Source organism: Danio aesculapii, chromosome 5 (assembly GCF_903798145.1).
Source record: "Danio aesculapii chromosome 5, fDanAes4.1, whole genome shotgun sequence".
Lineage (NCBI taxonomy): Eukaryota > Metazoa > Chordata > Actinopteri > Cypriniformes > Danionidae > Danio > Danio aesculapii.
In genome coordinates this window covers 23,801,997-23,946,175 of record NC_079439.1, presented here as the reverse complement: position 1 = coordinate 23,946,175, position 144,179 = coordinate 23,801,997, and the positions used below count along the sequence as shown (strand labels likewise).

At 35.6% G+C, this 144,179-nt stretch overlaps 6 protein-coding genes across 7 annotated transcripts in view; 3 read left to right on the top strand and 3 right to left on the bottom strand.

Moving 5' to 3' along the window:
* Nucleotides 1-16,823, bottom strand: part of npas2 (neuronal PAS domain protein 2) — a 117,504-nt gene extending 100,681 nt beyond the window's left edge. The window contains exon 1 of the mRNA XM_056457636.1: nt 16,661-16,823. The gene's annotated coding sequence lies outside the window, so the exon portion shown is untranslated. The remainder of the gene's footprint in view (nt 1-16,660) is intronic.
* Nucleotides 16,824-39,160: 22,337 nt separating this feature from the next.
* On the bottom strand, nt 39,161-46,617 carry vma21 (vacuolar ATPase assembly factor VMA21). The gene is made up of 3 exons (XM_056457635.1): nt 46,455-46,617; nt 46,111-46,220; nt 39,161-39,934 (listed from the first exon to the last, which is right to left on the bottom strand). Exons 1-3 carry the CDS (start codon nt 46,514-46,516, stop codon nt 39,792-39,794), a joined length of 315 nt encoding a protein of 104 aa, XP_056313610.1. The 5' UTR covers nt 46,517-46,617; the 3' UTR covers nt 39,161-39,791.
* Nucleotides 46,618-57,731: 11,114 nt separating this feature from the next.
* mtnr1c (melatonin receptor 1C) lies at nt 57,732-94,571 on the bottom strand. The gene is made up of 2 exons (XM_056456881.1): nt 93,831-94,571; nt 57,732-58,701 (listed from the first exon to the last, which is right to left on the bottom strand). The coding sequence occupies exons 1-2, from the start codon at nt 94,024-94,026 to the stop codon at nt 57,812-57,814; spliced, it is 1,086 nt and encodes a 361-aa protein (XP_056312856.1). The 5' UTR covers nt 94,027-94,571; the 3' UTR covers nt 57,732-57,811.
* A 10,589-nt stretch (nt 94,572-105,160) lies between these two features.
* zgc:113208 (uncharacterized protein LOC550591 homolog) lies at nt 105,161-120,878 on the top strand. The gene is made up of 6 exons (XM_056457634.1): nt 105,161-105,460; nt 110,610-110,792; nt 110,895-110,993; nt 113,562-113,632; nt 114,252-114,382; nt 120,130-120,878. The coding sequence occupies exons 1-6, from the start codon at nt 105,322-105,324 to the stop codon at nt 120,362-120,364; spliced, it is 858 nt and encodes a 285-aa protein (XP_056313609.1). The 5' UTR covers nt 105,161-105,321; the 3' UTR covers nt 120,365-120,878.
* Nucleotides 120,879-125,820: 4,942 nt separating this feature from the next.
* On the top strand, nt 125,821-133,756 carry nono (non-POU domain containing, octamer-binding). Of its 2 annotated transcripts, none has more exons than XM_056457633.1 (9): nt 125,821-125,971; nt 126,058-126,251; nt 128,071-128,372; nt 128,455-128,550; nt 129,665-129,861; nt 130,614-130,801; nt 132,012-132,042; nt 133,022-133,101; nt 133,189-133,756. In XM_056457633.1, the coding sequence occupies exons 1-9, from the start codon at nt 125,824-125,826 to the stop codon at nt 133,276-133,278; spliced, it is 1,326 nt and encodes a 441-aa protein (XP_056313608.1). In that variant the 5' UTR covers nt 125,821-125,823; the 3' UTR covers nt 133,279-133,756. The 2 variants fall into 2 exon arrangements, with proteins under 2 accessions (XP_056313608.1, XP_056313607.1); XM_056457632.1 differs by having other exon boundaries at nt 133,186-133,756.
* A 3,499-nt stretch (nt 133,757-137,255) lies between these two features.
* On the top strand, nt 137,256-142,926 carry casp22 (caspase 22, apoptosis-related cysteine peptidase). Its single transcript, XM_056457631.1, has 7 exons — nt 137,256-137,383; nt 137,924-138,259; nt 141,112-141,128; nt 141,228-141,333; nt 141,522-142,011; nt 142,103-142,256; nt 142,462-142,926. The coding sequence occupies exons 1-7, from the start codon at nt 137,377-137,379 to the stop codon at nt 142,480-142,482; spliced, it is 1,131 nt and encodes a 376-aa protein (XP_056313606.1). The 5' UTR covers nt 137,256-137,376; the 3' UTR covers nt 142,483-142,926.
* Nucleotides 142,927-144,179: the final 1,253 nt, after the last annotated feature.

The window sequence follows — 144,179 nt, the reverse complement described above, 5'->3', positions numbered from 1 at the left end:
AAAACTCAATAAGTTGAGGTAACTCAAACCATTTGAAGAAACAGATTGCAACAAACCATTTAAGTTCAAAGACTAATCCTAATGAGTTCTGTAAACTTAATCCATTTGAGTAAATGAAGCAATTTAAGCAAAGTAAGACCCAATAAATGAAGAGAACTCATACCAACTGAGTACTGTAAAACCCAATAAGTTAAGGCAACTCAAACCGTTTGAGGAAACCGATTGCTACAAACCATTTGAGTTCAAAAACTAATCTATACGAGTACTGTGAACTTACTCCATTTAAGTTGAAGTAATGAAGTATTTAATTAACTCATTACCTTCAACACTGAGTTCAAAACTCTTTTCAAATAAGTAGAATTAGAGGCCGATAATCACATTTCATGACTCGATCTGTACTCGCCAATCTGCCCGATCTCATGAACCGATCACAAATGTGTGTTTACGAGTTTACATGCAGAGAACACATAAGAACTTCAATCATTTTACATATCAGAACTAAATATTCTGTGTTTTCAACTGTCCTGCAAGTTCGTTAAATCCTGACTGGAAATATTAGGGAAATAAAATAAACTTTAAAAATCATTTTTAACTTATATTATTTAATAACATAACTTATTGTAATACAAGTATTGTAATAAGCAGTAGTTTGTGGACCTATTTCTTCTTAGTAAAGAAGTAATGGTTTATAGGTGTGCATTTTTAAACTTTTTATGCGCTCCAAACTTCATTGAGACATGTGGATTCTTCTTCCATGATTTACAAGGTTTCCAAATTGCTTTATTAGTGATTTATCTCACCAATTTTTTTTATCCGTTTTATTTTGTTCTGTAAAGCTGTTTCTGACCAGTACATGTCCACACTAAATGATTATAAGTGACATGTTTAAGAAATGATATGCAACATCTTTAATTTATTCTCTGAGATAAGGCAAGATCTCCACTTAAGTTTCACACTTGGACTGAAAATGTGCTTTATGCATTATAAAGCTTTAAGCATCAGAATCGTTACTCTTTATCAGCCGATCACCATGACAAGGAATCGGTATCGGCTGCAAAAATCCTGATCGAAGCATCCCTAACAGGAATATAAGCATCTTGGCACAAACTTTGATACCACATTAAAGTTCCAGCAGAACTCAGAAGCAGTTACTAAGAAAGTGCATCAGAGAATGTTTGTTCTTAGGAAACTGAACTCAATCTGTGTGGAAAAAAAATATACTGAGAACTTTTATACTACCTATTGAGAGTATATTAAGCTTTTCCTTTCTGTGCTGGTTCTCCTCACTTTCCGTTAGAGATAAAAAATTGCCTTCAAAACTTAGTCAAGACTTGCTCCAAGATTATTGGTTTGCCTCTGTGGAGTCCAGCAGAGTTCCATGAACAGCAAATGATAAGGCAAACTCAAAGTGTGATAGGAAAAGAATCCCATCCTCTGAAGCCTTTTTGTTCTGTTGCCCTCTAGAAGAAGGTTAGGAAGCAATAAATGCACATTTGTTCCTGAGGCAATAAGGCTTTACAACTTTAAGTTTTAGCAAATTTTTAATTTTTAATATTTAGGTCCCTTCCTATGTTTTTTTAGTACTGAAGTAATAAAGTTATAGTAATGAAGTTTAGCAATGAAGTTATTATGAAGCATGCTGGATCGTGTTTTTTAATATTGTTTGTAAGTGATTTGTCTCTTTATGTGTTTGTTGTATCATGATGCTACTGCCCTAATTTAATTGCCCCTGGTGGGATTAATAAAGTTGTTAAACTAAGCTAAACTAAATGTCATGTTGTAATTCCAATGCTGACACTAATAAAAATTAAATACAATTTAGTAGCTCTACACTCAAAAAATACTTTGCTTCTTGTTCAAACTACTTATTAAACATGAGTTGTAACAACACAATTATTAAGTTTGTTTGGGACAACTTAATTGTTTTAGGTTCAATCCAGTTAAATTGGTTAAAAAATGATTAAGTGAATTTAATTGTTTTGTTTTGGAGAAAACATGTAGGAATTCAGTGGAACCCAGCATTTTTGACAGTGTACATATTAAACAAACAGCCATGGGTTTTCCACAATGCCAACTAAATGTGACTTAACATTGTCAACAAGCATAACCAACACTAAGTGAGTAATGCGGAATATGAACGTGGCTGATGGTGATAAAAGTGACCTAATCCCAAATCCGTGACACATCCTGCTCTCTGCCGGCGCTTTGATATGATCACTGCAAATAACAAATGTGGGTCAAGCACACAAGCATGCTGAAGCTAATGAGGCACAGCGGAGATATTCTGAGCCATGCCTCAAAGCAGAGCACTTTATCAATGAGCTTTCTTCTCTTCAGAGAATTCATTATCATGACTGGAGGTGGGTGTGTGAATCAGCCTTTTCAAAGTCAATTCTGCGCTAGCTTTTAACCTTCATGTCTCGCTTATTACGCCAATAAAGAAAGACAATCATCTCCAAGTATAGCAGTGGCTTAGTTAAAAACAGTTTTGGACTAAATGTTCATTTCAATTAGGGCTGCACCATACTGGGAAAATATGTGATATAGCTGTTGAGTATTGCGACAGCGATATTTTTTGCGTTATAAAATTTCCCTAGAAAAAAGCTATTTTGATTAGCTTTTTAAAAAAGTATATTTATGTAATGATCATTCATTCGTTTATTCATTCATTTATTATCCTTCGGCTTAGTCCCTGGTTTATCAGGGGTTGCCACAACAACTCTAGCATATGTTTTATGCAGCGGATGCCCTTCCAGCCACAACCAAGTAGTGGGAAATATTTATTGCTCATATTAATATGAACAGGTAATAATGTATATTTTGCTTGTCTAATAAACTTTATTGATCTAATAAAAACTGTCATGACACTGTGAATGTATAAAAACCTTCTGACTCCTATTGGCTGTTGTCTTTTTCTTCTCATCTCAACTCCTGTTTATTAGTGGGTTTTTAGCTTTGACCAAGAGTTAAAAAACATGCAAAAACAAAAAGGAATTTATTGCGCTACTATGGAATATGAATACTGCATATAATATTATATATATATATTTAAATTTGATATGTCGAACAGCCCTAATTTCAATTTTAAAAGATCAGGATTAGTAAAACCAAAAGGTATAGTTCATTCACATAAAGAACATTTGTTAACATCCACATAATGAACATTTGTTAATTTACTCAAAAAATAGGTGATTTTTTTTTTTTGCTGAAAAGAACTAATGTGAAACTGAAATTGCGATTCATAAGATGCAAGTCAAAGAGTAATGAAAAAGTCAAAAATATATATACAGGCAACACAAGATTAATACCTATAAAACCCAAAAAGTTAAGGTGACTCATTTGAAATGAAAATAAATTTTGGGCACAGTAAAACCCAATAAATGAAGAGAACTCAAACCAGCTGAGTACTGTAAAACCCAATAAGTTAAGGCAACTCAAACCGTTTGAGGAAACCGATTGCTACAAACCATTTGAGTTCAAAAACTAATCTATATGAGTACTGTGAACTTACTCCATTTAAGTTGAAGTAATGAAGTATTTAATTAACTCATTACACTGTAAAACCCAACAGTCAACTTTATCAAATGAAATGAGTGTGGTTAACTCAAAATTGACTGAAAGTTAATTCTACTCATTTGAAAAGAGTTTTGAACTCAGTCTTGAAGGTAATTATTTAAATACTTCATTACTTCAACTTAAATGGAGTAAGTTCACAGTACTCATATAGATTAGTTTTTGAACTCAAATGGTTTGTAGCAATCGGTTTCCTCAAACGGTTTGAGTTGCCTTAACTTATTGGGTTTTACAGTACTCAGTTGGTTTGAGTTCTCTTCATTGATTGGCTTTTACTGTGCTCAAATTGCTTCGTTTACTCAAGTGGATTAAGTTTACAGAACTCATTAGGATTAGTATTTCAACTTAAATGTTTGTTGCAATCAGTTTCCTCAAATGGTTTGAGTTACCTTAACTTTTGGGGTTTTACAGTGTACCTTCAAGACTAAGTTCAAAACTCTTTTCAAATGAGTAGAATTAACTTTCAGTAAATTTTGAGTTAACTACACTCATTTCATTTGATAAAGTTGACTGTTGGGTTTTACAGCGTATGGCCCCTGACAAAAAAAAAAACACAGGTTTTATAAAAGCAAAAAGTCAGTCTGAGCATGAAACTGAACATTATTTAAAAGGGTTTGATCACCCAAAAATGATTAATTACTCATCCTCATGTCTCAAACCACTGAGACCTTTGTTCATCTTCAAAACATTTAGATAATATCTGAGAGCTCTCTCAACCTCCATAGACAGCAATGGTCCAGAGACATTCAAAGTCCAGAAAAGGAACCAAAACCAATGTCAAAATATTTCATGTGACTTCAGTGAACAGACCAGATATGTGCACCAAAAAAACTTGTAAAAACAATTTTGTTCACCTTTGTCTTCTCTTCCGTGTCAGGTCAAGGTGCAGGTTTACTACGTGTAGAGTGACATTTGTCATTAGATTCAGCAGCACAACCAAAAGTGTTTTATTGCCTGTAATATATAAATCACCCTAATCTGATGTGAAAGACATTGGTGAACAAAGCTTTTTTTACTTTTTTTTTTAAATGTTGTGTCACACAAAAATGTTCAGAGCTTCATATGATTACAGTTGAACCACTGAAGTCACATGGAAAATTTTGACAATATTTTTGGTACCTTTACTGAACATCTCAGGACTCTTACCGCATATGGAGGATGAGCGATCTCTCAGATTTAATCTGAATTATAATCAATTGTGTTATAATGATGAACGAAGGTCTCAGAGGATTGGAATGACATGAGGGTGACCAATTAATAACAGAATTTTCATTTTTGGGTACACTAACATTTAAACATTATTACCTTAAAGTCACAGTGTCAGCAAACAGTCCCAAGCACATTCATAACATTCGCTCTTCCAGAGTTTATCACATCACTACACCTCAAACTAAATTGCACAACTCAGGTGTTTACTGTGTTTCAATGTAAACAAGTAATTTTGTCAATCTACAAATCCTCTGAAGATGCAACATATAGGGACTCTGTGAATCAGAGCAATTTAAGGCTGCTTTGCTCTGTGATTAAAAATAAAGAGAGTGCCACAGGCTTAAACCACTGTAGATTTAAATTATAAAATTTTTTTTAATCAACCTCACGATCAGTCTTTGCATCATTTAACTGGTAAATAAGCTAGTTGACAGAAGCTGCTTGTCAAACTACAAGCAATCCCTGAAGCATCAGAAACAAATTGGACAACCGCGTTTATGCGTATCTGACATCATATAAAAGATTAGATTAGCTTTAGACATTTACAGCTAAACTAATAATATAGGTCAGTTACAGATGCCAGCATGCATACTCATATAGTTTTCAGTCATAAATAAAACTAATAAAGATTTAATCATTTTTTATACACTACTATCATAAATTAATGATATTACATCAAAAACTTTAGTATTATTATTCTGTATCATTTTATGAAATATTTATTTTATTTATACACCTTTATTCATCACAGGAATTGAGTGTTCATATGTTAAATGTCAATTGTTAATTGAAATTCTATGACTGCTATTGTTTAATGTTATATTAAGTCGGTTGTATTAAGTCAGTTGTTCTTCTGTCAATTGTATTTAGTCAGTAGTATTACTGTCAGTTGTATTAAGCCAGTTGTATTACTGACAGTTATATGAAATCAGTTGTATTAAGTCAGTAATATTACTGTCAGTTTTTTTATGAAGTCAGTTGCATTACTGTTAGTTGTTCAAGATTGGAATGTTCTACAACATTTAAAAAGAAAAGAAAAAAAAGGTATCTTCTTGCTAAAATACCACTCTATTGCTATCAAGTCTGCATTTACCTCAGGGGTGCCTATATAGAAACTCTACAAGCTTGCGGGCATCTCAAATAATCAAGAATGCAACAAAAAAATGAAATGGGAGTTAAAGTAACTCAGTTTTTTAATGATTTTAAAATGACTTGATGATTAAGTTATATTAAATGTCCACAAACAAACTGCACATTTGGCACAGGCAAATGTAATATTTAAGAAATAAACCATTTCCTTTTAATTTAACACACCTAACGCTTCAACCTATGAAAACAAATTAAGACAAACAGATATACATTTTTAACTTGTCATTTTATATGTTTGTTTACACTGTATTTTTAAAATCAAGTCCAGATAATTACAGGGAACGCCAATTTTGAACATTATTTCACCCACACACTTAAAACACTTTTTTTGTAATCTGATTTGATGCAGACACCAAAAATGTTGTCTAATCTTTGACACCTCTATAGGGATGCAGAATTTTTTTGTTATTCGTGACCTGGGGTCTGTTCTTCATACCTCACTTAAATGATCTAAGATAATTTGTCAGATCCTGGATCTTTTAATCTTGATAAGTGATCTCTTGCTAATTTGGTTCTTCAGACAAGTTCAAATCAGATTAAAATGTATGGATGAACTGATCTGAGATCACTGCATGTGTTGCAAAGGGCAGATCTATTGATCATCGAAATCATGATCAGCAGTGCAACGATTGGCTGATGGCACAACATCATAATGACATTAATATTCAATTATTCATGCGAGCAATTATACAAAATTAGTAGTAAATGGTTTGTTAAATATGATACGCAATGACTTTACACATTTGTTGTGGGTTGCAGGCTTTACACTTTCACGTGTCAAGAGTATTTAGCAATTTATTTAGTTTTACTTTTGTAAAAGTAAAGATTTTAAAGAGTGGATTTTCTTTATTATAGAAAGTAATACACTTTCTATACTATTCAACTAATCAATGGCTGTTTAAATTCATCTTGCATCAAAAGCATTTTGACATTGGTAAAGGTGTCTGCAACTTTTGCAAAACATCAAATCCCTAGCATAGTAGCTATAATGCATAAATTATTATTCCTTTCCTTTAAAGAAACAATACAAAAAACAAAACAAAAAATTAATAAATAAATAAATTAATTAATATATATAATAATAATAATAATAATAATAATAAAAAATTAATAATAATAATAATAAATATATTATAAAAATTGTGCATGCCTATTATCATACACAAATTGTACTAAAGCTGGATCGGTACCTTAAAATAGTACGTGTTTGTATCTAAAAAGTCCATAAATGTTCTCTTTGAACCCCTTTGTACTTTTATTTCATTGAACGAGTGTATATTGCAAACATTTTATTTATATTTTTTAAAACTTGCCATGACAAAAACTCGGATGAGTTTTGAAGAATGAAACAATTCTGGATCGTGTCAAATTGTCAATAACCAAATTCAGCTAATTGAGTAATCCATGTACGAAGAATGAAAAAAAAAAGAAAAAACTAAAACAAAGAAAAACAAATAAAAAAATCTGATACCTGAAGATAACAAGCATCACACATATATTTACAGGTTTATGTGAAAAATGTTGAGATTTGTTTGACAAGTTAATATGAGAACAGACAGATAATGACTAAAAAAAAACTGCTTTGTTTTCCACTGTATATGTGGATTTTGTAATAAATATTGCCGCTTAATGGAACATTTGCATTTTAGGAAGTACATTTCTATCTCAATTTCTTTAAGTTCTTTCAGCCTCTTGACAAAGGTTATCTTAGACTAATAGGGATGAGCGAGCAGGAGAATGTAAATGAGAGCGAGATCAAAGCAAGAGAGGAAATGTAAGTGATGCCTCAAAGTGTGTCTAATTGAAGCATGAATGGAGGAATTGACTGGCTTGACTCTAATTGATTAAAGTCAAAGGAAGGACAGAGCACTAAAGAAACGAAGAAGAGAAAAGAATTGACAAGGAAAAAGCACATGACACACTTCTTTGAATTAAAGGGAGAAGGAATATTTCACCAAAAAAAAAAAAACACAATAAAACAAATGAAAGAGGCAGATAAAAGAAGAGCCCAGTGTGTAATTGTGTTGTGGTCACATTTACGTCACACTTTAGAAAGAAGCTTTCAGAAGACTGTAGTAAAATCTTTCAAATGAAAAAAAAAAACCTTTCCCCAACAGAACAGTACTGCCCTCAAACTATGTTTCACAACTTAACATAGAAATCATTCACGCTGCATTTTATCTGCCAAACTAACACAAACACCTGAGTGACCTCAGGGCAAAGAGAACAAAATTGGATGAGCAACTGTTACTATACTATACTATACATCTATAAACACTAATATATAGGGCAAAAACAACATTGAAGAAAGTGGTTTTATTTATCACCAACAACCTGACAAGCTGTGAACTTGTGAACTGTGATCAAACGCTTTCACTGCACAACGTAGTCATCATGACAAAGTAACTTTTACAATCTGTTTACAGTGCAGAGTTTTATAGGTTTACAGTGTAACTATAATGACCTGTCATTTAAAAACAAGCGGAAAGTTCATTACAGCTGCCACTAGAGGGCCAATTGAGATCATGTCCACTTAATAAGCGTCCAGTCATGCATTTTATGAACAGAAATCTGACACCATTAAACAAAAACAAATCCATTCCTATGGAAAAAAAAAAAATCTAAGAATTCTGGATGAACTGGGGTTTAGATTAAAAAAATTTATATTGGTTTATTTATTGGTTTTTATAAAGGTCTGAAGTTGTATTTGTTCCAAATTTTATTTTTATTTTTATTTATATATATATATATATATATATATATATATATATATATATATATATATATATATATATATATATATATATATATATATATATATATATAGGCAATATAAAAATATTGTAGTTTATTGGCTTTAAAAAAAAAACAATTTATCTGAATAACAAATGTTTCCAGTTTTTTTTTTTTTTAATTGTTACTGAAAATTTGAAGGAATTTTACCAAAACTGGACAATATATTTGCTAAAACTTACAAATTTTCTGTTAAAGTATTATGTTGCATAAACAAAAAAAATAAATAAACAAGTCCAAAAACAACAACAACAGATGTTTTGTTATTTTACATTTACAAAAAAAACCCGATAAACTGATTTAAAACAACTTGCGTAACATTTAAAATTAACTTAGTTTAATAAGTTAACATATGTTGTCAGGACTAATTAATCATATTTTTTTACAGTGTACAGGACCCTTACTCTTTATGATTTATGGTTGTAACCAATAAAATCAATTAATTGCAAATACTTTTATAAAAATATTTGCATTTCTTACATATATTTAAATAACATTTTATGCACATAAATGCAGATGTATCTCCATCTAACGTTTAATAATTTTAATTGCTTCCTTTTTTCCCACTTATATACAGTGCTCAGCATATATGAGTACACCCCTCACAAATCTATCTTTTAAATTCATATGTTTAATAGGAAGCTATACAATATTATATTTCTACATGTATATTAGATTAGTCAGTACTGAAGCCAAATCTAAAGCTTATCTAACAAATTAACTTATGATAACAGTCCAAAAACTAGTACAGCCAAATATATATGTTAAAGAGAAACATTAAATATAAATTTTAAAAAGAGGAAAAATCAAGAGAAGCAAAAAAAAAGGAAAATTTTTGTTGAAATTTTGTAACTTGTCAATTTTTCCGCAATATTTTGCTTGAATTTAATTGCATCATCTTTAAATTTCTAAATAATTGGTGACTAAAATTGTATCCGTTTTAAATTGTATATCTGTTTAATAAATCTGTTTTTCTTAAATGCACCAAAATACATTGCCTGTATTCACTGAGAAATTGATAAAAATATTGGGGTGTACTCAATTATGCTGAGCACTGTAAATGTCCTTTTGTTCTTTTTTTGATATATATACATATGTATGTACACTGAACTCCTTAAAAACCACACTTGGCGAATAAAGCTCATTCTGATTGCGATTAAACTAAACTTTAAAATATTAAAATTATATTTTAGCTGATTTTAGCTTTAGTTAATTGTAAAAACCCTTGTGTTAAGTCTTTTCTTTGATCATGTGTTATACAAGCCAGAGGCTAAACTTCTCTCTGCATTTAAACAGGTGCTCTTCTCCATCTTTACTTCTCTCTCTCTGTCTCTCTTTGCTGAATCTTTAATTTTCAGTGTTTTTCAGCTTCATGCTCTGTTCTTGTGGCTCGGTGGCTGTAGATCTGACACAGGATTTGAACATTCAGAACTGCTCTGAGAGCTCTTAAAGGGCCAGCGCTTCTCTAAACGCTGTCAGGCGCAGCAACAGCTCAATGCCATTTCTGCCTGCCGAGTCACATTGATATGCTTGCCTGCTTGCAAGGGCGAAGCTTGCAGGCCGTGTCCCAGTAACCCAGTTTTCCCAGTGTGAAAGCTCTGTAACAGCCCAGCAGTGGCCACTGTGTCATCTGTTACCTAACACTGTTACCGGAGGGGGTGTACCTGTCATATGCCCTCTCCACCCCAAGTTTCCGCTGAGGCTTTTTTCTCTTTTTTTTCTGAGTCACTCTATTTGGTTTTCTACTAATAAGTACCTTTATTCAGAAACACTTAACATTTAGATCAGAACAGGGCACATCCATCTGCCCACACAGTACATTGGATATAAAAGCCTGAAGACAGAATATGAATGAACCATTTTCATTAAGCACAAAAACAGGAATAAAGCAAGCTACATAACACTGAAGACTTCTGGTTTACACCTGGACTATTCTGATGAGGTAAGGATTTCTGGACATCAAGAAGAGCCAATCAACAGCTTGGAAAGTACTAGTCTCATAATCACACATTTCAAGTGTTCACACTTAGATATTGCTTGATACTAATAGCAGGTTCGGCATGTTGTCCTGGGAGAGAACCCCAAGCTCAGAGATAATTGAAGCTGGGGCTCTTCCCTGGTCATTTAGCAAGTAAAGGGTTCCAAGATCAGGTAGTTTTTGACAGCACCTCCTGATAACGGAGGAAATAGGGAGATGGGGTGGATAGGGGGATTCTTCAAAAGCAAAATAAGCGAAGTAAGGTCAAATGGGTTATTTATTGTAGGTTTGGATTAATCTGATTGGTTTATTAACGATTGCAGATGAGAGACCAACAGCAATAAATCGTATCACATGCTCCTCTCAATATTAGTTTATAAAACTACACTTAGACTGATGGTTATAGGATTCGACTGCTTTTCAGCTTCATTGGCTAATGACAGCACAAGAGCCACCCCTGACTGACATCTAAAACAAACCCATTCCAGTTTGTTTGGTCAGTGTCATTTTTAGGGGTGTAAATATGTTAATTTGATGTCCCTATAACAGAGCGGCATGGGATATATTTTTTTGGCATCAACAGAAGATGTGTGGTTTATGCCTCAGACATAGGCCTGTCACATTAATCATTATATCATCTTATCGGGCAATACTTGAACATGACCTCCATAATTTTTGGTGCAGCAATAAATATTTACAAATTTACAAATATTGTTAAAGCCATTTTACAATTACATTTAGTGCATATATTATAGTAATAGTGTATATATACACACACATCAACCTTTTTAACATACCTTTAACATACTCATACCTTTTTAACATCAAATTATAGAATCTAAATTACCTTAATAATAGAAAGACTTTGTAATTCCTTTTCATAACACTTATACGATGTTTAGTGATTAAGACATCAAGTGATGAAGTGTTTCAGGTGTAGTTTTGTCCCATTCTTCCTGCAAACAAGTCTTGACCTCCTAGGGCTTGAGTGTCCACATATGTGGACAGCACATTTTTAGCTCTTAAGTGGCTATTTAAAATACTTTGAATGTTTTATATTTTGTTACAGACATACAGTGCCATCCTGCAACTGTTTTGCAGCATATGAAATGTCCCAAATGGGAAAAAAAATAGTTTTTACTCTTTGATAGTCAAAGCAAGTTAAAAAAAAAATTTAATGTTAAATATGCATTAAAAATTCAGAAAAAGGTGTTTTGTGTAAATTCGAACCACGAGTCCACAGATATGGGGATAATTTTTCTCTAAAAGTACATCGTATCAAAAGATGATACTTAGGTTTTTATTCTAATTAGGTTCTAATAAGCAAAGAAAAATAAAAAATGCATGTAAAAAACACCTTGGGACTTAAGAGGTTATGATGGGTAACAGTAGAGTCTTTGTTGACGCAATTTGAGCTTTAACATTCACCACACATTCTCTATTGGAAACAGGTCGGGCCAGTCAAGTACCTGTATTTGTACCAAATCATAATTCCAATCACCTGTTGACATCACCGGTTTCAAAAAGCACATTCTTATTTAGCCAATTTACCTGATTACTATCCCTAAATTGCTCTAAATTACTTTAATAATGGAAAGTCTTTGTCCCTTGAAACTGTTTATGGCTATATACATTACTATGCTGTATTATTATAATTATTTAATCAGTGGCATGAAAGGATCTCAATAATATTGCTTATCACAGCAATTTCTGTGACAATATATAGCACAACAAAAAATCTTTACTGGTCTACTCAGACATTCAACCAGCATTCCATAGTAGTGACATTCAAGGCAAAGTCTAGTCATTCAGACTAGTCACTAGTCGACATTCAAGGGACAGTGCTAACAATCAGAATTTTTGTAAAAGAGAAGAAACACACAGAGGCTGTCTCCAAGATTTTCCTCATTTACTCCAACCTACATCACTAATTTAGGCCATGTTCCATTCTGAAGGGCTCATCCCTATGCCTTAATCCCTCCTTGGGAACGAGAGCTTCAAAGGGATGAATCAGTAGGGGACCAAAAAAAAGCACTTTTGTCTCATCAGCCTTACTATTTAAACACTCCCAAAGAATCATATGCAAGTCCATTACTTGTCTTATTGTAGTATATAGAATGAGTCAATGAAAACAATGAACATATATGGTGTGCCAAAAAGAGTGCAATTCAACTAATGCACACAAGGAATGGATGATACACTAATTATTGAGCTGAATTATGGGACTGAATGAGTGCACTCAATATAACCTTAGCATCTTAAATCCTCAAAAGTTTGATAAAAAAAATGTATGTACATTTATAAAACTATAACTTATATCAGTGTTTCTCAACCACGTTCCTGGAGGCCCACCAACAATGCATGTCTTGGATGTCTCCTTTGTCTGTCACACCCATTACAGGTCTTTCAGTCTCTGCTAATGAGCTGATGATCTGAATCAGGTGTGTTTGGTTAAGGAGACAGGGAAAATGTGCAGGGCTGGTGGTCCGCCAGGAACATGGTTGAGAAACACTGTCTTTTATGGCCTTTGCATCAAATTTTAAAAACAAATGTTTGACAATGGAGTCAACTCCACTGTCATGGAGTTGCTTTTTTGCTATTTGAGCAAATGGGAATAGAAAAAAAATGTATTTTTAGTACTCTCCCAATCACAGCACTATAAGTTTACTCAACTATGACACTAAAAAGCACACAACGCTTCATCTGTAATGCTTCCAAGTGCCGTTCGAATATAATTTTTTTAAATATCAGGTATTAAAAATTAAAATAAAGCTATGCAAACTCTTCTATTTATCACTCCAAGTGTGTCCTTTTGAGTAATCAAACGTTCAATATACACACGTGCAGTTATCATGTCAACTTGGGCCAAATACAGGACTTATATCATATACTGTAAGACAAGTAGGAAATTGTCAAGGCCACAAGTGTAGGTTTTTGGACAGGTCCTGTATGTTTTTGGACCCCATTAAAAATGGATAGTGCCTTAAAAGGAAGTTTTTTTCGAGGGGGGGGGGGGGTGATTTTGGACATAGACAGGCTTTGTTAAAAGTACATTTGCATGGTCTGGGCAGCATGTGACTATCTGACTGCAAACAAATAACTATTGTTTTCCTGAACAATAAATTCAGTAGACCTCTAAAACATGGATGTCATTCCATATGCATCAAAGTAAAGTTACAAATTGATGCTAAATTTGTATAACCTTTTCGTTAAGTCAGATCGGTGCACTGCTAATATGGCTAGTGAACTGCTTAGCTAATTAGCCATGACACAGGCAGATTCACAGTCTTTCCCAACCTACCACAACTGCTTAGTCACGACATTAATCATACAAGTAAGTAATGTGTATTTATACAGCGCAATTATTGTGTATGGTCATACACCCAAAGAGCTTCACAATCATGGGGAGGGGGGTCTCTCCACACCACAATGTGGTCTTCCATCCAGGTACTGACCAGGCTCAGCACTGCTTAGCTTTAGTGAGTAACCGGTCTTAGGCTGCAGGGTGATATGGCTGTGGCTGTGATATGGCAGGTGCACTGTATAAGTCATATGATCAATATGTAACAACACAGCATACATTTTTGTTGCTTTACCTTATTAAAATAGCTTGTAAACCTGATTTGATTCAACTTAAAAAAAAAATCAAAACAGCCAACTTGTGTTTACAATGTTCTAGTTCTCATTAAACACAAGTTGTTTGCTGTGAATTGCTCCTGTTGAAAGAGGCGATATAAAAAACAAAAAGCTGTTAAAAGTCAAACAATCCACTTACATGGCAAGACACTCTGAAAATCTCACACTCTTTGTAGGTTTGACGATTGGTAAACAGATTGAAGAAAGACCAGTTAGGACCATGATTTAGATTTCCCTTTCAAAAGGGAAAGAGTAGCATGTATGTGTTCAGAGATTTGGAACAAGCTGCACAGGATTTAATCTAACCGGATATCTGATAGATCTGACACTCTTGTTCAAGATGGGATGGTTATTATAGCTGTTGCCTAAGTATATAGACAACATGATGGTTTCATCCTGTCACCTCCTTCCAAAAAACCAAAGAGCTGGATCATAAGCCTGTGTTCAAAGGACCACAGGTCTGAATTTTACCCATGATGATCATATTTGTAAAAATTAAAAATGTTCTGTTCAGATCTGCTCATTTTTACTTTCGAAGCACTGTGCAACCACCAACAAGGTGCAATAACACCCATAGAAAGAATATAGGGATGTTAAACAGCCAATGCACAACTCTGAGGGTCACACACCATGTATTTTTCAAGAAACTCACAGGGATTTCTAGGACCACTGACAACCAGAACTTCAATTTAACATCTCATGTGAAGAATGGTGCCACCATAAATCTTAAGGGCAATTATAATTTACATAGAGTGCAGGGTGAGCACCATCTGCTGGCCTCATCAATGCCAGCAGCCCATGAAATAGCTGTCCCATTAACCTCTCTCATCCAGGTACTCACCGGACTCTTTTAACTTCAATAGAAATCTAGATGAGAGGTAAGTGTAAAAACCATCTAGCTATCACAAAAGAGGACGGATACATGGATTCATGTTTTAAACAGCTTAGGAAAACACAATTAAGTTCAACTGATTAAACAAATTGGAGAATTTTCATAAGTAAGCACATTGCCCTACTTAATACATAAAGTGAATCAAAATAAATGAGTTTGTCTATAGACTTCCCACTTGTGTTTCATTCAGGCAACCACAGAACAAAAATGTCAAACAATATAGTCACGTATAGACTTTTGTGGCTTGATGTATACAGTATTTGAAATGTTTAACGTATCAAATACAACGAAAGCCTCCATGGTAGCCTTCAATCTCAGTAATGAAAATTACAAATAATTCACAACTTGCTTCCGTTTGTTAACTTTCTAGAATATTACAACACTTGAAGAGACTGAAAATGCTACACCTGAACTTGAATGCAAAACAAAACCATTGAGGTAAAGTTGGTTTTAAATTCGCAAATTCAGACTTTCTTCTTGATAATATAATTACAGTATTCTTTAATACTTAAAATACTTAAAGTTACAGTAAAGTAGCCGATGACTATCAAAGTACATCATTGTTCACAGTCAAATAAATAGTGTTAATGTTGTTTTGAAGTCATACTTGCATGCGATTTCAGACTGAATATTCAAACTAGCGTGGTAAACAAAATAGTAACTCTACTGAAACAAGTTGAAAAATGAATGAATGTGCGAATATAAAACCAACTTTACACTAATAACAAAACTGAAGGGGCGACTGCGCACAACAAAGCGTCAGCACTGAACTTTTTATTCCTCTCAACGAAATCCAGGGCATGACGTCACGCCACCGGCTCATGATTCTCAAGTCATGTGTTACATAACTTGCAATCTTTTCATAAGTGCTTTTATTCCGTTTAAACTTTCAATTGTCATATTGGCAACGTTTCACCAAAGCACTCTGTATAACTGAAACTCATAGGAAGCTGTACAAACAGACTAGACATGACTTTGTTACCCTGCTGCTCCTCTTGACCTCGATTAAAAACACACAGAGAGACGTCAACTCGGCCAGTCAATGAATATGTATATGCAGAGCCGCGCACAGCATAATCTGCCATTCCATCTGACACAGATATCACAGTAGTAACTTCTTCATCTTCATTCTTGGAATAGCTATATGTCATTTAAAAAGTACAGAAACTGCCTGCTTAATTAAGAAACTAATCCATCACATCACTGAGAGAATAATAAAGGAATTTAACACAAGATAAAACTAATTTACATACAGTTCTCGCTACTGAAAAGCGATATAAACACCGCAACTTTAACTGTATGCTCGAAATGACCACAGCAGCATGTCAACCCGTTATGGGTGCTTGCACCGGGCGCCTTTAACACAATGACACACTTCTCGCGTGCTCTAATTTCACAAACTAAACCAAGCAACAACCGGCTGAACTCACCTAATCAGAGGCAGCGATGAGAAGCCGACTTCATCAGGAAAGTTGCTAGGAACCTCCAGCGACGAGAAGCACGGAGAGCGCTTATTTGCCTTCCTTGCCTTACACATGAAATAGAGTTACATAACCGGCACCGTTTCTGTGGGCAATGAGTGACTTCCAGAGCGCTTTTTTCATTCACTGATGTTCATTTTCCAACGCACACACCTCACACTTTACGTCATCAGCCGTCGTCACACCTTAAAAGGAGCGAAGGGGCGTGACCGGACCGGATTCGCCAGAGTCAGTGGAGGGGTGAGCGCGCGCCCTTCGCAGCGCGTGCTCGTCAAAGCGCCCTCCCGCCGCCCGGTCTCTTCGTTTCTCCGTTCTCCGACTGCTTGAACGGCGGCCAGAGAATGTCATCGGCGGAGAATTAAGGGGGCCGTGTCTCAGTGAGGCAAGCTCTTCGTGCGGAAACAGAGGGGGTTACATTTGGAGGGGATGCCAGATTTAGCTGAACGTTACAAATAGCTTACCACACATTAAAAACAATAATAATCAAGTTGCGTTCGAGATACCAAAATGACGTGGGAGTTCTGTAGGCAGTTATGTTATGTAAGGACTATGGTTTCATAAGGTGAATTTTGCCAGCTTATTAGTTTGTGGCTGTGAAATGCTTGAGCGGAATGACTTGAATGTTGCGTCACTCGTAACCCCCAACTGGACCAACGAGTTTATGCGCGGATTTACATGAGTGCGAATTGTGTGTTTGGGGTTGCATGTTTTGTACGTGTTATATAGGCCAATAGAATTTTGGGTTCCCTGCCATAGCCGCCTTTCTTGCTGTCTTGAGGTTTGAACATCTCCTAACTTTCAGAGACTGTGCTGACTGAAACTTTCAGAAGAGAACAGAACTTGAACTGAGTAATGCTGAGCGATCATTTTCTGTAGTTTACAGTTGAATTGCAACAATGTCTTACAACATGACTCTAGTAAAATGAAGTCACAGCCCAGTTTTACATTTGTGTCTATGGCACTTCAAACAATACATAGGTACAGTGGCCGAGAGAGCTTAAAGCGCTACAATTTAAGAAAGCAGATGCATTTACAAAAAACACCAGCAAATAAAGAAACGATCTTGATCAGTTTGACAGCACACGTGTTGCAAATTGGTCACAACACAAATAACAGATGAAACGCGCTGCAAATCAATAATATCCAGCTGCAGGCCCGCAGAACCACACACGTTTCAGGCACACACACGATCTATAGGCAATGGTTACAACGGATGTTAATGTTATTAACATCTTCTCGGACATCGTCATCAATACAATTTTACATATTGTTGATAAATATTGTACACAATAAACAATAGTGTTTACTTTATTTCACAGATATTGCGATCGAGACGGGCGAATGGGGAGCGTTGTTTCCGATCGTCATTCAATATAATAGACTGAACAGTTTTCTATCAGTCATCATAGATTATCAATCATAATTTATCTGACAGAGTCAATATAGCAGATACTCGTTTGATAGCCATGCAGACCGATCTAAATTGGACAGGTTTAATTTGGACAGGTTTAATTTACGACGGGGTTTGAGTCCGGTGAAGAATGGTTCCAGAAAACGGGTAAGACAAAAACAGAATCCAAAAAATTTAAATAAACAAGTTAACAGGGTGAGAATGTGGTAAAATCTGAAAACATGGTGAAAATCAGACAAGGGCTTTTCTTTTTACTGATTGCTTTTTAAAACTGTCAACACTATTGGTTGGGTTTAGGGATGGAGGAGGGTGGGTCAGTCAATCGGTTAGTCATTCAGTCAGTCAGTCGACAGCGGCCTCTGGTGGCTTTACATGCGAACAGCAGGTGCGAATGTCACTGGCGAGAGAAATTTGAGATCTCAAAAAGCATACACAGCAGCCTCTGGTGGAATTGTGAAAAAAAAACTGCAAAAAAAACATACCTCCTGGGACGTATTTGGCGCTCTCCAGAAATGTATATAGACGTATGTTTTCAGAATAAGCCTGGGTTGGTATTTGTCTAAGTAATTTCAGTACCTTTGTGAAATTAGCACTTCTTGTGTGTATTGCCTCTTCATGATGAGTCACTTAATCCCTTCCTCATTCGAAAGCCACTTATTTGGACAATAGCATCTGCTAAATGACTAAATGTAAATGTACCGCTGTGAAGTGCAGTTCTAGAACAGGCAGCAAGGTTGCAGTTTAACTCAAGTCAGTTCAATGTTGATTGAGTTCAGTTCAATACAAGTGTCATTGTTGCAAGATATGATTCTGCTGCGAAACAGTTTTGCAGAATACAATGCCGTCATCCTCCACTTTGAAGGGATAGATCGGCCAAAAGTGAAAATTCTGCCATCATTTACTCATCCTCTAATGGTTCCAAACCTGTTTGAGTTTTTTTTTTCTGAAGAACTTAAAGGAAGATAAACTGGATAATGCTGGAAAAACACCCATTGAAATCTATATGGATGTTAATGGCTGCTTATTTCCAGCTTTCTCCAGAATATCTTGTTTTGTGTTGAAGAGAAAGAAAGAAATTCATAACAGTTTAGAACCACATGAGTGTGAATAAATGGTGAGGAATTTTTTATGTTTAGATGCACTATCCTTTTAATTCAGTTGATATTAATCTCTTATGATACAGCAACTATTCAGCGTTCAACAACAGCTGTTAAAGCATCATGGAAAAACACACGATATAGAACCTTAAATCTCCTGCACATGCTAAAATCAATTTTTTGAGCGTAATTTATTCATTCATTTTTCTTCGGCTTAGTCCCTTTATTCATCAGGGGGTCACCACAGCTGAATGAACCGCCAACTTATCCAGCATATTTTTACACAGCAGTTGCCCTTCCAGCTGCAACCCAGTACTGGAAAACACCCATACACACTGATTCTCTCTCTCTCACACACACACACATACACTATGACTAATTTAGTTTATTTAATTCATCTATAGCGAATGTCTTAGGACTGTGGAGAAACCGAACCACCCGGAGGAAACCCCTGCAAACACGGGGAGAACCTGCAAACTCCAAACAGAAATGCCAATTGACCCAGCCGGGACTTGAACCAGCGACCTTCTTGCTGTGAGGCGACAGTGCTAGCCACCGTGTCGCCCTTTTTGAGTATAAATCAACTAGAAAATAATAAAGTGGCATCAAAATGTAACTTGTAACTGCATTGACTGTTACAAATGCTATGGGCTAAACAGTACATATTAGACAATTTAGTCAAGTAGAGAGTAAAAGTTGCTGATTTGCAACTGACTTTGATAGTACAAATACTTAAGCAGAGTAACTAATTACATTTACTACAGTACTTTACACATTTTTGTAGCTCAGCAATAAAACAAACAAGAAAGGTTATGTCAAATAAGAAATGAATGACGATCTCTGTGTTAAAAATCTACTTTTCAAGCTGTTTGGACAGACATATGTGTAGGTATAGTGTGTTTACCGTCATATTGGGGTGATATAAACACATCCAGTCCTTTTTTTTTAATTTAACAACATAAAAACAGTGAACCAATTGGAGTGGTTTTGAGACAGACCGCAACTGGAAGTAGGAGTCCAAATTGATTGACAGCTCCAATGACACATAGGAGTAGTGGGGATGTGTAGGTGCCATGCAGAGACAAGTGGCATGCTGGAAATTATAAAAAATGGTCCATGCACCCGGTTACAGGCAGCCGGGTTTATTTTGTACATTAACATAGCAAATATCCATACAGCAGTGAAGATTAACGTGTATCCTATCACATTTGATGTGTAAAAACAGTGCAAAGCTAAACGCGCAGGCTGTCTGTGTGTGTGTGTGTGTGTGTGTGTGTATGCGTGAACTTTGTAACGACATTGTGTGTGATTCATCATTGCAACTCCACAACAAATGCATCAAATACTGATTGGGAACGTTCTTACTATAGTATTTCTCACAAACATTACGTGAGGTCTGTTTTCCCTCATGTCTGTCTGTTGTCTGAGGCAGCTGAGACTGAGGCATGCTGACAGGCACGTGGGAACGGTGGACGGGGAGGACCAGCCTTAAAGGCCCAGTACACAAAAACAGCAACAAGCTGTTTAGAGCTGTAAAATACAAACTAGTGAAAGCTATAATAAATAATCTGTTGGGTGTTTTGAGCTGAAACTTTACAGACACATTCTGGGGACACAAAAGACTTATATTAAATCTGGAAAATGGGGTAACCTAGGTGTCCTTTAAAGGCATTCGTCCCAACCCTCTCCAACATTCTCACTCTCCTCTCAGATGGGATCAACCCAGGCTCATTCTGATTACTGAATCCTAGATACTGGATACTGCTATATACATTTCTGAAGAGCGCCAAATATGTCTCAGGAGGTTTTTATTTTGCAGTTTTTGTTTTCGCGAATCTGCCAGAGATCCGCTGTGTATGCTTTTTGAGATCTCAGATTTCATTCGCGAGTGCCATTCGTGCCTGCTGTTCGCACGTAAATCCACCAGAGGCCACTGTCGACTAACTGACTGACTGACTGACTGACTGACTGACTGACTGACCAACCGACTGATCCTCTTACCCACTTCTCTAAACCCAACCGCAGTGTTTTGAAGAGATATCAAGAAAAAAAAAGGCCTCGCCTGATTTTTACCATGTTTTCCAATTTTACCACATTCTCACCATGTTATTTACTTGTTTATTTTATTTTTTGGCTTCTGTTTTTGTCTTACCCCCTTTCTGGAATCGGTCTTCACCAGACTCAATCCCCGTCATCGATGTCAATTCTGCTCTGCCTCTCAAGTCCGCTGACGTACATGGTGAGCTACTGGACAAACTAACAGCAGAAAAGTCGTTCACATGGAGGTAAGCTGTTAGAGAGAAAAAGGAACGGCCTCATACCACCCCATATCGTTTGTTTTAAAGATGAAATGCAGCCATACATAGCTCTGGCTACATAATTCGCGATCTCCAGAAACAAATATAGGGCTAAGTTTTCAGAATTAGTCTATGTTGGATGGGATGGTGGGCCAAATCAAAGATTGTGAAGGGCCAACTTTGGGCATCTCTGCTTTATGTACTTTCATTTCTCGTAACTTTTTATGGATGAATTGTAGCACTAATAAAGTCTTGTGTACATATGTCGTCATGCATGAAGACAAAGTGAAGATCATAGATACTAAACCCCACTGTATAAAGCTTGGATGTGTGTCAGCAAATTTCGTCTTTTGTGGGCCAAAAAAAAAGAAAAAGAATGTGGGGCATATGGTATAAGAACACCAGAGTGAGTAAATGATGACTCAATTTTATTTTCAGGTAAACTATCTCTTTAAACACTAGTAACACAGCTTATTTCAACTCTTCAAACAGATTCCATCAAATACCAGTTGAATTTATCTAAGGAGAAACTGAGAAAACGATAGCCTACTTACTGCATTTCTAAACTATCTACATCGACAACATGTAAAAAATACTGACAACTTTACACTTCACATATCACAAAACATGCAGTGATCCCAACTTTTTTTAAAGAATCTAAAAAAAACATCACACCAAAAGAACATTCATTAACTGACTCTCATTTATTTTATAGAATCTTCTTATTTTCTTTACCCAAATAGCTAAAATTCGCAATTGTTTGCATTCATATAGACAAAAGAAGCTCAATTCTTCGAAGTGGAAAGATTTTGTACACACATCAGCAGGCAGGCGGGTGCTTAATTGGATCGTGCTGCTGTGGTCTGTAAGTAGGTCATGTCAGACAGTGATTGCCATCTGCTGACGGTTCGCTCAGCAGTGCTTGGTCAATGAAACGCGCACCGGCAGAGCACGGTCAGCTGTAGACCAGAGCCTCGGCCATACTGAGTCACTGTTGCACAGCCTGTCTCATTTATCTAGACACACAAACAGTCAATTAAAATACACTACATTTGAGAAAAAACAATTACATTAAACAAAAGTAAGAAATTACATGCATAGTGTGATCAAAAAGAAATATAAATATGTAGTAAATGTTAAAACCTAATTGGGATTTTAAAGTTATTAGAAAATATTAATGAACATGGGGAAAATGTAACTAAATATCTTAAAGGGATAGCTCACCAATTAGTTCACGAATTTTAATTAACTCATGGTTTAGTCTCTCTAGTTTCTTACCTTTATGAGTTTCTTTATTCTGTTGAACACAGAAGATATTTTTAAGAAAGCTGAAAATCCAAACTATTGACTTCCATAGTCATTGATCAAATATCTGCTTGTGTTCAACAGAAAAAAAAGAAACTCAATAAGGTTTTGGACAAGTAAAGGGTGAGTAAATAATGACAATTTTTAATTTTGCAAACTATCCCTTTAAAATCACTATCAACCTTTTTTAGGAGTTCTATAAGACACTAACAATGCCTTGGCACCAAAGCTGAATGTAATTATTGAACAATATGCAGTTATTGATTTAAACTGAAATAACATTGGTTAACTGAAGAATAATGGCACTATTATCTTGTTACTGCAGAATTAGATTTTTTTTTTAACTTTGCATCATTGATTCTTTTCTTTTTTTGTTTAATACTAAAGCGGCTTTTTGAAGTAATCAATATTGTATAAACTGCCATAAAAATGCACAGTGATGTGAATTTACAGAGAATGAAGGACAGCACATAATACCACTGGAAAATAATCAGAACATTTAAAGAATGAGTACATATTAACCCTTGTATGTCAATTAAAAAATTACACATATAGGTTTATAAAAAGATCTGTCAAAATCATAACAAAGGATTCTATTTAAATATTTGATAAATACTTTTTATTATTTTTAGTACACTTTTACTGATATTATTTGTTACTATCACCAGTCCTGATGATAACCACTCAAAATTCTGTTTTTTTAATAATTAAAAAATGTAAGTTGGTGCAGCATGGTGGCTCAGTGGTTTGCACTGTCACCTCACAACAAGAAGGTAGCTGGTTCAAGTCCCTGCTGGGCCAGTTGGCATTTCTGTGTGGAGTTTGCATGTTCTCCCTGTGTTTGTGTGGGTTTCCTCTGGGTACTCTGGTTTCTCCCAAAGTCCAAAGACATGCGGTATAGATGAATTGAATCAACAAAATTGGCCCTAGTGTATGTGTGTGAATGACTGTGTATGGGTGTTTTTCAGAACTGGGTTGCGGCTGGAAGGGCATCTACTGTATGAAACATGTGTCGGAATAATTGGCGGTTCTTTCCGCTGTGGCAACCTCTAAAATAGAGACTAAGCGGAAGGAAAATGAATGAATGAAATTATAATTTATTTACATAATCACACTGTTTTAAAATAAAAAAACAATATGATCTATTGTTTTCTACATACTAAAGAAAATAAGCATTTTTATTGCTACAAATTTCAGATTATACATTATTATTTTTGAGCAATGGCACAGTTAGGCTAAATAAAAAACTATCCAATATCCAATACACCCATTTAATCATATAATTATAAATGATTTGCCCTGCAGTGCTCAAGCAGAAAGCAAGAAAGAGATTATTTTCTCCATAGCCCAAACCAGAATGTGACAAAAAAAATACACACTTTCATATTTTCATATTTTGTCTTGCTAACCAAAAAAAGCATGTTAACAACAAATGTAGGACTGTAGTTAAATAACGCTGGGATTAAATATGTCAACATTTAAATATAAATGTTTGCTTGCCAAAATATATGCTGTTTGCTTTAAAGTGACAGTTCACCCAAAAATTAAAATTAATGTCATGGTGAGTCTGCATTAAAAATGCATTTCTATTGAAAACAAAAGAAAACATTTTCAGAATCAGAATCAGAATCAGTTTTATTGCCAAGTGTGCTTCACACACACAAGGAATTTGTTTTGGCTACAGAAGCTTCCAGTGTACATAAAGTGACAAGTGACAACACAAAATAAATATGAAAAAAAAAAGTCATTTGAAGAATGTCAGAAGCTGTAGCCTTTGGTTTCCACAGTTTCATTACATTTTTAGTTCCTACTATGGATGCAATTGGCTACCTCTTATAAAATCAAGTCAAGTCAATGTTTATTTATAAAGCGCTTTTAAAAACAATAAGTGTTTACCAAGTGCCGAGAGAGTAGAAATTAGTTTAAAGACTAGGTTTAAAAACAGGAAGGGTTTTTGGTTTCAACGTTTTGGGGCAATCACTAGAAAAACCACCCTGGTTTTTAACCTTGTGCATGGAAAAAGTAATCCAAAAGTAACTGATCAGCACATGTAAGTGCCTTTGATGAAGTGTACAATTGAATTACATGCAGAAAGGTGTCCTGGTGTTAGTGCATAAACAGTAGGGATTTAAACACCAAAGCTTTAGGACCTGAGGGTGAGCATATGATGATGAGTTCATTTTCATTTTCCTTTCAAGTTCCTATAAGGCAGCCGAAATGATTACAAGAACTAGACTGAAAAAGACAATATGTCAATAAGGATGTGTCCACAAGGGTTAATAGTAATAATCCACAACAAACCAATCAACACATACAGCATAAATAAAATTGACTCCAAATAAATATTATTTTGTTCGCTTGTAAATTATAAGGCCACTCATTTTATGTCCATAACTTTTGTTTAATCCTTTCAATTATAAAGGAGAGTTTATGACATAGTATTCATTTCTCTTTTACATTAGGCAGTTTACCTAACATGCATATGCAGAGAAAAATGATAACTTTTCATCACCTCACAGCAAGAAGGTCACTGGTTCGAGTCTCGGCTGGGTCAGTTGGCATCTCTGTGTGGAGCTAGCACGTTCTCCCCGTGTTTGAGTGGGTTTTCTTCCAGGGTGCTCTGGTTTCTCCCACAGACCAAAGACATGCGCTAGGTGAATTGGGTAAGCTAAAATAGCCATATAGTACGTGTGTGAATGCAAGAGTGTATGAGTGTTTCCCAGTGTTGGGTTGCGGCTGGAAGGGCATCCGCTGCATAAAACATATGCTGGATGAGTTGGCAGTTTATTCCGCTGTGGTGACCCCTGATTATTAAAAGCACTAAGCCGAAAAGAAAAGGACATTTGAGATTTGAAAGAGAGAGCGAAGCAAAGAGGCTGTTTGCTGTAAACACAAATCAGAGCCACACTGCTGTCCCAGTGCCCTGGCTAAATACCCAATGAATCAGCCTGAACAGCTTGGCAATATCTGATCTCAAATCAGTGCAAAACAATCACAATGTCCATGACAGATAAGACTCTTGGTTCTAGATCAGTTGGTAACAGCAAATCATTCCTGATCAAAAATGACAGTGCATACATTAAAATAAAGTATTCTGTCATGGATTTACCACTGAATGCTGAGAACACACTTCTTTTTTGCACAGATGGTTTAGATGAATGTGTTTTAAATCTAAAATTAGCTTCTGTGAAGTTCTGAATTATGCTTTCTTTCCGTCTCTCGTGTTTCTCTCTCACTCAGACTAAACTTGAAGTGATCGCTCTGCGAATTCCAAGATAATATGAGAGAAGCCAGTCTCCATGGCAATGGTCGCTAGTGGGTGAATCACCCTTAGTTACTATTGCACAATCAAAATACAGGATGAGATCCCAAATTGTGTCCATGGCAACTTAGCGGATGTCATCTACTTAGGGTACTGGATCGTGGTCCTGCAGGTCGAGACAGGACTTTTAAAAAAGGCTAATGTCTGAACCACTTTCTGGCCTTTTGATTGATCTCAGAGCCAGAAGTGATCTCAGAGCCAGAAGTGATCCGCTTGATTGGCTGCCAATGTTTCTCATATTCAGCATGAAGTCAGTCTTTAAATATGAGCAGAATTATATGAATACAAAATGAAATGCATTTCATCCATTATGTAACTGTGCTGAATTGATGACGTGGCCAGCTTGACCGGTGGACAAAATCCCATCATGTTAACCATTATCTTCAATTATTGTTATGTAACACAATTTGAAGATATATATAGGACATCAAGGCTTTTCCACCAAAAATTGCTTTCTGAACTCTTCTGAAATTAAACATTTTTGAAAATACAGCATCCTTTTCTGTTATTTTAACTATTTCAAGATTCAAGTTTATTTGTAGCACTATTCACAATTGTTGTTTCAAAGCAGCTTTACATTATTGCATTACAATCAAAATCAGAAAAGTTAAGGAGTTAACAGTGCTCAGCATAATTGAGTACAGCCCATTTTGAAAATGAATATGTTTATCCGTTTCTCAGTGAATATAGCCAATGTATTTTAGTGCATTTTAACAAAACAGATTAATTATACAGATATATTTATTAAAATAGTATTTTAGTCATCAAAGATATTTAGATATTGAAAGATAATACAATTAAATTCAAGCAAAATATTGAATACAAATGACAACCTACAAAATTTTTCCATTTTTTTTTTTTTTAGATTTTCTTGATTTTTCCTCTTTTTTAAATTTGTATTTAATATTTTTCTATAACATATATATTTGGGTGTACTAGTTTTTGGACTGTTATTGTAATGTAATTTGTTAGATAATCTCCAGCTTTAGTACTGACTAATCTAATGTATATGCACAAATATAATATTGTATAGCTTCCTATTAAAATATGAATTTAAAAGAAAGATTTGCGAGGGGTGTGCGAGCACTGTATATATAAACATATTGTTAACCTGCAGTTATATAGTATATAGTATCCTCCCAAAAAAAAAGATGATGTCTATGTGTACATTCAAAGAATCTCTAGAACCCTTAGGATGAGCCTTCTTAGGTAAAATAGAGAGCAAAGAAAATAATTAGTGTAGCTACTGTAGCTGCCATTTATAATGTATTCAACCAAGAGAAAATAATGTCAAATTGAAAATGCTTTTGAATAGAAGCATTTCACTCCATTTTCAAATTCAGCTTTCCTCAAATGCCACATTTTTTTCCATTTGTCATTTTATGCTGTAAGGCTGCATGGTGACGCAGTGGGTAGCACAATCACGTCACAGCAAGTAGGTTGCTGGTTCGAGCCTCGCCTGGGTGAGTTGGCGTTTCTGTGTGGACTTTGCATGTTCTCCCGTGTTTGTGTGGGTTTCCTCCGGGTGCTCTGGTTTCCCCCACAAGTCCAAAGACATATGGTATAGGTGAAATGGGTAAGCTAAATTGTCGGTAGTGTATGGGTGTAAAATGAGTGTGTATGGATGTTTCCCAGTGACAGGTTACAGCTGGATGGGCATCAGTTGCGTAAAACATATGCTGGATAAGTCGGTGGTTCATTCTGCTGTGGCGACCCCAGATTAATAAAGGGACTAAGCTGAAAAGAAAAGGGTTCCTTGGTGATTTCCAAAAATCTAATAAGTTTTATTAAACTATTAGAATTACCTATTGTGTGTGCCATTTATCTATTTATAAACACCTCAGAGGATATTGGGGGTTGCAAGTCACTGGAAGTGTTATTTTGTGAGTTGCAGGGTAAAACATTTGGGAACCCCTACACTAAATAACTGGTTGGGCCACCCTTAGCCGCAACAACTGCAATCAAGCGTTTTCGATTACTTGCAATGAGTCTGTTATAGCAGTGTGGAGGAATCTTGGCAAACTCATCTTTGCAGAATTGTTGCAATTCAGCCCCATTGGAGGTTTTTTTTAACAATGATGCACCTTTTTGAGGTCATGCCACAGCATCTCAATTGGATTTAGGACAGGACTTTGACTAGGCCTCTCCAAAGTCTTCATTTTGTTTTGATTCAGCCATTCAGAAGTGGATTGCTGGTGTGTTTTGGATCATTGTCCTGCTGCAGAAGCCAGGATTGCCTCCGTTTGAGGTCACTAACACAAGACCGGACATTTTTTGTCAGGAAAGTTCAGTACAGAATCCATGGTTCCAAACCATTTTGTCCAGTCTTTTTATTTGTGACCCATTGGATAAGTGGTCGCTACACTCTTGGAGTAATTTTGAGAAGGTTCTCCACTGTTCAATGTTTTTGCCGTTTGTAGATAATGGCTCTCACTGTTGGTTGCAGTCCCAGTGCTTTAGAAATGGCTTTATAACTTTTTCCAGACTGATAAATCTGAATTATTTTCCTTCACATTTTTTGTATATCTTTGGATCTCAGCATGATGTTATAGTTTAAGGATCGTTTGGCCTACTTAACTGTGTCAGGCAGGTCCCATTTAAGTGATTTCTTGATTGCAAACAGGTGTGGCAGTAATCAGGCCTGGGTGTGGCTAGAGAAATTGAACTCAGGTGTGATAAATTAAGAATTAATATTAACAAATGTGAGAACTAAGGCATGAATTTGAGGCATCTACATGTGGCATAAGTATATATGATTTAAATTGTACAATAAACCTGAGTTTGAAAATAGTATTAACCCGATCTATATTAGTATAGTACAATATTAGAACGATATTCTTAATTTTTTTTAAGAGCACAGTACAATTTTATTATCTTTCATTTTTAAACACTGGCGCTCTTTAAAGCAGGACAGATTCTGATTGCCTCTAAACGTTTTTATCATTCATGATTACAGCAATATTGAGTCTTTTGATTCTCAAGACATTTCTGACCTCAATGAGGTCATGTATTGTCTGACCGTAGAACGCCACATTCACATGCAGGAAATGGGGAGGATTATACAACATCCTCTCACCTCTCTCCATGTGTATTTACACGACGGGAGTGAGTCACGGAGAATAATAGGGGAAGATTCATTCACGCACACACATACACGCACACACATATTACCCAGCCTTAAACTCAAGCACGTATGCACACTCACAGATTTGTACACACAGACCTGGATTCATAATTATAATGATGACGCACAAATGGATGAAATATCTCCGTCATCTCTGTGAGTCTGAGGAGGAGGTGGTGAGGAGAGAGAATGAGTGAAATAGAAACAGAAAGGCTGACAGTGGTTCTCTACCATGTGCTGTGTTGATTTCAGGTCAGGACTGGTATGTCTGAGGAACAGTTGGATAACAGCTTTCCTTGCCCTATTTATCGGTAATGGCCCCCCGTTGTGGAGCAAGAGCTGCTGTTGATTTCACGGAGACTTTCTGGCAATCCTTCTTTCTTCTGTATACTGTTGTTAACCAGTGGTAACATTGTATCTACTTATATTCACTTCAATGTTGTGCTATCAGGATGATTTATATCATGTATGGGTCTCTTTTAGAAACATCCAGAAGTCCAGTTTTAAAAATAAAGGGTATTTGTTGGTGTCAGTGGTTCCCTGAGAACCTTTAACAAAAATAGAAACTTTTCAATCCGCAAAAGATTCTTTATAGTGGAAATTAAAATGTTATTTTTAATAAAAGTTTCTCTGGGCAGCCAAATAAAAGATGTATATTTTTTATAGCATTATTCTGAAAGTCACCTTTTTTGGTTTAGCGTGCCTCCGTTTAAGAGCGTTATCCTGATCCTGAAGATTAGGCCAGTTATAGAATCATGGTAAAATAAAACATAATTAGCATTAGCAGGTGCTTATTCACACACTTTTTCCACACTTTCCACATTCCACATTTATATAACTTCACACCGGTGATATCTCTGGGAAATTAATTAACAACCATTCGACGTGTGTTTCATCAGCCCTACCATATTCTTGAAAATGTACCAAATTAGTGAGCTGATGAAATGAAACACCTGAGATTAATCTCCCTCCTCTGTCCTCAATGTCATTCAGCACACAAAGCTCTAGATGGTGCCATGACTCAGCAAGAACAGTTCTCGGGGCAGATCCAGCAAATATATATGTAGGTCATGAACACCTTTATATTGCTTCTAATTTCACTCTTAAAATAAAGATTCCTGAGTCATTTTAAGTCATAGGTGGACAGAATTCTTGATAACCACGGTGCAGGTTTCACATGGCTCACTGTTTACATGAGATTAACAATTAATCATATTCATATGTTGATGTTTTACACTGAGCAACCTTAAAGCTTGGGTTATTACATGGGGTTATTGTCCTTATTTGAATATTAGTTTTAGCACTAATCTTAATAAACGCACATATTTACATTTGAGCTCTAAGATTGCAAATCCTCATATCATAATTTGGAGTGCAGAAGTTTGTTCCCAAAGATAAAGCGAAGGAGAACCATATACGAACGTTTAGAGAACATTCTGTATTTGCTGGGACTCTGCTGGTGTTATGGAGGAAATATTAATTAACGGGAAAGAGTTGGTTCGATTCAATCACAGCGCACTATTATGAATAAGATATAACTTCTCACATTCAAACTCATGCTGTTTTGCAAATTGGTCTGTTTTAAACTGAAGGTTATCTGGAAAGAATCTACAGTCCGAGGCTCAGACACACTTTCTCAGTTAAAGAGCTATCTTTTTACTACAGCATACACTCAATGCATCGCTTAACGGTATGATGCATGAATGTGCTCCACACAGGTGAGCTGGCTTGACAACCACCTGTAGGACACACTCCTCCTTAATACACCAGACGATGTGTTTGAAACACTCATATGCTTTTCGTGTTTTTTTTTTCTATATTTGTTTATATAACTGCTATTTTCATTTATAACACTTCATTTCTGCATCTTGTTTAAATATGCTATGAACAGCAGCTATGCTAAATATTTTTTTTATTTTCTATTTCCACCTGGGGATCCTCATTCCGAGGTCCCTAGAGATTATGCAGCGCCATTGATGCGATCCAAGACCTGTGAAGAGATGATCCCAAGGTATCCATAATCCTGGACCAGGCCATATCCTGAGCTGATGCTGTGGTCGTCATGGAGGAATGGAGTGCATGAGACAAACGACTCCCCGCATTGATCCTGTGGGTCAGCCTAACCTCCCACCAATTGAATTGAATTCTAAACAAATCTGTCATGTCAAGTCATCTTTATTTATCAATTTATACAGTAAAGAATGAGAATCTACGTCATAGAAAGTTTTGTTTCGCCATGATTTATGAGGCACTCAGGAGTGCACAATGTAAATCAATGCAAATCGCCACACAAAAGCTGACTGTTTTATAATAATACCTTTAGACAAAATCTTGCAAACACTCAGAATATAATATGAACTTATTATGAACACTCAATGGCTTGCAAAAGTATTCACACCCCTTGAGCTTTTCCACATTTTTTCACATTATGATGACAAACATAAATATATTTTATTGGGATGTTATGTGAAAGACCAACACAAAGTGGCGTACAATTGTGAAGTAGAAAGAAAATTATACATGAGTTCAAAAAGTGCAGTGTGCAAAAGTATTCAGCCCCCACTGAGTCAATACTTTGTGGAACTCTTTTCTGCTGCAATTACAGCTGCAAGTCTTTTGGGGTATGTCTCTACCAGCTTTGCACATCTAGAGACTGAAATCTTTGCCCATTCTTACTTGCAAAACAATTCAAGCTGAGTCAGATTAGATGGAGAGCGTTTGTGAATAGCGGTTTTCAGATCTTGCCACAGATTCTCGATTGGATTTAGGTCTCATGTTTAACTCTTGTATAATTTTCTTTCTACTTCACAATTTTATGCCACTTTGTGTTGGTCTTTCATATAACATTACGATAAAAATAATATTTATGTTTGTGTTCATAATGTGAGAAAATGTGGAAAAGTTTAAGGGGTGTGAATACTTTTGCAAGTCACTGTATGTGTCTGATAAGATAGACAAATATTAATTCCAGAATATTCTGTCTCCAGCTCTGAAGTGTAGGCTAACTAGAGAAGCAGATGCAGAAGGAACGGATTAATAAATATAATAAAGATATTATAACAAATAAGGATAAACAAATAAAGATAAATAACAAATAAAGATAATTCGTAAGTAACAGGATACCAATGAACTGCTGCCAGAAAACATTTCCATAAATGATTTTCTTTTTTATTTGTAGTGTGAGCGCTTTATTGCAAGTCAGTGTATGATAAAATAGACCTATAGAAATCAATGGGATCCTGTGTAGCAAATTCCCAGAATGTATGTACTGCGCTATAATGACACATTCCTATTCTGTTTACAGATTGTTTCAATGCTGCTTCAATTCAATGAACAAAAATAGAATCAGTGATGTAAACTCCAATAAATATGGCACAAAGCAGCTCTTAAAAAACACTAATGTCATTATTGGAGTTAGTGAGGTGTTGATTCAGTTCAGTTCATGAACTGTGTAAAGTTCAATAAAGAGTTCAGTTCAGGTACTGTAAAAGCAGCTCCATAGAAGACAAAAAACGTTGTTGTTCAGCTCAAATCAGTTTAATGGTAATTCAATTTAATCAATAACACTGTCCACAGTGCAAAATCTGGTCAATCGAGAAATAAACTCAATTCAGTCACAAAACAGCTCTCCAGAGAACAGTAGAGTTATTATTCAGCACAGTTCAAAGGTTTTATTCTGTATTTGTTCTGTGTCAGTGCAGTCAATTTCATAATAATGCTAAATAATTATTAAATAATAACTTAACTAATACTAAAATTATGTTGTTATTTAAAAGTTAACTATAACCAGTGGTGAAAAGTAACTAATTACAAATACTCAAATTACTGTAATTGAGTAGTTTTTCTCAGGAATTGTAATCTACTGAGTTGTTTTAAAAATGTGTACTTTTACTAACCCTTCAGTACATTTTTAGTGCTGTATCTGTGCTTTTACTCCACTACTTTCCTTTAACCTGCACTCACTATTTTTTCTTGTCTATGGGGATTAGAAAAATCAGTCCTGTGAATACTATCCAATCAAATCACACATGAGTAAATCGCATCATAATGAACGACCTCAAGACATGGGTGATTTATAATTGCAGCAAACTGTTTGGAAGCATTAAAAGTGTGCAAGAAGATGTCCAAAGTCTTTACATGCATTGACTCAGAGACTGTTTAGATGCATGTCACTGATGAGAAGATGACGAATGTTTACTGTATGATGACTGAAATGGCTTAAACACCCAGCAGACACAATATATCAACATGACGTCAGATTGATGTTGTACCCCAATGTCATGGGGACGTTGCATTTTGTTTGGAAATGAAAATCGTGTTGACGTCAGAACTCACCGTCAGGCCAATATCAATGTCCAACCTAAAACCAACCAAATATCAACATCTAATGATGTTACAGCTTGACCTTGTGTGGACGTTACCACTATTGACATTTATCTGATGTTGGATTTTGGTTGTCATACCTGATGAATAAATGTCAGTATTTGACGTCAATATGATGTTGGTTTTAAATGTTGGGTCGACGTTGGAGGTTGGTTACTTTCTAACAACCTAAAATCAACCAAATATCAACTTCATTTGATGTCATTATTGGACATCAATATAACATTGTCCCTAGACGCTGACTAGATGCTGAATTTTGGTCACCTGACATCACAACCTAAATCTAACCTAATATTAGCATCTTATGACATTGTGTGTCTGCTGGGCAATAACTATTCTATGCGCACAGGCTGATAGGTCACCTAATCTGTTCCTACGTCATTAACTACATGGCACAAGAGATAGGTTGCTGTTCCCTTGGCAGCCAATAAGTTTGCTCCTCCACATTTTAAATGCTCAGTGTTGTTCTACACTGTAAAGCTGCGGTCATACTAGAGCTTGTGTTTGCGAAATTCTGTCATACAGCACTGCGAAAAGGGGCAGGATAAAACCATTAGTTGATAAAGCGAGTGATTGCTCCATATTTAAAATTTCTGTACAGAGAGGTCACGTTTTGATCTTTTATTGGTCTCATGCAATCATGGGATGTGATTTTGCAAGTTAGAGTTCACCAAGCTTGAACTTTCAAACACATTTCTAATATGCCACATTCACTTGAGTATGAATGGATGTCTATGAGGCGAAAAGTGCAGTGTGACTGCAGCTTAAATTTGCAACATATTTTTGAAGACCCTCCTCCACCCTAGCTCCACCTGTGCCGCCAAGACCAAACACATCAACATTGCCATTCACTCAGCAGCTACTTTATTAGGTACACCTGTCCAACAGCTTGTTTACGCAAATTTCCAATCAGTCAATCACATGGCAGCAACTCAATGCATTTAGGCATGTAGAAATGGTCAAGACGATCTGCAGCAGTTCAAACTGAGCATAAGAATGGGGAAGAAAGGTAATTTAAGTGACTTTGAACATGGCATGATTGTTGGTCTGAGTGTTTCAGAAACTTTTGATTTACTGGGATTTTCATGCACAACCATCTCTAGGGTTTACAGAGAATGGTCCGAAAAAGAGAAAATATCCAGTGAGCGGCAGTTCTGTGGGCACAAATGTCTTGTTGATGTCAGAGGAGAATGGGCAGATTGGTTTGAGCTGATAGAAAGACAACAGTAACTCAAATAACCATTCGTTACAACCGAAGTATGCAGAAGAGCGTCTCTGAACACACAACATGTCCAACCTTGAGGCAGATGGGCTACAGCAGCAGAAGACCACACTGGATGCCACTCCTGTCAGCTAAGAACAGGAAACTGAGGCTACAATTTGCACAGGCTCACTAAAATTGGACAATAGAAGATTGGAAAAAACGTTGCCTGGTCAGAATTTGGCATCAACAACATGAAAGCATGGATATTTTCTTGGCACACTTTGGGCCCATTAGTACCAATTGACCATCGTGTCAACACCACAGCCTACCTGAGTATTGTTGCTGACCATGTCCATCCCTTTATGACCAAAGTGTACCCATCTTCTGATGGCTACTTTCAGCAGGATAACATGCCATCTCATAAAGCACGAATCATCTCAGACTGGTTTCTTGAACAAGACAATGAGTTCACTGTACTCAAATGGCCTCCACAGTCTCCAGTTCTCAATCCAATAGAGCACCTTTGGAATGAGGTGGAACGGGAGATTTGCTTCATGCATGTGCAGCCGGCAAATCTGCAGCAACTGCGTGATGCTATAATATCAATATGCGAGCAAAATCTCTGAGGAATATTTCCAGGACCTTGTTGAATCTATGCCACGAAGGATAAAGGCAGTTCTGAAGGCAAAAGAGGATCTAACCCGGCGGTACTAGCAATAAAGTGGCCATTGAGTGTACATGTATTTATTACCATACTAAATCCCTGAGACATGTCATGACTGAAAAAAAAATTAATTCTAATAAAACTGACAAAAAGACAAGAAAATATTAAACTACTTTAACATTTTACTATAGGTCACTCACTCAGTGATGCTAAAATAACCCTGTTGCTTATATAAGAAAATGGGGTGTAATTCTTTTATTATGTGGTAGCACCTGTTTTCAATTAGCTCCTAATTGAAGGACATAAACAGTATTTCAAACACTGAGTCCAACTATGCTTTTAGCTATGACTATTCATATTGCGTGGCGTCTCATGTTGTATTGCTTAAACACAAACCCCTAACGTTCTCTTATTCGAAGTACAGTAGTAGGTTGTGTTCTGCTGATGGACAAGAATGGAGTCAATGTGGTAGAAAAGAAAATGTCAGCTTCATCATAGAGAAAACCAGGAAATTCACATTCTCCTTTTCCACTCTTCCTGTTTCTCCCAGACATGCTCTCAATATTTCCGCATGGATGTTTCGCCGCTTTCCCTTTCCAGCTTCACCCCTCAAGACATTTAACTCACTGTTTTTTCCCTTCCTCTGTTCCTCAATCTCTTACTTTCTGGCTAAATCTGCGTGAACAGATGCCGTGTAAAAGCCTTCATTCCTTCCATTACAGATGAAAAACCTGCACAGTGAGAACTCATCCCAACCAGAACCCATTCATGAACTCATTAAAAACCAAAAGCCATCTTTGGCCTTAGCGATCTGATGTAAGTTGACACAGCCTGTCTTAGAGGTTCAAAGAGCCGTTTTGTTTGTATAATATGAAACACATCACATGAAATGGATATCCTGCTTTATTCCGAAGGTTTTACTGCTCCGATTCTTCAGTTATTTCCCCCATATCTTCTTTCACTGGATAATGATACAGCTGAGTCATCAGTTCTCCTCTGCGGCACAGGAATCTTTGGAGATGTTTATATTAATCTAAAGCCAAAACTGCTGACAGCTTTGTGATGCTATATTTACAATAGACTATATTTAGTGATTCTCAATATTTATAACTCACACTAACCTTTATCACTTCGCAGATGAAGATCCCATATCCATGCCAGTTGTCTATTTTTTAAGGATTTTTATGAATACGCTGTAGTGTACTAAGAATTTTTACTCAAGTTATATATTTTAAGGCTTTTTAAAGCTTATGGGAATGCAAATGTATCAGCAAACATACACTTGAAAATATTTTTCAAGTGATGCTTAATGCAAGGAATTTTTTACAGTATTTCCTATTATATTTTTTCTCCTAAAGAAAATCTTTATTGTTTTAGTTTGGCTTGAATAAAGTTAACAAAAATGTAAAAATGGCTAAGGTCAATACTATTAGCCCCCTTAAGATTTTATTTATTTTTTTGCCTCTTTGATTATCTACAGAGCCTAATTATCCTAGATAAGCCTGTAAACTGCACTTCAAGCTGAATACTAGTATTTAGCAAAATAATTAGTAAAATAATAAGCACTGTCATCCTGGCCAAGATAAAATGAATTAGTTATTAATAATTTGTTATTAAACGTGCAGTTTGTAAGTTTGACACCCAGTGGTTGATACAGACGTTAAATTACAGAAATTTACTGAAAATAACAGACGTTAAATTACAGAAATTTACTGAAAATAACAGATGTTAAATTACAGAAATTTACTGAAAATAACAGATGTTAAATTACAGAAATTTACTGAAAATAACAGATGTTAAATTACAGAAATTTACTGAAAATAACAGACGTTAAATTACAGAAATTTACTGAAAATAACAGATGTTAAATTACAGAAATTTACTGAAAATAACAGATGTTAAATTACAGAAATTTACTGAAAATAACAGATGTTAAATTACAGAAATTTACTGAAAATAACAGACGTTAAATTACAGAAATTTACTGAAAATAACAGATGTTAAATTACAGAAATTTGCCAGAAATGTACATTTAAAGAAATTTCTGTAATTTAATGTCCGTTATTTTAAGGTAAATTGCTGTAATTTAATAGTCATTATTGCCGTTTTTTTCCGGCACTCCAGCTGACAAAGCAGCAGCAGATAGTTTAGCTCAGATCTTGAAAATAAAATAAACCATTTGAAATGGAACTTCAGAACTGTGACATAAACCAACACATATCAGTGATTCATGTACATTTAATAATGTTGAAGAGCTTTAATATGTATTAATTAGAATATAGCCTTACCATTTCGTTGGAGTGCAGTAAATGCCCTATTCTGTGCTTCTGAATGACTGTATTCAAATTTCTGTCATGTTTCGTCTGGTGCAAACAGCCCAATTGCTTATCAATGCAAATCTTGTCGCGTAGCATGTTGTTAGGACACGGGGTTACAATGTAACCTGCTCACCTAATGTTTACATTTGTAATGTTTATGCTATTTGCTAATTAATAACCTGGAACTCTGTGGAACTCTGAATTTGCGTCACATTTCGGGTCGCGTTTCAGCATTGTTTTTCAGATAAATGTTAGATAATGTTCACTCAGCGTGTTTCTGAAATAAGTCAAATAAGTCAAAAACTTACAGCACCTTTAAAATGATGTTTTAAAATGTGTTTAAAAAATCTCTCCATTAAACGGCACTGGAGAAATATTTTTAAAAAAGTTTAATATTCCATATTAATATTTAACAGTATATTACTTCTAGCTCTAACTGCAAAAGATGCTAAATTAATTTGGTCTTGTCATTGACCCAAGCAAATTTCTAAAATCAACTTATTTAAATATATATTTAATAATTTGAATGAACTCGAATTCAAACAATACACATACACACAAATCCTGTCACATGCTCTGATTGAACTGAGCTGAATACCTCACTCTAATCAAGATTTCTCTAACCTTCATCACTCTCCCTACATTCTTCCTTTGATTAACTCGTCAAACAAGTTTTCACTTCATAAATTTGCCTGATAGCAACCACAGAATGAAAAACAAAACAAATCAAGGGATTAGTCATGCGCAATTAAGAATCATTAACACCAAACTACAGCAAAAAGGATAATAGTGCTTGTTAGATAAATTAATTTGATTAATTTCCATATATCCTATTCATATTTTTTAAATATATATACTTTTAAAGAAACCTAAAGTTAATGTTATAAATATATGTGCTTCTTGATGTAATCGCATGCTCAACCAGTTTTCAGTCAGTTAAATGGTTGGATTGTGCCAGTTGCAGAAATATTGTGCTGACAATGATTTGATTATATAACCGATAGGATTCTACCAAACAAACTTGTTTAGACCAATGATTAACGACAATGCTTCATCATCTGTTTATATGCCTGTATAAAACCGGCCTCGAAGGACTTCGCTTTGAACAACCAGAATGGAACCTCTTGTGTTTCTTCTGTACCGTTCCCTTGCTGCAAGAACATTAAAATCTCAGAAAATGAATCTTCCTAAGTCTTGGAATATTTTTTATCCTGACATTGTTATTTACAGCTTATAAAATGTCTTAATATAATAAAATGTATGTGTATCATGAATAGAACCATGATTTCAAGTCATATTATCCTAAAAAGTCCTCAAGAAAAAGTTTCAAAGGCAGATGAAACAGTGATTTATTGGCTACATTGATCCAAAATAAACACCACACAGGATATTAACTGAACAACAATCTAACAGTCAAGATCTATAAATTATAAACAGTCTTAAAAGAAATGCAATTCTCTTTGGGCATCAAGGGCATGAATTTCCAGCAAGAATGAAGAAAATGAATGTTTCAGAGAACAGCTTTAATTGACACAAAAACAAACACAGATGATTCATCTTCACACTGACACATACTACTTACACACTATGTTTGTGTAATAAAAAACACAAGGGAAGACGTGGAAATCTTACAGAAATCCTAAGGTGTGAATGTGGTTGTTGATTTGGAGATGGCTGAAATGGGGCAGAAAAAAAAACAACACTTCAGGAACAATGAACATTCGTAAAAACAGCACGTCCTCTCTTCTGCCCTACATAAGCCCAGCACAAACACACAGATTAACACCTCTCGAAGCAACTTCCAGCCTTCCTCTCCGCCATACTATGAGATGGAGAAATCGGGGCATCTTCCATCTGAGTTATGGAGGAGAACATTAAAAACACGCATACAAAATGCTTCCAGTGGGATATTCTGGTTCTTGTGTGTTTTTTCCATCTCCCTTCCAGTTTTAAGGTTAATCCTGTTTTCCCTCTCTCCATTGGCGGGATCCTTCATTCCATGCCACATAAACGAAGAGCGCCAGAACCACATGGACGGCAAGCACAGCAAGGATGGCAGCGTAGAAGTAGCTGTCATTGCTGGAGTAGCCCAAAGTGGCTGCGAAATAAGCAAGAATGATCAATGATTACGAAAGCAAATCAGAAACACAGGACTCAAAGACAGGAGTACACTGTCAAAAATATCGGTTAATGAACAGTTTCCATATTTTGTGATTCACAAGTGTATATTAAAGGTTGTGAATTGCATTATGGGATGTTAATCTCTGCTTTGTTGACTTGCGCCTGTTTCACATCGCAAGCAGAGTGTGAGCAGCGCGTGCACAGCGCGTATGGGGAGCAGAAGCAGCGTGCAGACGTTTGCCTTTCACTCCGACTGCGTCTGCAGCACGCAGCTCATCGGCAGCTGCTGCACAGATCAATCTATCTTTGTCTATTCTTTCTAGTTACCCATCTATCTATAAATAAACTCTTTTGTTTTTACTTTTCATCTGCACCAAGGCCCACGGCAACTTCCTTCTATGCTGTTTCCTAAAGCCAAATGATATAGATCCTGAAGAACTGTGTGCTTCTCAAGCTCTGAGGAGTGTCATACATGTCTTTTCAGATGCCAATTTCATATCATGTCATTTTGTTTTTGATTGTCAGGATGATATAGGCTTATAGTTATAAAAATATTTATACAATAAAGTTATAATGATGTTTATACATGATCAAACTAGTGTGCAACTTAAGCAAAACTAAAACTGAAATTGTTTTAAATTTGGTTTTGTAGTTCGGGCCAAAATAAATATTTGTTACGGTTTTTAATTGTATAAGTTCATTTGAGGGACTATATAAAAATCAGTCGATATTCTCGATGCATTTATTGGGTAAAACTGATACTTTTTACTGTCATTCAATGTGATTTGCTCATTATCAATGCACTGTCACTTTAATTGAGCATGAGAAGTGCGGCAAAAATAGACCCAGCGCCAAAACTATCGCAGCACATGCTGCTTCAGCAACGCTCACGCCTCTGCGTGCAGTATGAAAGCTCTAATCTGTTAATATGGACGCCGAAAAAAAAACACGCACTGCTCACACTCTGCTCGCGCTTGCGGTGTGAAACAGGCTTTATGATGTTGAAAATTCAACTCTACGGTTTAACAAACTGACTTTTATTGACATTTTAGTGGCCTGAAATATTTTAATATATCAGATATATAGAAAATTACGTCTGTAAAATGTACTGTCAGTTGATAACAATACTGTAATATACAACACCAACCTAGACAATATATCATTATATTACAAACTATTAAATAACTAAGTTATTAAAAGTCACTTTTTCAAAGCTTAGTTTCAAAGCAAAGTTAATATTTGAAAGATCAAGGTCCCACATTGCAATTCAAAGCATAAATAAACAGGAAAAAACAAAAACATGAATCAAAAAATATGGAAAACTGCAAATTTACGGATATTTTTACAGTGAACATGATTTAGTTCTGAAATATTTTTAGTTTTGTTTGTTGTAATGTATTTTTATTTAATGCCATGTCAGCAACCAAAGCTATGTTCCGGGAAAGAACATTTCAATACTAAATATAAAACTAAAATCAACAAACAAATGAAAACATTAATTAAATAAGATTTTTAGTGCTAATACATGGTAGAAATTCTTTTAGCATTCTCACGATGATAAAAATGTCCTTCAGAGAGTTCATTTCATAAAAACATCTTCTGGAATCATTAAAGGCAGGACAGTCCAGTAGAATGTGCTTTACAGTAAGAGAAACTGTGCATTATGTTTGTTAAAAATGTCTTTACATTCTGATAGCGATCACCAAGTTAAAGAGATCACCCTAAAGCAGGGCTGTCCAAATTCTGTCCTGGAGAGCCAGTGTCCTCCTGAGATTAGCTCCAACTTGCTTCAACACACCAGCTAGGACGTTTCTAGTATATCTAGTAAGAGCTTGATTAGCTGGTTCCGATGTGTTAGATTAGGGTTAGAGCTAAACTCTCCAGGACACAGGCCCTCTAGGACCGAGTTTGGACACCCCTATCCTAAAGTGATTCCAAACCACTTTTCTTTCTTTTTTGTCTAAACACAAAAAGATATTTGAAAGAATGCTGTAGAAAAATAACTATAGAAGTCAATGGTCTCCAGCTTCCAACACTCTTCAAATAATAATTTTCATGTTCAACAAAAGACAGAAACTCAAACTGGTTTGAAAAAGGAGTAAATGAGTATTTATTTTTGAGTGAAAAATTTCTTTTTTATTTTCATCAGAAGAAAGAAACTCAAAAATCTTAAGACCAAGTAAATGATGATAGAATGTTCATTTTTGGGTGAACTATCCTTTTAAGTAGTCAACATGCATTTTTATATATATGTATAATAATCTGTGCAAGGCGTAGGACCATAAGATGTCCAACTTATCTATCAAAGCATATTTTATATATCAAGTTTTGTCATCAGCACTTTCCCATTCAGAGCTGTGACGAAAAATTGTCTGAGAAATGGATTCTGCGATTTCCAAATTGCATCGCTATATTCTTTTGAATCTATTTCTTTTTAATGTGATTTTTAACAGCAGATGGCGCTGTATACCATACAAACTTCCGTTCTCTCCTTGCATCCAATTCCTTACAAATACCACCTAAAATAATCATTATTAAAGTTAGGAAAGTTTTAAATTAACTATAAGAGTGTTCATGAGCTGTGTTTACATTAATCTTGTGAAAGCCAACTTTTACATGACTAAATGCACAAGCACGTCCTGTACGAAATTGGAAAAAATCTAACATTGGGGTATTTTTTTTATTCTGCGATATACATTGCGATATTAATACATTTTCACTTAGATGAGTTGAATAACTATTTGAAAAATGATCATTTTAGATTGATTGATATGATTCTGTAGGGGAGCGCATAAAATATTTACTGAAGCGTTTTATTGTTTTCCGAAGAGTCAAACTGTAATCAGGTATACAGTAATTGAATAATCAAATGCAAAATAATACTGCATAGTCTTTTTTTATAAACCCTCACACAGTCACAGGCTTAAAAAACACTTGCGAAATTATAAATTAATCACATTGCGATATCGATGCTGAAACGATATATTGTGCAGCCCTACTTGAGTGTGTGTGTAATACTAGCCTAGAGCGCCATCTACTGTTAAAAACTAAACTCAGACTCAATTCAATAGAGAATGGCCATGCATTTTGAAAATCTCAGAATCAATCTTTCTTCACAGCTCTATTCCCATTACTCAGACTGAGGGAGAATGGAAGGCAAACAGCAGAGTAATTTTCCTCCTGAACCAACAACAAGCTTTGTACTGTAATCATTTGGGCTTATCTGTCTCTCTCTGTCTTCTGTTCTTTACAGTCTGGTCTGGTCTGTCTGTAATCGTTCATGTGTTTTGGAGGAAGCATGGATTTTGAGGAGATTTTCTAAAAGGGTGGGATCTTATGCTTTCAAAACTAGTTAGCTATCTAGCTTCTCTGAAAAAAATAAAATTCACAAAACCTACCTTCAAAAGGACAATTCTCACTAAAAACACTTCTTCTACCCAAAAGCGAGGTCATTTTTTAATGGAAATCTTTGGTGACCGATAAAATTTACTGAAAGAAAAACAAATTTTTGATAGACTGAGTGATAAATGAACACTAATATTTTGTTTTGATGAAGTGTCACTTTAAAGTCCTCATAAAACCTAAATTGACAACTTGATAGGAAACTGCATGACTCATGGTAAACCTACTATACTTCTTTTTTTAATCGTGTGCCTTGTGTAACGAAATAACTTCTGACAACCTGTTACTCAAGTCAGGTGAGTGGGCTTGACAAACCACTTGTAGAAACACTCTCTCCCTCTCTCTCAATCAAAAGAAAAACACCTCGTCACACAGAAGGTGGCAAGAGCGTCAAAGTTCGCTCTGGCCGCCCTGATGACAGCGCTGTCTGCCTTCACAGCTCCACCGGCGAGTGTCAAAATTTGCTACATTTGCGATATATCAGCAAATTAGTTACATATCCGCATAAAAAACATGCTGTCTTGCATGAAAATGTTGCACGCTTTTTATCAAATTAATTTAACTATTGAAGATCAAGTAGTTGCGTGTGGTGTGGCTTTGCTCCACTTATCCAATATATGCCCAAATGTCTGAAATATTCTGAAGCAGCAATACTGTTTTGTATTGTCCTTATAGTTAGAGTGAGATTACCACTTTTTAAAAATAAAAAATAAATAAAAATAAAACATTAATGCACATCAGCTCGCCACTATGTATGTCCCTGTAAGAAAACATCATTAATAATTGGAAATTAGGCAACCGCAATAATCAAACCCCTGGGAACAACTGTGGTCGGAACCAAAAGCAGTGGACTTGAACATTCCGATTGCTTAACGCTGAACCACGTCATAGCTCATTACCATAAAGATGACTTGACTTCAAGTCTCCTTAATGCCCACACCGGCGAAGATGTGCCGCGACACTCCTCGCCGCCGGCTGCCATTGAAAATGAATGACTTCTGGTGACTTGGACTCTCTTGCCACTTTCGGCTGGAACGCACAGTTACTCTAGCACATACAGTTGAAGTCAGAATTATTAGCCCTCTTTCGTATTCTTTTTTTTTTTTTTTTCCTTTTTGAAATATTTCCCAAATGATGTTTAACAGAGCATGGAAATTTTCACAGTATGTCTGATAATATTTTTTCTTCTGGAGAAAGTCTTATTTTGTTTCATTTCGGCTAGAAAAAAAGCACTTTTAATTTTTAAAAAACTATTTTAAGGTCAAAATTATTAGCCCTTTTAAGCTATATTTTTTTCGATAGTCTACAGAACAAACCATCGTTATGCAATAACTTGCCTAATTACCCTAACCTGCCTAGTTAACCTAATTAACCTAGTTAAGCCTTTAAATGTCACTTTAAGCTGTATAGAAATGTCTTGAAAAATATCTAGTCAAATATTATTTACTGTCATCATGGCAAAGATAAAATAAATCTGTTAATGGAAATGAGTTATTAAAACTATTATGTTTAGAAATGTGTTAAAAAAAAGGTTCTCTCCGTTAAACAGAAATTGGGGTAAAAGTAAACAGGGGGGCTAATAATTCAGGGGGTTTAATAATTCTGACTTCAACTGTAATTCTCTGAGCACAAATATGTTACTTCAGATAATTAGCACTTCTTGTGCATATTACTTCTTGTTAAACCGCTGAATGCCTCCACAACTGGATGTCGCTTTGGACAAAGCCTCTGCTAAATGACTAGATGTAAATGTAAAGCACAACTGGGCTTTGGGCTTAGTTTTTAGGATCAATTTCCAAAAAAATGGGTTGCAGCCGGTTGCTTTTTTTTTATTGCTTGTTAAAAATATGAGAAGTCACATTGTTTCTTTACATTTATGATCAATGTCTCAATCCTTACATTTTCAAATGTTTACATTATTTAATCAATACTATGATAATTTGATTATATCATCTATTTGATCTCTCTTATCTTCCTCTCCCCTATACAGAAATCTGAAATGGCGACATATGAACATAAATAAAATTATTTCTAATTCATTTGACAGTAAAACCAACAGATAAATCTTGCTCTGGAGCAAACTAGCTGCAATGAACAAACCTCTGTAGTAACTTAATTTAGCCTGTTTTCATGCACCTGATTGAGGGCCAAATTTAGCCAGGATAGCTTGAAAGTCAAAGCTTCATCCTTTCAACCCTTGCTTTTGTGCAATACCACTCTGTCCCACAGTATTGTTAGCCATTCGGTGGAAGATACCAAAGCAACAAAGACTGTTTAAGGAAGAGCTGCCTAGCTAAAACCTAGCATTGGTGCAAACTAAACTGAAAATGAACTAGCTACAGTGGCTAGCCAGCTAACTGGGCTTCATGGGAGAGGCAATTGGAAACTTTCAGGTTTTTTTTTGTGTGTGTAGATGTAGGCTAATTTACTGATCAAGCTAATTTGATAACAGATCGTAGTAATGACATTACATAACCTAAATATACTGTGGTTGTGCATTTGTCTTGTGAGAGTTGGCAGCAATGGAAAGGTCAGTCCACTTGAATGTGCCTCACTAACACTATCACAACCTCCTGACAAATTTAATATACTGACCTGCAATGCAGCACTGCACTGATATTTAGCAATGGGCTGTGATGTGGAGGGTCTAACTATATTGAGCCCTTGGTGTTAATAATGATAATAATCAGAGTTGTTATAATTCTGTAAAAAGGTAAATACATGGCTGATCAGCCTTCAAAAGCGAAATACCTTCAAAGAGAAGTGACTTTGATGTAAAATACAGTCCGATGGGTAGAGTTATCATCAGAATAGTGAAAAACAATAGAGTCTTGAGCACAGAGACAAGAGACCCGTCATTCCTGAATGAATAAAGAGGAAGAAAGAGGACAAGGAGAGATTAGTCAAAGTAAACGACTGGAAATGTGAATATTAAACGAAACCAAGCGTAACTATGATGTTAAAGATGTGTAAAGGTGTCTATTTGATTTAAATCTGCTAAATTTTGTGTGTTTATTGATTGTGATTTTGATACGAGGTCACGTGCAGTTTAAGCAGAAATATGTGAAATAGGCACATGATGTGAGTTATCTTACCCTCTGAAATCGGGCACGGCTCCGGGCGCTGAGCCCACTTCTTTCTTGTCGTAATTTTGCATTTTGTGTTTTTATTCATCGACAAAAATAAGAAAACCGTTGGAATTCAATTCCTTGTAATTCAGAGCTGCGACATCTTGAATTATTGGCGCTTCCGGGTCTTTGTCACATGATCTGCATGGTCATGACAGCAGTGGTGTGTGTCTGTGTTTGCGCATGGCCGCTAGAGGGCGCCGCAGCTCGAGCAGTGCAGGAGCCGAACTGATTAAAACTCTCAGACCTTTATAATGTTCTGGGTTTCATGCATGCACGACTGGATATTGTCTTCCGTAAACTAGCTCGATTCATATGATACAGTTCATAAACATACAGTTTGTTATTCAAGTAATGTCACTTTTCACAGTAATTATTGTTCAAAAGCTACTGTACAATCAAACAGAGAGAGAGAGCTTCATGAAGTAGCCTAAAGTATGTCCTACTAAAAAAAGATATAAATGTGCACTACATTGTGGGTGATTTTAAAACTTTTACAGTAACTTACTGCATATCAGACATTTGCGGTATTATACTGTATTCAAAGTAACCAAGTACTGCTGCTGTAGTTGAAGACAAAGAAAACACGTTCATTTTATTCAATAGTAAGCACTAAAACTAAAGTTTTTGTACTGCTAGTGTAAAATATAAATAAATTACAGTTAAAGAACCGTACAAATTGTCATACTTTAACTTGTAAATGTGTTAAAGGGCATTTTACCAGAACAGAAAGATTATTGGTCTGGTAAGCAGACAATGATGGCGATACGGTGGCTCAGTGGGTAGTACAGTCACCTCACAACAAGAAGGTCTCTGGTAGGAGTCCCGGCTAGGTCAGTTGGCATTTCTGTGTGGTGTTTACATTCTCCCATATTCGTGTGGGTTTCCTCTGGGTGCTCCGGTTTTCCCCACAGTCCAAAGACATGTGCTATAGGTGCATTGAATAAACAAAATTGTCCGCAGTGTGAATGTGTGTGTATGGATGTTTTCCAGTACTGGATTGCAGCTGGAAGGGCATCCGCTGTGTAAAACATATGCTGGATAAGTTGGCGGTTCATTCCACTGTGGCAACCCCTGATGAATAAAGGGAATAAGCTGAATGAAAACATGATTGATGAATGAATGCAGTAGACCTTATTCATCTCAGTAATTTCTAGAAATTTGAGATGTTTTTGTCTCTCTTTCTCTCTCTTTAATTAAGAGAAAGCCTGGGATGGTTGTCAAATATTTTGCTACATTTTATTCGAAGATTTATTGGACATTATATTTGTAGGACGCTATTATTTTAATTGAAGAGATTTTTGATCTTGGAACCAACATGAAGAAACACATCTTGAGAAAAAAGGACTGAATTTGGGTGACTGGATTTTTAATTTGATTGTCCTCTTAAAAGCTGTTGCGTTATTTCTTTTTCTTTCTTTTCACTTTCCCAGTGTTGGGTTGTAGCTGGAAGGACATCCACTGTGTGAAACAAATGCTGGAATAATTGGCGGTTTATTCCGATGTGGCGGCCCCTGAAAAATAAGGGACTAAGCCGAAAGAAAATGAATGAATGAAAAGCAATTATGTCTTAATAGATTTTATTATTTTGAACTGAGATTAAAGTAAAAAAAATAAAACAAAAATATACAGTAATAAATTAATTAATAGAATAAATAAACTGGAACAGTGGAAAATCTCTTAGTATATTTTGCTTTAAATACAGTATATTACATTTTCCAAATATTTATTTTTTTATATTTTCCATCTTCTGTAAAACATCTCTAAATTTCACATTATAACCAACATGCAAACATTTAGTTTTCTGCAATAAAAAATAAGCAAAGAACCTTATCATGTTTCCATTTCATGACATCACAGGAGAAACACATTTTTTCTTTGCCGATAATCTCCCTACAAATAAAAGCAATTACATTTTTCCACTGATGGAAAGGCCACCAAAGTCCATAAGAGAGCCAAATAAAAGTTGAATCATTTGTTTAAGAAGGTCAATTAACTTAATTTTGAAGAAATACAACAAATGAGTTTTGTATATTCTTTGTGAAATATATTTCATCCAAAATATGAATTTAATTAGCATCAAGGGCACTGCACTTTGCTGATTTCAGCACCATGGGCAAGAATCTATACAACATTCATATTTGTTTTTATCATGTCCAGTCAAGTAAGTGAAATAGTAGGCTTACATCTTAAACAATACAACTCATACGTATCTTTAACCACCTATTCAAATTCAGTTTGTCAAAATACTGCATGCTTTACTGCTTTAGTTCTACTTGATTTAACAGCTTCATCACTTTTATTCAGGCAGAAAAATGTATTCAGAAACGTATAAACTGTGCAATCTATGTCGTTGGAGTGTCGACAGTATGGCTGTACTCAGGGGTGGATTTAGTGACTTGGGGACCCTAAACAATTCCAGCCATGGGGCCCAAAAGTTCTATAATACACTTTTTGAGCTTTATTTTTGATTGATTTACTTAGCTGTTTTACTTATATCACTCAATCACTCTAAAGCATCTGGTTAAACTTTTTAAATAAATTTTTTTTAAATGAATTCACAACTAAAAATTATATATAAACTGTTTCATTTTTGAAACGAAATCTTTACCTAATTTGACTGCTGGACTTCTCCGTGATTGTGGGTGGGGGTACATTTGCACAGATGTAATAAACATTAAACCTTTCACTTTTTTAGACACTCATCATACAAAATATGATAGAAAATGATGTTATATATAATTTATAGGTATAATTTTCTAGGTATTTATCTAGGCCCCCTCAGATTTCCTGGGGCCCTAAGCAGCCGCTTATCTTGCTTATTGGTTAAATTTAACCCATGGCTGTACTTACAGGTAACTGACTAAATCTTGATGTAAATGCAAACCTTCTATACCAGGGGTGTCCAAACTTGGCCTGGAGGAATGGTGTCCTGCATAGTTGAGCTCCAACTTCCTTCAGCACACGTCCCTGGAAGTTTCTAGTATAGAAAGAGCTTGATTAGTTGGTTCAGATGTGTTTAATCGGAGTTGGAACTAAAATATGCAGGACACTGGGCCTCCAGGACCCAGTTTGGACCCAGTTTCATTTACCTTCTTTTACTAGATATTGTTCAAGACACTAGTATTCAGCTTAAAGGGCAATTTAAAGGCTTATAGGTTAATTATGCAAGTTAGGATAAGTTGGCGAGTCATTGTATAACGATGGTTTGTTCTTTAGACAATCTAAACAAACACTGCTTATAAAGGGGCTACTAATTTTGACTTTAAAATAGTTTTTAAAAATATTCCAAACTGCTTTCATTCTAGCTAAAATAAAACAAATAAGACTTTCCCTGGGAGAAAAAATATTACAGGAATTACTGTGAAAAAATCCTTGCTCTGTTAAACATCATTGCGAAATATTTGGAAAAAAAATTCAAAGGAGTGCAAATAATTCTGACTTCAACTATATATACTGTAACTCATATACACCCTTTTCTGCAAATGAGTGTATTGTCTGCTCAGTGAGCCTCTAAAAAGCCTCAGTACTGTATGCTTTTTACTGCTTAAAAACACACTGATGTTCATGCCTCTGCATGTCTATGGTGAATCCGGCAGTGCCAGAGCATCAGGGTTAATACTTCCAGCCGCTCGCTGGGAAATTACTGCTCCGGAGAAGATTGCGGCGGGTCGTCATCATCTGCCCCTTTCAGCCAGCGCTTTTTTTGTGTCTGAGAAACGATAAATCTCCCTCAAGGATAAGTGCAAGAGTGTATGGCGTGTGCAGTGAGAATGAAGGTAAGTCATCAGGGGGAGAGAATAAAGTATTACTGACATATGATGGTTAGACTAATGGAGGCAGGAGAAGAAAGACAGAACTACAGAGATAGATAAAAGGCGTAGTTTAGTTCTCAGCACCACTGCATGCAGACCACTCAGACTGGAAATGCCCTCTCAGGTTGTAGGGAAACACAGAACATGAAGTCGATATCAAAAAGAGTTCACTGAAATATTTTTTTTTTTGATGCAAAAGTAAAAACATACAACTTTATCTACATTAAAAGAGTGTGTTTTGTATGTGACACTGTACACTGTATGTGTACACTGTAAAAAAAATCTGTTATTTTCAAGGGCGTAGATTTGCTTTTGATGTCGCTGGAGACCTAATTTGACACCATTTTATCTCGATTGTTGTTTTTTTCATAATCATCATGGAGGCCAAAATCGAAACAAATCTTTTATTAATTGCACATTCATGGTTGCTATTATGGTGGACTACTTTCTTTGAAATGTAGCTGCTTATGTCTATGTCTCACCTGAGTCTTGCACAGTAAGCCTGGCTGGAAAATTTCCACAAAGCAATTTTATTTTGGAGGCGATTAAATTATTGGTGGGGACATTTTAATAATCTGTGGATACTGGTGGGGACACGTGCCGTCCGTCCATGCTAATTCTACACCCTTGATTGTTTTATTTTTTTTCTTACAGTTATTTTACAGCTGCATGCAGAAAAAAATAATGTAAAATAACAGTCATTAAATTACAGACATCTGCCATAAAATAAAGGCAGTTATGTTACAAACATTTGCGGTAAAAGAACGGTAAATTACAGAAATTTACTGGAAATTTTAATAATATCCAGCTGCAAACTCCGCAGAGCCACACGTTTCAGCACACACGACCTGGCAGGGGCAAACTATATATGGTTAAGATGGATGTTAATGTTATTAATGTCTTCTCGGCCCTCGTCATCAATCTGTTTTTATATATATTGTTAATAAATCGCATACACAATAGACAATAGTGTATACTATTTCACAAATATGGCAATCGAGAGAGGCGAATGGGGAACGTTGTTACCGGTCGCCATTTAATATAATACACTGAACAGTTTTTTTTCAGTCATCATAGATGATCAGTCATTAATTATCTGACAGAGTCAATATAGCAGATACTCGTTTGCTGGCTTCACTAAGACATATAAATGATCTAAATTGGACAGGTTTAATTTTTATAATGGATTCATTATCATGAAAGAAATAATAGATAGTTGTTATGTATAGTTAATAATACATCTTTACATGTAATACAAATGTTTTTACATTTAATAAATGTATAACACTATATTAATCTATTCAGCAGTTCTGTCTGGTTTTTGAATCTGATTGGCTGATAGTCGTGCGATATTCTGCCATTAACAGCACTTGTCCAGCCTCTATACCTTTCACCCATCTATTACTTCACCCACATACAGCAACAAGCAGAGGACACTCTACAGTTTGACAAATATTGCTGCTGTTGGATGACAAAATGTACTTTCGAGGCTTTCTCAGTTAGAATATAGTTGTTTAGATTGCAACTATGCAGTTCATTTTTAAGGGTAGTGCCTATTTTTAATTATTTATCATTTCTGAGAGACAGCGCGTCGACGGCCATCAGCCTGTCTGAGCAGAGCAAAGACGGTTGACGATGTTCATCCACAAGATGGTGACAGAGACTGCATAATAAGCCTTTAGAAGGGGAATAACCCAGTGTAATTTTAAATTACAGCTGATCAAATCATTATAAAACTGGTTAGTGACTTTCTAAGTCGATCTCTCCCTTTTGTATTTTGTAATGCTTTATTTATATCAGAGTTACTTTTTGGTTGACCATCTGTTTCTAATGAGTCTCCTGTTTTCGCTACTGCAGACTAGTTCAGTAAACAGAAAGAGAGAAGAAATGCCGGCATGTGTTTAGCATTTTTCCTAATCGCAACAACAGCAACAGCAATCTGGCAGTGATTGCGCTGCTTTTTTTCAGGGTTAATTATTGTGATCTCCTGATTGCAACAGAGAAATACTGTAGATGGTAATACTGTAGGGAGACATCTCTGTAGACTGATGGCATTTCATGCTGTTCAGCCATATAATCTTAAAATGTCAGCAAAATCACCTGTTTTGTCATAACTTTATACATGCAGGAGAATAATTTAGATACTAGCTCTAAAGTAACGTTAGTGAATTAGTAACGGTTTCTGCTGTTCTCACGTCAGCTGCAGATGTGAATGAATGGGGGAAAAAGTAGTTCCTCATACAAAAGGGTTTTAGACACTCATGTTTGATTTTCTTTTTTATATACACGATTATGCCGTTAAACTGTTGTATAAACACAATAGCAGTGTGATGTGGTTGTATATCATCACTGGTGGGATGCCACTGCCAGTGCAGATATAAAAACACGTCGCACTGAAACTCGTGTGATATTGCTCAAATATTACTCTAGTGATTGAATAGTATTTATTTGCTCAATCAAATACTACTGTACTACTGTAATACAAATATTACTGTTTTAACAAATTATTTTTATTTATATGAGTACCAAAACTGCACAGATGATAAAATGATCGTAACCATATAATAATGAAATAATGACTGAAATAGAAAACTCTAAACGGTTCACAGACAGTCTTGATTGCCATATTTGTGAAATACAGCAGGTAGCGATAATGCTCCTGATCAGTCATTTACCGTATATGATTCACCCCTGCCTAGATCGTTAGTGTGATGAAACGTGTGTGGGTCTGCAAGTCTGCAGCTCGCAAAATGTAAATTTAAGGAAATTTCTGTAATTTAACATCTGTTATATTACTGTAAATGTCTGTAATTTAACATCCGTTATTTTACTGTAAATGTCTGTAATTCAACGGCTGTTATTTTACGTTTTTTTTTGTTGGCACGCCAGCTGCTGGAAAAAAACGTTAAATAATGGATTTTTTTTACAGTGTATGTGAGTGTCAGTCTTATATTCCTTTAATATCATTGTAAAAAGACACACACACATTTCCAGTCCATTAATTGGAGACTCACATCCTTATATACAAAACATCCATAACTCCATATACAAACAATTTACCCAGAGCACACAGAGAATCAGGATGTCTTTTTCAGTTTTAGTTGCCATGGTATCAGTCAATCTCTATAGGACCTCTTGAGCACACAGTCTGCAATAGTCTTATTTTCAGTTTGTTAGCTCAAGTCTCAAGCTGAAACAAAACACCTGAAGCGGCTGGCAGCTGCTCATTCTGTAAAAAAATACCAGTTTAACAGCCTCACATTGACTAGAGTGAAGTAAATAATAGGGTACAAAGGGATAAAGGCACACCTTAATGAAAAAGTGCTTTTTGTTGATGGAACAAGATGCTTTGTGGAAACAGTACTGGTAGAAATCATTTAGCTATCACTCCTTCGTGTAGAGTTTGGTTCTCTTGCTTTATTTGGTTTGGTCCAAATATGATACGTTTACTCCTGGTTTCATTTTTTTTTAAATCAAAACTCTAGACGGAAACATCATGAACACTCTATGTTGTGAAGAAAGATGCTAGTATGTGCATGCACTCAAACAAAAAAATTGGTTTGCTGTTTGTTCAAACTACTTATTTAAATTAAGCTGAAACAACAAAATTCTTGGGTGGCACGGTGGCTCAGTGGTTAGTACTGTTGCCTCACAGCAAGAAAGTCACTGGTTCAAGTCCCGGCTGGGCCAGTTGGCATTTCTGGGTGGAGTTTGCATGTTCTCCCCATGTTTATGTTGGTTTCCTCTGGGTGCTTCGGCTTCCCCTACAGTCCAAAGACATGCGCTATAAGTGAAATGGATTAACTTGGCCATTAGTGTATGAGTGTGGCATGTCATGATTTTGCCAAGTACGATACGATTCTGGATTAACAGCTAGCCTGGTTAAAGGGGTGGTTCTTTGTTCTCAAGAAGTGGATAACTTTTTGCAGTTATTTGCCTCATTTTCTATTCAATTATGAGATTAAATGCTGCATTTTAGTGACATTTTAAGCACTATTATTAGCTGAATTGGCGTGTTTGATGGTCATCATAACCGCACTGTTTGATGTACCAAATGTTTCCTAAAGATTTAGAATCAAGAAATATGAAAAAATACTAATTTTTAAAAAATACACATCAATTACATCATATATCATTAAAAAGGGCGTCATGGTGCACAATGGGTAGCCCGATCGCCTGATAGCAAGAAGGTTGAACATTTATTCATTCATTCTCATTAGCATGTTGACCTGAAGAAACGTAAATACGGAACTACGTTCAAGAAATGAAGAAATTTTTGAAAGGGGGGAAAAATAAACTTTCAGTTTAGCATTTTCTTATTCCCCCAACATTCGTGGAATTTATTTAATTATTTACCTGCCTGCACTATTAACTATTTATATATATATATATATATATATATATATATATATATATATATATATATATATATATTTATGCAGGTATTTGTGTATTTTTACATTTAGTTATTTATTTGCATATTTATTTATTGTTTTTGCAGGTTTCGTCCTCCATAATCCAAACCTATTCCCTACCCCTAAATCCAATCATAACTGTAAATTACTCGCAAAAAATAGAGGGGAATAATAGTTGGATAATCAAGTGCATGTCCTACTTGGTGAAATCAGGTACAAATGAGTGTGTATGGGTGTTTCCCAGTACTGGGTTGCAGCTGGAAGGGCATCCGCTGTATAACACATATGCTGGAATAGTTGGTGGTTCATTCCGCTGTGGCGACCTCTAAAATAGAGACTAAGCCAAAAGGAAAATGAATGATTTAACAAAATTTTTGAGTTTTTTGGGACAACTTAATTGTTTTATGTTCAATCCACTTAAATTTGTAAACACTAATTAGTTCACTTAACTCTTTCATGTTTTCCCAACACAAATCGATTGTTTGGAACTCAGCATTTTGTGCTGTGTGTGATGGCTTTTTTTTAATAAGAGAAGTCACAAAGACAACATAGTTCTATTAAGATCTTCAACGTCTGTACTGAACGTGAATGAAAAGATAAAAACAGGTATGCCATGAGCATTTCGTTTTTTTATGGTTGTATCTTGTGACATGCTGTTCTTAGCATATTTGGATGGTTCTGCAGTCTCTGCTTGTTTGGTGCGCACCAGCATTTGGATGGCAGCGCTAACACTTATTTAAATGAACTGCACCAGTAGTTTTAATCTAACCAAATCCTGCCAAGTGTGAACACACCCTGATGTCTGATGAAAAACTGGGAAGCAAAACAACACACTGTGCTATGCTGATACTGTATGCTGCAGTACTACAAATGATAAACAATTCATAATAATAATCTGCATAGTGAAGTCAAATCTTCCAGACAGTGATAGATTTTTTAGCAGTCGTCAGAATACTGGTGTTAAAATACTGGTGCATTTTTAAACTAGCTTACAGGTAAATAATGATCATAGATGACTGCAAGGAATTCAAACAAGGCAATATTATTCAAACAGGGCAACGCTATTCTGTATATGGCTTGATAAATAAAACTGACTTAAAATTAACAAGATTTTTTGTTAAAATTCAGTTGCAGCTTATAAATGATATTGTGAAAAAGAAAATCTTAGCGATGTTTTCTTGCAGTTTCCATGTTTTCTGCATTTAAAGTTTTAAAATTAAATAAATTTTATTCATTGCATTTGTTTGGACTTTTTATAATATTAATATATAATATTTATAATATTTTAATAACTTTTTAATAATATTAATAATAAAAAATCATATCAAGATTTATATTTATCTGCCTATTTATCATTATTGGCCTCCAAATATTAAGAGTTAAAGTAAGTTTTATGGCTTGGCCAGAATGTTTTAAGCCACTCTTCTGCAACTAATAGTTTATCAACAGTAAGGCCCACTTGATACATCTGTATACATCTGTAATTCTGCATCATCCAGTGTCGCCTTTGCACAGAAAAAAAAGTACAACACAATGACGTGGAGTACAAGATCTATGATTGGCCAGTTTGGTCTAGTTGTTATGAGGGTTGGTGGGCAAAAAAACTATGTGAGGAAACCGAGACCAGTGGTGCCTGTGTTTAATAAGTCTTTAGTTCCACGAAGAACCTCCATACTTTTATTTTGTGTTACTGCCTATTTCCTATCTGAATGAAGTATGTATGAACTTAAACTGGGTTAAAAGAAGTTGAGAATAAGCGCTAAAATAAAACCTCAGTCTCTGTTTAAAATCCTGTTTCAGTTGAAATATATCACAAGACTGGTTTAACGCTGGCAGTACTTTCAAACAGACATACATCTACTGTACCTAGTAAACAATTGACTGTGTTGCCATCAGAAATCATGCCAGTAATCAGCTAGACTTTCCTCATGCTCGACTGAGCTTATGCACAGAGACTATTAATTACAATAAGCCAGCCTTTATGAACTTGATGTGTTTAACATCTGCCTTGTTGAAAATGAATGATCTACAACGCCTGATTGCAGTGGCATTTCTACTTTCAATGGCCCCTGGGTGATGTATGAGATGGAGAGTGGGGGATGGGGGTGGGATTGGAGGTGTTTGTAATGGAGTGGGGTGGTTAGGTGGGAGTAAAATGTTTAAGATGGAGAGTGAAGGGAAGAGAGATGGTGGCTGTGGCAAGTCCCCATGCTGCCTCCTGCAAGATGCCGCACTGGGATATTGCCCACGTTGCCCATGCCTAATCCACTATGGTCTGATTGAGACTAACTTTAGAGTGGAACTCACACCAGACAAGAAGTACTTGATGGTTGAACAACTAAATTAATGTTTAGGTCTAGTTAACTGACTATTTACCGATTATAATAAAGTTTTACACAATCTATACGTTAAAAGAACATCATGAAATTTAAGCTGAAGTCACGCTAATCTTTCACAAGACGTTTTTAGTCTAGCTTAAAAAGCCTCCATGCATAAGCTCTATTGCAGAAAATTGGTTCAGGTGCCAAGTAGTGGTTTGGAAGAAAATAAAAACACGTATTTTGGGGCAGCTGTGGCCTTTAGAGAATTGGACTTGGGATCCAAAGGTCGCAGGTTTGAGTGCCAGCACCAGCAAGGATTGTTGGTGGGGAGAGTGAATAAATATCAACCTCAATACCACGGCTTAGGTGATTGCCTAGAGTAGGGGTTCTCAAACTCAGTCCTGGAGGTCAGGTGTCCTGAATATTTTAGCTCCAACTTGCCTCAACACATCTGCAAGGATGTTTCTAGAAAGCCTAGTAAGAGCTTGATTAGCTAGCCCAGGTGTATCTGATTAGGGTTGTAGCCAAAATCTGCAGGACAGCTCACTGACAGGTGAGATTGAGAACTCCTGCCCTTGAGCAAGGCACCAAACCCCCAACTGCTCTCCTGTGCAGCCCACTACTACTTCATGGGTGTAAGTTGTTTGGAAATGTAATTTTATATGTAAATATGTAAATGTATATTACCTTGTGTACCTTTAGCCCCCTTGCACCTTAATATTATAGTTGTTCGGTAGAAGTGATCAAGAACAAGAAGAACAAGAAGTGATCTACTAGAATAGAGTGTGTGTCACTCCGCCTTTATACGCATTGGCCTCTTTCACATTGTTATTCGTTCCTGCCGGCGACTGTTTACTCTTAATAGCTTCAGTGTTATACCTGGAACTGTCTGTAAACAGCGCTCTCGGCGTGCAAAGAGCACGAAGAATCAGTTTGTACTCTTGTCTGAAGTTCTGATTGAGTAATCCGTAAACCACAGCATTTAGACAGCTGTTAAAATACGCCATGAAGTAGCTGGTAACGAATAGCCACTCCGGGATATTCGGCGCCACTTTTGCAGGGTTAATGGCCACCGCGAGTCCAATGAAGTTCAGAGGTGCCCAGCACACGGCGAAGAGCACAAACACCACAAACATTGTCAGGAAATTCCTCAAATCAGCTGTTCTGACTTTTGGATTGGGCCGCACGCGTCCTTTAACCCTGATCACCAACGTCCAGATGCGCAGGTAGCAGAAAGAAACCACACCTAGAGGGACCAAGAAGTGGATCAGAACAACACAGACTGTATAAGAAGAGCTTGCTGTTTGAGTGAAGGTACAGGAAAAAACCCGCGGGTCGTATTTTAAGGATCCCACAAGGAAGTTCGGGACGGTGGCTAAAGCAGTGAGCATCCAGGTGAGCAGCAGGTACAGACAGGTGTTTCGGCGTGAATACAGGCGGTCGTAGCGGAGACTGTGGCAGATATAGCAGTAGCGGTTGATGGCGATAGCCGTGATGTTGAAGACCGAGCCGATCACACTCAGACCCATAATAAAGCCACTCAGCTGGCAGTGCAGGGAGCCCATCGTCCAGTCATTGTGGAAGATGGCGATCAGAGCTAACGGGTAGGGGTACAGCGCCACCACCAGGTCAGCCACAGAAAGACTCACCACAAAGATGTTACCTATGAGAGATTGAAAAACAGATTGATTTATATGAGAAAAATCACAAGTTGCTGTTTGTTATGGTGTATAGGCCTGTTATGATATATATTGTTGTGTAATATAAAGTTAAAGTCAGAATTATTAGCCTGCCTGAATTATTAGACCCCCTGTTTATTTTTTCCCCAATTTCTGTTTAACGTAGAGAGGATTTCAACACATTTCTAACCACAATAGTTTTAATAACTCATTTCTAATAACTGATTTATTTTATCTTTGCCATGATGACAGTAAATAATATTTTACTAGATATTTTGCAGAGCACTTCTATACAGCTTAAAGTGACATTTAAAGGCTTAACTAGTTTAATTAGTTTAACTAGGCAGGTTAGGGTAATTAGGCAAGTTATTGTATAATGATGGTTTGTTCTGTAGACCTTAAAATGGTTTTTAAAAAATTCAAAACTGCTTTTATTCTAGCTAAAATAAAACAAATAAGACTTTCTCCAGAAGAAAAAATATTTTCAGACATACTGTGAAAATTTCCTTGCTCTGTTAAACATCATTTGGGAAATATTTAAGGGGGCTAAAATATATAAGGGGGGCTAATAATTCTGAATTTAACTGTATATAGTCACAGAAATTATTGTGATATATTTTATTGTCATTTTAGGACCATTGTATGCCACTGATTGTATATTGATTATAAAACAGCATATAATATTGCAAATAATGTTACATAAACACTTTCAAATGACAAAAACATTTCATTCTTAACGGTTCAACCAAAATGAAAATTCTCTCTTTAAACCTTTGTGAGTTTCTTTCTTCTATTGAACACTACAGAAGATATTTTGAAGAGAGCAGGAAACTGTAAACATTGACTTTCATATTTGTTTTTCCTACTTTAAAGGTCAATGGTTACAGGTTTAAAGCTCTCTTCAAAAAATCTTTAGTGTTCAACAGAAGAAAGAAACTCACAAAGGTTTGAAACCACTTGAGGGGGAGTACATAGTGGGTATATTTTCATTTTTGGGCGAACTAACCCCTTTAAAGTTATTTAGATTCTGTAATTAGACATTCATTTTCATGTAAACATAATGGGATATATTGGGTTTTTAAAAAATATTGAGTTCATGTCCATGAAATGCACAATAAGTCAATATATTGATTGTTGAGACAGACCAACATTAGGTCATTAGTATTTCCTTTTATATAATAGCAAATACTTGTGCTGAACACTGTTAATGTACAAATACATTCATACATTTTCTTTTCGGCTTAGTCCCTTTATTGATCAGGGGTCGCCACAACAGAATGAATCGCCAACTTATCCAGCATATGTTTTACGCAGCGGATGCCCTTCCAGCTGCAACCCATCACTGGGAAACATCCATACACACTCATTCACACACTATGGACAATTTAGGCAACCCAATTCACTTGACTGTAGGGGAAACAGGAGCACCCGGAGGAAACCCACTTGAACATGGGGAGAACATGCTCTGAGGTGAACTGTGCAGCCCATTGTACAAATTATTAAATATTAATATTTATTAAATGACATCTATTATAGACAGGCAGACAGTTTAAAGGCAGCAAAATGATACCAAAATATATGAAAATGTTTTGCTTTTAGCCACAAGTAACAAATAACAGATTAACTAGATTAAGCACTGACTGTTAGATATACCAAAGACTATAGAATACCCAAGACATGTCACTCATATAGTTTTGTCTGGCAAAGAGTGTAATGGTCAATATGACAAATGAAGCCCCGCCTACTAGCCAATCATCGATCGCTATCTGACAATTCTCCGAGGGAAAAGCTCAAACCAGTGCTTTTACGACACTTTGGTGGTCAACAAACGCACTGGAATCTCAGTGAATACTTGCTTCACAGACACAAGAAATACATCCAAATAAAGCTTGAAATCTGTACTTTTAAATGAACATTTTTGGTATTGTAATCTTTATGAAACAAACGCAAAGTACAGTCCGTCCTATGCTCATTAGCTTGGGCAACCTGTTTTGTTTTATTCGGATGTTTAGAAATAAAACTTATGAGACAGTTGTTGTTTAACTTTATTGGTGATTCCAAATATGCAATACAATCGTAAACTTGGCAAACTGTTTTGGAGAATTTGATGTTTCCCAATTCAGACAGAACGCCCGAGCGTTTATAAGATGGCCACCGAGTGAAACGACTTGCCCTAAAGGGACTTTGAATATACTATACACAAAACAATTTATAGATCATATTTAACTACTATAAAAATTCCAAATTAACTGTCCAAGGTAATGCTGCTCTCACTGATGGATTCACTCATGCCCTGGTGCTTGCACCTCCGAAATCATCAAAACTCATTTTCAGGCACTATATTTATACATAAACTGCATATCTGAAGTCTAAATTACATCTACGAGAAAACGTCTTAAAATTACAATCCGTGACGTGAATGCAGTAGTGACATGAAACTCTTTCTGAGCAATCATGAAGGCAGAGTGATGCAAATAGTGAAATTCTGGTAGGATATCAGATGGCTAGAAAGACCTCTCAGCCAATCGGATTAGGGAACTAGAACAAACTGTTAAATATCTAATTTAATGACACCATATTGCAAATACAAATAATAGATGAAAACAAGAACTGATGAAAACAAGCAACTCCTGGTAATACATTGAGTCTTATGAAGCAAAATCATCCATCTGTTGAAGAAACTGAACATTATTTACAGCATTATCACCTTTTAAAATGTGCTCAGTGTGTTCATGACAGTCTGGAGAATGAGTTAAAGATAGTCATGTTTCCCAAATAATGTCCAGTGTCTTGCTTTGCCTCTATATGCTTTCATTTTGGGTGATCTGATTTTCATAACTTGGACAAAAGTGTGTGTGAGAGAGAGAAACTCATCTTCAAAATAACTTTTTTGGGCTCCGAAAGAAATCATAAACTATATTAAATTACTCAGAATTATGTGCAACCCAAATATGACAAAGATACTTATGCAAAGAAATGATTCAATTATTACATAAGAGGTTTCAAAATGAAAAGTGTCATCATTTATTCATCTTAAAAACATAAGACATCATCTCTAGTGCACCACAATAGAAATTAACTCATAAAATACATTTTTTCAGTATATTATCCATTGAAAACATGAATATATGCCCCACATTTGTCAAGAATGGAAAAGGAGGGTGTTCAAACCATCACAACAGATCAGTGCTGGATCACATGAGCTCCACCGTCTGCACTGTCAGTGGTGCTCATATTATGTCATTGTGCATTTGCATAGAGCTGAACTCTGCTCAACTTTCGTTACATCGCCAACGGTCTCTGCTGCTCATGTCACCTCAAATCACCAGCGCTCATTGAAAATGAATGACTTCCGGTTGCTTTGTCGCTACAAATCGCTGTCAGTATGAACGACCCTTGAGGGGACCACAAGGACTGTGTGCTCAGGAGGCCTTTGCTTGTTTACCAAATGAGGGACAACGAGTGCCTTCATCTCTGTCACGAAACCTTTAATAAACACTGCTACCCTGACTCCTTTCCTATATGCAATTTCATTTATTTTATAAACGGTTTAACAATACAAAGGAAACATTCGCAGGAAAAAAGGCATGACAATAAAAAAGAAGTATAAAAGTGATAAACTGCCTTTTTCTTGCCTTTTTTCTCAATTAATCTCTAAATCATTACGATACTCGACTCTTTATAATTTTTGTCTTTATTATAAACTTCATTTTTTATATATTCTTAATTTTTGTATAATTGTTTGCTATTTGTATTTGTTTTATTGAGCATTTAATTTGATATTTTTCTGCTGCTCATTTTATTTGTACCTGTACTCTACTTCCATATATATCCTTGTTTCTGTTTTGCACTTAATTTAATTTAGCACTTATTTTTTATTTAATTACTTTTAATTAAATATGACTTAATTTATTGCTAAGCATCAATTTGTTATATAACTTGTTAATATTTGTCCTTGTTATTTCCCCTGTGCAAGATTTGTGTTGTTATACTAATTGCACTTCAACAATAATGTATGTTACTTTATCATTTATTCTTAATTTCATTTTGCATTTACATTTAGCGATAGTTCTACGATTGGGTAAGCTAAATTGTCTGTAGTGTATATGTGAGTGTATGGGTGTTTCCCAGTGATCTGTTGCAGCTGGAAGGGCATCCGCTGTGTTAAACCTATGCTGGATAAGTTGGTGGTTTATCACCCTGTGATGACCCCTGATTAATAAAGGAACTAAGTCGAAAAGAAAATGAATGAATGAATAATATAGTTCTACAAAGGCTGACAGAGCTTAACGTTGTGCTATTTAAGAAAACACACGCAATTACAAAAAACACCAGCAAATTGAGATAAGATCTTCAACCGTTTGACAGCACACATGCTGCAAATCCTCACAACGCAAACACATTTTTATTTTATTTGTTTTGCCAAATATATTTATTTTGTGCCGATACAATATCCTATACATACAAAAATAATAATAGTAATATACTGTTCTGCTTTTTCACAACTAAGAACTAATGGCCATAAAAACAATATAGTTATTAAATAACACAGTAAATGTGAAAAAAAAAAAAAAAAAAAAAAAAAAAAAATTAAATATAATATAAATATAATACTTAAATATAATAAGTAATAAATAAATTTAAAAAACAATAAGTAAAATAAATAAATAAATAACAAAAAAACTAACAATAAAAGTAATAAATAAATAATACAAAAACAATAAATAAAATAAATAAATAAATAACAAAAAAAAACTAACAATGAAAGTAATAAATAAATAATAAAAAACAATAAATAAAATAAATAAATAAATAAATAAATAAATAACAAAAAAACTAACAATAAAAGTAATAAATAAATAATACAAAAACAATAAATAAAATAAATAAATAAATAACAAAAAAAAACTAACAATGAAAGTAATAAATAAATAATAAAAAACAATAAATAAAATAAATAAATAAATAAATAACAAAAAAACTAACAATAAAAGTAATAAATAAATAATAAAAAACAATAAATAAATAAAATAAATAAATAAATAAATAACAAAAAAACTAACAATAAAAGTAATAAATAAATAATAAAAAACAATAAAATAAATAAATAAATAAATAAATAAATAACAAAAAACTAACAATAAAAGTAATAAATAAATAATAAAAAACAATAAAATAAATAAATAAATAAATAAATAACAAAAAAACTAACAATAAAAGTAATAAATAAATAATAGAAAAACAATAAATAAAAATAAATAAATAAATAACAAAAAACTAACAATAAAAGTAATAAATAAATAATAAAAAACAAAAAATAAAATAAATAAATAAATAAATAAATAAATAACAAAAAAACTAACAATAAAAGTAATAAATAAATAATAGAAAAACAATAAAAAGGCTTTATTCCTCTTCTGCTTTAAAATCAATAGTGACAGTATAATTGAACAAAGATTTGTTCAGATTGACAAAACGATTTTAAAGACTCTCTTAATGAAAACCTCATTTAAAACTTTAAACACAAAAACATTTCTTTTATCCATCTGTCATATGAAGGTGGAGATGTTTGTTTCCGCTTAAGGAGAATAAGCCTCCTAGCCAATAATGTGGTGAAAGCAATGTTCTGTGTTGTTGAAGGTAAATGTGGCCCAAAAGGAATTCTGAATAGTGCTGTTAGAGGGTTTGGAGTGGCTTATATGTTGAAGTTTTTATCAAAAGTATAAAATATTTTAGACCAAAACACTGTCAATCTTGGACAAGACCAAAACAAGTGTGTGTGATTTGCTGGCAAACACATTTTGTAAAAATGTGCTGCATTTTCACATAATGCAAACAATTTAATAAAACGTGCTGCATTTTCTCACAACTAGGCATGGGCAGGTATAAGATTCTGATGGTGTGATAACCTTGGATGAAAAATCATGGTTTTACGGTATCACGATATTGTGATTACTGCTCTAAAATAAGTTCTTTTTAAACGTCTGGGTAAAAAACAAAAGCTTTATTCTCTTTTGAACACTGAATATTTTATTTTGTGAAAGATTTAAAATATTCTGGAGCAGTGACTTCTGCTCTCTTCATTAGTTTAAAAAATATAGATTTCTTTACTTTTCAAAAGGCAAGTTGTTTGCGTTGTGAGAAAATGCAGTGTGTTTTTGTAAATTGTTTGCAGTGTGAGAAAATGCAGTGCGTTCTATTAATTTGTTTGCGTTGAGAGAAAATGCAGTGCGTTTTCATAAATTGTTTGCTTTATGAGATAATGCAGCACGTTTTATTCATTTGTTTGCGTTATGAGACAATGGAGCTCGTTTTTGTAAAAAGTTTGCATTGTGAGAAAATGTAGCACATTTTATTCATTTGTTTGCGTTATGAGAAAATGTAACGCATTTTCATAAATTGTTTGCATTGTACTATAATACACTGCGTTTTATTCATTTGTTTGCGTTATGAGAAAATGCAGCACGTTTTCGTAAATTGTTTGCACTGTGACAAAATGCAGCATGTTTTATTAATTTGTTTGGGTTGTGGGGATTTGCAGCATGTGAGCTGTCAAAGCGATAAAGATCTTTTCTTAATTTGCTGCCGTTTTTTGTAATTGCGTGTGTTTTCTTAAATTGCAGCACGTTAAGCTCTTTCGGTCACCGTATAGTTCACCTAAAAATGAAAACTGTCATTATTTACTCATTTAGATTCTTTATTCAATTAAACACAAAATAAGATATTTTGAAGAATGTTGGAAACCGTTTTCCATTGATTCCATTACTTTTTTTTATACCATCAGTGCTTCCCACAGGTTTGAAATATACTTGCGGTGGTAGCCTGAATGAAAGATGCCTTTTACCCACAACACATAAATGGTCAACTACATGCGACAATCAAAAAATAATGATTTAGTGATTTTAACTGTTTATTTGTTTTATTTTTATTGTTTTATTCTCTCTCTCGCTCTCTCTCTCTCTCTCTCTCTCTCTCTCTCTCTCTCTCTTTTTCAAGTTTAGGTTGTTGTAATGACATGACATTTTGTACAGTATTGCCAAAGCATTTTAGATATGTACAAATAGGCTATGTAATATATTAACATCATCAAATTAATGAAATTTACAGCAAATGAGAAATAAATGACAAAAATGTGGAATAAAAACACAATATTTCTAAAAATAATAATATATATATATATATAAGTGTAGATTATTTAAATGAGGCAAATTAGTTGTTTAATCATTTCTAATGATGTACCAATATTATGCAGCCAATTTAGATGTCATTTAGTCCCCTCCGAGTATATAGTAAAGATTTTCTAAGTCGTTTATTAAAGAATGAATTATTTAATGTTTCTCTCACTCTCACAGCTGTGCGCGCACACGAAAGTAGGTTTAAATAAAGAGGTAATGTAAAATTGCCTACAACTAACGACAACATCCAAAAGCAAAAGCCAAATCCCGGACATTAGGAGATTTAGAAACCCCGGCCGGATGCATTTTTAAGCGCCAAAACTGCACATCTCTGTGGGTTTGCAAAACACGTGAGGGTCGAAACGGATAAACGAGAGAAAATTTTCTACTGCTTAATTGATCGCAGATATTTGGTTATCTTGGGCGGATATAAAAATAATAATAATACTAAAAAACTAACTGTCACTAAATAAACTTGGGCAGCCGTTAATATACATAATGGTAAAGTCTATGTGTGGGAAGCACTGATCATGGAAGTCAATGGTTACCGGTTTCCAACATTCTTCAAAATATCTTATTTTGTGTTCAACAGAAAAAATAAACCCATTAAGTCTTGGAACCAAATGTAAATGATGAGTCAATTTTCATTTTCATCCGTTTACCTATCACATTTAATTTGTTCAACAACTAAGCAGCAAATAATGTAGTAGAAATGAAACTCTGCCAAAAAAACGTCTATCAATTTGAGAAAGAGCAAAATGAAAAATTGTAATAGTGTCTTGCAGTGACCTTCCTTTCCAGATATCAGCAAATAGAAAATAGTGCATTTCTGAGAAAGTGTGTGTGTGTGCGTGTGTGTGTGTGTGTGTGTGTGCGTGTGTGTGTGAGTGAGAGTGACAGAGAGAGTCTGTGTCAGAAGTGTGTGTGTGCGGACTGACAGAGTACAGACCCCACTATGTCATTTATAACTCAATTAGGGAGGTGCTTTAATAACTGTTATCCCTGCAGACTAACATTAAGTCCCCTCACACAGTTCATAACACTCCAAAAGATAACGAAGAAAAAACAAAGCCCCACTGCCAGGCCTCGTCTGGCCGTCTTTAAAAGCAAAGTAATTCAACCTCATGTTCCAGCTCAGAAACAAAACGCTCAGACAGATCCGTCTCCTCTAAAAATGACCTCATTGTGTCTGTGCAAAAATGCATCTCTGATTGAGCTGCCCCCGTAAACCCAGTTAAAAATCTTTCAGTGAATCAAAAGGCGCTCGTTTCCGCGGTTTCAATTATTCTTCCACTCTCCGCAACACTGATCAGGTCGCACTTGTTTTGCTCGTCAATTTCCATTCATGAACTCTCATTGACTATTTCCGTCCATCAGACTTCATCTCAATCTTGCACCAAAGAAGCTGAACCGATTACGTGCGGGGAAAACTGAATATGTTTGACAACTCGTGAAGGTCGCGTTCCTAAGTGAAACAGATTCACACAGACTTTTTAAGTGTGGCAGATCTGCAGCTGTTTTTGTACTGAAGTGTTCAGACTGAATCTTACTATATTATTTAGGGTCAAAAACACCACTGAAACACAAGAGCAGCATGATAATGGATAATCTGAGCATTACAATATATTTGGGTCTAATTAGACCCAGGAGAGTAAGGGGTAGAGGCCTCAAATTATACATTTTTGTTTTTCCAGATGTCTTAGAATTATATTTTTGAGCAATATTAACAGGTGTTTTAAATATACAGTTGAAGTCAGAATTATTAGTTTATTATTTCCCCAATTTTTGTTTAACCTAGAGAAGATTTCAACACATTTCTAAACACAATAGTTTTAATAACTCATTTCTAATCACTGATTTATTTTATCTTTGCCATGATGACAGTAAATATTATTTCAAGACACTTCTATACAGCTTAAAGTGACATTTAAAGGCGTAACTAGGTTAAATAGGTTAACTAGGCAGGTTAGGGTAATTAGGGTAATTAATTTAAATACAAAATTCAAAACTGCTTTTATTCTAGCCAAAATAAAACAAATAAGACTTTCTCCAGAAGAAAAAATATTATCAGACATACTGTAAAAATTTCCTTGCTCTGTTAAACATCAATTGGGAAATATTTAAAAAAGAAAAAAAAAGTTTTATTATGTGTTGGGGTGGATCCGTCCCCCTCACTTTTAGAGACAGACCATTTAGAAACAGGTGATTAATAATTATATGCAGGTATGATCTCATATAGCCGTCCCGCCCCACTTTTAAAATGTCCGCTACGCCCCTGGTGCCATAGAATGAAAATCTGGATATAACTAGGCATAGCTGAATAATAACAGTTCAGTACATCGTTCAGCCAGCAGCTAGCTCTCTGCAACTTTCACATGGTTGCAAACTGAAACTAAACAAGGCTGCGCCCGGTCAGTACCTGGATGATTAACCACATGGAAAAGCTTGCTGCCAGAAGTGGCTCAACCTGTGGTCTGTGTGGGTCCTAATGCATGAGTGTCCAGAGAAGCACTATATAAATGTAAGGACTTATTATAAAAATGACACACACTGAGCACTTTGTCAATTTGTGCCTGTAAATTTATACATATTTAATATATTGTTAAAAGCTGCTTTCTTTTCTGTGCTTGCTAGAGATGTATCCAGATTAGTGCATATTTATTTAAATATACATAGCTGAATAATAACAGAGCAGTACATTGGAAATTACACACTGTGAGCATTAAACACTTTTATTTTCTTGTTCTCATGCAAGTCAGTGTAAAATCCTGGTTAAAACAGGCCAATCGAAAAAACACTGACTGCAGTGATTCACCCAGGTTCGTTAAAATGCACACTCACAGCAGCGTTTGATGGGTCATATTTTAGTGACCATTTTCTTCCATCAAGTTTAATTTTAACCTTTTATGCCCCTTTATACAAGATGTAAAATAAGTCTCTAGAGCTTTAGGTTAAAATACCCCACAAATAGTTTTTTAACTCTTTAAAACTGCTCCTTTTAGGATTTTACCCTTTGATACAAATTGTGGCGATTTAAATTCATTTGAGATTGTGCTCTTTTTAAAAGAGGCCGGAGCTACAAATACATCCTAAAGCTCTAATGGCAGACGGCTGCTTCTCACTCAGTGCTGTTTATGCTAAAAAGAGAGAGAGACTGTCACTGATGGGTGGGGCTTTCCCCCGCTGATGACATGTACCGAGGGAGAATGTCAATCAAAGTGTTAATAAATGTATTCACACACTGTTGCCACACAACTGTGTTTAAACTCCTTATAAAAGTAAAAGGTCCCCTTTATGTAAGTATTGCACTATTATGTTTGTGGGACTCTAATTTAAATATCGAGACAAGCTTAAGAGTAAATGAGCGTTCTATGTTACATTTAAATCAGCATGTAGGAGAGCATCTCTGAACGCACAACGTGTCAAACTTTGAGGCGTATGGGCTACAGCAGCAGAAGACCACACGGGGTGCCACTCCTGTCAGCTGAGAACAGGAAACTGAGGCTACAATTCACACAGGCTCACCAAAATGTGACAATAGAAGATTGGGAAAACATTGCCTGGTCTGATGAGTCTGAATTTCTGCTGCGATATTCGGATGATAGGGTCAGAATTTGGCGCCAACAACATGAAAGCATGGATCCATCCTGCCTTGTATCAACGGTTCAGGCTGGTGGTGGTGGTGTAATGGTGTGGGGGATATTTTCTTGGCACACTTTGGGACCATTTGTACACAGCCTACCTGAGTATTGTTGCTGACCATGTCCATCCCTTTATGACCACAGTCTCCCCATCTTCTGATGGCTACTTCCAGCAGGATAACGTGCCATGTCATAAAGCACGAATCATCACAGACTGGTTTCTTGAACATGACAATGAGTTCACTGTACTCAAATGGCCTCCACAATCACCAGATCTCAATCCAATAGAGCACCTTTGGTATGTTGTGCAACGGGAGATTTACATCATGGATGTGCAGCTGACAAATCTGCAGCAACTGTGTGATGCTATCATGTCAATATGGAGCAAAATCTTTGAGAAATGTTTATAGTACCTTGTTGAATCTATGCCACAAAGGATTAAGACAGTTCTGAAGGCAAAAGGAAGTCCAACCCGGTACTAGTAAGGTGTCCCTAAAAAAGTGGCCGGTGAGTGTATAGCAGCATGAAACATTTTTTTAAAAGAAAGTTAAAGTCCATGTAAGTGAAATGAATGTATTTTTGTTTTGAGTAAATGCAGCTGATTTTAAGTCTGCATTATCCTATCTTTTACCAAAGCTTAAGTAAAAACAGCAAAGCCCCTTTCTCGTTTGACCTACATCTTTTGAAGGTCAGCGATATCAGTGTGTGCCAGAAAAACCAGGCCCCGCGTGTCATATGATCATTTTCAACTTTCACAGACTTTCACAGTCTGCAACAAACAGCATTCTCTTTCTTTTTTAGCTTCAAGAAGACTCCCTTTTCTGGCAAACTGAGAAACGAGATTCAGTAACATTGCATCAGCCTGCTGAGCACAACAGCACACAAACGAAAAAATCGGATTTTAGACCGTCTTAAATCTGCACCTTTTTTCCTCCGTGTCACCTTCAGCACCAGACATGATTTATCTGAGCGTTTCTTTTAAATCTATAGTGGCATTTTGACTAGTGTCTCAGACTGCCAAGCATTTCTCAACCCGAAGACAGAGCTGACAGGACGTGTGATTTGACAAGCTCACCATCTCCAGCCATCAGTCTAGTGGGAGTCCAGTAACCCAGAGACTCACACACAGGGCCACCTCAGTTCTCTCTGCTGAAATTATAAAATGTATGCAGGAATTAAAATCTTTATTAATACGCAACCATCTAACCGATCGACCAACCAACCAATCAACCAACCAATCAGTCAATCAATTCAATTTAATTTATTTCAATTCATTTTCTATTTCTATAGTGTTTTTACAATGTAAGCAGCTTAACACAGAAGTTCTAGAAAATTAAAACTGTCAGTCCAGTTTTCAAAGTTGAAGTTCAGTTTAGTTCAATCAATCAATCAATCAATCAATCAATCAATCAATCAATCAATCAATCAATCAATCAATCAATCAATCAATCAATCAATCAATCAATCAATCAATCAAACAACCAATCAATCAATCAATCAATCAATCAATCAATCAATCAATCAACCAACTTGTAAACACTTACACTTACAAACTCTAACTTGTTTAAATATGCAAATGAGGCACACTTTAATTAAATATGCTCTAATCTGTATATATCTCTAGCGAGTGCTGAAGGAACGTCTCTTATTCTGAGAAAACAGCCTTTGAAAATATGTATTGCAAATGAAATTTATAGAGCTCCTGTTGTGAGTTCTGAGGTTGTTAGCTGTTTGTATATTCTTCTGTTTGCATTCATCTTATTAATAAAGGGGTGGTCCAGAGTGTATTTTAAGGCTTGGTTGTGTTTATAAGATGCAAAGCAATGTGTGCTCATGCTTCATTTGTTAAAATTATGTTATTTATTCATATATCTTACTTTGATTAAATATAGCTACTCAGCTAACATGAAAACGACTATCATAACGATGAAAACGACTATCATATGTTCTAGTTCCTCCAAAAGGCCTGCCCTCAAGAGGCTCTGATTGGTCAGCTAACATAATGTGCTGTGATTCACGGATCAGTTCCACGTCACCAGGAAAAGCGTTACGCCTCTACTCGCACACACTTTTGCCGTTATGTAATACTGTCAGTCAGAGTAGCTGTTAGCCGTATCAGTTTGAGCCTGAATCAGACAGAAAATGAAAAGGACACAGCTGAACCTCACGCCTGCTCTCTAAAATAAAATCTGACAAGTGTCTTTCTTATATATTCGGGTTATAAGCATTTGTAAGTAATATGAAATATTCACATATCTTTTGCGAGTTCATTATTTGAGATGTAGAATGCAGGGAAAGCACCTCATAGAGAGACATTGCAGCGCTGGTGAAGATTGTGGGTGTTTACAGTGATTTGACAGATAAATATGAATTGTGCTAAATTGTTAACGGTGCCAAACAGCATTTCCCGTTGTTTACATCCTTGTTTTTGTCCTTGCTACAACATACCATTAACGCTAGCCACTATACATGTAATAGATCAGTTTGAACAAATACAGGTCATGGCTCACAGTCTCTTCATTATCACATGGCTCTTCAGCTTCTTTTATTATGGTTGGAGCTGCTCCTCCTTTGAGGAGTTTTTAGCCGAATCCAGCACTGAACTGAGAGAGATTCTGAAAGCTCTCCTTTGTCAAATGCTAGCTATATATATATATATTTATAATTTTCTGGAACGTAATCAAAATTAAATTGTAAGCACTTCTCTCTTTGTGTCGTGTGCTTTGGAAACCCCAATTACAGAAACAGAACAAGCTCTGTGGTAATAGCAGCATTTGGACGGCATTTTAGCTTTCTCTGCTATAACATTTCAGCACCTCTGGCCACACCCCTTTGCTGCACGTGGTGTATGCACATAACCTAAAGGGTTCATGAACTTATTAGCCCAGATGTATTTTTGGTAGTCCCCAAATTTCATTCGCTGTAGGCTTTGCTAAGCTAACTCTGTAAAAGCCAATGTCTCCCTTTGCTTTGAACTTTCTACATTGCACATGAGCTAACGTTTAAAATATGATATTGTAATGGACCACCCCTTTAATCAGGTTCATTAGCACATAAACACATTAACCACAAAGCCTAGATGGTTTCTGCTGTTTTCAATTTGATTTTGTCAACACTTCATGAGCCCATACTTTCCCTCATTAATCTTTTAGTCCAATTTTCATATGCTTCTGTTTTTCAAATCAAACTTTTTAATATTCACCATGTAGCTGAATGATTCGGCTCATGCTAAAAACAATCTTTAGAAACAAATCTAAAGGAAAAACACTGAAAAAGTGGCCACTAATGCACTACAAACCTTCATTTTAACATGGCTTATTATGACCATGGTTGGCTCTTTGCTTAAATGCTTTGTTGCTCTTTTGTAACTAGCTTTGCATAAAAGCATCTGCTAAATGCACTAATGTAAATGGAAGTACTGTGTTAAACTAACCTATACTCTGATTAACTGAATCTCTTATAAGCTTTGATGTGGAAACAAATAAACTATGATAGCAAAAAAGTTTTGTAAAATCTATTACTGTTAATAGAAATGAACTGACAGTGACTCTCCAAAAATGTTCAAAGTAGCAAAAGTAATTATTTCAATGATAAAATGACAAAATTGAATACTTCATTGAATTCTGACCTTCATTTTCAAAAACCTAGATAGCTAATTAGAGCTAACTTGTTAACAATTTTTGTCCCTGAACTGTTTCACCTTTTTTTTTTCAACTATTATGTAAACTTAAGCATTTTGCAACTGAACATATTTTTTCACGATACAAATCCCTCAAGGTTGTGATATCTATTCATCTGAAACACACTGTCGATGGTGCGCTCAAACGCCTCAGCGGTCTGATTCTCTCCGGCAGCTCATCGCTGAGATCACAAACTAATCTCAGTTCGGACCTCGGGCTCGATAACACAGTTTCTGACTCATTTCAAAGAGTCTCTGGAAATGGATCCTCTAGCAAAAGAGCTAAAATAGACAGAGAATTGCACACAGGTCACCGTGGGTCCTGACATTTGCAATGACATTTATATGGAGAGCCTGTGCTGTTGGCGCCAGACAAAGACATCATTTCTGAGAGAAATAAAAAATTGCACCTAAGGTTTATGCTTTTCCTGAAATTTTAGGGAGAAAAATGCGGTTTGTCATTTAAGTGTCATTGTTTTGGTCTCTGGTCTCTCTCTAGGTTGCGATCAGCTGGATGTGAGTCACAGTCACCTTGCGGTCGGTCGCTTTATATCTGCATGAACTTACACAGCTGTCAGGGGATCACAGCCAAATGGGCACCATCAGAGTATCAAACCTTTAGGGAGCTGTATTTCAACATCGACTAACACCACAGTTCATGAGAGATAAGGTGTGAATACTAAACCTTTCCTTTATCACTAACCTCCAGCTTGAATGCAGATGCGTCTACTCTTGTGTTTTATCCTCATCAATGCTGAGGGATATAAAGACAGCCTAGTAATGACAGGCTTATTTTACTCAGGCTCATATGTCATGTTTAGGAGTGAGAGAAATAGAGAGAGAAAGAGAGAGAGAGAGAGAGAGAGAGAGAGAGAGAGGAAGAACAGGATTTATGTTGTCTGAGGTTCGGATCAGGACAAGTTCCTGAGTAGGGAGCACTGCCTGAGGATCGCTATAAATCCACATGATTATTCTGGATAAAACGGTTTAATTAGTTTTCTCTCTCACAATTTTTTTGTAAAACTCCACACAAGGACACATGTTCTACATCCCTGAATCATAGATTTAAAGGCTGAGTGAGTCATTTGAGAGATATGAGGCTATATTCCTTCACAAGGAAAGAAATGACATCCCTTAACTCTACATAACATCCAACCTCACCTCATTAACTTTCTCAATATTGTGTTACTATGCATAATTCACGATGGTGTAGGATGTTTGTCCTTGTTATCTTTCATGAAAATATTATATCTTGCTCCATCTTGACTTCTATACAAGCTGATATCACTTCAGTCGGTCTTATGCTGCAGGAGTTTCAGGTCAATTTATCCCGAATTACGCCGTTGGATAATCGTAGAAAAAATCGTGTCCAGGATCTCAGTCAGTTCTGATGTTTGGCCCAGATTATCAGCTAATGTGAAGTGTTTACAGATTGAATCTTAAACCTCTCCATCTTCTCACTGACACATTGAGGCTGGCCGATCATATCAGTTAAATTTAATTAAATTCAACCATTATTTATATAGCACCTAACATCGGCCTGCTGTTAAAGGGTCAGTTCACCCAAAATGAAAATTAGCTCATTGTTTACTCTCCCTCGTGTGGTTTTAAATCTTTATGAGATTCTTTGTTTTGCTGCATACAAAGAACATTTTATTTTAAAGAATGCTGTTGACTTCTGAAGTAGGAACAATAAATTGCCATGAGTCCATGAGTCTCAACAACCAGCATGTTTTAAAATGTCTTCTTTTGTGTTCAACAGAGGAAAAAAGATGCTCAAACAGGTTAAATGAACTATAGGTTGTTTTCACATGACGTCATTGATGATGACATTCAAACGGAGGGCGAGAAGTGATTCTTCTACATAGTGATTCCTATCAAAACATCAAATGTTTCTGTTTTATGTTGTTTATAATTGTTTAAATCGGCCAAAATAAGAAATGCCTAACAGCTTTTTATGGACTTCCAAAAGTTTTTGCTTACAAAGGGGGGAAAGTTCAAGAAACTGGCTGAAAAATGGAAGAAATGGCGGCATGTAATCAACATTTTTTCAATACATCTATGTGTACAAACTTTTTTGAATGCGATAAATCGTTTGATAGCAACAATAAAGATTACATACAGGCCTAGCTATGTGTATAAATATGTTAATGTGCTATATAAAAATCAGATATAAACACCACCACACTTATACAAAATCCAGGAGAATATAAATAGTACCCTGCCATGTAATCGCTGTAATGAAATCTCCGTCTTGTTTTGCAATAATCCAAGTCTTTACTGGCGTTTCGGCAGAATAAACAACCATAATGTGAACATCGAGATGCACAGTATTCTTCTGTATACTTATTCTTCTGTATACTTATTCTGCTGTATACTTACCTGTTTTGCTGATTAGACTTCCCTAATTTACTTGTATTCGCATCCCCTTTAACTGTATACCAAATGTTTTTTAACTCTCATCTTAATTTGTTTTTCGAAGTCAACTGAATGATGTCACGCTGAAACGTTCAGGTAAAATTATAATACAGCACGGGCGCGTTGGGTGGGTAATAGTACACCACCTTTTTTTAGGACTACACTACTGCAGGGTACATGTGTCTTGGTTCTCAAAAATGTATCCCTGGGCACATTTTCCCAATGAGCCTGGATTGACTAATGGTATGACTATTTGTAGTATCTGAACATACTACATTTGCCTTGTTGTCAGTGTCTTCTAATCTACTAGTGTCAGTTGGGCCACTTCACTGCCATTCGTAAATCCCTATCTTGTGGCTGCACACTTATGAATCTTGACAGAAGTAGTAGGTATAGGTACTTTTTGTCTACTATTATAAGACTACTGTGAATGCTCTCCCAGAGGGCACGTTCAGGTTAGAACTGCAACAATTTGACATCGAGCATGACGTCAAATATACACGTCAAAAATGCTAATCAATTTCATGTCAAAACCTTGACATCCATTTGACATTAACACATTGACACCCTTTTGACCACAAAAATAATGACACAAACACTATTATTGCTGTAACTTTTATAATATAAAAAAGTTTTATTTATCTAAAAGCTTCCATTTCAAATTACATCGGATTTTGTATACATACAATGCATGTAAAGTACCTTTAGGTCAAAATGAGATAAAACTGACATCTAACATTGGCATCAAAAAGTGCTTACAGAACAGTCCTGTAATTGATTTTTGATGTGTATTTGATGCCAATGTTTGATGTCAATTTGATGCCATTTTGACATCAAGTTACTCAATTGACATCAAATCGATTTGCATTTTTGATGTAGTTTTGACCTCAAGGTGCCCGCTGGAGTGACTTTGCCTCAACAGATCATGTGACTGGACAAGTGGACCGATCTCAAATGCACACCACCATCTCAAACCTTGTTTAGTCATTGTAAAATGCCTCTAGATCTGTCTCACAGGACAGTGTTTCCAAACACCATGCATCAAACATCAGTCATCCGCCTTTGAGGCACAAGTGATTTATTATGTAGGAAAAAAAAACAGCCAGAGTGGTTTTCCCGGTTGTAGCAAATTTCAATTGTATTATTAATAATTTCTGCCAGTTTTCACAGGAAGCGACATTGTTTTTGTCTTGAACACATGGGATGGAGACAGTGTTTTATTTATTATTAATATATGGGATATTCCAATTGTACAACTTTAGACGGAAACAAAACTTCCGTGTGCTAAAGAATAGAAAAAATATGTCAACATAGACACATGTAACAATGCTCTATTCACACACACACAGACAGAATAAACAGATCGAGTCACAGACAGATGCTTTTCCAACTCAAATGAACACCTACAGCTTTATCATAATGGCACCTCTTCATTGTTCAAATTGTGAACAAATTATAATACTGAAAAAGTATACTTGGAAACATATGCACAAGGTTTATGCTTCAGTTTTTATTTTCCAGCTGGAAACAATTGCGTGTTACCAAACAGCAGGCAGTGAGATGATTTTATAGGAAGTCATCACAACATTGAGCTAGAAAAACTCAACAGCTCTGATGAGTTTCTGCAGCGCAAAACTGGAAAAAAGAGCCTGGTAAACAGTAAACAAGGAAGAATCTGACAGGAGGGTAAACCTAAAGATGGAAGCACAGGTTTTTTCCAGGCAAGTGCCTTGTCAAAAATATATCCAAATTCATTCTCATACTTCACTGCAGACAGAAGAGAAATGAAATCTAGTTGGAGGAGGACTTGTTTTGAGGTGTCAGCATGTTCTGACTCCCATCGGTAGATGTTTAGGTTTTAGAAATGCATACAGTGCAGTCTTCTTTTATTGCTAGGGCAAAATAGATTTCACACTTTTGTTGCAGCTTGGGGCTTCATTAACTGACATTCTAATAAAATGAAGAAAAAAAAAATTCCCTTTACATATAATGCTTTAAAAACATGCATTTTGCATTGTGTGGTGAACACTGTACATTTAGATTTATGTAATATAAACTGACAGCAATTTGTTGGCTAGCAAGAAATATACTATTTAAGAAACACCTACAACAGATGTTTTAAATTGATTAAATAAGGCACTATAACATATTGTGATCTGTTCTAGAAAATACCACAGACTGCATCAGCATCTGAGGTGTTTAATGGACTGGAGCGTCGCTGAAAGTGCTTATGCAACCTCACCACACACTCACACACACACACAAACACGCACACACACGCAGGCTCTTGTTGTGTGTCTATTCTGTACATCCCTTTACAGTTTTTCTCAGTGGCTTTGGTGCATTTCTCACAACACTATTTACATTTGCACAACAGTTAATGCATTTCTCCAAACAATTAGTACAAACTGCAAAACCTAGTTGATAACCTGCAAAAGCATGTCACTTGCTCAAAATGGATAGATCATTCCTCAAAAGTAAGTATTCATGTCAATGAAAGTGTCAGTGTCATCAAGAAGAAAAGTCCTGACACCATTGTTTATGAATAATGTAGTCAAATGGCTTTGTCATGTTTTCATTATGACAGTTTACTCTACATTGTTCCAATGCAAAAAAGTCAGATTATGGTGACGCTTCCTGAAAATGCTCAAGACACCACTATTTACTATTTGCACAGCCATTTGAAAACTACATACAATTTACACATCACTGCATTTAGTGAGGTATCTGAGTACAAGACATTGACTATGTATGTTTTACATTTTTACGGCAGATGCTCTTTGCAATCCTAATTTATTCACAGCATTGTGCAAAAGAATAAATACACTCTTATTTACAACAAACATCAACTCCCTTTGGGTAGAGCTGTGCACAACTGTAAACAATATTGCAGTACATATTGGAACTGAACCTACAACATACATAGGCCTGTAAATCATTCTTGAAATTGATCAATTTAGAAGACATTTTCAGCAAAAAAAAAAAAAAGATTTAAAAATATTTGTATAAAATTTGCTTGATAGATTGACAACTACAGTAGTTCAACATTTTTGTACACAATGACTCAAGTAATGAAACGAGGACTATTTTATATGAAATGACTATTCAGCATTCACAAGTTTAGTTAATTTTGACTGGCATGACATAAGCAAATGATAAAGTTATAAAACAGCAGAGAGTTGTAAGAAAGCAATTGATGCATGTCCAAAAGCATTTGCAATTTGTTGGAAGGAATGAGAAACTGCCACTATGATATGCACGAATGACTAATTGTTTTGAGAAATGCATTAACTGTTGTGCAAATGTAAATAGTGTTGTGAAAAATGCACCAAAGTGAAAAACTGTAACTCTCTAGAAATGGTGTATCTTTTATTTTCATAAAATTTCACTCATTGAAAAGATCCCTGTAATATATTCCAGTAAACATGATGCATATGCATCGTGTTCAAAACAAAAGTTTGCAGTATAAGCCTATGTTTAATTTATAGCTTATTCAAATTCTTGGAAGAGGCAGACTACTTAGCTAGATAGATGGATGGATGGATAGATGGATGGATGGACAGACAGATATTAGATAGATAGACAGACAGACAGACAGACAGAATTCAGAGGAATATATAGAAGCCAAAAACCCAACAGATTGGATTTGAACTTTTTCTAAATCCATCTGTGGGTGGAAAGAATAGAAGTCTGCAGTTTAGCAGGTGAGTTTCAGCGGAACAATTAAAATGCAATTACCTGTTAGTTTGCCAGAGCTCCCCTCTGAGCCAGTTGAATATTATCAGCCACTGCGAGGATCACTTCTCACTGATCTGACTGTGTCTGCGCTGTCAGAAATGTGTTTAATGGATAGTCTGGCTCTGCTCGTCTGGAGCATCTGGGCTGGAAATACCTGATTTTTAAAGTGGATTTCACTTTAATACACAGATCAGACAGTCTATTATAACTCTGCACAACTCATATTTATTTCTCAGTGTGATGTCCAGGATAAACCTGCCTTCCATTCGTCTGTTAAATTATTGGGTTATAAAGCTCAGGAACTACTGGTGAGATACGACCACCTACACCAATACTGCTCTGAACACACACACACACAAAGCACGTTAGCTGCATAAGTACCAGTGGTATGCAAACACACAGCTCCATTTTCCCTTCAGCATCCCATAAAAATAACTGACTGGAAGCACTAAGACATAGACAGAGAAAAGATAGAGAGTGAAAGAGATGGTAAGGATAGGTAAAGTTTAACACATTACAAGTACATATGCGATGCATAATCAGCTTTCATCTTTAATGAACAAATAAAGTAACATGTTGCTCGTTAAATATTTGGAATAATTAAAAAGTTCAATAATTTGGCTCATATGCAATATTGCACTTTTAACAAGTTCAGATGGTTAGCATTAATTATTGCATTAATTACCATCAACAATGAACAAAACGTGAGTGTTCATTCATCTTTGTTAACTAAAATAAAACTGTTTATTGTTAGTTTGTCTATAATATACATTGTAAAAAATTGCTGTAAAATTTGGCAATTTTGGATGCCAGAAATACTGTAAAATTTACAGTGTGCTTGTAAATTGCCAGTAATACTGTAAAAACTGCCAGCAATGCTGTAAAATGTACAAGCACACTAAATTAATAATTACCATTGTGCTGTAAAACCCCATTTTGCCTTCAGAACTGCTTTAATTCTTCATGGCATAAATTCAACAAGGTACTGGAAATATTCCTAAGAGATTTTGGTCCATATTGACATGATAGCATCACGCAGTTGCTGCAAATTTGTCAGCTGCACATCCATGAAGCAAATCTCTCATTCCACCACATCCCAAAGGTGCTCTATTGGATTTAGATCTGGTGACCGTGGAAGCCATTTTACTACTGTGAACTCATTATCATGTTCCAAGAAACCAGTCTGAGATGCTTCGTGCTTTATGACATGACACGTTATCCTGCTGGAAGTAGCCATCAGAGGACGAGTACACTGTGGTCATAAAGGGATGGACATGGTCAGCAACAATACTCAGGTAGGCTGTGGTGCTGACACGATGCTCAATTGGTACAAATGGTCCCAAAAAGTGCCAAGAAAATATCCCCCACACTATTTCACCACCACCACTAGCCTGAACCGTTGATACAAGGCAGGATGGATCCATGCTTTCATGTTTTTGACGCTAAATTGTGACCCTACCATCTGAATGTTGCAGCAGAAATTGGGACTCATTAGACCAGGCAACAATGTTCCAATCTTCTACTGTCCAATTTTGGTGAGCCTGTGTGAATAGTAGCCTCAGTTTCCTGTTCTTAGCTGACAGGAATGACACCCGGTGTGGTCTTCTGCTGCTGTAGCCTATCTGCCTCAAGGTTGGACGTGTTGTGCCTTCAGAGATGCTCTTCTGCATACCTCGGTTGTAACAAGTGTTTATTTGAGTTACTGTTGCCTTTCTATCAGCTCGAACCAGTCTGGCCATTCTCCTCTGATCTCTGGCATCAACAAGTCATTTGCGCCCACAGAACTGCCGCTCACTGGATATTTTCTCTTTTTCGGACACTTCTCTATAAACCCTAGAAATGGTTGTGCATTAAAATCCCAAATACTCAGACCAGCCCGTCTGGCACCAACAATCATGCCACGTTCAGTCACTTAAATCACCTTTCTTCCCAATTCTGATTGTCAATTTGAACTGCAGCAGATCATCTTGACCATGTCTACATGCCTAAATGCATTGAGTTGCTGTCATGCGATTGGCTGATTAGAAATTTGCTTTAACGAGCAGTTGGTCAGGTGTACCTAATAAAGTGACCGGTGAGCGTACAATGGACTTGAAAATTTTGCACAACTTTGCAACAAAACTTGCCAGTAATACTGTCAAATTTACAGCAATATTTTTACAGTGTAGTATTAACAGATGCATCTGAAGTAAAGGTAAATGCTGTAGATCTAGAGAGTGTTGTTTTTATCTGTGACATGAAGAGCAAGTTCACTATATAAATAATGGTAATAATTAAACATAGGTTTTTAAATGCTTCAGTGGTTTAAAAAGCAAGTGGAAGCATATAACTTATCAAAATGCAACACTACACAAGCAGTTTCTTTATATAATTAGTATATTGCTTTTTTTGAGAGCTTGTTTACAGCCTTTTTGGAGCAGTGTGTGTGTGCAAGTGTTTATGCGTATGCATGAAAAATAAAGAGAGGCAGTATTTCCCCCTTCATTTCCATAAGTACTTAATGCGGAATTATTCCTGTATGCCAGCCAGTCATATAAAACAGCAAACCGGCATCTCAGGAGCTCTGCCAAACAGACAGATCAAACCCACTCCAGATACACAACATCTTCATGCTGTGATATCCAAATGTTCATGTTTGTTCTATTATTGTTAAAGCTCTATTAGGCTGCAGTCATTTTACTGTAGTGAGATATGCTGTTGTCTGGCAAACAGAGTGTCCAGCACAGCGGGTCAGACGTTTGTGCCTGAGGCCGCAGCTCAAGAAAGAAAACATGACCAAAGCAATCAAAGACGTTCACCATCACTGTAACACTCCATCACAAGCTTTCCCATCTGCGCATACACACATTACAGCCTAATTCAAATTTCTAATCCATTCCTATCATAAATGACCATATAAGAGCATTAGCATATCTCAGTTGGAAGCAGAGGAAAAGCTATAACATTGTTGGCGGACTCACCTTATCAAATGAGACAAAATATTTCTATTTATGAGAAAGGAGAACAATCCTGCATATTAAACATGAAGAATAAATAAGGAGTTACAAGTTCTGGAAAGGTGCTGTCTATCCAGTTGTGTGCATCTATTTGTTAATGACAAATGTAAGAGCTGGCAACCTCATACAGCAGATTGGTCTTCTTTACTCATCATCCTTAGGTTTTTTAAAGATTCAACATTGTCAAAATAGTCCCAATATAGACAGCTCTTTGAAACTATTTACTTTGTAAATAGTAATATTCCAATAGTGAAGGCCTGTTTTAGGATGTTTCTTTGGTGCTTATCTAGAGTTTGAATGAGCCAGGATTAATCGAAAACATATTCTGAAGATGAACAAAGGTCTCAGGGGTTTGGATTTACATGAAGGTTAGGAATTAATTACAGAATTATTAATTTTTGGTGAACTAACCCTTTAATACATTTCAAGAGTTCACACTTAACTCATGATTTATAAAAAGCTTGTTTGGCATGTTGTCCCAGGAGAGAGCTCTGAGCTCAAGGGATCCTCGAGTCCAGGGCTCCCTCCCTTTACGGTGCGAGGGGAGACTGAGCTCAGGATGATCTCAAAACTCCCCCGCAGCTGAGGCTTAGGAGAACTTCCTGAGACCGAGATGTCTAGTAAAAGAGACTTGGGTTTATTTTGTCTATAATATAGAGCTTATTTGGACCTTGGAAGGTAACTGGGGAACCCGGGGGAAACCCATGCGGATACGGGGAAAACATGCAAACTCCGCACTGAAATATCAGCTGGTCCAACAAGGAGCCAGAGCCATTGGAATTCTTGCTGTGAGGCAACAGTGCTAGTTACAGGGCCACCGTGCCACCCATTCTTGATAAAGGTGGAAGAAGGGGAGGAGGGGTTTTTTTTCCAGACGAAGATAGTTGTAGAAAAAAAAAGAGGATATATATAGGATCCTTTGATTGGAGGATCGTGATTAGCTAATATGTGCCAGCTGGGTCAATCATGAGCGCGTGCGCCTCTCGAAATTAGTTTAATATTAAACTTCAACTGCATAATACAGGGATACCTAATCCTGCTGTTGCTGGAGGACCACTGTCATTTGGATTTTAGCTCTAATTAGCAGTACAGTTCTCTCAAACTTTTTAATGAGAATGAATAGCTGGTTCACTTGTGTTAATTAGGGTTTTAGCTAAACTGTCTAGACACCCCTGGGATGATGTGTCTTGCCACCTTTAAAGTGTGTCCCTTTAAACTGGGACTTTTAGTGAACCCGAAACTGCCTTTTTTTGTATTGTGATGCAGTTTCTAAAGAAACGAAATATTAATTGAGAAAACAGTGGGCGTGTTTTTTCTACAGTTGTTTTTCTACTGTGAGCTGATTGGATGTGCATTTCATTCAGAAAGATCAGGAAAAGGGTTTTTAATAGTTATTAGAACCTAACAGACTCCTCCTCCTCGCTATTTGTGTTTGTTGTCAAAACTAATAGGAGGGCTTGGTTTAGTATGTTAGCCACGCCCAATACCTCAAAATCATGTATTCTGAGCATTTAAACAAAAAATACAAAAAACAGGAAGTGCAATTTCAGAATTTAATTTTAGATTACCTGGATAAACATTTTTTCTTAATGACAAACAGATGGATTGTTCACTACAAAACTGGCTAACAAAATCATATGGTTAGTTTTGATTTCATGTGTACTTTAAACTGACATTTACAGTTTATTGCATTGATATTTTATTTGTTTCAATGATTTTATATATTTTCTTCAACAGCCCAAGAATAATTGTAGGTTTAAAGAATTACTTCCACACTCTCAGAAATAAAGGTACGCGAGCTGTCACTGGGGTGGTAGCTTTTCAAAAGGTACACGTTTGTACCTGAAGGGTCCATATTAGTACCTCAAAAGAATATAATGGTACCTAAAAATTTTAAGAGGAACAATTTTGTACTTTTTAGGTACTAATATGTACCTTTGAGGTATTAATATGGACCTTTTAGGTACAAAATTGTACCTTTCGAAAAGGTACCACCCCAGTGACAGCTCGCGTACCTTTATTTCTGAGAGTGCACCAATACTATTCTGAAATATTAAGGACAGTGTAGGTCTGCATCCATACAGTCTCACGCATACTCTGTAGCTTAAAAACAAATACATTTGAAACATAAGCACTGGAAACCAAAAAGCTAAAACTGCCCCAAATGTCTGTGTTTGACAGTTGTTAAAATGAACAAGAGTCCATTTTTGTATAGATGAGAATGGAGGAGAGGCTTGAGGAATGCAGCAGGAAACTCTACAGCCCACTAAACCTTTGATTTGTGCATGCTTTGTTTTACTGGGTATAGGTTTATAATCAACCCAGGCTCATTCTAAAAATGTACTATATACATTTCTAGAGGGCACCAAATATGTCCCAGGAGGTACATTTTTTGCAGTTTTTATTTTCACCAATCCACTAGGGGGCGATGTGTATGCTTTTTGAGATCGCACCTGCTGTTCTCACGTAAATCCACAGGCCACAGTCGACTGACTGACTGACCAATCGACTGATCCACCCTCCTCCTTCCCTAAACCCAACCAATAATGTTTTCAAAAGCACCGATTGACCTAAAACTAAAACTATTGGTCAAAATCAGTTTTGTTAAGTGAAATAAAATAAAAATAATACATTAAAAAATGAAAAACTAAAACTAACTGAAACTAACATTCGTCACAGGAACACTAACTTACAATAAAATAATATTGATAGCTCTTCTACAGACAGACACCATAACTTAGTTTGCCAAAATAAATGTAAACTATGCATGTTTATCTTTAGAGTCCACATGAACCAGATGCTGTGTGTTTTTTTTTTCGGATTGTGACGCAGTTCCTAGCAGTATTCCAGATTGGAAATGTCAAAGTATCGTACCAGAACCTCAAAATTATCGCATTTGGAGGAAAATTATCGAACACGAGTCAAACAAAGAGTATACAGCTATTATCTAGGCAAATAGCGTTTTGACACAATGTGCAAATTACCATTACACATAAAAAAAAAAAAAAAATAGGCACACCTTAGTGGAAAGGTTCAAACTCCACCTCCGAGTCGTTGTACTGGATGTGTTGCCAGATGTTAGGGGATTCATTTTGCAGTGCAAATCGAATGCCGTCATGGACTGTAACATAGTGCTGGTTGGCTTGAAAGCAGTGCACCCTCCCCGAATGTTTAACACACTCTGAGATGTGCATGAGCCCATTCAGAGTATCTGTAATGAACCAATTTTGTAGCTTTGTTTTCATGAGGTTAACTTTGGAAAAACATGCATTTGAATGGGGAAAAACGAGAACATCAACGACAAACTCCACTGTCCTTCTCAACTTCCTTTTAAGCATGGTCGCCCGCGCACAGCAGGAATGTTAACTCACGAGAGAGAGCCATTCTCCATGTTGATTGGCTGAGAAAATGTAATGTAATAGGAGAAAAAAACGTGTCCAACTCCACGTTCTCCTCACAGACAGTGGACAAGAGATGCAGCTATAGATCAATAAGTATAGAAGCCCAAAGATTACAAGGAAATTCATTTTAAATGCCATAAAATTCTGAAATTATCGTACATCATAGGATTTTTTTCATTGATAATCGTACATCGTATACAGAGGTCAAAATTATCGTACAAATACAATAATTATTGTACGTCTGGCAACACTGGTTCCTAGAGAAAAGTTAAATTAAATGAAAAAACAGTGAGTGTGGCTTGTTTTTTGTACTGCAAGCTGATTAGATATAGAAAAATAGGCATTTCACTCAGGAAGATCGAGAAAAGTGTTTGGTGAGACTTATTACAACCCAACAGACACTTTCTCATGACCATTTCTGTTTGTTGTCAAAACTGACAGGTGGAGGGGCATGGTAAAATATGTTAGCCACACCCATTTGCTAAGACATAAATAATATATCAAATTAACTGAAAAAAAACAGGAAGTGCATCTTCAGATTTCAATTAAAGATTAGAAGGTCAAACAATTTTTTTTCTCTTAATGACAAGCACAGATGAATTGTTCACCAAAAAACAAGCAATGTGAGCTAACAAAATCATATGGCTAGTATTTGATTTCTTGCGGATTTTAATATGAAGATTTTTCTCTCAATTCTTCATAATTATTTATATTTATTCGTTTAAGTTGCATTTGTGTGCTTTTCTGTCCAGTGTCTGTTCAAACACTTATTTTACTTTTATTACCACAAAGCTTGCACAAGAGTTACTGTAAGCTGTGCAAACACTAAACCTTGCTTTGGTCAACACTGGATGTGACCTATTACCTCTGTTAAACTAGAATTACTACTAAATATATAAAAACTAAATAGAAATATGTGTAATGAAACAAACTTAAACTAATCAGATATTTACAGCAAATTTAAAAAAAGTATACAAATAAAAAACTACACTTGATATGATCATGTTTTCCTGAGAAACTTAATCATCACATCTAAAATATGTACTTTTAGTCTTTAGAGTTGCATTCAAAATCAGTTTTTGGCACATGAATCTAAGGGGGGACATGCATGCCCCTTATGTTTAAATAGATATGACAACTCCTGCGGTAGATTACAAAAGTTCAAGGACATTTAAATTCAAACTATTACAGGGGTCCCGCTAGCGGTGAGCACTGATGAGCAACAAGACAAAAGAAAGTTTGTGAGGGAAGGCCACAATTTTGCACCCCAGGAGTTGGCTACCCTTGGCGGAGAGTTGCTGGTTGATCAAATACCTAGCCTTGCTTATGGGCAACAGTATGCCTTAGCAAGAAAAGAGAATTCATATACTGTCATAACGACCTTCACTCACCGGCTGTGTGTATAACTACAATGAGAGTAGTTCATTGCCTTTCCTCTGAAAGCCATCTGTCCATCAGCAGCCCTGAGTGTGTGCCAATGCCAAACACGGCTGCTGTTTCAGGTGAGGCGTAATGGACAAATTGCAATATGCTGATGCTGCTAATAGAGACACTGTAATGCGTCAGTGACAATTTAAATGGCCTTCTTCAGACCGGTAGCAGTTCCATTTTAAACGAACAACCTTATTTTTTACATAAGACCGGGTGTAACCATTGTAACTTAAATGTGTACAGACACATCTCATTGATTTTAGCCATACAAAACAGCTCGTTATGCTGCTTTATGTTGCAAAATTGTATTTTCTCATCATAAAATAGTCATTAACGCACTGCTCTGTGGAGCAAGCACTTTGACAGTTTACTGCCAATTGTTATTCCTAGTCATTTACCCGTAGCGGCAAATGAATAAGAAGTCGGAGCTTACGCATTGCAAAATAACATGAACATCATCAGTATAGCAGTATAGTATAGCATTAATACATGTTTTTGAAAGTTAATTAATACTCTGATTTAAAAAGAATGCATTTATCTCATCAAACATGACTGAAAAGACTTCTGTTTACATGTGCATTATTATTATAATGTGATTATTATTAAATTTATAAACACTTGAGTTCATGTCAGAAGCAGGCAACTATACATTCTGATTATTCAATAAGGAAAAGTGGTTATTTTTACCACCATTATTCATATACCCCGATGCACAGCTCAAATGATGCATACCGGCGTATAGTAGGCGTCTTACTGGCCACTGTTTTAATGCACTTAAATCAAGTGCAAAACACTGGAGGAAGTAAACATTGAAATGTGATGGTAATTTCACTAATGCCCATGCTCACTAATGTCGCTAATGCAACGCCAATGTCACTAATGCCATGCCATCACACTCTTTGTGACATCTCTCGATGAAGGAGCAAAGACTTATGTAGAAAGATATCAGCGATTGTAGGGAATACTTCAGTATGTCAGTAGTTCGTTCATGCCGTTGTCTGAGTCAGAGTGGAACAGATGCAATTAAAGTGTTTACATGATTCTGGTTAGTACAGCAAGCTTCATTGCATCAATGTAATCAAAGCATTTTGTTTACAAGAGGCAAAGTTAAAACTCAATATTGCCTGAATCTAATTGTAATCACGACATGGTGTAAATGTTCGCTGTTACAAAAAAAAAAAGAATGTTGAAAAGAATTAAAAGAAAAATAGAGTTGTTTAGATTATAACCATTTATCAAAGTATCCAGAAAAATGTAAAGGGATTGTCCTCTATAAAATTAACATAAGACATCTTAACAATAAAGAGCCAGGGGGGGTTCGAAAGACCCACCCCCCACTGACAAAATCCAGAATTTGTCCCCAATATGAGCTCGTTTATCCCATTTTGGACTGCTACACCATCATAAATTGTGAAAATTATAGATAGAAGAAGTCTTTAAGACAAATTAATTTTTTTAATCTAGCTGCAAGCAGCAATTATCAGGGCCAAGCAGCCCAGCGGCCACAACATAAACAAGCACGGCAACAAACTACAGAGCAAATGGAAAATTCTATGACTTTTTCGGCAGCATAGTCTGAGCAAACAATCTATTGAGAGTTTAAAACAACAGATTTTCAAACTAATTTAAGATGGTGGACAGGAAGTTGCGTCAATTAGGAATTAACATAAATTAAATGAATTATGTTCTCTGTATGATCCAAGGAATCTGCAAGACCAGTCTCACGACAATAGATTATTCAAGTAGCCAAATTCTGACTGAGGAAAGTCTGAGCTGGCCAGTTTTTGTTTTCCCATAGGCTACAGTTTTTATTTTAAAACAAGTTTTACCAGATTACTATTTTTTTAAATGATGAATGATAATAATTTTGCATTTAAAAATAAGTTTTTTTTTCATATTTCTTTATTAATTTTAAAACTAATCTCATAACAACATTCAAAAAAATGCATTAACTTACAGTTCAAATCCAAATTTGTAAATAAATATTTCGTAGTAAAATAGTATGGTGAGCACTTTGACAAAATTGTAGGAAATATTTTTGGTGCATCAAAAAAGTATGGTTATGATCACCATCTGACAAGCTGATCCAGCAAAGATTAGTTCTTAAAATGTTACAAAAATGCACAATTGAATAGAAAATGAGGCAAATAACTGCAAAAATGGTCCACTTTTTTAGAAACATAAACAAAAAAGAACCACCCCTTTCAACAGGCTGGCTACGGGCCTGAGTCAGCAGCAACTGCCACATAAAGAGTCCAAGAAATCATCCGCAGGCAAAGAAAAATAATTGCCCGTGTTTTATGATGATACATTGAGGTTTTTTAAGTAAAATGATTGGTCTGTGCAAGAAACTATAATTATTACTTTAATCCGCAGCCCCTACAAATCATCCTGACCACATTCTAAAATTTGGGCAATATTGACATTGACTTTCCCTCATGTAGACCAAATATATATGAATAAACCGATGCAATTAACCTCATAATTGTAGTGTCGCATTATGACTATACTGTTCAAATCTACATGTGAGCTGATGCTCTGTGTTTATGACTTGTGTTTTATTGTTCATTAAAAAAGCTATTTTTGTTTATCTTGGATATTTCAACTTGGATATTAAATTTCTTTCAACAATCTCAATCAGTAAGAATAACTTTAGAGATTCCAAAACTTCCATATTGCACAACAGAGCACCACATGAACCACAGTCTCAGCCAAAAATCTTACATTTTTTGCTGAGAAAAACTGTCACCTACATCTGGGATGGCCTGAGGGTGAGTTACTTAACAGCAAACCCTTATCCTTTAAGCAGGAAAACCACATTTAACTGTGAAAATATCAGAAAAATGTTAGTTGAGCATCAAAATAAAGAAATCATGTGACACTGACGATTTTAAAAAAGGCTGCTGGAAATACAGTGGGGTTTAAATGATTCGAATCACCAGGTTGATACGTTTGACTTTGGCAGATGTAATTTGTGCCAAAACCTCCTGAACAGCACGAGGGAGCGCTAGCTGATGCTGGACATTAAGAAGCTATCAGTCAGCACTCTAGTCTAAAGAGGGGCCAGAAGAAGGGGGTGAGGTAGTATTGATTAAACCCAGCTCGTGCTCCCAGAATCTACACAACCCCATAACCAAGCCTGACGGCAGGAGAAATAGCCTGAGCTGGGAGGAAAGCAGGTTTCAGTGTCCTTATGCCAAAAATTCCGAGTCATATTTCATATATATTGATATAACTGTCCGTGTTTTTTTTTTTTTTTTTTTGTAAGGCTTTGCAAAACTTACAATATAATCTTAATGAAAATTTAAGAGTAAAACTTGTACTTGCTGTACAATAATATAAAGGTTTAATTAAGGATAGTTTGATAAAAAAATTCATAAATACACAATACATTTGTAAAAAAAAATCTTTTCACCATATATAGGTCAAAATGAGATATCTTATTTATCTGTCGACATCAATTTACATCATTTATTTTGTATACTTGGAAAGCGTATTATACATGCAAGCATCTAGTTGAACGTTGAGAATAATTCTGTTTGAGAATAAATTGTCAAAAAATGTGTCAAATAATCAGCATTATAGTTATATAATTGTAAAAATGAAATTACACCTGTGCGTATTAAAATATCTCAAATAATAAATAAATACATTCATACATTCGATTTATTGCAGTTTAAATAATGCGTCTTAAACTTTCCTACAAATACAAGTAGTGAAATCTGATGAAGGATATGCATCCTAAATTGTTTTTATTCTAAATATTTTTGTTACATAAATTATTATTCAGTGTGTGTTTTATGTAAATTAAACAGGGAAATTCTAAACACAGGAATAAATAAAGCTATATTTTACATTCTTATCTGAATGAAAAGCTTTAATTTTACACATTGATCCACAATCCTTTGACAAAATTATTATTTAGGGCCACTTGTCCTTGAACACGAGTTCTATCATATTTTAATGCTTCTCCTGAGCCCATTTAATTAGTCAAATATGTTATATATTATCTTTTTGATGGACATTTATGTAATCAAATATTACAGCTATATATTTTGTGTAGCTTTAATTTACTCAAATTATTTTTCTGGCTCAAAAAGAGGCAGAGGTGGTATCCTGATGATTACATTTTTGCTACGTGAAACAAGCACATTTTGCATGATTCTGGTCATATTTTCAGGTAAAACATTATTATTTTTTTTAATTAATGTAATAAAATGTTTCAGACGAAAGGTGTAGGTGGTACAAAATTTGGTGATCTCATAATTTATTATGACAATTTCTACCAGTACCATTATTCATGTTATGTTTATTCATGTGTTCATGTGAACAACTGGCTAAATAAATACACATGAGCAAACTGCCCTTCCCCCACTAGTAAAAAATGGCTACTAAGAATAAAATTGAACAACAACAGCAAACACAAAAATCACATCTCAGCTACGGCACAGTGTGCAATCATGCATGCGTCTAAAACACATAAAAAGCCAGTGCCATGTCCTGATCCCACTGTCTCAGTCCCCAGTGCTTTCCGGTCTCTCGCAACTTGTTCTGTGCTTAAAGCACATGTACAGCCCATAAATAGACATTAAGAGAGAAAAAAAACATCACCAAAACTGCACCAGCAGGTCACGTGCCTCTCTTTTCTAATGCATTCCCTGATATAATGCACAAGATTCTGATCTTACAGAATTTTCCAAATACCGACATTCAAAATTCTGACACGTCCCTATTGAGGTGAAATCAGCTGAGCGTGAATGCAATGAGTTATGAGTCTGGGGTTCGTCCATCCCTGTCATGACAACCAACAAAGCTGGATCTCCCTTCTTAATGCAACCGTGCAGTGTTGCACATCCACTCCAGCAGCTCATAGCTAAGGGCAGGCTTGGAAAACACCGCATGATCTGAGGCGGTGGGATTTCAACACGCTGCCAGCACAGTTGTGAGCAGCTGCAGCGATCGGAATGGTCTGATGAAAGGAATATACACAGAGAACAACGCCAGCCACGCTGGAGCATGTTCTCTCCATAAGATTAATGCACATTTCTTAATTCCCTTTTGTGGACCCCAACATAGATAATCAACCACTGTGTTCTAATACTGAGAAATGCTCATCTCCTAGAGTGCTTCAAACGTGTGTAAACAGCCCACTGCGGTCTGATGATGGCACTTCAGCTCCGATAGGATGTTCCCAGAAGATCTCTTTCATGCTTCTGTCTCCTCTGCTCATATCATCTTCATACCAACTGGCGAGTAGGACTTAATCAAGTGGAATAGCTGAAACTGATAAACATATCTATCCCTCGCAGGCAAAGCTCTGCTCCTTCGCTCTCACATATATAAGATTACATGCAATAAAGAAGGAAATCAGATAATGTAGCAAGCAACAGGTTCTTTAACATATACTGTACACAAAGAGGTCAGAAAGTCTTAGGACATGCTGACAAGCCTGGATGTAAAATCCAACTGGCAAGAAAGTGAAAGATTTAGATGTTATAAAATGAATTACAATGATTCTGAACTATTTTTGGTCAAATAATCAAATTTGGGACATGTGAACTCCTCTGAACAAAAGGTCAGATTTTCCAGCACCGAAACACAAGATGCTCTTTAGAATATCTTCAAAACACACTGGTTAACATGCATTGTTAGGATTTTTTTTAAATCACTGCCCCTTCAATTCAGCCTTTCACTCAGTGTTAGTATATTTCTGAAAATCTAATTTGTAATTAAAGGATCTTACAGATTTACAAGGGATTTTCAGTAAAGCTCTCAGACTTTTGGACTCCACTGTATATGAGTGACATTGTGTTTTATAATTTGACTGTATTGTAATGGTCTCACATATCTGGCAACTGTTCCTTCATCGCACAGCCTGCAGTATAAAATGAAGCCCTGTAAACTGAGTTGTTTGCTTACGTGCTTCTGTTGAAGCGATCATGCCTTGGGTTACATTCTCTTGACACTTCTTGGCACATCAAAAAAACCATGGGTTATTATGATATTTAACATCTTATATCTTGTTTTGTTACACAATACAAAAAGACAGCCATTTTTTGCCGGTGTCTTATGTAACTCCGGGGAAGAGGGAGCATCAAAACATAGAGCACAGGGAAGCATGTTGCATAGGTGTTGATTTAGCATTATAAGACCTGCTTCTTCTCAGTTTCCAACATTACAATGAACTACCTATATGAACTATATATATATATATATATATATATATATATATATATATATATATATATATATATATATATATATACATAGACCAGTTATCAATTATTTGTATTCAAGATTTAGTGTTTATATGTGCTTGAGTAAAATGTCATATAAAATGTTTTATTCTGTAAACTACTGATGATATTTCTTCCCAATTTGATAAATAAAAATATATGACTGCTGGCAAATATAAATACACATGCAGGTTTGTGTGAGTGTGTGTGATCTATGATCTATGCCAAACTGACAACAACAGCTGGTAACAAGCGAAAGACAATCTGTTTACATGTAAGTGTATTTAGATTACCATATTATATCTATAAACAATCACTACACATTGTAATTAAAAAACATCTATAAAAGCTCAAAAAATAAATAACATTACAATATCTCCCCCCGGATGACTTCACACCTGCATTCCTCAGTTTCTTGTTCCTGTAGACGGACAGGATGACCAGCAGATTTCCAACGATATCAGCCACGGTGGTGAAGATCAGCACGCCGGCGAGGGTGGCCGCGACCCCGGGAGACGTGCTCCTGGCGGTGAGACAGTTGTTTCCCTGGGATAAACTATCCAGACAGCTTAAGTTCGCCTTTGTCATCGCCATTCTTATGGAGCAGTGTAGCAACACATTAAAGTTTCTCCTTTGCTCCACTCTTCAAGGAAAAACGGCAAAGTTGCCGCGAACAGGTATTGTCGTGCACCTTCCCGAAAACAAATCCAATCCATTCCACTTACGAAATGTCACTGTACTCATAAAAAAATCCGTTTTCATGCAACTTCCAGCGCACGATAAATTAGCCTATGCCACAGAGGATTTCCCAGTAGCTCCCATTAAATTCAATGAATGTTTGGTAGTCGGTGCATTGTCAGCCCCACAGTTATCTGGACTGTCACCTCGGATCACAGTGAGTCACACATACACACACACTCCGGGCTGTTGCTCAAACGCCACACTCATTTCAGCGGCGACATTGGCGACGGTCTGCGTCGCATCCCCGGAGCCCGGAGCCTCTCGGTCTCAAGCGCGCAGTCAACTGTTCAGAGGCAGTCCGGCAGCGACTGTAACGAGTTGAGAAATCTAGCCCTCCGCTTCTGCGGATCTCTCAAACAGAGACTTTGTTCTTTAAAAGCGTGAGTTTAAAACATAGTGTAAGCAAATTATGTATTATGTTTTCTTAGATGTTTAAGCAGAAAACATTCATCTACAGTTCGTCGGAGCGCATTTTCATCTGGAGCTTTAAAAAAACTAAAGAACTAAGTCGCGACTCCAAGTAACCATAGCAACAGTGTTCAGCTCAAACGCTTCTTCTTCCAGTCAGGACCTGTAGGCTATGTATCATCCATCGAAACCCTTCTTCGTCTTAACTGAGCAGTTTATTTGTCATACGGGGAAAAATTGTTTTGCAGTGGTCGATTTAAAAATAAATAAAGATATCAGTAATCATTTTGAGACAGGTGAGTTATATACATCCAGAGATGGTCTGAGTTGAGAGATGGAAGGGTGCTCGGTTCGAGAGAAAGGGGTAGGCTACGTAACGGCCCGCTTGGGTGTGCCTCTATATTAACCAATCGCTTTGTACTGCCTTGGAGTACCCCTTCACCATTAGTGGACTTTGAAGTGTAATTCAAATGGTATCTGCTTAAGTTGTGATGTATGGAAAAGCTTACTGCGAGTGTCTATTCAGTTGAATGGGATGTATGCACAGCTCAGCTGTTTTTCTTCCAATGATAAACTTCCGGTGAAAGCTTAATGTGACTATTTTCAATTTCATAAGGTTCCTTTTACATTCAGTTAAATAGACTTTAGCATTAATTTAGTTTTTTAAGCGTGAAACAAAATGAAAAGAGTGTTAGTGCTAGCGGCGTCAGGATCAGCGGGCGAGTGTAGAAACTCCATTGAAAATACAGTAGTGAAATAAACAAAATAAAAAAATAATCATATTTTAAAGACATGGCAGGGAGAAGATGGAATTTAATGCAGTGCTTCTTGTCCGGTCTGAGACCCACTTCACATCGTATATCTATCAGGCAGTGAAGATAACTGATTTTTATAGAAATCAGATCTTAAACGTGGTAATTTTATAATGGAAAGGCAGTTCACCGGAAGCGCTGAGGCTGGCTGGATGAAATTAAAAGTCTGTTTGCATATACCCCATTGAGAAAACATTGGCTGTGTCCAAAAGCTTATGCATTTCACTTGTTGGCTCACTGTCCTATTAGGCAGGCACTTTGGAGGCAGCCTTTGTGCATGAAGGCACCTCATAAAACTGATTTCAGACAGACTCATGAGACAGCAGATCAATTTATTCATGTACAAGTTAGCAGTACAACAAAACAGAGAGAACGTTGGTGATATTTGCTTACTTACTGCTACATGAACAAAAACTTATTTACACACAAAAGGACACCCTGCAGAGCAGCTTGTGCCATTTTAGCTTGTGTCAGAAATCGAATGTACAAGATTGTGGGATATCAAATGCAGTTAAAAGTAGGCAAACATTATGCTGTCTTCAAAATTCATTCAGATAAAGTACCTCTGGACAAAGGAGGTGATGCAGAATTTGGATTTGGACTTGCATTGATGCCTTTCTGCATTGAAATGCTGCCTCTGAAGGCAGTACATCTGATGCAGCCTCTATCTCAGTAGATGTTTATGACTACTGTTCAGTCAGATCACAAATCTTTTACAAAATCACTGTATCAATAAAATTTTGAAACAGTAATTTCTGCATCACAGACACTAATATTCATTCATTTATTTTCTTTTTGGCTTAGTCCCTTTATTAATTAGGGTTCGCCACAGCAGAATGAACTGCCAACTTATCTAGCATATGTTTTATGCAGTGGATGCCCTTCCAGCTGCAACCCATCATTGGGAAACTCCCATACACCGTCATTCACACACATACACTATGGACAATTTAGCTTATTCAGTTCACCTATAGCACATGTCTTTGGACTGTAGGGGAAACCGGAGCAACCAGAGGAACACTAATATTTGAATGATTTATAAAACTTAATCAGGCAGCACAGTGGCTCAGTGGTTAGCTCTGTTGCCTCACATCAAGAAGGTTGCTGGTTTGTGTCCCAGGTGGATGAGTTGGTGTTTCTGTGTGGAGTTTGCATGTTCTCTCCATGTTCAGATGGGTTTCCTTTGGGTGCTTAAGTTTCGCCCACAGTCCAAAGACATGCGGTATGGGCGAATTAGGTAAACAAAATTGACCTTGTATGAGTGTGTGTGTGAATGAGAGAGTGTTTCCCAGGGGGACTAATCCAAATAAACTAAGCCAAAAGAAAATGTCTGATCATCTGATGTTAGTCGATGACAATTACAATCATGAATTATAATCAGTAAATTAGTACAATGTATTGAGCCTCCCTGTTTGACCTGGAAATTGTGGCACATGACAGCAGAGGTTGAATCCATCATCTTAAGTGAGATTCATAAAGGACACTACAAATGTTAGGGAATAAGATTGATGCATCACTTGACAAGAATTAAAAATGGACATTTACAAGTCATCACTGATCAAGTATGTTTGAATAAAATAATGGCCCTGAGGCTCCAAAGAAATATTATGTGAGTTGCGGGCTAATAAAATAGCATTTTTGGTGTAAACTCTAAAAACAGTTCAATCCAAACCAAATATTTAAGAGCAAACATGTTGAAGATCAGCTAATAGTTGTATTATATAACACCATTTAATCAGTGTAATGGAGCCTCTCCATGAATGACATTAAATAATTAATTTTATAAAAAGTTAAAGGTTGCTGGTTCAAATCCCAGCTAGGCTAGTTGGCATTTCTGAGTGGAGTTTGCATGTTCTTCCTCTGTTCATGTGGGTTTCCTCTGGGCGCTCTGGTTTCCCCCACAGTCCAAAGACATGTGCTATAGGTGAATTAAATTAACTAAATTGATCGTAGTTTATGAATGTGTGTTTCCCAGTACTGGGATTGCGGCTGGATTGGCATCCGCTTTGTAAAACATGCAGGAATAGTTAGTGGTTCATTCCGCTGTGGTGACCCCTGATAAATAAGGGACTAAGCCAAAGGAAAATGAATGACTAAATAAAAAGTTAACTTTTGCTGTTACACTTTTCAGCCTAAAGCGTGTAGACTTGTTAACAGATAAAGCAATATATTCCAAGATGTTGTGGTTTACTGTGAATTTATAACAGCTAAGGGGCATTCTCAGGCACAATTCTGGGTTTATTGCTTCTATAGAACAGTTTTATATGCATAGCTTGTTTTGACAAAATAAAACAAAGAAAAATAAAACAGTTTTTTGGCTCAGTGACAGTCACCTGAGTTTATTATTTTACAACAATTTAAAATGCACAACCACTCAGAATCAAGGACTAGAATGTGTTTTGTAAGCTGTAATGTGATTGGTAATAAAAAAGACATATGTGATCCAAGTTGGAGTGCTTAAGAATCTTGCCAGTAGGTCATTCAGCTATTTTATGAATTCTGTGAACTCAAACACACATCACATATGCAAATACTGTTTTTACTCTTTTAAAATGCACTGTAAAAATAATAAAATCACCATTTGTTCAGCACACGGTACTTTTTCTGTCATACTAAGAATTGTGAATAACTATTGATCTACATATAAATATATGTTATGTCAACAATATTCGCTAAAATGTTCTGTCTACATGTTTATTTGAGTTTTCTGGACAAACTTTTTGTGTTGAACAGGAATGTTGATAGTTAAATAATTCGCGCATGCGTGACATGACGATCGAAAACTAAGCTTGTTTATCTGTTGCTTGTAAGAGGGGTGACAGTGGTGCAGTTGGTAGCACAGTTGCCTCACAGCAAGAAGGTCGCTGATTCGAGACCTGGTATCCCTGTGTTCATGTGGGTTTCCTCCAGATGCTCCGGTTTCCTCCAAAGACATACAGTACAGGTGTCTGAGTGTGAAAGGGCATCCACTGTATAAAACATCTGCTGAATGAGTTGGCGGTTCATTCTGCTGTGGTGACCCCTGATGAATAAAAGAACTAAGCCAAAGGAAAATGCCATTTTTAAGTAAAATGATTAAAACAGGATGATATGCTAACTAGTACTAATTACTTATTTTGAAAATTTGAAAAAAAAAATCATCCACTAAACAGAAAAAAATGAATTGACTCAAAAGCAGTAACTGTTGCTTCAGTTGATGTAAAAAGTATAGTAAAATACAATAATCAACATTGCATTAATAAACAAAATTTGCCAATGTTGCCTTGTTTTTTTTATGTTTTCTCAACAATTAATTTTTTTTCAGTGTAAGAAAGTCGGCATAGGAAGAGGCAGTGGTGTGCTTCATCCCTGTTCACATACTTATACCATGCCCTAACAGTAGACACTTTTGTTTCTAGAGCAGAAGAATAAACAAGCTGAGACATACTGTCACAGCAAAATTGCATCTTTAACAGACACTCTGATGCAGTCATGCACATCCTGTAAACTGGCTGTCAGTCATCCAGTCACACTTGAAATCTTCCACATTTAATTTAATTTCCTACCCCGTTGAAAAGAAAAGAAGCATATTGATTTTCAGTCTTTCGTGAGGAGAACTCTCTTCATATTTTGTCATGATGCATTTGATGGCTAAACAGATCCTTGTTGTTGCAGATAAAATATATCACACACAACATTAAATAAATAATTTGACATTCATAATATTGTGAATTTGGATTATTAAACACTCATTAAATTCTTTAAACCTCTCTGAGACAAATCTTCCCCATTAACCATTAGAATGTGAGCAGACTGTCTGGGGGCTTTTATAACCTTTTCAAGTGTAATAAGCTTTGGGACAGACTGGCTGAATCTGAAATGACATACTCTCTTGAGTAGGTACTTATTTTAAAAAAGTAATTACTTTACAACCAACCAGTAAAAGAATGTGATATAGTAAGAATGTGTGTGGTATATGAGTGAATATACCACTACCCCCTTGGAACCCCCCCCCCCCCCCCTAGTTTGCGATTCCCTCCACCACCACGACCACCACACTCTTAAGTTCGCGATTCCCCCACTCCCACCAACTTACCCTAAATTTTCAGAGACAAATGTTGGCAGGTATGCCCTTTTGTCAACCTGAATTTTTTGAATACAGACAAAATGATTATGCCACAAACTGTTTACACCTATATAAAGTAATACTAGTATGTGATTTTGGATGGAGCCGCTTAATTCTAACCTCACACATTAATGGATATTGTGCATAGGGGTGCAGAATAAGTTAATCTTTTGGCTTCCTGTTTTGTTTCCTTTATAGTTATCTTGTTTCATTCGGTTACACTTAATTGTATTCCCTGTGTGGCCTGTTACCTTATTATCCCGTTTGTGTGTTTTTAAGTTTTGTTCCCTGCTATTTCTTGTACTTTTATCTTTGCTTCTATCGAGGTTTGATCCTTCTTTCTCTCATCCTTGTCTTTGAAGAAGTCAATGAGGTCCAACTGTTTGTTTACCCACATTCTTCACAGCATACAGAAACAAGAAATGAAGATGTATTTAACTGTTTCATGTCACGTGACTGCTTTTGTTGAATGACGTTCTATATAAGATAATCTTCTTCAAACAAGTAATTAACCCTCAACCATGCACCCACACACACATTTGCTGCAGCAGAATTTTAATAGGCTCATTATTATGTGTTGATTTGGAACAAAATTTACAGATGTTCAGCTATGAATAATGAGTAAGACTGGCCAACAAGGACAGGCCACAAATAAACAGTGCATGGCACTCTGACATGAGAGCTGGAACAGCTGAACAGAAAACAGTCAGTGGCTAAAAATAATGTTCCACATTTGATCTCATGTACATTTACATTCACACCGGTGTAATAATGGTGTTGATGTGTAATATGGAGAACTAGAAAGCTTTCAAGGTCTGCAGGAAATAATAGAGAGTGGCTATACTCTTTTAATCAATCCAGTGGGAAAAATAAGCAATTAATGCAAAAAAAGGCTGTGAATCACAGGACAGTCCTTATCAACAACCATGGGCTTAAGCATGTAGGTGTCTGATGTCTTGTTAAGCCATAAATGTCTGTCTAGTGTGAGGAGCCATTACTGAAGACATGTTCCACACCATGTTGTCATCAGTCAATTCACAGTGGAGTTTTCTGTCGCATCAGCATTTTAGGCAAATGTGTTTGAACAATCTCAGGTTTCTTTTGATAAACTTTTAATTCTGCTAGCATTCATCATCTCTCAGTTCCCTGATTCTTCTTTTATCTGTTTCTTTAAAGTCGCCATGTAATAGCAGTTAAGATTGTCCTTTTTTGTCCCCCATACATCCGTGACATACATCTGAATGAGACAAAAAAATGTAGGGCAGTGCATGATTTCATTCTTTGGGAAATGATTGAATTGTTGGAAGAATGTTGCTACCAAAATGGAGGAAGATTGATGAATGGACAAAAGTCAGACTGATTGCCCTGCCTGAAAGGCATTCCATGTGAGCTGAAGTGAAGAGAAGTGACTATAAGTGAAGAAAAGTTGTTTTGAGGGGGAGGGGAAGGTTATTGCATTTGATAAAAGATTATGGATGCAAAATAATTTAATTATTAATTATTTAATTTAAGTACATTGTTTATAACAAACATTACTAGTTGAAGTCAGAATTATTAGCCTCCCTTTGTTTTTCTTTTTCTTTTTTAAATATTTCCCAAATGATGTTTAACAGAGCAAGGAAATTTTCACAGTATGTCTGATAATATTTTTTCTTCTGGAGAAAGTCTTATTTGTTTTATTTCGGCTAGAATACAAGCAGTTTTGCATAAAAAAAACATTTTAAGGTCTAAATGATAAGCTCCTTTAAGCTATATATTTTTCAATATAGTCTACAGAACAAACCATCATTATACAATGATTTGCCTAATTACCCTAACCTGCCCAGTTAACCTGATTAACCTAGTTAAAATGAACCCCAAAGACAAAACACAGGTTTTTCATAGTTAGTTAACTTTAATGCAATGCAAATGAAGTTGCACCTGTTGTCACAGCTGTGTTCAATTTCAACACACCATTGATGGTTCTCAGCACACCAAATTCCATTCTACAATTGCATGCAATACAATACAATACAATACTATATTTTTTTATGAAGCACATTAAAAACAACCAAAGCTGACCAAAGTACATAGGAGTACAAAACACAGAGTAAAAAAATACATATAATAAGTAAAAGCAATAAAAAATTACTCTGGGATAAAAAGGCTTGACTTTTGACAGTTGTCTGAGATGGTAAAAGCAGGATTTTACAACAGTACTAATCTGTTGGTCGAATTTTAAGTTTTTTGTCAAACATAAGCCCAAGATTTCTTGCACACTGGGTAACTTGTGGGGTCAGGAAACCCACATTGACATCTAATCTAGAAGTTTATTTGTGCTCAGATAAAATTATTTTATTTTAATTTTTATGTATGTTTTAAAAAATAGTTAGAGAACCAAAGTTTGTCACATCCCTGGCTCGTTCCTGCTGCTCCAATCCCCATCCTCCCTCACCATCTCGTTCCTGCAGCTCCAATCATCACCGTGCACAATCACCAGAATTCTAATTACACACACCTGCACCAACAATCACCAGTAACTATAAAGACGACCTTTCTTCAGCCGATCATCGGCTGGAATCGAAGTCAGATGGTTCACCTCACCTTCTCCCCTGCTTGCCTTCTTCCGTAAATCTTTCCCCTCTCCCGTTGACGTTTCTCCTAACCTGTGGATTCACATGCCGTGATTAAGGGAAGTGACCAGGGCTTTACATTAACACCCGCTAAATGTGGGTAGATTTCAGCGGTGGCGGGTAAGACAGACACTCCCACTAGCCACTTTGGCTGGTTGAAAATAATTTTCTTGAATAATAATTCTTAAAAGCAGGGTTCGACAATGAGGATGGTCCAATATGCATGCAAAGGCAATCTTAGAATTGAGAAGCAACACGACTGACAAAAATAATTGCGATCGCAACTTCGCGCTAACAGCTATATAAAATATATTTTCCCAACACTAAAATTATGCCTAGTGAAAATTGTGATTGGCTAGTAATGTTGGAAATCTACTAGCCACAGTGGCTGGTGATCAAAAAAGTTAATGTCAAGCCCTGGAAGTGACTATATATTTAGTTGAATGAAGATCCTTGTGTACCTTCTGAACTGCTTACAAGACTGCTCCCATTCCACGAATATCACTTGCCTGCTTCTCCTGCTGAACTATCCACATTGTTTTGACTAAGTTGACTAAGAGAACCATCCTTGTCTTCATTGTGTGACCGTGACAAAGAGTGGTTGTAAACCATTTACAACATTTTGTTTCAAAGGAAAATAGATCTGAGTGTCAACTACATGGATGAAAGGATACTTTATATTTGTTAAAAATGGAAGCCAAGGAGAGCATATACAGGGTGAACAATACAGGCCCACAGATTGATCTCTATGGATTCACAATTGTGAGGAATGCTGGATGAGGATTGAAGGCCAATGCACACACTAAAACCTCTATTGGTCCGATCAGAATCAGAATCAGAAAGAGCTTTATTGCCAGGTATGTTCACACATATGAGGAATTTGTTTTCGTGACAGAGCTTCTACAGTGCAACAGAATTACAGAGACAGGGCAAAAAAACAGATAATAAATATATTTTAAAAAATACAAGTAAGTAGTGAATGCCAATATATAAATTGACAAGTGTATGTACAGGTATATTACTATATACAACGTTATATGTGCAGCTGTTATGTGCAAATTGGCATGTAAAGTGTGTTGTTAAATAAGTGTATATATGTATAAAAGTGTATAGAAAGTAGTGATGTTGAATGGATGAGATGAGAATGGAACCACTCTAAAACTGTGCCATGAAGGCCTACAGCTGTCTCTAGGACCTTGAGGTCAATCAGGTCAAATGCAGAAATTAAGTCTAATTAACTAATGCTAGATTTCCCAGAGTCTCTAAAAATATTGCTTAATAGTTTAAAGTGCGGATTCAGTACTGTGTAATGCTTTAAAACCAGACAGAAATGTCTCATGGACCAAATTTAAAGTCAGATATGTTTGTAATTGAGTCAAAACAAATTGCTCAAAGATCTTTGAGAGAAAATGTTGATTAGAAATAGGCCGAAAATTAGAGAGAGGCTGGATCGAGATTTGATTTTTTTATTTTAAGATATGGCGTTACTACACCATAATTGAGAGTTATGGAAGGAGTCATTGTCAACAAATGTCAACAAACATTTGTTGTAGCAGACTAGGACCAACTCTATCCATAATTTAAAGAAAAAAGGTGGAACAATATGCTGATGGCAGAGTGAAGGTTTTAAATAGCTAACAGTCGCATTACATGAGATCAAATCAATTGGCTAAAACTCAGACCAAATTGAAGAGCATAGAGGAATATCATGGAAATGTATGCTGAACAAGGCAGCTGTGATCTTAATGTTGGCCTTTTCTCAACAAAAAACTTTCCAAAGTCATTACAAAGAGAAATGGATGGCTTTAAAACTGACTGAGTAGAAAGATTTAAAACAGAGTTATTGATAGAAAATAAAATTTGCCGTTTGTGGCAATTGTTAGTGACAAGTCATCACTTGCTTAAGATGTGATCAGCCCAAATAGTGCAAAGACAACAAAGCTGTTGATCTTTTCTATAATAATTTTGCTTTTTTGGGAAATCCACACATTTATTATGGAGTGGAATCTGGGTTGGGGCAGACTGGTTTCATACCATTAGGTCAAATATGAACAAATTCAGGTTCGTTTATTCAATTCAAATATAATTACATTTTTTACCTAACCGTTTGTCCATATTTGACCCACCATTAGGTTAAAATAAGTGTAAGGATGTATAGAGTGTAGGGGTTCAATTTAAGATACTGCTCTACCCATAGGTTTGATGTTATAGAAGTTGAAGAACTTGTCCTTTAAAGGTAATGCCCTAACAAGTTTCTGCATATTTGTGACAATGTTTGTCATTACAACATAATATATCTGATGTACAACCACATAAAATACCCAACATAGCCCAAGCAAAGCTGGAATAAGTTATCCACCAGCAAAGATCTGATAAAACTTAAACCCAAAACTCAGCTCAGAAGTGGAACTCAAGTCCTCAGAAAAAAAGTGAAGAGGTCAGAAAGGGCCAACATCAGAAATATTGCCAAGCTGCCAAGTGTGAGCGGCATCCACTGCCTACGCAGTAAAAATAGCCGAGTTTATTGAAGAAGTCTCTTGGCGTGAACATGATACATAAATGTCAATTTAAACAAAGAAGCAAGAGAAACCAGATATCTTGTTTTATATCTTGTTTTATATTAAAAATATCTTATGACATTTATTTTTAAAACATTATTTTAACCAACTGTTCTTCATCTTTTTTACTATTTTAAATTTAAAAATAAATGTTATCAAACTGATAAAATGTAGAATAAAGTAGAATTTAGAATATTTTATAACATACTCAGACACGTAGCTACATCTAGTAAATGTAGAGAAACTGAGAAATTATAGTCTGTAGCTCTCTGTCTGTGTGGCTTAAAGAAATAGATTTCAGGAACTTCCTCTGAAAGATACCGGGAATTATGGACGTTTTCATTATGAAACAGGCGTTTTCGCAAATAATTTAGGTTGGTTGTATGTTATGTTATGTTATGTTATGTTATGTTATGTTATGTTATGTTATGTTATGCAGGCAAGCCCTCATTGGGCAAGCCTATCACCACGTGAGCATGCGCAGTTTAGCGTGTTGCGTAAACAAGGAATTGGCGGCGGTCGTCAAGGCGAAACTGTTTATATAGTTTGATTGTGTTACGTTAAGTATTTTTCTAAGCAAAGGGCCGTTGTGTCTGTACAACCCATTTTTTGTTAAACCAGTCTGCTTCAGCGAACGTCAAAGTCATTTAACAATGAGCGATGGAGATGAGAGACACAGGAAGGAGATGAAAAGAAAAAGCTGTATGGGTGATTCAAAGTCGCCCGCGAAGAAGAAACAGAAAATAAAAGACAAAAGCGATGAAAAGAGCGGCGCAGTTCAGAAACACGACGGTATCTATCTATCTATCTATCTATCTATCTATCTATCTATCTATCTATCTATCTATCTATCTATCTATCTATCTATCTATCTATCTATCTATCTATCTATCTATCTATCTATCTATCTATCTGTCTGTCTGTCTGTCTGTCTGTCTGTCTGTCTGTCTGTCTGTCTGTCTGTCTGTCTGTCTGTCGACAAGCAATCGTTTAACTTTAGAGGTAAAAACTGCCATTTACTACAGTAATTTAGTAGACACTACAGCTATTTAAAACTATTATGATAAATGTGTATTAAACTGTATGTAGCCTAACGTACTATACTTAAGTAAACAACCTACTGTAATAAGTACTGTAGTGAACTTTAGTTTTTACTAAAGTAACGTGCTGTATTGTTGTATAATATACAAAGATTTTGTAAGGTATTGGGTTGTTTATTTTGTGATATAGTTGTTATATCACCACAGCAACTATAAACCCTCTTTAAGAAAGATTAGACACAATATATCTCACATAGCCTAAATGACTGATTTTGTACATGGCCTGTAAACTCCACTAGTTTAATGATGGTCACAGATGCAGTTTTAGTTTTACCAATCTGATGTCCAAAATCACATATTACCCTAATGTGCAGTATGTAAAAACAGTATGTGAGCTGAATAGTATATCTGGATTCATAGCACTAAAAACAAACAAACAAGAAAGAGTAGGAAAAAGTACCCAGGTGACCTTCTGGCAAGATTCTGAAGTGCCAAGTGAACACTATTTACCATCCAATAAGGCTTCAGGAGTGAATGGGAGTGAAACAACACAACTAACATGGCTGGGCCATGTGATAGTTATTACATTATGGTTGTAGTATGTCCAAATTCTATTCATACTACCCACAATCATACTATATAGAACACACTTTTCAAACAAGTGTTCAAATTCAAATGTAGTACCTACACGAGTAGTGCTCACTCACTCATCTTAAGTGAAGTGTAATCATTCTCCAAACCTTGTAGATTCGCGAGCATTTCAAGACAACTCAAGTAATTTGATTCTGACTTGACCAAAACAAAATTTTACTGTGTGGGTTGTTTTTACTTTGTGATTAGTATGTGCCTTAAAATCAATTTGATTTACAAGATGTGGCGTCTTTGCAGAACAAAAATGGGCATTTCACAATTTTTGGACTTTTTCAAAAAGAAGGATGTTTTTAAATCATGCTGAACAAATTATGCCCTTTACCTGACCCTGGCCCTAAAAACAATAGTTGCAGTGATGTTAGCTAATCAGCTGGTACTGTGGAAAACAGTATAAAAAATTTTATGGCATTGGTCACTAATCCAGAAACTTCCATTATGTTCTCTACAGACGTACACTTTGATTTAACCACTGATTGCATGCATGAGAAGCATGCATTATAACGTTGACAGGGTAATCAGCCAATCATAACGATAGACAATCATGACAATGTGAAGCACATAATAGTTGGCCATTATCTAAGTGAAAGGAAAATGATCTTATCAGTACAATGGAGCCATTTGATCCCATCCACATGACTTGCCACAATCATCGCTAAATATGGAGAATTATTGGTGCCAAAAGACATAGCATGTGAAATCTGACCATGTAAACATGCGTCAACAAGCTCAACAGCCAATGAAACTGCTCTATTTGACATTATGTCTGCATATGTAGTGCAATGATATGTTGGGATATATGTATCTGAACTTGACTTGATTCTTTTTTTCATGAAGCATATCATAATGGTAAGGCAAGGCAAGTTTATTTATATAGCACATTTATTACACAATGGTAATTCAAAGTGCTTTTACATATACAGGAATAAAAGAGACAAGTAGAAGAAAATAAAAACAAAGAATAAAAAAACAGATTAAAATGTGTTAAAACAGGTTGTAAAAAAGAAAAAAAAAACATAATAGTGCGATTTGTCGGACGTAGCACAGTGCTCATTCAGTAAAGGCACAGCTAAACAGGTGTGTTTTTTGCCTTGATTTGAACGTGCCTAATTTTGGAGCACATCTGATCATTTCTGGAAGCTCATGCAATGAGGAGCGCAGTAGCTGAAGGCGGATTCACCCTGCTTTGACTGAACTTTTGGAATTTCTAATTTACTTGATCCTAAAGATCTGAGTGATCTGTTAGGTTTGTATTCATATCTGTAATGTATTGAGGTCCTAGGCCATTTAGTGATTTATAGACAAGTAATAATACTTTAAAATCTATTCTGAATGTAACTGGGAAGCAGTGTAAAGACCTGAGGACAAGGGTAATGTCCTCTGATTTTCTGGTTCTGGTCAAAATCCTGGCAGCAGCGTTCTGGATGAGCTGCATCTGTCTGACTGTCTTTTTGGGAAGGCCGGTGAGCGTCCAGTAATCCACTCTGCTGGTGATAAAAGCATGAACAAGTTTCTCTAAGTCCTCACTGGAAACAAAGTGTCTATTTCTTGCAATGTTTTTGAGATGATAGAATGCTGATTTACTTACTGCTTTGACATGACTACTGAAACTTATATCTGACTCTAGAATAACACCAAGAATCTTGACCTTATTTTTTGCTGTTTGAACCTTAGAGCCAAGGTACACATGCACCTTGGTATACCTTATAGAATCGTCAGACATTTATGGCTACGTTCACACTGCAAGGCTTAGTGCTCAAATCTGATTTTTTCTCAGATCTGATTTTTTTGCATGGCTGTTCACATATCAGATTTGCAGTGTGAATAAACAGATCATGGTCCTAAACTGACCCGCATGCGCAAAAGTACAGTAACTTACAGACAGCACAAATTGTGTAATTATGCTTAATATGATTATTGCCCTTTTCACAGACAACTGTGGTGTATTTCATGAACTGTAAAGGGTTGTCCTGCTCCACCTAATGTGTTTTTTGTCATTTGAAACCTAAAATAAGTCTTTTGTGATAGAAAAGACTGATCATTTGTGATTTATGACAACTATGATGCACGTCTTTCTGACCACCGGTGTAGTGAACTTATCAAGGGTTAATGAGCAGCCTAATTGAACTGTAAAGGTGGAGTTAGTTGATCTCTGTTTGTGGAGTCATTTTTATTTTACTTTGTTATAAACAACAGACACGTGCAGAAGGTGGCTTTGGGTGATTGAGCACCTGCCCTTTTTTTTCTCTTGGAGAGAAAGTTTCCCTTAAAATGAAAGTGCCCCTTCCTTTGTGAACGTATCCCCTATCCGCAACACCCCCGATGCTCTTTAGCTTCGTGATCAACCCGTGCCCCAATCGTTAACCAGATTGGTTAACAAGCACCAGTTTTGCCTTCAATTATTTTTTCAAAATGAACAACCAACTTTCTGGGGTAAAGTAACATTCACACTGCAGGCAAATGTGGCCCGAATCAGATTTTTTTCTCTCACATGTGACTTGTCTTGACAGTGTGAACAGCCCAAACTGCATGGAACCTGATCATTTCACTTCAGATGTGTGCCACTTTAATATGTGGTCTTAAATCAGACACAGATCTGATGTTTTGCAATGTGACCGAAGTGTGAACGTTTATGTCGGATTTCATGTGACTTTTATATAATTTTTGAGCGACATGCGTCTTCATTCTGTGCTGTAAACATCATCTGTTCCTCAGCAGCAGAATGGCACACAGGGCAATTACTTACCACAGAAAGTTGGTTGTTCATGTTGAAAACAATTTTGAAGGCAAAACTGGTGATTGTTTACCAATCTGGTTAATGATTGGGGCACGGGCTGATAGTGAAGCCGTAGAGGGGTGTTGAGGATAGGGGATCTGTGCGCAAAGGAGGGGGCACTTTCAATTCAAGGATGAACTTTTTCTCCAAGGAAAAAAAGGGCAGATGCTCGAGCACCCAAACCCCTTTTCTGCACGTGCCTGTGCTTATAACAAAGTAAAATGAAACAACTCTGCAAACAGATAAACCAACTCCGCCTTTACAGTTCAGTCTGCGGCTGCTCTTTAACCCTTAATGAGTTCACTACACCGGTGGTCAGAAAGACACGCAGCGCGGTTGTCATAAATCACAAATGATCAATGTTTTCTATTACAAGTGTCTCATTTTAATACTGAAATACACATTATTAGTAACAGAACAACTCTGTGAAAAGGGCAATAATCATATTAAGCATGATCTGACAACGTGCTGACTTCATACAGTGTGTGCATAATTAGACATTTTGTGCTGTCTGCAACTGTACTTTTACGCATGCGGGTCAGTTTAGAATCATGATCTGTTCACACTGCAAATTTGATACTGCCCACATTTATAAGAGCAGTGTGAACAGCTGTGCAAAAAAATCAGATCTGAGAAAAAATCTGATTTGAGCTCTAAGCCTTGCAGTGTGAACGTGTAAAAGTCACATGAAATCCGACATAACCGTTCACAATGCAGTCGCATTGCAAAACATCAAATCTGTGTCTGATTTAAAAGTACATATGAAAGTGGCACAAATCTGAACTGAAAAGATCAGATTTCATGCGGTTTGGGCTGATCACACTGTCATTACCTGAGTCATATGAGGGGGAAAAAATCTGATTGGGGACACATTTGGCTGCAGTGTGAATGTAGCCGTGTCGCTTTTCATAACATTTTCAGTCTCAATATGATCAAAATGTGTGTGTCTTTGCAAAATAAAGTAACACTTTCAAAATGGCTGTGTTAAAATGATCTCATTGTGCATGTGGGGGATTTCAAGTAATTTGATTAAGGACTTTTGGCATTGTTCATCCTCTGTATCCACTGCACCATTTGCTTTGGGATTCAAACGTGAAAAGTGCAAGATCAATAAGAACTATAAAAAACAAGGACTGTTTGACAGTCTTTCTTACATTATTTGATCTCAAAAATTATTATTATTATTATTATTATTATTATTATTATTTTCTCATCCAAAACTTTGGTTAGTGGGAGATGTTTTAATTGCACTATGTAAAACATAACATTAAACAAACGTTATTCACATTAAACAGTATAATCTTGTATGGGTATTGGTATTGAATATTAAATATGCATTCTTGAAAACTTCAAATTTTCTTCTCATATTTTACTCAAGGCTTTTTTTAAAAACTCAAGATCAAGGCTTTTTTGGGTCAGCAGCATTAGTTTTTTTTAGGAGATTGTGTTTTCTAATGCATTTTACTTTGATCTTCAGCTATTGGTGGTAAAGCTGACTCTACAAAAACCAAAGTGAAGCTCTCTGGCAAAGACAAGGACAAAGGGAAAATAAGTAAATCTGCCCACTCAACAGAAAGGACTGAGAATGATAAGAAAAGCAGCTCAGATGGTGGCAAAAAGCAAATAAAGAGGAATGAGAAAGGACAACTTCTGTTTAAAGGTGAAGTAATAGATGTTTTGGAACAAAGTTTTTACATGAAGTCCTTCAATCATTTATACAATTAAGTAATATTGTAAATTTAAAATTGTTCTATTGTTGCAGACCACCCAGAGTTCACACCTAACATGACTCCCAAAGAGGTTTTACAGGCTGGCAGTTTTGGGGGCACCTATTTCAGGCCCATCTACTCCAGTATCACAAGTATGTCTCAATGTTCTCGGAAGTGTGCTATACTTTGTTACTTAATAATTAAATTTTGATAAAATAAAAAAAAACAGTGCCTATAAAACATAAATATTCAATTAAATTCATGTTTATTTCTATAGTGCTTTTACAATGTAGATTGTTAATATAGAAGTTCTAGTAAATTGAGACTGTGTCAGTCCACTTTTTAGAGTTGAAGGTCAATTCAGTGTGGTTTAATTTTCACTGCTGAAAGTCCAAACACTGAAGAGCAAATCCATCGATGCGCATGCAGCTCCACAAGTCCCAAACCAAGGAAGCCAGTGGTGACATTATTGAATATACATATTTGACTGCATTGCATTCTACTACATCTAAGTTATCTAATAACTGATTTTATAGAAATTAATTCTCTTTAATAATCAGTGGTTTTTGAAACTAACATATATGGGTAATGAAGGCTACATTTACACGATAATGATGTAGATTTAATTGGAAAGGTTTTACTTGCACTTTAAAAAAAGTCATATTTGCACAACATTTTAACTTTTTCTAAACGATCCATGCTTACACATCCAAAAATGCTGTATTACGTATGCCAGGCTTGTATTTTGTGCTGTCATCTTTGTTATTAAACAGTAGGTGTACGGAGGTGATAATGGGCAGTTGGTAGCTCGTCGTGGAGCTGTGTGTAAGAAGCGTCTCCACTGTTGCCTATAATGTGAAGTAGTAAATTCACACTTTGCTGATGAAGCATTGGCAAACACTTGAGCAACAACACTGCCACACACTCCGCCAATGCTGTGCGTTTGTTTGCTGTTGCCTTTAATTCACACCTCTTGAAATACTTACTATAAACACGCTTGACATCACTGTTTTTAAAGACTAGCTTTCAAGTGTTTACACGGACACAACATCGACAGTGTTTTTAAAGTTTTGTGGTCAGTCAATAATGTTAAAAAAACAGAAAGGGGGATAAACTCTCTAGATGTTATTTACTTCAATGGCTGAGATTGGACTGGCTCTGCATCCAACAACTGACAAGGCACTTCACCAGTGATTTTTTTTTTTTTTTTTGTGTGAGAGTGGTCATGAGAAAGCTACTGTTGAAAATGTTTTATGATGTCTCAACAACATTTACCAGGTGGCTTGTGTAAAACGGTGGTCTGATGAGACAACAAGTGATTTTTTATTGTCAATCAGATCAACACCATCTTTTGTGTAAGTCTGTGTATCATGTGGATGCAGCATGTGCCAATAAAGGTGGAGAAAGTAAATGGTACTTTTACAAACTAATGGATTAAAAACTCACATTGTTAATGTACCCGAGTGACAAAGTCAGTGTCTATCTCAGGCAAGCAATTATGTGTTAACCTAAAAATCCACTTATTATCTTTTAGCAACCTGACTGAGCCTGAGCAGGTTCGCACTGCTGCAGTAAATTGGAAAAAAAGCCTACTGACCAGATGTGGAAAGCTGATAGAGTCCTGTTAGACTGTAATTGCTTCCAAATGTACTTTTCGCAAAGTTCTGCATGGAATTGAAATCAATACTAAAAAATGATAAGTTACAGATGTAATACATTTTCATCAAGATATATATACCGTTGAAGTCAGAATTTTTAGCCCCCCTGTTTATTTTTTCTCCCAATTCTGTTTAATGGAGAAAAGATTTTTTTCTAAACATCCTAATTTTAATAACTCATTTCTAATAACTCATTTCTTTTATCTTTGCCATGATGACAGTACATAATATTTTACTAGATATTTTTTAAGACACTTCTATACAGCGTAAAGTAACATTTAAAGGCTTAACTAGGTTAAGTAGGCAGGTTAGGGTAATTAGGCAAGTTATTGTATAACAATGGTTTGTTCTGTAGACAGTGGGGGAAAAAATTGCTTAAAGGGACTAATAATTTTGACCTTAAAATATATATACAGTTGAAGTCAGAATTATTAGCCCCCCTGTTTATTTTTTCCCAGTTTTCTGCTTAACAGAGAGCAGGTTTTTTCAACACATTTCTAAACACAATAGTTTTAATAACATATCTCTAATGACTGTTTTATTTTATCTTTGCCATGATGACAGTAAATAATATTTGACTACATATTTTTCAAGACACTTCTATACAGCTTAAAGTGACATTTAAAGGCATAACTAGGTTAATTAGGTTAACTAGGCAGGTTAGTGTAATTAGACAAGTTATTGTATAATAATGGTTTATTCTATAGACTATCGAAAAAAAAATTAGCCTAAAGGGGCTAATAATATTGTCTGCTTTTATTCTAGCCAAAATAAAACAAATAAGACTTTCTCCAGAAGAAAAAATATTATCAGACATACTGTGAAAAATTCCTTGCTCTGTTAAATATCATTTGCGAAATATTTTAAAGAGAAAAAAAATCAAAGAGGGGTTAATAATTCTCACTTGAATTGATCAGAGCTGACCAACATAAGACAAGCCTTTCTTTACTTCTTTTTATACATTTCTGAGAATGAAGCTTCTCTGTATGTCCTTTGGGAGTCCGCGGGGTTGGTTATGTATTCAAATATTCAAAGTATTTAAAGCACTTCTTTTTTTAACAGAAAAACATTATAAAGATGTTTGGAAGGAGCTGCCCAAAGACTGGCTGGATGGACTAAAGATCTCTGAGCAGGTGTTTTTCATTACCATTGTATTTTAATAGTAAGCGATTATGTCAGAATTGACATTTTTATGATGACTGCCTGTAGGAGATGAAAGACCTGAATGTCCTTTTAATGTGTGAACTCGAGCTGTGTGTTTATTCAGTTGTCTCACTTTGCTTTATCTTCAATCTGGATAACAGTAGAGCTCTTTCAGCTCAGTTCATGAACTGACTTGTTTTAGTTTTTATTGTCATTAATATCGTGTTTACTGATCTACTGTTATTTTTATGTGGCCTTAGCTTTATGTTGTTTTATGCAGTATTTTATGTCAGCAGATTAACTGGTTCTTTCAGTGCTTTTATCCCTCCAGTCTGACGCTCAGGGCTATCAGCATGTGACGGACCTCTCACGCAAAAGGGAAACCATGAAATTTTATTTAGCCACAAGTCCTCATTTGCACTAGATAAATATGAATGAATAGTTGATATCAGCTAGATCGCCACGTACTGCGGTTAACAGCGGATTACCACAAGCCAGAAAACTTCATTTACACATAAACAGCAGATTCAGCTCCAAGCATGCAGTACAATTTCAGTGCTTTTTTTATTTTGTTGAGATTGAGAGTGTTGTTGTTTGGCTTTATTTTAGGTGGCTTCATCTACATACCGGGAAAAAGTGAACACCTATGAAGTCAAATGTGGCGGCAGTCTGGAGATGTGGGAAAGCAGTGGCTGGATTGTGCCTCAGGATCCATATGGCTGGTTCCAGTGGTACTGCAGGTAAAGCCACTGCAAAACACTTTACAATAAAGGCTTGGGGTTCAAAATATATATTAGATAAAATCTAGATCAATAACATTAAATTAATGAGAAATCAAAACACTCACATCTAAGCTGCTATATATATATATATATATATATATACACATAAACACACAGTTGAAGTCAGTATTATTAGCCCCCGCTTTGTATTTTTTCTTTTTTAAATATTTCCCAAATTATGTTTAACAGAGCAAGGAAAATTTCACAGTATGTCTGATAATATTTTTTCTTCTGGAGAAAGTCTTATTTGTTGTCTTTCGGCTAGAATAAAAGATGTTTTAATTTTTTAATAACCGTTTTAAGGTCAAAGTTATTAGCCCCTTTAAGCGATATATTTTTCCTGATTATCCTAACCGGCCTAGTTAACCTAGTTAACCTAGTTAAGCCTTTAATTGTTACTTTAAGCTGTATAGAAGTGTCTTGAAAAATATCTAGTCAAATATTATTTACTGTCATCATGGCAAATATCAAATAAATCAGTTATTAGAAATGAGTTATTAAAACTATTATATTTAGAAACATGTTGAAAAAAAAAATCTTCTCTCTGTTAAACAGAAATTGGGGAAAAAAATAATTCAGGGGGGCTAATAATTCTGACTTCACCTGCAGCAAGATTCTGAATTGCACATCCTATGGACACTTTCTTATCCCATGATGCCACAGGAGAGGATTTGTTATGAATGAAGGGACAGCATGGCAGATGAACATCCAAATTACATTCATACTGATTAGAAAAATAATAAAGCAGCTGCAAAAACGCCAATATAACTGACTATTTTCATCTTAAATTTAAATTTAAACTTAGTAACCCATAATGACAGTAAAAGCAAGCAATGTGCTCTTTTATACATTCATTATACACATTTACAAACACTGGAGTTAACCAAAATGTTTGCCAGAACAATGACAGCAAACTTTCAGTTTGTTTTGTAGAAACAGAAAACTCTTTTACAATAAAAACTTCTTCTATATGTGAAAGAATCCTAAAAAATGTATTATGGTTTCCACAATAATATTGAAACTAATAAGATAATCATAGGAAATGCTTCTAAAGGCACCAAATCATCATATTTGAAGGATTTCTGAAGAATCATTTGACTTTGACTACTTTGGGTCAATAAATTAAAAATATGTTAAATTTGGAAAAAAAAAATATATATATGGATGTTGGGACTGTTGGATGGGTGGCCAATGTCTTGCTATTACAGATTTTCCAACTGCTTAAACACGTTTTCATAATAGTGTCACCTTTTTTCAAAACTCTACACACAATTGTCAAAACTGCACGCACAAAATGCAGAATTCCTCACATATCCTTTATAATGTAACACTGCATTCAAAATACCATAAACACACATCAGAATGAAGCATTTGCATCAAATGACAAACACTTCTTTCATAATATAACACTTTTTGAATATAGCATGTAAACACTGTTGTTCTAAATCTATAGCTCTTTGCTCTTTTATAAGTTTACATCTACATTTCAATAAAATCTTTTACAGTGAAAATAATCTGCTGAGAGTGGGAACAGATACACTGTAAACACCAATCACATAAAAAACAGAAAAAAATTTATTAGGAAAAACAATGCTGTTGTATACTGTAGCATACAACAAAACCATAAACATACTGTATGTAAAAAGGTTTTAAAAAAAGAACATATGGAAGGCAAAAGTATATTCTCCAGAATACAGTAAAGAACTTTTGTGTGGGCTGTCTCAGGTGGGTAGAAGCATCCATTTATTGATGAAGCATCATGCAGGCGTAGAGTTGGCCATCACACACTGTACAGTGCCAGGCTGAGAAAAAAATTTCTCTATTCAAATGCTAAAGGAATTTAGCATTTAGAAAAGGTGAATATGGGTTAGGTAGAAAACTACAAATTGTGGATGGCTGACAAACCAGGGTTTTTTTTTTTGGAACAGAACACCTATTCACACTAAAGCAGTGATTGGTTAGTGATCAGTTAAGAAATTAGTGTTTCCACATTTAAGGAGTGTGTGTGTATGACCATGCGATTAAGTGTAGCATTTTGATTGGTTGTGTTTGGAAAAAGAAAGCAAGTGGCTTCCTGTTAGATTTGTGTGTTTTAGGTAGAGAGTTGTGTGTAGTGTTTTGAGAAAGTGTTTTATTCAATTGAAAACTGAGTTCAAGGCTGAGAAATAGCTACTGGTTTTGGAGACTGCTGTGTAGTTTTGCATTTTGAGTGAGATGTTTCAGAAATTGTGTGACAATTGACAATTGTGTGGCAGTTGTAAAAAACTAATCTGCATTTTCAGTGACCTGATCACAAGTACTTTCCATGCTATTACAGTTTTTCCCAATTAATTACACACATTTCCTGAAAGCATGTCTCATATTGTCAGAACTCTACACACAAATCAAAAAAACACACACACATTGGGCAAAACCCTTTAATTCTCCTGCAAAATGAAACTTTACATTCAAAACAATGTGGTTTCTTCTCAAAATGGTATTTTGTTTTCAAATGACACACACAAACCATCACATGAATAGACATTTATAAGAACCAGTTGAACACTGATGTGCTTAATGTATAACACTATAACCACTTATTCTCCATTTATCATAATGACCTTCTGTAAGCTTTTTTTGTTCAGTTTTACACTTACTACAGACAGTACATAGGCCTACAGAAGTGCATTGTAAAATATTTCAGAATATTGTTTTTTTACAAAACACACAAATACATGGTACCAAATATACTTTACTGTATGTTTCCCACAAAAACAGTGTACACAGTGTTCATCCCAACCAACACAGTTGCAAATAATGTGGTCTACATGTGCCATCAACAGAAGTATTTACAGAAAACAGTTACAGTAAAAAAAATATAATAAAAGTGTGGATTTCGATTATACACTTTCCATCCCCAGGCAGAAAAAAATCCTCAATAGGATTAAGAAATGGAGAATATGGAGGGAAATAAACAACTAAAAAATGTGGGTGGGCAGTGATCCAGTTATAAACCAGATGAGCTCTGATTTCTAAATTGCCATGATGTGTGACAGGTGTTTACCTATGTGATGAGTTAGTATGCAAAGTGGGGCAACTGACTTTAAAATTTTAAATGACAGTGTGTTCCCTGTGAAAACAAGAGATTTTCTGCATGAAAGTTGTGCCAAATGCAGAGAATTGTGGGTAGTGTTTTGAAAAAAAGCATGTTTTAAACCTGCAATTTGAGTGTAAAGCAGGAATTGTGCTTGTAGTTTAGCAGAATTGGTTCAGGGGGTTGGTGCATCAGTTACATGTTGTAGTCATTGTGTCTGAAGTACATGTAAGTGTGTGTAAACAACTAAGAAAAACTGTAACATGCGTTCAAATGTGTCCCTCTTGTGTTTGGATCTTGCTTATTCTGTCTGGCATATAATCCCATGTTAGGTCAGTAAACAGAGAGGACCACCAACAGTAGGCTTTTGTGGTAGTTTGAACAGGTTCGACCACATGAGCATTTACACTGTAAAGTGGTCAAAATTTGAGAAGCTCAAAACATCTTTGCGTCATTATTTACTGAAGCATCGTCCAATTGTAATTGAGTTGATGAGAGTGCATCTTAAATACCAGGTGTAAACGGGGCCATAGAAGAGGAAGATAGCACCAAATACAGATTAACTGTCCTGAAATATAATCTGTTTACATTCTTATTTTAATTAAGTGCAAAAATATTTAGAGGATAAGCTGGGGTATATAGAGGATAAGCTGGACTGCCTGCAGTTCCACCCACTGAGGGTCCACTTTGGTAGTATCCACTTAGTCTCTACCGCTACTAAATGGGGAAAAAGTTGTTGTGCAATGGACTATACCAAGAGATTCAACAAGAATTAGCCTCATCTTCTGTGTAATTACAAAATTTTGCCGAACAGCCTTTATAAAAGCATCCATTATTATCCATAGTATGCAGAACAGTCACAGTATGCAAGACAAATTATTTTTCTTACAAGTCATGTTATACGAAACACAGAGATAGATAGAAGATGAGATAGATAGGCAGGCTGTCTGAAGATTTGATTGATATAGGCACAGCTCAAATGTATAGTTTTTATTAGTCCTGAAGTCTGTGTCATCTGCCTGATGCTAACAGTTTTCCAGATTTTAAATGTTCAATGTGTTCAACAAAACATATTGAAAGTTCATTATAGTTTTGGAAATCATTTTGGCTCCAGTGCATGTAAATGTGTTCAATGAAGATATAAAATAATAATAAAAAAAAACACTGATTGTTGTTACCATCATCATGGGTTTCTCAGCAGTCAAGTGGTGCTAAATTTCATTTAAAATGAAAATAGTCAGTTATATTGGCGGTTTTGCAGCTGCCGCTATTACAACCAACCATTTTGTCAAAACCGTATTAATGTAATTTGGATATTCGTCTGCCATGCTGTCACTTCATTCATCACAAATCCTCTCCTGTGGCATCATGGGATTGGAAAGTGTCCACAGCATGTTCAATTCAAAATCTTGCCAGCAGCAGAAAGTTATCTGGGTACATTTTCCCCACAAGTACGGAGAATTCTGAAATGTTAGAAATAAAGTTACAAAATGTGCCAATAAGGCTATACCTATTTAAAAGGTAGAGTTTAGTAATTTTAAGTAGGGATGCTCCAATGGATCAGCCTCAGATCAGTATCGGTCGATAATCATGTTTCATGACTCGATCTCATGAACCGATTGCAAGTGTTTGTTTATGAGTTTTATGACGAGAGTGAGTGAAAAAGAGAAAGTTAAGTTTGTATTACTTAACTTGTAAGTATTACATTGGTTAGGCTAACTTTTTATGCATCAATTACGTGCAATTTCTAGATTGAGACATGTTGATTTCTTCTTCCATCATTTGCAATGTTTCTAAAATGCGTTGTTAATCATTTCTTACCAACTTTTAAAATCTGTTTTATCTATCATTGTCTGTAAAACTCCTTCTGACCATGACATGTCCACACTAAATGGTTATAATAGGCGTTTTTAAGGGATTATATGCAGCATCCTTAATTCATTCTCTTAGGTAAGGCGAGATCTCCACTTAATGAGCTTTAATGCATTGTAAAGCTTGAAGCATCAGAATCGGTACTGAATATTTGCCGATCACCACGACAAGTAATCGGTACTCGATATCGGAGCATCCCTGCCTTTTAAGGTCACTTTTGTACCCTAAAGGTACTATGAGGCACACATCTGTACTTTTTAGTCATTAAAATGTACATTTAAGGACCTGGCAGGATCAAAAATGTACCTTTTGAAAAGCCCCAGTATACCCCGTTCAAAGATTTTGTAACTTTATTTCTGAGAGGCAAAGCAAGACATATTTATATAACACATTTCATACACAAAGGTAATTCAAAGTGCTTTACATAAACAAGAATAAAAGAAACAAGTATAAAAAACTAAGAAAAAAAGTATTAAAAACAGATTTAAAAGAGGATTTAAAAGAATAAAAAGAAAAAAGACATAATTTTGTGATCTGTTGGACGTAGCACCGACAGATGCATGTACATACTGTATATTGCATACTGTTTTTCATCTACTATAGACTAAATGTAGTAAATAGTAGACAAGTATGCAGTTTTGAATGCTTTCAACCTCTTTACTTTAGCAGTTCCCTTACAGTATACCTGCTCGGCATGACACTTCAAAATATTCAAACTTTTATTTTTACCTTCATCCATTCATGTTTTGTCTTCGCGCAGGTTTTATCAGGGCAGGCGGACAGAGGATGATGCTCGTCAAATCAGCCGCTGGTCCAAATGTGCAGGAGTCAAAGGTCGGTGGCGGAACAACCTCATCACAAAAGTGGTCCGGTCCGGTTGTGCTTACGACAATGCCACTGTTTCCCCAGTGGTCAGACAGACTCTACAGCACTGGGGGTACAAACTCACCCCGGAGGACTACAAGCAAGGAGCAAAGAGAGTCAAACTCAAATAAACAGGTCTTGTTTGTTTTAATACAATGCGCAATAGGGTGGATTTAGCTGTTATTAGTGCATGACGTGTCTATTTAAATAATTGATGTTTAGTCTGACTGGGGGACTCGACTAGATGTGGTAATACTACTGCTGTGTTGGGATCCCATCGGACATGTTTTGGGAAACTGAAAGGTCACTTCAATAATTCATAATTATATTATTTTTAAATTGGGATCTCAGGCAGAAGCAGATGCAGACACTCCTTATTTTGTTCCTATTACTGATTTGCGTAGCTGAACACCCCATGTGCCTTGGAGCAATATAGCGAACTGATTTGTGATCGCATGTGGTCATCGTCACACTGATTTTATGACAGTAATTTGTTCTGCAGTGTTTATTTTTAATACATGGTGAAGATGCTTACATATTTGCATAATAAGATGCCTTTTGACATGACTCTGTCAGTGTGTGTGGGGTAAATTTACACAAACATCTGTAATTTTTCAATGCAGTTTATTAAAGGGATTTTTTGTATCTTGTTCTTTTTTCTTTCTTTCTATTTCCCTGTCAATACACATTGCCTACTTCGATTATGTTATAGATTTATATCAGGGTGTCCGCGGGGTCTTAAAATTTTTTCAAATGTCTTAAATCTTAAAATCAAGATTTTTGGCCTTAAAAAGTCTAGCAAAATGTTGTGTTGTACGTCTTAAATCTTTTTTAAGCAGGTGTTAATTTTACTTTGTTTATATATTGCTCCCCAATCTGGCCATTAACACTCTAAAGTTTTTATTTAAAAAGATAATTTCTAACTCTATTTACCAAAATGGTTTAATTATTTTCCTTACAATAACATTTGTTTAAAAGTGCTCCATGTATTTGCTGCTGAGAACAGGAGCTGGACAGATTTTTGTGCATAGATTTAGTTTATTATAGTTTTTAAAACTTTTAAAACATTTGTTAATTTATATATATATATATATATATATATATATATATATATATATATATATATATATATATATATATATATAATTTTTTTTTTTTTTTTTTTTTTTTTTTTTTTGTAGGTAAAATCTTTTCCATCTGGGACATAAAAAAAATTCCTTAGCATCAGCCTTTAGCCCTTTTATGAGTCTAAAATTTTATTCATAATGGTCTTAATAATGTCTTAAAAAGTCTTAAATTTAGATTGGTGATACCTGATGAAATCCTGTATACAGTGTTCAGCATATACGAGTACACCCCTTACAAATCTCTCTTTTAAATTCATATTTTTAATAGGAAGCTATACAATATTATTGTGTATATACATTAGATTAGTCAGCACTGAAGCCAAACCTGGAGCTTATCTAACAAAATAACTTATGATAACAGTCCAAAATTAATTTGCATGTTCTCCCTGTGTTCGCGTGGGTTTTCTCCGGGTGCTCCGGTTTCCCCAACAGTCCAAAGGTGAATTGGGTATGCTAAAATAGTAGTGTATGTGTGTGAATGAGTGTGTATGGATGTTTCCCAGTGATGGGTTGCTGCTGGAAGGGCATTCACTGCGTAAAAGATATGCTGGATAAGTTGGCGGTTCATTCCGCTTTGGAGACCCCAGATTAATAAAGGAATTAAGCTGAAAAGAAAATGGATGAATGAATGAATGAATAAGTTGTAAACACAAGTTTGCTACTCGTTCTTGATGTTTTGTTATAATTGGTTCTCACTTTCTGTAATAATAGATCAAATTTCAAAAATGTTTGGAATGACAGAAAAATCAAAGGAATTTTGACAGATTAAAAAACAGATTTAAAAACAAAGCTGACAATCATATGATCTTATACTAATATAATCATTGGTTCTTACTGCCGATGGCTAACTTTTAAATTATTTCAATACAGACAACAAGAATGAAAATAAACAGAAAAGAAATAAAAATAGTTTTATTTATTCACCTGCATTATGTCAGTATTTTTAAGAATCTGATTTTTTTAAACATAGAAAAGTAAAAGTACAATAGTAATACACCCATTTCATTATAAAAATTATATTAATTTAAATATAAATATATGCAAATATTTGTATGAACAATTAATCATTTTTTGGTAATATGTTCTGAATGATTTTATCTGGTAGAACTTGTCAGTGAAAAAACTTTTTTAGAAAACATTTAATCGATCCTTATCCACATAAAATAAAATGATTAAAACAGGAAGGGTGGCACAGTGGGTAGTCCTGTCGCCTCACTGCAAGAAGGTCACTGGTTCGAGCCTCGGCTGGGCCAGTTGGCATTTCTTTGTGGAGTTTGGGTGTTTTCCCCGTGTTCGCATGGGTTTCCTCCGGGTGCTCGTATGGGTTTTACAATGATGGGTTGCAGCTGGAAGGACATCTACTGCATAAATCATATGCTGGATAAGTTGGCGGTTCATTCTGTTGTGGCAACCCCTGATTAACAAAGGGACTAAGCCCAAAACAAAATGAATGAATAAATGTGAAACTGGTAAAAAAAAAAAAAAAAAGAATAGCCAGAAAATTGCACTTGATTCCACAAAAACTGAAAGAATGACAATTAATTACAAATACAATTTAACACTGAAGTACTGAAATAACATTTTATATATAATAATAATAATAATCATTTAATATGTTTAACATTATGATCAATGATGATCACTGTGAATATTTCTGTAGCCACTGGGAATCACTGGATTTAATTGCTTGCAAACTGCTTAAGTTAAATTACTAGGCTACATTTATGACAGAAAAAGGAAGAAATACATAATAATACATAAAACATAAAAAGTATACATTAATAATTACAATATAAAAGAGAAGTTTAATTATTTCAGGATATCTAGATCTGGTGCCTTTTTAATTTGAAAACCGTTAAGTAGTTTCAAAATAATTCATTAAATCAGCTTTGAAATGGGAGATATTGTGCATTCTTTCTGACCATTTGGTTTTATAAAATATACCCAATTTTAAATTGTACATATAGAGTTGAAGTCAGAATTATGGATGTTTCCAGGAGATGGATTGCAGCTGGAAGGGCATCCGCTGAGTAAAACATGTGCTGGGTGAGTTGGCAGTTCATTCCGCTGTGGCGACCCTGGATTAATAAAGGGACTAAGCTGAAAAGAAAATGAATGACTGAATGAATGTTCCTAGAGTGTGTGTGTATGTATGCATGAGTTTGGTAAAGCAGCGTTTTCTTCCTTTGGCCCTACATTATGGAATGAAATGCAGAGTGTTATCATGTTAGAAACAATCCCATCTCTAAATGTTTTTCAAAATCATCTTACCTGGAACAATCATGTGAAGGTTTTGTGTACATTTTAATTTGTGATATTTTATGTTTGTCTATTTTTGTATCTGAAACTTTTTGTGCTGTCATTTTGGCCAGGACCTCCTGGTAGAGGAACTCAATGGGAAATTCCTGCTAAAATAAAGGATAAATAAAAAACATAAAATAAATATTCATCATCTTTAAAAAAAATTGTTAGCTGAATACATTTTATGTATAATTCTAAGGATTTCACTACCTTTATTAGACACATTATTTGTTTTATAAGTCCTCAGTGGTTAGGACTATCGCCTCACAGCAAGAAGGTCACTGGTTTGAGTCCCGGCAGGGTCAGTTGGCATTTCTGTGTGGAGTTTGCATGTTCTCCCCCTGTTTGCATGTGTTTCCGCTGTGTAAAACAAATGCTGGATAAGTTGGCGGTTCATTCCGCTGTGTGACCCCTGGTGAATAAAGGGACTAAGCCGAAGGAAAATGAATGAAATTGGCCTTGTTGTATGTGTGTGGATGTGAGTGTGTATGGATGTTTCCTAGTCCTGGGTTGCAGCTGGAAGGGCATTCGATGCGTAAAACAAATGCTGGATAAGTTGGCGGTTCATTCTGCTGTGGCGACCCCTGGTGAATAAAGTGACTAAGCCAAAGGAAATGAATGAATGAAATTGGCCGTAGTGTATGTGTGTGAATGAGTGTGTATGGATGTTTCCCAGTACTGGATTGCAGCCGGAAGAGCATCTGCTGCGTAAAACACCGAATGAGAATGAATGAATGAAGTCCTAGTGGTGTAAAATGTCTACATTCCGCTTCCTCGGTTAAACGCTGGTCGGCGCCAGCACCAGCACCTTTTCTAGACGTTTAATCAAACCACGCCGCTGACAAGCTTGTTTTTTCGTCATTTCCTGCGTAAAACGGCGTAAAAGGCCTAAGCGACTGGTTTCAAAACGACGGCAACCAATGAAAGACTGCAATATTTAAACGTCATTTTATTGACACGAAGTCGACCATTAGGAAGAAGGAAACTGTATGCCGGAAACCCCCACTCCAGCCAATGAGCAGTTAGAGAAGGCAGCAGGTTGAGGTGTACGACGTTCCGCCCTTCTCCTCTTTGTGACCAACGCTGCGTGTGTTACTGGAGCGGATTAATAACTCTTTAAAAAAGGTATTTTGATGCTTGATTTCTTTAATATCTTGTGCAGAATCATTATGTGTTTGTTCCTGATTGAATCTGTTGGTTTATGTAAGCTCGTGCTGCTCGTTGCGTTGAGTGCGTCTCACCGGCTCACGCTCCGCTTTGCAAAGCCACAAACGCTAATTACGCAAGTGGGACAATAAATAACGTAAAATAAAGCAAGTTACGATGATTAATAAAAGCAACTCGAGTTTAGCGGATGAAATATAAAGATATGAATATATTGTAGTAGAATAGTAGACGGCACCGTGCCGTACGTTAGCAGCGAATCAAACAATTGAAAACAAAGACCCCAAATTTCACCCACGAAAAACACTCTTAATGGAAAAAGTCTATTACAGAACATTAATTTGGCAGCATATATACATTATTAGTAAATTAATAGTCGTATAAATATTTATACATCGCCTTCTATTCTATTATTTATCTATTTAATACCTGGTCCTCGATTACTCTAACGTTAATATATTTTCTATTCTATCATTTATTTTTGATATATTAAACAATACTTCGCTTTCTAATCGATTTTCCTCATGCCATTTCAGCTAATGTCGTCCATTTTCTCGGAATAAAATTACTTCTATCTTTTAACATTAATAACCCGTTGAGTCTTTTGTAGATCTGCACGATTTAGATTTTTCTTGTGTTTTTGGATAAAAGTTAAATGAACTAAGTAAATGTATTTAGTGAAGAAAGTAATTCAGAACATTAATTTGGCATCTAATATACATTATTAGTAAATTAATAGTCGTGTGTATATATCCTCGATTACTGCCTATTTCTAATATGTTATCTATTCTATCATTTGTTTCTGTTAATTTAAAACAATACTTCATTTTCTAATCTACACGGCTGATGTCCATAATGTCAATTTTGCATGCTCTTTTACATTCATAATATAATGTGAGCAAGCATACACTGGTTTTAATTTTTAGTGGTGTTATTAACAGATTTTGACAAATTTTTTCTTAATCTTTTATTGACTATTCGCTTTTTTTTTTAAATAGATGCAAGGAAACAGAGGTCCCCGTTCAGAGCAGCAGAATCACGGCCCACAGCGACAGCAGCCCAACCCCCAACAGGAGCAGCAGAGGAAGCCCACCGGAGCTGACAGCAATGGACAACACACCGATGCTGGAGAGCAGAGCAGCCCTAGTAAGTAAAACTTGTGGATCTACACCACCATTAAACTTTTATATTGAATTGAGTGATGCTCACTGACTCTGTTTTCTGTCCTGCAGATGCTGGTTTTACTATAGACCTGCAGAACTTCAAGAAGCCTGGTGAGAAGACCTACACACAGAGAAGCCGGCTGTTTGTGGGGAACCTACCTGCCGGGACCACAGAGGAAGAAGTGGAGAAGCTTTTCTCCAAGTATGGCAAGGCTTCTGAGATTTTCATCAACAAGGATCGAGGCTTTGGCTTCATCAGGCTGGTGAGTTTGGTTAGACGTCACCTTGAAATAAAGTGTTATGGCAAAATTATGTTTGACAGTTTGTGGCAGACAGTGTTTTAGAATAACATGCCTAAAATACTTGTATTAGTTCCATTAGTGTTCTCACAATACTGGAGTTTTGTTACTAAAATTTTAAAGACATCCATTTTCCGCTAACATTTATGCTCTGTTAGCGGGAAATAGACATTTTTAAAATTGCGGTAACGTCGCAACACTTAAATCTAGTATGTCTAATAACACAAAATGCATAAATCAAAATTTATTAATATAAATTTTTCTGTATGTGGTTGCTAAACCAGTAAAAAATAATCTCGTTGGCTCCAACCAATGCTTCTTGCTCATTATTTCTGCCTGGCTACTAAAAAAAATAAAACCGACTGTAGATTCACTTTAGTTTTGCTTTGATGGCAAAAACCCAAATCATTTACATATTTCAGGGACAGGGAGATACGTCCCCTCTCACTTTTAGAGACAGACCCTTTAGAAACAGGTAATTAATAATTATATGTAAACTATTGGATCTCATACTGCTGGACCCTCCCCCCTCCCTTAAAATGTTTGCTACGCCCCTGCCGGTTGGTACTGTAATTTTAATGTTGCTTAAATGTTAGCGGGAAGTGGACTGTTTTAACGTTTCACTACCGAAACTCCAGTATTGACAATAAAGGAAATGGAATTTCAGTGCTTATTGGTACTGAAATTGCAGTAACGTTACAACGCTAAATTCTGCTATATCCAATAACACAAGATGCGCAGAAAAGATTTTTGGTTTTATTAATTTTAATTATGCTGTATGAGATTTGCTGGAAAAAAAATAGATCGGCACCAACCATTGCTGCTTGCTCATTCCTGCCCACTTCTAAAACAACCAGCCGACTGTCTAGTCACTTTAGTTTTATTGTGATGGCAAAAACACAAATCATTTGCGTATCATTTCATTTTTTTTTTTGTTTGTGTGAGACCGTTCTTTTACATCCAACAGTGATGTGGGCACCTACACGGTAGAGTTTGAGCTTTAGATCAGTGGTTTCCAAAGTGGAGGTTGCGGGAAAATAACAGGGGGTTGCTTGGTTATTTCAAAACTCCAAAAAAATGTATTAAGCTATTAGAATTACAATATTTCAACCATAATCCACAGAAGATAAAAATAGTAGTTTTTAATGGTAAAATTAACAACACTGCTATAGGGTCAGCTGCAGCAGTTTGATTTTATAACACCAGGTTGAACTTTCTGAGTCCTTTATAGCGATCACATACATTAAAAAAGAATACAGGCCACAACTAAACTTGATCTCTGATAGGCGGTCTCCAAAATTAAACCAAGGATAGACTTGTGCTGAAAACATTGTGCCCACCATTCTCTTTAGTTGAGGTTAATATTAAATTAAACAAATTAATAAATGACTATAAAAATTCTATGGTTGTTAGACTGTTGCACTTTTTTGTGTTGTCAATATGTTTGTTTATAAAGGCCTGTTGTTGTGTGAGCAACATTTGTATGTTTATAACCAACTCTGAGGAATTTGGGGGTCGCGAGTCACTGGCATTGTTATTTTGGGGGTCGTGGGGTAAAACATTTGGGAACCTTTGCTCAGTGTCTGTTAATGTCAACAATTCATTATTTGCCTGTTGTCAGCAACTATTGATTTGTTTGTGATATATAGAGTACTTTATAAGAATATCACCTGACAATTAAAAATGATTTTAATTATCATTCTACCATACTTTTTAATGATATTCTCAGACTACAAAAGACCAATGCAACATTAAATCTGATTTTCTGTTCTCTCGTTATTAGGAAACGAAGACGCTTGCGGACATCGCAAAGGCTGAACTGGATGACGCCATGTTCCGTGGACGGCAGATTCGTGTGCGATTTGCCACCCATGGTGCTGCGCTGACGATTAAAAACCTGCCTCAGTTTGTGTCCAATGAACTCCTGGAGGAGGCCTTCTCCATGTTTGGTCCAATTGAACGTGCTATCGTCATCGTTGATGACCGTGGCAGGCCAACTGGGAAAGGCATTGTGGAGTTCGCCAACAAACCATCTGCCAGGAAAGCTCTGGACCGGTGTGGAGATGGAGCTTTCCTTCTTACCACGTAAGTATTTGTTTCTGCTTATTTGCAATATTCTGTTTATTTTGTTTTAATAATAGATGGCTAATCTACGTTTGATTCTCAGATTCCCCCGGCCTGTTACCATAGAGCCAATGGAGCAGCTGGATGAGGAAGAGGGGCTTCCTGAGAGACTCATTAACAAAAACCCAGTATATCACAAGTAAGTTGATGTACTCTTTTTGCTAGTGTGTCATCAGAATGCGTAGAAAAAGTATATGTATACATAAGAATAATAACCACTGAGCAGAATATTGAACTTTAAACACAGCACATGCGCAAACAGTTGATGGTGTGCTCTTGTGTTCTGATCGGCACATACACGATCTGCCCTTTTGGGATGCAAACTTTTCAAGTGAATGGGTTTCATTGCGCAGAGTTTCAGCACCCGGTGTAACTGTGTACAATATCAAATCAATTCAGAATATTGAATAAAAGAAAAAGGGTGATTTCCTTTTTATTTCTGAATTATTTGGGTTCATTTTTTATAACCCTTTTTGATTTTTCTAGTTTAACCAATCCAATAAGATTTGGGTGTTTCTGTCTACCCCTAATCCCTACTTTTTTTATTACATGTGAACAAAATAATGTGACAAAACATTGTAGAAGAGATTAGAAATCATGATGGACCAGTGTTTCAGTCTAGTCCAAAGCAAGATACAGTTCCTATTAAAATGCTATGGCAATGAAGTCTCAGACATTCTGATGGTAGATATAAAAAAAAATTAACAGTACATGCACTTTCAGGTGATTTGATACGAATGTTGGAAAACACAGAATCTTGAATGTGCATGAAGAGCTAGATCAGTACTCTTTGATTTTTTTTATTTTGTGGTTGTTGGGAAACCATTTCAATCATCTGCTGTATGAGACTTGCAGGACAAGTGATGTTAAAAAAAAGGATTTAGTTTTTGAAGCTGATACCTATAATTAAAAAAAAAAAAAGCTTGATCAACCCATGAAACGTTGCTTCAGATATCCTTGGGACATCTGTAGTTATGTATTGCAATATACTATAAAATATAAATATTATTTAAAACCACTACAACTTAAAAGTTTTGTATGCTACGTGTTATGTTTGTTAGTGTATTTGTTAGTGCAGCCTTTATCAAATAAATATTTAATGAAATTGAGAAATTTGCTTGTGTTTACCTACAAAAACATTTATTACATTATAATCAAATGACAAATAAGAGTCCTTTTTGTCAGTTTGTTCTCATTATACATTATTCCGCATAATAGACGGTTATAGTAACCTGTCTTGATCTGTCCATTAGAGAGCGTGAGCAGCCTCCCCGCTTTGCCCAGCCAGGCTCATTTGAGTATGAGTATGCAATGCGCTGGAAGGCCCTAATGGAAATGGAAAAGCAGCAGTACGAACAGGTCGACCGAAACATAAAAGAGGCTAAAGAGAAGCTGGAGACTGAACTGGAAGCCGCACGGCATGAGCACCAAGTCATGCTAATGCGACAAGGTGAGTTCTCACACGTTAAAATCTGTATATGTTCATTTTCATAATGCACATTGGTGATCTTAAAGTGAACAAGATCATCCACTGAGAGCAAAAAACATAGTCTTGATCATCTTAAATCAAAATCTAACCATTTGCTTCTGGAAGTCCTGGAAGGTGTGGTGTGTGTGAGATATGCTTGGCCACGCTCCTCCGACTCTTAATTAACTTCAAGTGAAAGATAAGAGGAGGAGTACAAAAATAAACCCGCCCCCTGCTTCAGTTGGGAATGTCAACATACTGAAATGTAGCAGCTTTTCACTAGTTCACCTGGATTTTAATGTTCATTGAAAAGAATTTGTCAGCTGAACTCTTGGCAGTAATTATTTACTTTTTTTACCCCCTGAATCTATAACTAATATTTTTGTAATGACAGATTTGTATGGTCATGGTTTACTGATGTAGGATTAAAGATCACATGACATGCAGGTAATCAAATGAATCTCTTCCTTCCATTTTAAATTAATAGCTTTTATTTGAATACTTTTTTGTAATATTTTGTAATGTTTCCAATTTTCCTCACAGATCCACAGACTTTCCTCGGTTTATATACCGTTCTTTAAATCTTGCAAAACCGATGCTCTTAAACACCACACAGCTCTTAAAATGACCTAATTGCTCCATCTAAACTATATAACTGTCTGTTCAATGTAAATCCAGTCAAAAAGCAAGTACGCAGCATTTAATCAAGTATTTTCTCTTTGTCTCTCCTTCAGATCTCCTGCGCAGACAGGAAGAGTTGAGGAGAATGGAGGAGGCTCACAGCCAGGAGGTCCAGAAGCGCAAACAGATGGAGCTGCGTCAAGAGGAGGAGCGGCGGAGGAGGGAGGAGGAGCAGCTCCGGGTCCATTCTGAGGACCTGATGAGGAGACAGCAGGGCCAGGGGGGCAACTTCTCTGAGAAGGTGAGTCTGGATTTGTTGACCTTTCTATTTTTGCATAGTTGTTACATGCAGTGCTGTGCAGGTGACATGTATGTGATTTACATTTAGTCATTTAGCAGACGCTTTTATCCAAAGCGACTTACAAATGAGGACAAGGAAGCAATTTACACAACTATAAGAGCAGCAGTGAACAAGTGCTATAGTCAAGTTTCAGGTGTGTAAAGTCTAAAAAGCAAAGCATTAGTAAAAAAAAAAAGTTTTTTTTTTTTTTTTTGGAGAGAGAGAGAGGGCACAGTTAGTGGTATAGCCAGAGAGGCAGTTGCAGATTAGGAAGGAAAGTGGAGACTAAAGCACTAGGGCTGCACAATATATCGTTTCAGCATTGATATTGCAATGTGTACATATGCAATAGTCCAATCGCTGGATGCTCAATGTTGATTAAGGATCATAGTTGACCAGAAGCCACAGTTCAGAACACATGATATTTGTAAAGTCACTGCAAAATTTAACCATAAGGGAGTGAAAGTTTGTTTACATGTGTTTTTAAGACCTGTGACCTGTGCGAGTATTTTAAGAGTACTATTTTTATAAATTAATGGTTATTTAATATTTTTTTTCTTTGCTCTGTTGTAATTATCTATGTGGATAATTTATTCATTTTACTGGGCGTGATTCACTCCCCTATAGAATCAACCCAAATCAATCTAAATTAATCAGTTATTTCCAAATGCAGTTCTTAAAGCCATTTGGTAAAATTGTATTCCTATTGCAATATATATTGCAAATAAATAAAAATATAGCAATGTCTGATTTAGTTATTTCTCCTCTAATATTGTGCCAGCCCTATGAAGCATTGCCTTATGCGTGTTAAAAAAACTTGTCACTGTGCGTTTTCTGCTCTGAACCACTAAGTGGTGCTATAATGTTACCTTTGCAAGTGATGAGGTGAATGCAGGAGTCAACTGTTATTAGAAATGACAAAAAATACGGTTTAATATGGTTTTTAAACTCTTATTTGCATCATGTTTAGTAATTGTAAGATTATTTGTTTGATGGTTGGAACAAAATATTTAGAACAGATCTGCAAACGGCACAAAAGCATTCTGTGCTTTTATTTCTGTGCTGTTATAATGCCATCCTAATACCACACATTTTCAATTAATGTAGAAACGGAAATTATTTGTTTGTATTTCTGAGAATTTTGTAATGAACTGTTTGTTTGTTTTTTCAGAGGGATCCTGATATGAGGATGCATATGGGAGGTAAGAAAGGGACTCAACTTGCCGTTAGTGGCATTCTGTTCTTTCACCTTGTTTCAGAGAATATCTCATTTTCTCTCCATGATTGGTCTTTTATTCATGTTTGTAATATTACACAGTTCAAGGCTTTAATGGTACACGAAAAAAATCACTATTTGTTACATTTACTCTTTTGAAGTCACTGTTTGGAATGTTTGCCGTTTTCTACATAAAAATTGCTTTTCCTTTTTTTTTAGACATCTGTTAAACAATGTTTTAACATTCAATTCCAATTATGGTTTTAAAAAATTTATTTCCCAGTAATTGTTTAAAGGCAGCCCCATTACTTAAACATTAATGCAGAGCCCAATTTAGAGATCTAATGAATAATTAGAGATATAATAACCCTGAAATTAGGGCTGCAGGATATTGTGAAAAACTAACATTATGATATATATATATATATATATATATATATATATATATATATATATATATATATATATATATATATATTTATTTATTTATTTATTTATATATATTTTTTTTTATTTTATTTGAATTTTTTTGCGATATTCATACAATTACACCAGATGTGCTATTTGCAGTGCATTTCTTGCATGTGTTGTGGGTATTTTCATGCATAGCAATCTATGAATACAATTAAAATAATGTTTTATCGTTTCCAGAGTCTAACAGTATTTAAGTACAGTTACTGAATGATAAAAATTCTATAAAATTAATTGTAGTTATGGTCACAAATGGTACAATTTGTTATACCTTTATTTTTTAAATCATTATACAATCACAGGCATCAAAATGCATGCTAATGATAAATTTTGATTGTGCAGCCCAAACTCAAATGTACGCTAACATGTATATTGCTCAACAATTTTCATGTTGATCCGAATAATTAACTTCTAGTAATTTAAGTATACATTGTAGTATTTGTATAACTTGTTTTCATGACACGATTTGTTCTCTTTCTCTGGTGGGGTGACAGGTCAGGGAATGGGCATGAACAGGAACCCGATGGGTGGAAATGCCTCAAACACAGGCTCTACCAACTTGGCTTCTAATGAGGTACTGATTTCTCCACGTACACTTTGAAGACTGTATGTGTAGTGTATGCATGTGTGTAAGCATATTTCTCTGTCTCTCTTTCAGCAGGGAGCTTCTGGTAATCCAGGTGGTCTTCCTCTTCCCTTCCCTCGTCCTGGACCTAATGATTTTGGCGCCAACAAACGCCGCAGATTCTGAGACCACCAGCCAAACATCCTTAGTTTTCTTTCTTTTTTTTTTTACATACTGTAAAATATATTTTAAGTGCAAATTGTGGTTTTGTAGAGCCTGAAATGAATTTGTGCATTCAAATCTTTTAATCAGGTTTATGTTTTAAGTTCCTCTGATCTCATATCCCCTTTAAGATCTTATGAGATGTTTCCAGAAACTAATTGAGCCCATTTCTGGGGGAAAACCTTCACGGTTATGATTCCTTACCATAGAGAGTCTTCATCTGTGAACAGGGATTTACTTGTGCATGGAAACAGCTCCAGGGTGGATATTTCAGCATTGTATAGCCCTATTTTTGTCATTTTTATTAATTTCCTCTCTTTTGTATTTCACCCAGCAGTGACTTTTTCTAAACTAGAAATTAGCTATTGTCCGTCTCTTGTCCTCTGCAATGCTTGCCTTTCTAGACAACTTTAAATAAATTCATAACTACATGTTACACACAGTTAAGTGTTGCTGGTGGCGTTCTTGGGTTGAAATTCATTATTTGCCTTTTTTTGAGAGCTGTTGCAGTAGAGAAATTGCAGTGCTGGTTCTCTCGTCCCAAAGTCAATGGGTTTTTTTAAATGGGATTTCAGTTAAATTACTTAAATGCGTTTTGTGCCTATAACAAACATACTTTAACGTTTTATTCTATGACAAAATATGTCAGTTACATCACACGTGTTTTTATTTTTTTTAATCGGCTACGCTTTAAAAAGATGGTTGCTAAATGGGACTATAGGCAGTGTCAGAGTCTGGAGCTGACAGTCATTGAGCTGAACTTGTCTGGAAAGCAGACCGCTTTAAATTTACAGCTTGCGTTGGGCATTTGGATTTATCTGTTATTAGTGTTTTCATAAATGATATTTTATAGTTTGTAGTATTTTTCTAATTGGTGGTTCATATTGTGTTTGGATAATAACATGTAGAGATCGTCATGAGAGATTTATTAGTTTCATTAGACTTAGTGTATCGTTTATTTTAATGAAGCTGTTTTATGAAGATATTGCTTACTATAGGGCACCCTGTTTCTTACCTGCTTTCAGTAATACATTGCAAATGTGTGAATAAATTTGTAAAAATATTTACTAACATTTTAACGCGATTCTTTTACATTAACATCTAATGATTTTTTCGTCATTATTTTCTTCATCTGAACTTAGTTTTAACTATAACTGCAATATTTACACTCCCCTTAAAATGTCTAACCTTATTGTTAAGTGACTTTATTTTTTTAACACTGTTTAGTCATCTAATGGGATCTCCATTTTGTGTATTAGTGCAAATAAAATCAGAGCAGGTTTAAATAATTAAAATGATCATTGTGATTCCACAAGCATGTTTTTCTTCATGACTTTAATGTTTGATATTGGGGTGCTTTTTTTGTTTTTTTCACGCCATAACTCAGTATTTGAAATATTACAAGAGTTAAGATTTTCTTGTGGGTTTACAAAGCCAGCCACTGAGAATCTTGCTAATAGTTTCATCTCCAAATCCTTACAGGTTACAGAGAACCACTCATCTGGCCAAGGAAGTGCTGTTGCACTTTATGCACAAAAAAACAAATGCTATGCACTTGAAAGTGAGTTGTTACAGGTTTCCAGCTTTCTTTGAAATATATTGTTCAACAGAAGAAAAACACTTGGAACAAGACTAGAGATTTTTTATTTTGTGAGGGTGAACTATTCCTTTAGAGCACAGGTGTCAAACTTCTGGAGGGCCACAGCTCTGCGCAGTTTAGTTCCAACCCTAATTAAACACCTGATCAACCTAATTGAGTTTGATAGCTACAGATAGGAGCTTTGAAGCAGGGTTGGAATTAAACTCTGCAGGGCTGCAGCTCTCCAGGAACTGAGTTTGACATGGCTGCTTCAAAGGCAGAGTCAAGCAGCATTTATTCTGTTGATGTTTTTTGGTACTCATGATCTCGGTGGAATAATGGCATCAAATTGTTAGACTAAAAACACAGAGCAACCACCAATTTTAATCAGGTTTTTTTTCGGCAGCAATGTTATTTAAAACCTTAGGCTTTTTCTTTTGTCAAATGATTTAAATAGTCGTGGGTATAAAGTTGAATATAAAGTGATATAAAGCTGAATTTTCCAACTTTGAGATGTTTCTAATACTGGAACAGCTGATTGTGTTCCTTCATTTACATTAGAGAACATGTTTTTTCTTAAATTATTCAGAAAAATGTTCTGTACTAGAACTTAAATAGTTTTTTAAACTGAATGAATAAGATTAAAATTACTGTTCACAAGTGCTCTGTCTGTGCAAGACATGAACTTCTGCGGTGCAAAATTGTGCATCGTGTACACTGGACAAACCTTCAGCATATAGGATGCTTGTAATTGCTGTAATTCCACCCCAGCCACTTAAGCACATATGTTTTGGTCTTGTATAAAGCTTAACTGCTTTTGGGACACTATTTTTTAAAACTATCTGTTTTGGGGGGTATCCATATTCCCTCTTGCCCACTGATTGCCATATTTTGATTTTTCCCATGTCATATAATCTTACAAAGATACAATCTGATTGCATAGCTTTATATTGGGCTCCTGGTCAAACGACTAATATTGCTTAGGCCAGAGATGCCCAAAGTAGGGCCTGTGGGCCAAAGTTGGTCCATTGTAACCGTTGATTTAGCCCATCATTCCATCTGAGAAGAGAGTAAGAGGGTTGGGCTCAATTTAATTTTTTTATTTATTTTTTGGCTACAAAAAAAGCATTTCAATCAATTAAATGCTGTAAATGAATCAGATTTTTTTTAAATGTCAATAGTCACTGGATGATTAGAGGAAGACATCGGTAAGCAAACCAAAGCAAAAACTAGTGTAACTTACAGAAATAAATTACATTGCTTTTGTTTTGACTAATAAGTTCATTATAAAAATGTAAAAATATATGCTGTATTATTTAATATAAAGTAATGTTTTATTAGTTATTTCTAAATATTAAATAAATGAGGAAATTACCCATGGCAACTATGTTTACCTTCGGCCCACTAGCCTCAATCAAGTTTGGTTTTTTGCTCTTCAGAAGAAAAAGTTTGAGCACCCCTGGCTTAGGTGGAAAGATCAGAAACCTCCAACCCCAACACAGTAGATCCGCGATGTCCTTCTTCCTAAAGTTGAAAAAATGTCCACAGGTTCATCTAACCAGTTTAAGAAAACTTATAGGAACTATTATGGGAAATATATCCAAGAACATGTTTTATTGTGAAATCTAGACCAAGTCCTTGTTCAAACAAATTGATTCTTTTTCTTTCTTAAGTTCAAAGTGGAGTGTATTGTGTGATACAGATTGTAAAATTGTAGGTTTTGTTAAGCTACATTATTATTTTTATTATATTATAATTATTATATTATTACTATTTTTTTTTTTGTTGGTATGTTTTTTTTACTTTGTTATTTCATTGTATGTGTGCTTAATGCTTTTTAAAATATAATTGTATTTTAACTGTAATTTGCCATGAAATTATAAAAAAAAATAATAATAATGAAATGACCGGTCTACCCAAACTAACTTAATGAATTTAAGGTCAATTCAGCCTGTGTGACAATAAAGCTAGATGTGGGGGATTCGAGTTGTTAAAGGGTGAAATTTAATAATAGATATCTGTTTCCCAGATATTTAGCGTATATTTCAATGCTTGCTGTTTTTTTCATTATTAAACATATTGGCTAAATACTTGACTGTTTTAAAGATAACCTATCTTCTTTAAGCTTCATGCCTATTATTTGCAGCTAAATTGACCGCAAATAAACATATTATTCTTATCTACTTAAGCATTTTAAACTCTTAATCATAAACTCTTTTGAGGAAAACATACACAAAAAGTGTGTGGTTGTCTCTGTTGATTCATATGTTCATTCGAAATCAATATTGCTGACTCAATGACAGAAGGACATTATGAGATTTGTGTGTAGATGTTGTTGACATTGAGATCAGGAAGCTCGATTCGAGTGTTTAGCATAAGAAGGTAGGCGTCATCTTAATTCTCCTGTCGACCCTGCAGCGACGGCTGGACGACTTAAAAAAAACTGAATTAAGTTTTTCAATTCGACGACTTTTTAAAACGAAATGGCAGGTAAGAAGAACCAATCTTCTGTGTGAGTTAGAACAGGGAGAAAGTTATTTGTAACTTCATTCAGATTGTAACGTTTTTGAAAATCCGCAGAACAATGTGGTGACAAGTGAAAGTAAAAGAAGCTTTTACTCTGTAGCCTATTAAAGTAGTAGTTTACTCTTCATTAGCCTTTCAGAAATGTTTGGAATCTTTATAGCAGCGTGTGAATCAAATTATCATGATTAATTAATTTGTACGTCAACGAAACATAATTATGATTAATTAGTTAGTCTCGTTAGGCTAATAATCGTAGTTCGACATTAATAGGCTAATAATGCATTATTGAAATCCAAATTCTTTGCAAATTAGCTGATGCACTGTGAGTTAAAGTTAACATGAACAAGAACGAACAACTTTATTTCCATTATCATACTTACGTTAACAAAGTATACTAAAATAAATAAATATTGCAATAAATGTATTTTTCGTTGTTTGTCAATGTTAGTAACTAAATACACCCTTTATTGTACCCAACTGTCTTGCTAACGAACTTTCTATTAGATCAACTGTTGGAAAACCTTCGCATTCCGCTGATCAAAGGTTTGTCAGAGCGCGTCATCAATGGTTTGCTGGATGATCTTCAGCAAAACAGGGTGTTTGGCGAAGAGGAGATTGAAGACATCCAGCAGAAGATGAAAACACGGACTGATCAAGCTCGCCATGTGATTGACGATGTGAAGCGAAAAGGAGTCAAAGCAAGCGAGATTATGCTGACATGCTTGAAGACCAGAGACGCCCATCTTTACGACACCCTGGACATTGACAGACTGTTGGCACCAGTTCCTGAGACAGAGGCGACCCCTAGTCAATTACCTGAAACTACAGGCTGTTATACGGGTAGGCTATAAATTCCACGGAAAATTCAAAGACTGTATTTATATATATGTAATGTAATCTTTAAAGTGATACTTTATTTATTGTTGATTTTGTGGCATTTATGTAACACATTGATCAAATGAAAATGAGTGCCCATAAGAAAATTAACCAGGTTCTGCAACAAAGCAAGCTTTCAGTAAAATACAAATGGTAGCCTAATCCCTAATCCATGTTCCACAAAAAAATTAACATGCTTTTACTTTAACCCTTTAACTACCTGCTCTACCAAATGGTTGACCATATTTTGACTGTTCTCAATAATGGTTTATACACAGTGTAAAACATTGTTGGTTTACAAAAAAATCAAACAAACAATCCTGTTGCACTACTAAACTTAATTTTGGTTTTATTGTAAAAATAAAAACATTAAAACGTGTTAAATTAGAATCTGAATTATTTTATGACATACTTCAAAAAATAACATGACTTAGTGTTAAAAATGATTTATTTTGATTATGTTTTTTAATAAATTGGTCTTACACTTCCAAACAAGCATTTTTTGTTTTTAAAAGATGTCTAATAGATGTCTAATAGACTTCTAAACTATAGTTGTCTTGGCTAAAACAAGGCTTAATTTGGGCTGTCAGTGAAAATCTAATCAACGTTGAATAGGCCAAAACAAGACCAAGTCATCAAAAAAACAGAAATGAATGACTTCACATATAAAGTCTGTCTAATCTGTCTACTTGATGACCAGTCTAGTTTTGAGCTATTCTTAGATGTCTATTAGATTGTCACTGGCAGCGCAAGTTTAGCCTTGTTTTAGCCAAGCTGTCTACGTTTAGATGTCTATTAGACGTCTATTGAACACACAATTGTTTGCTATAGGGTCATATTTTCTGATTTTTCATAGCATATGTATTAACTTTTACCATAAACCGACATATCAATCATTTGGTAGAGGTTGATATTTTAGAAATTATGGGATGTGTTAAAAATGCATCAGGTGTGCTAACTAGCAACATTAGGAGTTAAGAAATGTAATCCAAATTTAGTTTCTTGGTGGGGCAAGATTTCCTTGCTGAGATAATAAAAAATTCTATCATTACAAAAGTTCTATTTCCTCTACAAATACCATTAAACCATTATAAAGCACCAAACTTTAACCATTAAAACTTGTTCATTTGTATTAGTGTACTTTGGTACATTTTATATTTAATTTCTAAATGCTAGGCTCACCAATAAAAGCAAACATTGTAACCATTAAAGCCATTAAAAAATCTTTAAGGGTTCTATTATTTGCAGCAGGGTTACACTGTTAATAATTTCTGTAAATTACACAGTATTTAACTGTAATATTAACTATTAGGGAACAATGGGGACGAAAGTAACAAAGGGATTTTCTCGAAGCCCTGACAACATTTGCTTTCTAGGCTATAACAGCACATTCAGCAGGCAACTCTTGATGAAGCTGCCAAATATCAGCTAATATCGGGACTATGTCCACGTGGTTAGGTCCGAAATTTCGTTTTTAAGTGCAGAAAGTAAATTATTGTAGGTTATTTTTTGATATTACAATTGTGTCTCTTTTCAAGCATCACATTAATGATCAATCTACAGGTTATTTATTGCAACAACACATCCTTAAGTTTGCAATCTCTGAGTTTTTCAGTTTAAAATTAAATTAGGCAAGACTTCCTGTGGGGACGAAAGTAAGACTGTTATGATGGTTTATGGATGAGTGTAATTTATGCCCCACTACTAATAGACAAACCTTATTTTTCACTTCCACATTAGAGTTTTCAGTGTTTTGATTCATATGTTTGAATAAATTAATGCATATTGCCAATAATAATAAAAATATATTATCAAAAATTTGAGTAAAAAATTAACATGTTGCATTGTTGGATTGCTTTTGAAACATTTGATGGAGCTGAAATTTAAAATGAAAATGCAGCTTAATATTTTTAGAAAAAAAAAGGACAAAACATGTTTGCAGTTAACATTAACAAGGTCATAGTCAGATATCTTTAAAAATAAACAAGATTAAGCCAGTAAATCTAGGAAATATTGTTGTCTTACTTTTGACCCACCCGACCCGTGTGTTACTTTTGTCCCTACTGACGGGGTCAAAAGTAAGAACGTGCAATATATGTTTAAAGTGAAAATATTTTGAAATAGTTTTACATTTTTTTTCAAGATACCACCCAATATTGATAGACCACATGAGTTAGTAGCCACAGCAAAAATATATTTCTGTCTAGTGTCTACAAAATTATCTTTTAAAAATAGGTTTTTTGAAAAATGTTACTTTCATCCCCGCTCTCCCCAAGTATTAATCAGTATTTTACTGTAGAACAGTTATGCAGTATGTTACTGTATTTTAAAGTTGCATTGTGAAAATTACTGTATATTTTACAATAAAGTTCTATACAAGCTTTATACAGTTCTATAAACACATAAACAGCAAGAAAAATGGTGATGTAAATGTAAATACAGAATTTCTGCTGTAACTGATTTACAGTAAGTTACTGACGAACTGCTGCCAGTATTTTACTGTATATTCTACAGGAAATTGTTAACAGTGTAGAATGGACATAAGGGGATTTGAAACTGTTACTAGACTTCACACTACAAAAAATATAGGCTATAAAAGGTTTTTTCCATAGTGATACCACAGAAGAACCTTTCTTTGTTTCCATAAGAACCTTTCAGTGAACATTTTTTCTTGTAGTGAAGACCATTTTCATAATCTAAGAACATTTAGGAAACATTTGTAAAATGGAAAGTTTCCCTGTCAATACAGAACCTTTATTTGTTAGTGTTTAAAGATTGCTTTTTAACTAGCGTATCTTTTTATTGTTTTTTAACAGATAAGACCAACACAATGGTAATGAAGCTGCAATGGAACATTTTCACATACATTTCCAAAGAGAACTCATTTTTAAATGTTGTTTGTGCTCTGTTGACGTTTGTTCTCTTGTTCTAGCCTGAGTACGAGATGAACAGCAATCCACGTGGACTTTGTCTAATTTTTAATAACGAGAATTTTAGAAATCCTAAAATGAAACGATATGGATCCCAAAAGGATGCCGGTAGGCAGTAAATTATTATTCATTTTTGACAAAACAACACACTCAAAATCAAACCATACCTTTTTACTTTAAAGAGATCCAGATAGACATTCAACTTTCCCTGGTTTATTATTGTTTTTTGTTTGTTATTTTTTCTCTTTCACTTGTGCTTGTGGTCATGCACTGTTGCACTTTTATGCATTCGTCAGATTCTCTGAAGGACTTGTTTGAATCGCTGGGCTTTCTGGTTGAAATCAAGAAAGACCAGACTGTATCTGCCATGAAGATGACTTTGAAGCAATACAGTGAGAATCGCCAGCATGGAGACTGCTTCGTCTGTTGTGTTCTGAGTCATGGAGATGAGTCTGGTGTTCTGGGATATGATGAACAGATATGTCCTGTGGATGACATCACGTCCCCATTTAATGGAGCCAACTGCTCCTCTCTTGCCGGCAAACCCAAAGTGTTCTTCATCCAGGCATGTAGAGGAGAAAAGATTCAGAGCAAAGTGATGGTTGCAGATTGTCTTGGTGGTAGTCGTACGCAAAAACCTGGCAGAGTATCGGTCAGCATTCCTAAAGATTCAGACTTTCTGATTGCCAGGTCCACTGTGGAAGGCTATGTGTCGATCCGCGATGAAATCAGAGGATCCTGGTTTATACAGTCCCTTTGTGAGAATTTAAAAGAGGGAAGTAAACGGTGAGTTCTACTGATCTTATTTACATGCAGAATAAAATAAAAGCCTCTTGTCAGGATTTAAATGTTTAATTGTTCTGTCCTTCATTTTTAGAGGCCATGACATCTTGAGTATTCTCACAAAGGTCAATAATGACGTAAGCCTTAAAGAAGGCTATTTAGAAGTTAACAAAGACAGGGTAGATGCAAAAGTGACCCCTCAGCCCATTTTCACTTTGAGGAAGCTTCTCATTTTCAGACCTCTGAAGGTAAGAACGCAAACCTGTTTGTTTTAGTTTCTTTTTCCTCTGAAATGGATTATGTCTGTGAACTTTGTGATGCTGTAAATTTAATTGCTGCCATGCGGTGTCTGTTCAATTCTGTGGTGAAATATTTTTCAATTCAGTTGAACCAACTTATTTATGTTATTTTAGATTATTTATTCAAATAATCTCGCTTCATTCTTCATTGTAGAGGTCAGGCTGGTTCTCTTAAACAGATGAAAACAGGCTAAATGCATGATTTGTTCATCTCAAGGAAGAGAGGTCTTCCAATCACAGAGAATGTCTCCAATATTCACCTCTGCTTTTGCTCTATTTGTTATTTGAGTTTTTATGATTACGTGTTTCACTTTTAACCATGCAGACTACTTTGAACCTAACCTAACCTAAACATGGTCTAACTTTTTGTATTATCAAACTTTCTCACTTGACTAAATGCTCAAATATGCATGTTGCAAGAATATGGATAATACTAATATAACTGAACTGTATGTCTGTTATTACCATAATATTGTTTTGTATGATAGGAGAATCGGGACCATTAAGACAAAGGACATTTGTGTCCATACTTTTATAAATGTGAATGCTTTTTCAAATTGTAATAGTTTGTATCTGATTTTACGCACATGACTTTAATAATAAATGACATTATAGTTTCTTTCATTGCTCTTTTTTTCTCTCCGACTGTTGTGATGAGCTTAAATCTAAAATAAATTGCTTTACCCTTTACCTATCACTGTCTTGCTACCGGGACAATTAAATTTACATCCTACATGTTTTTGCAATTAAATCCTAATCCATTCATAACAAACTATGTATTGCTTGAAAGGTCCAAGACATCTGAATACATATTTTACCACAGTTTTATAGAAAGAGAACTAGATTAAAAAACAAGTAGTCACTCTACAACCTGTGGTACTATTTACAGTTACATATTTAAACATACTACATATTTTATTCTAAACACAATCATGACAAACTATATATAATTTGAAAGCTTGGCATGTCTAGTTTTCATCTCTGTTAGATATTACTGAGCAACAGTTATTTATTTACAACAAGGATACTCTTCAGAGTCGTAAAGCATAACTTTGCTACAGCAATCTACATGTAAAATTTGGTTTAAATGTTTTTTACATTCTAAATTCAAGTAAAAACCACCAAAACTGCCCATACTTTAGAATTTCATGTCTACTTTACAAATGTTGTCAAAAATGCAGTTCATACTCCTCTAAACATAGGGTGTACTTGTATTTTCACCAATGGAAACTAGAGGTCATCTTGTGGTCATGTCAAAGCAAAATCTTACTGAAAGCTCTTATTTTGAAATATCAACTCTAAGTTTAAAATATAATTTATTTAGATATTTAACTTCAGGCCTGTAGTCAGCCTGGTGAAAGGGGTGGTTCTTTTTTCTCAAAAAGTGTACTTTTTTGGCAGATATTCACCTAATTTCATTTAATTATGAGATTTAGATACTGCATTTTAGTGACATTTTAAGCACTATTTTAGCTGGATTAGCTTGTCGGATGGTCATCATTACCACACTTTTTGATGTACAGTTCATGTTCTGTTTCCACTGATCATTTTTGAGATGTTTCAGCAGCTTAATTGGAGTTCACCTGTGGTAAATTTAGTTGATTGGACATGATTTAAATAGGCATACACCTGTCTATATAAGGTCCCAGGGTTGACAGTGCATGTCAAAGCACAAACCGAGCATGAAGACAAAGGAATTGTCTGTAGACCTCTGAGACAGGATTGTCTCAAGGCACAAGGCCGGGGAAGGTTACAGAAAAAATTCTGCTGCTCTGAAAGTTCCAATGAGCACAGTGGCCTCCATCATCCGTAGATGGAAGATATTTGGAACCACCAGGATTCTAGAGCTGGCCGGCCATCTAAGCTGAGTGA

Excerpts from the sequence above, each read along its gene's own strand:
- vma21 (XM_056457635.1), bottom strand. The coding sequence starts at position 46,516 with ATGCAAAATTACGACAAGAAAGAAGTGGGCTCAGCGCCCGGAGCCGTG. Across the intron at positions 46,221-46,454 it reads GCCGTGCCCGATTTCAGAGG|GAATGACGGGTCTCTTGTCT; the intron begins GTAAGATAACTC and ends TTATTCATTCAG. Across the intron at positions 39,935-46,110 it reads AAAGTCACTTCTCTTTGAAG|CCACTTTGGGCTACTCCAGC; the intron begins GTATTTCGCTTT and ends CTTATTTCGCAG.
- mtnr1c (XM_056456881.1), bottom strand. The coding sequence starts at position 94,026 with ATGGCGATGACAAAGGCGAACTTAAGCTGTCTGGATAGTTTATCCCAG. Across the intron at positions 58,702-93,830 it reads CAAGAAACTGAGGAATGCAG|GTAACATCTTTGTGGTGAGT; the intron begins GTGTGAAGTCAT and ends AATCTCTCATAG.
- zgc:113208 (XM_056457634.1), top strand. The coding sequence starts at position 105,322 with ATGAGCGATGGAGATGAGAGACACAGGAAGGAGATGAAAAGAAAAAGC. Across the intron at positions 110,793-110,894 it reads AGGACAACTTCTGTTTAAAG|ACCACCCAGAGTTCACACCT; the intron begins GTGAAGTAATAG and ends CTATTGTTGCAG. Across the intron at positions 113,633-114,251 it reads GACTAAAGATCTCTGAGCAG|GTGGCTTCATCTACATACCG; the intron begins GTGTTTTTCATT and ends GCTTTATTTTAG.
- nono (XM_056457632.1), top strand. The coding sequence starts at position 125,824 with ATGCAAGGAAACAGAGGTCCCCGTTCAGAGCAGCAGAATCACGGCCCA. Across the intron at positions 128,373-128,454 it reads GGAGCTTTCCTTCTTACCAC|ATTCCCCCGGCCTGTTACCA; the intron begins GTAAGTATTTGT and ends TTTGATTCTCAG. Across the intron at positions 128,551-129,664 it reads AAAAACCCAGTATATCACAA|AGAGCGTGAGCAGCCTCCCC; the intron begins GTAAGTTGATGT and ends TCTGTCCATTAG.
- casp22 (XM_056457631.1), top strand. Across the intron at positions 141,334-141,521 it reads TGGATCCCAAAAGGATGCCG|ATTCTCTGAAGGACTTGTTT; the intron begins GTAGGCAGTAAA and ends TGCATTCGTCAG. Across the intron at positions 142,012-142,102 it reads TTAAAAGAGGGAAGTAAACG|AGGCCATGACATCTTGAGTA; the intron begins GTGAGTTCTACT and ends CTTCATTTTTAG.